Source organism: Oncorhynchus tshawytscha, linkage group LG02, assembly GCF_018296145.1.
Source record: "Oncorhynchus tshawytscha isolate Ot180627B linkage group LG02, Otsh_v2.0, whole genome shotgun sequence".
In the NCBI taxonomy this organism is placed as follows: Eukaryota; Metazoa; Chordata; class Actinopteri; order Salmoniformes; family Salmonidae; genus Oncorhynchus; species Oncorhynchus tshawytscha.
In genome coordinates this window covers 19,712,829-19,839,305 of record NC_056430.1, presented here as the reverse complement: position 1 = coordinate 19,839,305, position 126,477 = coordinate 19,712,829, and the positions used below count along the sequence as shown (strand labels likewise).

The following is a 126,477-nucleotide window of genomic DNA, read 5'->3' as shown; positions in this document are numbered from 1 at the left end:
GACAAATTGAAAACTCTAGTCATTGGCGACTCCATTACCCGCAGTATTAGACTTAAAACGAATCATCCAGCAATCATACACTGTTTACCAGGGGGCAAGCAACCGACTTTAAGGCTAATCTGAGGATGGTGCTGGCTAAAGCTAAAACTGGCGAGTGTAGAGAGTATAGAGATATTGTTATCCACATCGGCACCAACGATGTTAGGATGAAACAGTCAGAGATCACCAAGCTTCAACGTGTAAATCAGCTAAAAAGATGTGTCGGCATCGAGTAATTGTCTCTGGCCCCCTTACAGTTAGGGGGAGTGATGAGCTCTACAGCAGAGTCTCACAACTCAATCGCTGGTTGAAAACTGTTTTCTATCCCTCCCAAAAGATAGAATTTGAAGATGATTGTCCCTCTTTCTAGGACTCACCCACAAACAGGACCAAGCCTGACCTGTTGAGGAGTAACGGACTCCATCCTAGCTGGAGGGGTGCTCTCATCTTATCTACCAACATAGACAGGGCTCTAACTCCTCTAGCTCCACAATGAAATAGGGTGCAGGCCAGGCAGCAGGCTGTTAGCTAGCCTGCCAGCATAGTGGAGTCTGCCACTAGCACAGTCAGTGTAGTCAGCTCAGCTATCCCCATTGAGACCGTGAACCATGGCGGTGTTCGCCTTAGCAATCTCACTAGGATAAAGACCTCCTCCATTCCTGTCATTATTGAAAGAGATCATGATACCTCACATCTCAACATAGGGCGACTTAATGTTAGATCCCTTACTTCAAAGGCAATTATAGTCAATGAACTAATCACTGATCATAATCTTGATGTGATTGGCCTGACTGAAACATGGCTGAAGCCTGATGAATTTACTGTGTTAAATGAGGCCTCACCTCTTGGCTACACTAGTGACCATATCCCCCGTGCATCCCGCAAAGGCGGAGGTGTTGCTAACATTTACGATAGCAAATTTCAATTTACAAAACAAAATGACGTTTTCGTCTTTTGCATGAAATCTATGCAGCCTACTCAATCACTTTTAATAGCTTCTGTTTACAGGCCTCCTGGGCCATATACAGCGTTCTTCATTGATTTCCCTGAATTCCTATCGGACCTTGTAGTCATAGCAGAGAATATTCTAATCTTTGGTGACTTCAATATTCACATGGAAAAGTCCACAGACCCACTCCAAAAGGCTTTCGGAGCCATCATCGACTCAGTGGGTTTTGTCCAACATGTCTCTGGACCTACTCACTGTCACAGTCATACTCTGGACCTAGTTTTGTCCCATGGAATAAAGGTTGTGGATCTTAATGTTTTTCCTCATAATCCTGGACTATCGGACCACCATTTTATTACGTTTGCAATTGCAACAAATAATCTGCTCAGACCGCAACCAAGGAACATCAAAAGTCGTGCTATAAATTCACAGACAACACAAAGATTCCTTGATGTCCTTCCAGATTCCCTCTGTCTACCCAAGGACGCCAGAGGACAAAAATCAGTTAACCACCTAACTGAGGAACTCAATTTAACCTTGCACAATACCCTAGATGCAGTTGCACCCCTAAAAACTAAAAACATTTCTCATAAGAAACTAGCTCCCTGGTATACAGAAAATACCCGAGCTCTGAAGCAAGCTTCCAGAAAATTGGATGGAAATGGCGCCACACCAAACTGGAAGTCTTCCGACTAGCTTGGAAAGACAGTACCGTGCAGTATCGAAGAGCCTTTACTGCTGATCGATCATCCTATTTTTCCAACTTAATTGAGGAAAATAAGAACAATCCGAAATTCCTTTTTGATACTGTCGCAAAGCTAACTAAAAAGCAGCATTCCCCAAGAGAGGATGGCTTTCACTTCAGCAGTAATAAATTCATGATCTTCTTTGAGGAAAAGATCATGATTATTAGAAAGCAAATTACGGACTCCTCTTTAAATCTGCGTATTCCTTCAAAGCTCAGTTTTCCTGAGTCTGCACAACTCTGCCAGGACCTAGGATCAAGAGAGACACTCAAGTGTTTTAGTACTATATCTCTTGACACAATGATGAAAATAATCATGGCCTCTAAACCTTCAAGCTGCATACTAGACCCTATTCCAACTAAACTACTGAAAGAGCTGCTTCCTGTGCTGATGAAAATAATCATGGCCTCTAAACCTTCAAGGTGCATACTGGACCCTATTCCAACTAAACTACTGAAAGAGCTGCTTCCTGTGCTTGGCCCTCCTATGTTGAACATATTAAACGGCTCTCTATCCACCGGATGTGTACAAAACTCACTAAAAGTGGCAGTAATAAAGCCTCTCTTGAAAAAGCCAAACCTTGACCCAGAAAATATTTTAAAAACTATCAGCCTATATCGAATCTTCCATTCCTCTCAAAATGTTTAGAAAAGGCTGTTGTGCAGCAACTCACTGCCTTCCTGAAGACAAACAATGTATACGAAATGCTTCAGTCTGGTTTTAGACCCCATCATAGCACTGAGACTGCACTTGTAAAGGTGGTAAATTACCTTTCAATGGCATCAGACCGAGGCTCTGGATCTGTCCTCGTGCTCCTAGACCTTAGTGCTGCTTTTGATACCATCGATCACCACATTCTTTTGGAGAGATTGGAAACCCAAATTGGTCTACACGGACAAGTTCTGGGGTTTTAGGGTTTTAGGGGTTTGGCGTTTTAGGCTGTGTATCAGTTTGTCTCTGTGAATGGTTTGTCCTCTGACAAACCAACTGTAATTTCGGTGTTCCTCAAGGTTCCGTTTTAGGACCACTATTGTTTTCACTATATATTTTACCTCTTGGGGAGGTCATTCGAAAAACATAATGTTAACCTTCACTGCTATGCGGATGACACACAGCTGTACATTTCAATGAAATATGGTGAAGCCTCAAAATTGCCCTCGCTAGAAGCATGTGTTTCAGACATAAGGAAGTGGATGGCTGCAAACTTTCTACTTTTAAACTCAGACAAAACAGAGATGCTTGTTCTAGGTCCCAAGAAACAAAGAGATCTTCTGTTGAATCTGACAATTAATCTTAATGGTTGTACAGTCGTCTCAAATAAAACAGTGAAGGACCTCGGCGTTACTCTGGACCCTGATCTCTCTTTTGAAGAACATATCAAGACTGTTTCAAGGACAGCTTTTTTCCATCTTCGTAACATTGCAAAAATCAGAAACTTTCTGTCCAAAAATGATGCAGAAAAATTAATCCATGCTTTTGTCACTTCTAGGTTAGACTACTGCAATGCTCTACTTTCCGTCTACCCGGATAAAGCACTAAATAAACTTCAGCTAAATACGCCTGCTAGAATCCTGACTAGAACCAAAAAATGTGATCATAATACTCCAGTGCTAGCCTCCCTACACTGGCTTCCTGTCAAGGCAAGGGCTGATTTCAAGGCTTTACTGCTAACCTACAAAGCATTACATGGGCTTGCTCCTACCTACAGTATCTCTCTGATTTGGTCCTGCCGTACATACCTACACGTACGCTAAGGTCATAAGACGCAGGCCTCCTAATTGTCCCTGGAATTTCTAAGCAAACAGCTGGAGGCAGGGCTTTCTCCTATAGAGCTCAATTTTTATGGAATGGTCTGCCGACCCATGTGAGAGACACAAACTCAGTCTCACCTACTTGTAACCGATGTGAAATGGCTAGCTAGTTAGCGGTGGTGCGCGCTAAATAGCGTTTCAATCGGTGACGTCACTCACTCTGAGACCTGAAGTAGTTGTCCTCCTTGAGTGCCGCGGCTTTTGTGGCGCGAAGGGTAGCGATGCTTCGTGGGTGACTGTTGTTGCAGAGGGTCTCTGGTTCCTGCCCGGGTCGAGGAGAGGGACGGAAGCTCTACTGTTACATACAGACGTGCAGTCAACTGATGAGCCTATCCTCCTGGGAAATTAAATGAGCGGCCTTTGACGCGCGCCTGTTCGTCAGCTGTAAATGGGAAACGAATGTATCTCGTGGACAATAATGGGAGAATCGCCTCAATCACTTGTGGCAAGATGCGGCTGAGATATAACCAACCTGTCACTAATTTCCCTCTGGAATGCCAAGTAGCGAGGAATCCCAGAGTGGAAAGTAGGCTACTTGGACAGATACGGGTATGGCATGGTTGCAGCGTGTCTTCCTTTCCAGACTGTGGGCTAAATCCGCACACAAATCTAACAGAACATTTCCTGGGAGACGATAGCGATCATCATGAGCAAAAAAAGGCATTCACGTCTCTGAAAACTCTCCTTTCTAAAAGCACGGTTTTCAATATCTTCCAATAACGCAATAACATGGTTACCTTTTTTAAAAATGTGACACTCTTTTTACAGAACATGCACCCTGTTTTTAATTCAACATACCTTGCAATTAATTCCTCACACCTTTAATTGATAATTCCTAACAAATTGTTCATGAAGCTAATGCAAAGTTTACAACAGGCTTGGACACATATGCTTCCCAAACTGCAATACCCCTACATAACCAGCAGAAAAATCGCTTACGTCAAGTCTAGACTTTGCGTAGAGATAAGATCATGTCCACGTCAAGTAAGGTTTTATAAATAACTTATTATAAGTGGTTTTCTGCGTAAGTCATACTTAAGATCAAAAAAATTGTAAATACATTTTATAAATGAGGCCCCAGCTCTACAGATTGAATAGAGCCCTAAATCTGAAGTTCATTCAAACCCGCCATAGCAATGTTTACACCGTGTCTTTATTTACAATATTCATCCAGTGCCCACACACTTCTAATTCTGAAAAGGGAAAGCATACCTGTGATGGGGGACACCCTGGTACTAGTTGCATGTTTTTATACAGTACCCAAGACCACCCTGAGTTAATTTGACCATTGGAAATCAGGCTACTGCGTAAATACTGCAATACGGGTTTGATTGAATAGAGCAGTAAGTGTGCTGATCCGAGAGAGGCACACAGCGAGCTGATAGTGGGAACAGCCTCAGTATTCATCTTACACTGTTCATCTCCTCTTCTCCCTCCTCATCTATTGAGTCCCACCCATGTGGCTCAGTTGACAGAGCATGGGACCTGCAACACTAGGGTTGTGGGTTCAATTGATGTGGGGGACCAGTACAAAAATTTGGATAAGACCCTCTGCTAAATTACTACAATGTAAATGTATTTCCTCTGAGGGTTCTGTCTTAGATAATAATAGAGCATCACTGTCAGTCAAGCTGCCAGTGATGCCCTTGTCTGCCACAAATGGCTAGTAGCTCATCATACTCTCTCTGAGGAAGCTTGGAACATTTAATCCCAAAAGGTCTGAGTGATATTTAAAATATAGTATGGACACATCAGAATAAAAGTAGACCATTCCATTCTTTATAAATATAGAGCTTTAATTTATTAGTCAGCAACAACAATGGAAAGGGAAGAGAAAGTAATTTACACAAGTCATTACAATAGCGTCAGCTCTGTCTGTGCATTTAATCTTTTTTCAGAAAGTCTTAACCGAGCAAAACAAAACAAAAACACTCCAAAAGTAAAGACACATCTTAAAAATCATTTTTTGTTTGTTGCTGTAACACCCTGTTTTCAACTAGAGGAGAGTAACAGGGGCTGTCTGGTTTTATTCTGGGAATGAATAGTATTCTATAGTGAAGAGTGGAAGGGCGAGCATGTCAATATCTGTAGGTACATTACACATAGTAGTTCTCATCCATTCAGTTTTTCTCTGTGGCACTGAGGCTGTCCCTCAGACCTTGGCTGAAGTTGACCATACTGTACACTGGAAGAACAGAAAAACTACAACATAGTTTTTTGTTTGTTTTATAATTACAGTACAAATACATACTCATGCACACAATGAAAAGCCAGCTTCCCAAATATTTTGGTTAGTAAGTGTCACAACATTGTTCAATGCTCTGTTCTGTAAGGGCATGTTTATTTTTGTACATGTAAAGCCAAACTCACCAATAAATGAAAATAGATGGCTCCTAGTCAGAACAAAATGGCTGCTTAGTAAAAGGGATCTGGGCATCGCACCATCTCAAGCTGAATTGTGCTTTTGTTTTTGTCAACCAAAATAAAACGTATTTGGCCAAAGTGTGCTAGGTTTGGCCCTGGCCAATATTTTGAATATCTAATACATTCCATAAGATTCAAGTCAATCTTTTAAAGATAAGAGAATAATGCCCTTTGTTCCAAAACCTTGACCCTTCCTGTCCCTCACACTCAATCCCATTGGATGTTTAGATAAACCAAAGAAAGCCTTAGAATGTTTATTTGATCTATGTATCTATGGTGTTTGTTTCTTTTTCACTTGACCATTTTCACAACTTAGTTTACCACAATTGAGCGGCTCAAAGGTAAGATTTGAATCCTTTTTTACATCCTTTTGTTAAAATATATATTTGATTGACCTGGTCATTCAATAACAATCATAGTGTCAACCTTCGCACTCACACAAATATGAATTGCCTTGGAAACATTTGATATATTGATACCTACCCTGATCCTGGCCATGTAGAGCTGTTTTCATGCATACTGTAGGATACATAACAACACAGCATTTAGAACAAGTGGTTTGCCTGAGATAAAGGCATATACTGTACAGTGAGGAATAACAAATTAAGCCAGAAATAAAAACCATCAACCTATTTAGGGAGCCAATAAAATAGCATGGGTATTCAATATACTCATTTAGACACCAGGTTCACAGGGATAGCTATCCAATGAGTGGAGGAATTTGTGCATCCTCTGCCATTGAACTTGCCCCTGAATCCCCCCTTCACTAAAACACTTGTAAACATTGGACAATAAATTGTGCCTTCCTGTATTATACTTATGCTAAAATGTTTATTCTATTCTACTGAGATATTTACTTTATGTTCGTATTCTCATCTTTAATATTTTCTTAATGTTGTTGCACTGTCGAGAAGGAACCTGCAAGTAAGCATTTGGTTGGATGGTGTATACCATGTGTATCCCGTACATAAGACAAATAAAACTTGAAACTTAAAGTGAGAAGTCTTTGTCCTTATGCAGTGATGGTGAGGTTACTCTATGTTCGAACAATTCCTGGCGAGCCCTTAATTTGAGTATTGAATTTCTGTCAAAGCAAACAACAAGCAAGATAGATATATCTCCATCTACCCCAACCCTCAGTTAATTTCTCTGTTTACAATGACACCTTTCAGTTCACAATGAACAGCCTTTACATGCCAGTTTACACATTCCAAACAGAGGTGTCAATGTCGAAAGATGGAAAGATGAAGAATTTTGTAATGACAGTAACAACAATAATACAATTAATAACAATAATAACAATAACATTTGCCCAAAAGGTACCTATACACAAAGAGCATTTTTCTATAAGTACAAATAAATCCACAGAATGATTCTATATACAACCTACAATAAATACTGTGTATCATATACTGTATTGTTCAAAGGGATGTGGGGTGTGTTTGTATGCCTCTTGTTTTTTAACACTTCTGTGTATTTTATTTGTGTTTTTTGATTTCTTTCACCTAGTCACTCTCTTAAGTTGAGTCTTTCCCAGTTTCCAAAGAGTGCCATTGAGATTTGGGAGAGTTAAGGGACCCCTCATGTCTCCACCTCCTCCTCTCCCTCGCTGTGATGTCGGCGGTTGCGTGGTTTCTTCTGCTCCTTGAGTTCTTTCGTGTCTTTGCCCTTGATGGCTCCCATCATTGAGTCTCCCAGCTGCCAGTAGTCCTCACAGTACTGGTTGATGAGGCCCATCTCTGGCTGGCTCAGGATGGTCAGCAGGTCCTTGTACTGACCCGCACTGGGCGGAGACGGCCCCAGCCCCCCACCCTCTACCGGGAGGCTGTTGACAGCTCGGCTGGACAGGACCACTAGCTGCAGCTTGACCAGCGTGTGTTTGAAGTTCTTCTCTGTGCCCGTGCACTGGTACACCCCGGAGTCTGAGGGCTGGAGAGAACGCAGCAGCAGACCCTGCTCTGTCTTCAGGACCCGCCCGTCAGAGCGCATCTGAGAGAGGGAGAGAGAGAATCTGAAGTCAAATGTATACTGTTTGCTTCTCTCCCCAACCAAGGAGGGCCTACAACAGCATCTTCTGCACAGATTCTGTCAGACCTGGGCCCTGACAGTAAATCTCAGAAAGACAAAAAATAATAGTGTTCCAAAAAAAGTTACACTTGCCAGGACCACAAATACAAATTCCATCTAGACACTCTTGCCCTAGAGCACACAAAAAAATGATACATACCGCGGCCTAAACATCAGCGCCACAGGTAACTTCCACAAAGAAGGGCCTTCTATGCCATCAAAAGGAACATAAAATTCCACATACCAATTAGGATCTGGCAAAAAATACTTGAATCAATTATGGAACCCATTGCCCTTTATGGTTGTGAGGTCTGGGGTCCACTTACCAACCAAGAATTCAGAAAATGGGACAAACACCAAATTGAGACTGCATGCAGAATTCTTCAAAAATATTCTCAGTGTACAACGTAAAACACCAAATAATGCATGCAAAGCGGAAATAGGCTAATACCCGCTAATAATCCAAATCCAGAAAAATTCTATAACCACCTTAAAGGAAGCGATTCCCAAACCTTCCATAACAAAGCCATGACCTACAGAGAAATGAACCTGGAGAAGAGCCCCCTAAGAAAGCTGGTCCTGGGGCTCTATTCACAAACACAAACAGGCCCCACAGAGCCCCAGGACAGCAACACAATTAGACCAAACCAAATCATGAGAAAACAAAAATATAATTACTTGACACATTGGAAAGTATTTACAAAAAAACTGAGTACACAGTGGCAGAACACCTGACCATTAGTGACTGACCCAAAATTAAGGAAATCTTTGACTATGTACAGACAGTGAGAAGAGCCTTGCCATTGAGAAAGGCTGCCGAAGGCAGACCTGGCTCTCAAGAGAAGACAGGCTATGTGCACACTGCCCACAAAATGAGGTGGAAACTAAGCTGCACTTCCTAACCTGCCAAATGTATGACCATATTAGGGACACATATTTCCCTGATTACACAGACCAACAAAGAATTAAAAAACAAATCCAACTCCCATACCTTGTGGGTGAAATACCACAGTGTGCAATCACAGCAGCAAGATATGTGACCTGTTGCCACAAGAAAAGGCTACCAGTGAAGAACAAACACCATTGTAAATATATTTTATATTTATGTATTTTTATTTGTACTTTAACTATTTGCACATCATTACAAAACTGTATGTCTTTATTCTTTTGGAACTTTTGTAAGTGTAATGTTTACCGTGAATTTTTTATTGTTTATTTCACTTTTGTTTATTATCTATTTCACTTTCTTTAGCAATGTAAACATGTTTCCCATGCCAATAAAGCTCTTAAATTGAATTGAAATTGAGTGAAAGAGAGGGAGCGATAGAGACAGAGAGCGATAGAGAGAGAGAGAGAACGAGAGAGAGAGAGAGAACAAGAGAGAGAGCGAGAGAGATAGAAAGTGTGTGAGAGAGGGAGAGAGAGTTATGACTTATGAGAGTTGTGAAAAAATAAGGCATGATGTAAAGCCAGGGTAGAAACATCAGAGGAGAGGCCAAGCAGACAGCTAATTTCCTGCTCTTGTTGGCAGAACAGCATCATCACCAACCACCAACTAACTAACACAATCCACATTGACCTGCAGTTCAATAAGTGCTCTAGTGATGTTATCCATCGTGTCTTGATGTTTACCCTGATACATATTCAAGAGTGTTATTAGCCACTGACAGCTATTCTACCCAGACTCAGATGTGCTGAGCAACAGCCCTGCCAACTGAGCCAAGCCAATGGGGAGAGGCAGAATCCAACAGAAAAGCCAATAAAACAGAAGTTACACCATAAAACTTTAACAAAAGCGTCAGGGTGAGAAACCATGAGCTGGTCTTATGTTGTTTTATGTATGGGCCCATCCTTTGGGTAATGGGAAAGTTTGGGCTTTACCATGGCAGGTTGAAGACCAAACACCTGGTTGTCATGTCTGGATGGATGTTGTCTCTTTATCACAGTAATACATCAATAGACTGACAACAGTAATACATAAATAGACTGACAACAGTAATACATCAATAGACTGACAACAGTAATACATCAATAGATTTCAGCTATCAGATGAAACATACAGCAGCCTGACAAAGACTCTTCACCATCATTATGTAACAGAATAAGAAGTGCTGTCGACAGAGAGGAACATCATGTCCTTCTAGAGAGATTTACTCCTAAACCTATAAACTCCCTGTCAGAGAGGTGATGTATGGTTCAAGTTAACTTAGTTCATGGTATCCCTTAATATGTCTGAGTATAAAGTTAAATCGTGCAGAAAGTGTACCTGTAGATCTCAACAGTGTTTTGGGAAGAATACTAGTTTGAGTGATATTGTGAGCGTCATAGATGGCTGCTTACCTCTTTACGGCGGTCACTGTTGTCCCTTTGCAGGTGCCACTTGATGGCGGCATGAGGTGAACGGGCCTGGCACTCCAGGAAGGTGCTGCTGCCCTCCACCCCATACTGCACCATCTCCAGGGTGTTCTTATTAGCTGAGATAGAAAGACACCATGGCAACCATAGATTCAGTATCAAGTCCCACAAAGACCAAAAATCCAAAAGAGCAATGTTTTATTTATATCTATTTGAAGAAAATGCTGGCATGTGGGGCCTCTCGAGATGCACAGCAGTCTAAGGCACTGCATCACAGTGCTTGAGGCATTCTACAGACCGAGGTTCGATCCCAGGCTGTGTCACAAACGGCCATGACCGGGAGTCCCATAGGGCGGTGCACAATTGGCCCAGCATCATCCAGGATAGGTGAGGGTATGGCCGGGGGGGATTTTCTTTGCTCATAGCGCTCTAGCGACACCTTGTGGCTGGCCCGGGCGCCTGCAGGTTGACTTAGGTGGTCAGTTGAACGGTGTTTCTTCCGACACATTGGTGCAGCTGGCTTCTAGGTTAAGTGGGGAGGTGTTAAGAAGCGAGGTTTGGCAGGCCATGTTTCGCGGATGCATGACTCGACTGTCACCTCTACCGAGCCCATTGGGGAGTTGCAGAGTTGAGACAAGATCGTAATTCGGTAGCAATTGGATATCACAAAATTGGGGAGAATTTTATACAAATTTTATGATGGCATAAATTAAGTCAGTCCTCTCAAAATGAATGAGATTAATTCACCGCCACTGAAAATCTCTAACCCATCCACCCACTAGAACTGGCAAATACTGGTCTTACCATTGGAGTTGAAGCCCCTGCACTGGCGGATGGGATTCCCGTACTTGACGTCCTGCCTCCGGCTGCGTCTAAAGGGGTCAGACCAGTATTCCCGAATAAGAGAAGAGAATAAATTACCAAGCAAATGCAAAGCCATTCAACAATCCACCGAGCCAGTCAACAATCCACACAGCCATAAAACTTTGCATATATTCATTCAACAACCTATAGAGCCATCCAATAACATATAGAGCCATTCAACAATGTATAGAGTCATTCAACAACATATAGAGTCTGTCAACAATCTATAGAGCCATTCAACAACCTATAGAGCCGCTCAACGACCTACTGCACAGAGACATTCAACAACCTAGAGAGCCAGTCAACAACCTACAGAGCCAGACAACGACCTACTGTATAGAGTCATTATACAATGTATGAGTCATTCAACAATCTATACAGCCAGTCAACAATCTATAGAGCCAGTCAACAACCTATAGAGCCAGTCAACAACCTATAGAGCCAGTCAACAATCTATAGAGCCAGTCAACAATCTATAGAGCCAGTCAACAATCTATGGAGCCAGTCAATAACCTATAGACCCAGTCAACAACTTATAGAGCCAGTCAACAATCTATTAAGCCAGTCAACAATGTATAGAGCCAGTCAACAATCTATTAAGCCAGTCAACAATGTATAGAGCCAGTCAACAATGTATAGAGCCAGTCAACAATGTATAGAGCGAGTCAACAATGTATAGACCCAGTCATGAATCTATAGAGCCAGTCAAAAAATATAAAGCCAGTCAACAATGTATAGAGCCAGTCAAACATCTATGGAGCCAGTCAACAATGTATAGAGCCAGTCAACAATCTATGGAGCCAATCAACAACCCATAGAGCCAGTGAACATTGTATAGAGCCAGTAAACAATCAAAAGAGCCAGTCAACAATATTTCCAGCGAGTCAACAATGTATAGAGCCAGTCAACAATCTATAGAGCCAGTCAACAATCTATTGAGCCAGTCAACAATTTACAGACCCAGTAAAACATCGATAGAGCCAGAAATATGAAGCAGGTCAACAATGTTTAGAGCCAGTCAAAAATCTATAGAGTCGGTCAACAATCTATAGAGCCAGTCAACAATGTATAGAGCAAGCCAACAATGTATAGAGCAAATCAACAATGTATAGAGCCAGTCAACAGTCTATAGTGCCAGTCAACAATGTATAGAGCCATTCAACAATCTGTAGAGCCAGACAACAACATATCCTGTCAGGAAACAATATATAGAGGCAGTCAACAATCAATGGATCCAGTCAAAAATCTATAGACCCAGTCAACAATGTACAGAGCCAGCAAACAATGTATAGAGCCAGTCAACAATTTATAAGCTAGTCTATCATGTATAGAGCCAATCAACAATCAATCGAGCCAGTCAACAATGTTTAAAGCCAACAAACAATGTATAGAGCCAGTCAACAATCTATTAAGCCAGTCAACAATGTATAGAGCCAGTCAACAATGTACAGAGCCAGTCAACAATGTATAGACCCAGTCAACAATGTCTAGAGCCAGTCAACAATGTATAGAGCCAGTCAAAAATCTATAGAGCCAGTCAACAATCTATCGATCCAGTCAACAATCTATAGATCCAGTCAACAATGTACAGAGCCAGTCAACAATGTATAGACCCAGTCAACAATGTCTAGAGCCAGTCAAAAATGTATAGAGCCAGTCAACAATCTGTAGAGCTAGTCAACAATTTATACAGCTAGTCAACAAGTCAAAGAGCCAGTCAACAATCAATGGAGCCAGTCAACAATCTATAGAGCCTGTCAACAATCTATAGAGCCAGTCAACAATCTATAGCGCCAGTCAACAATCTATTAAGCCAGTCAACAATGTATAGAGCCAGTCAACAATCTATTGAGCCAGTCAACAATATACAGAGCCAGTCAACACTGTATAGCCAGTCAACAATCTATGTAGAAGGTCAACAATCTATAGAGCCATTCAACAACCTATAGAGCCGCTCAACGACCTACTGCACAGAGACATTCAACAACCTAGAGAGCCAGTCAACAACCTACAGAGCCAGACAACGACCTACTGTATAGAGTAATTATACAATGTATGAGTCATTCAACAATCTATACAGCCAGTCAACAATCTATAGAGTCAGTCAACAACCTATAGAGCCAGTCAACAACCTATAGAGCCAGTCAACAATCTATAGAGCCAGTCAACAATCAATGGAGCCAGTCAACAATCTATAGAGCCTGTCAACAATCTATAGAGCCAGTCAACAATCTATAGCGCCAGTCAACAATCTATTAAGCCAGTCAACAATGTATAGAGCCAGTCAACAATCTATTAAGCCAGTCAACAATGTATAGAGCCAGTCAACAATGTATAGAGCGAGTCAACAATGTATAGACCTAGTCATGAATCTATAGAGCCAGTCAAAAAAATATAAAGCCAGTCAACAATGTATAGAGCCAGTCAAACATCTATGGAGCCAGTCAACAATGTATAGAGCCAGTCAACAATCTATGGAGCCAATCAACAACCCATAGAGCCAGTGAACATTGTATAGAGCCAGTAAACAATCAAAAGAGCTAGTCAACAATATTTCCAGCGAGTCAACAATGTATAGAGCCAGTCAACAATCTATAGAGCCAGTCAACAATCTATTGAGCCAGTCAACAGTTTACAGACCCAGTAAAACATCGATAGAGCCAGAAATATGAAGCCAGTCAACAATGTTTAGAGCCAGTCAAAAATCTATAGAGTCGGTCAACAATCTATAGAGCCAGTCAACAATGTATAGAGCAAGCCAACAATGTATAGAGCAAATCAACAATGTATAGAGCCAGTCAACAGTCTATAGTGCCAGTCAACAATGTATAGAGCCATTCAACAATCTGTAGAGCCAGACAACAACATATCCTGTCAGGAAACAATATATAGAGGCAGTCAACAATCAATGGATCCAGTCAAAAATCTATAGACCCAGTCAACAATGTACAGAGCCAGCAAACAATGTATAGAGCCAGTCAACAATTTATAAGCTAGTCTATCATGTATAGAGCCAATCAACAATCAATCGAGCCAGTCAACAATGTTTAAAGCCAACAAACAATGTATAGTGCCAGTCAACAATCTATCGATCCAGTCAACAATCTATAGATCCAGTCAACAATGTACAGAGCCAGTCAACAATGTATAGACCCAGTCAACAATGTCTAGAGCCAGTCAACAATGTATAGAGCCAGTCAAAAATCTATAGAGCCAGTCAACAATCTATCGATCCAGTCAACAATCTATAGATCCACTCAACAATGTACAGAGCCAGTCAACAATGTATAGACCCAGTCAACAATGTCTAGAGCCAGTCAAAAATGTATAGAGCCAGTCAACAATCTGTAGAGCTAGTCAACAATTTATACAGCTAGTCAACAAGTTAAAGAGCCAGTCAACAATCAATGGAGCCAGTCAACAATCTATAGAGCCTGTCAACAATCTATAGAGCCAGTCAACAATCTATAGAGCCAGTCAACAATCTATAGAGCCAGTCAACAATCTATGGATCCAGTCAACAATCTATAGAGCCAGTCAACAATCTATAGAGCCAGTCAACAATATATAGAGCCAGTCAACAATATACAGAGCCAGTCAACACTGTATAGCCAGTCAACAATGTATAGAGCCAGTCAACAATCTATGGAGCCAGTCAACAATCTATAGAGCCAGTGAACAATCTATAGAGCCAGTCAACAATCTATAGAGCCAGTCTACAATGTATTGAACCAGTCAACAATCTACAGAGCCAGTCAACAATGTATAAAGCCAACAAACAATGTATAGTGCCAGTCAACAATCTATAGAGCCAGTCAACAATTTGCAGAGCCGTCAAACAATGTATAGAGCAAGTCAACAATTTATAAGCTAGTCTATCATGTAAAGAGCCAGTCAACAATCAAGAGCCAGTCAACAATGTATAGAGCCAGCAAACAATGTATAGAGCCAGTCAACAATATATAGAGCCCGTCAACAATTTACAGAGCCAGCCAAAAATGTATTGAACCAGTCAACAATCTATAGAAACAGTAAACAATGTATAGAGCCATTCATCAATCTGTAGAGCCAGTCAACAACATAACCAGCCAGTCAACAATCAATTAATCCAGTCAACAATCTACAGAGAGGGTCAACAATCTACAGAGCAAGTCAACAATCTATAGAGCCTGTCAATAATGTAAAGAGCCAGTCAACAATCTATAGAGCCAGTCAACAATCAAAGGATCCAGTCAACAATCTACAGAGAGGGTCAACAATCTACAGAGCCAGTCAAAAATGTATAGAGCAAGTCAACAATCTATAGAGCCTGTCAATAATGTAAAGAGACAGTCAACAATCTATAGAGCCAGTCAACAATCAAAGGATCCAGTCAACAATCTACAGAGAGTGTCAACAATCTACAGAGCCAGTAAACAATGTATAGAGCCAGTCAAAAATCTATAGAGCCAGTCAAAAATCTATAGAGCCAGTCTAAAATCTATAGAGCCAGTCAGCAATGTATAGAGCCAGTCAACAATGTATAGAACCAGTCAACAATCTACAGAGCCAGTCAACAATCAAAGGATCCAAGCAACACTCTACAGAGAGGGTCAACAATCTACAGAGCCAGTAAACAGTGTATAGAGCCAGTAAACAATCTATAGAGCCAGTCAACAATGTATAGAGCCAGTGAACAATGTATAGAGGCAGTCAACAATGTATAGAGCCAGTCAACAATGTATAGAGCCAGTCCACAATGTATAGAGCCAGTCAACAATCTATAGATCCATTCAACAATATATTAAGCCAGTCCACAATGTACAGACCCAGTAAAAAATCTATAGAGCCCGTCAAAAATGTATGAAGCCAGTCAACAATGTTTAGAGCCAGTCAAAAATCTATAGAGTCAGTCAACAATCTATAGAGCCAGTGAACAATGTATAGAGCCAGCCAACAATGTATAGAGCAAGTCAACAATGTATAGAGCCAGTCAACAATCATTGGATCCAGTCAAAAATCTATTGACCCAGTCAACAATTTGCAGAGCCATCAAACAATGTATAGAGCAAGTCAACAATTTATAAGCTAGTCTATCATGTAAAGAGCCAGTCAACAATCAAGAGCCAGTCAACAATGTACAGAGCCAGCAAACAATGTATAGAGCCAGTCAACAATGTATAGAGCCAGTGAACAATGTATAGAGGCAGTCAACAATCTACAGAACCAGTAAACAATGTATAGAGCCATTCAACAATCTGTAGAGCCAGTCAACAACATATCCAGCCAGTCAACAATCAATGGATCCAGTCAACAATCTACAGAGAGGGTCAACAATCTACAGAGCCAGTCAACAATGTATAGAGCAAGTCAACAATCTATAGAGCCTGTCAATAATGTAAAGTGCCAGTCAACAATCTATAGAGCCAGTCAACAATCAAAGGATCCAGTCAACAATCTACAGAGAGGGTCAACAATCTACAGAGCCAGTCAACAATGTATAAAGCCAACAAACAATGTATAGTGCCAGTCAACAATCTATAGAGCCAGTCAACAATCAAAGGATTCAGTCAAGAATCTACAGAGAGGGTCAACAAACTACAGAGCCAGCAAACAATGTATAGATCCAGTCAACAATCTATAGAGCCAGTCAACAATGTATAGAGCCAGTCAACAATGTATAGAGCCAGTCAAAAATCTATAGAGCCAGTCAACAATCTATAGAGCCAGTCAACAATGTATAGAGCCAGTCAACAATGTATAGAGCCAGTCAACAATCTATAGAGCCAGTCAACAATCTATAGAGCCAGTGAACAATGTATAGAGCCAGCCAACAATGTATAGAGCAAGTCAACAATGTATAGAGCCAGTCAACAATGTATAGAGCCAGTAAACAATCTATAGAGCCAGTCAACAATGTATAGAGCCAGTGAACAATGTATAGAGGCAGTCAACAATCTACAGAACCGGTAAACAATGTATAGAGCCAGTGAACAATCTATAGAGCCAGTCAACAATGTATAGAGCCAGTGAACAATGTATAGAGGCAGTCAACAATCTACAGAACCAGTAAACAATGTATAGAGCCAGTCAACAATCTATAGATCCAGCCAACAATGTACAGAGCCAGTCAACAATGTATAGAGCCAGTCAACAATGTATAGAGCCAGTCAACAATCTGTAGAGCCAGTCAACAACATATCCAGCCAGGAACAATATATAGAGCCAGTCAACAATCAATGGATCCAGTGAACAATCTACAGAGAGGGTCAACAATCTACAGAGCCAGTCAACAATGTATAGAGCCAGTCAACAATGTATAGAGCCAGTCAAAAATCTATAGAGCCAGTCAACAATGTATAGAGCCAGCCAACAATGTATAGAGCCAGTCAACAATCAATGGATCCAGTCAACAATCAAGAGCCAGTCAACAATGTATAGAGCCAGCAAACAATGTATAGAGCCAGTCAACAATCTATAGAAACAGTAAACAATGTATAGAGCCAGTCAACAATCTATAGAGCCAGTCAACAATGTATAGAGCCATTCAACAATGTATAGAGCCAGTGAAGAATGTATAGAGCCAGTCAAAATTCTATAGAGCCAGTCAAAAATCTATAGAGCCAGTCAACAATGTATAGAGCCAGTCAACAATGTATAGAGCTAGTCAACAATGTATAGAGCCAGTGAACAATGTATAGAGCCAGTCAACAATCAATGGATCCAAGCAACAATCTACAGAGAGGGTCAACAATCTACAGAGCCAGTAAACAATGTATAGAGCCAGTCAACAATGTATAGAGCCAGTCAACAATCTATAGAGCCATTCAACAATATATTAAGCCAGTCAACAATGTACAGACCCAGTCCAAAATGTATAGAGTCGGTCAACAATCTATAGAGCCAGTCAACAATGTATAGAGCCAGTCAACAATGTATAGCCAGTCAACAATCTATAGAGCCAGTCAAAAATCTATAGAGCCAGTCAACAATGTACAGACCCAGTCAAAAATCTATAGAGCCATTCAAAAAAATATAAAGCCAGTCAACAATGTATAGAGACAGCCAACATGGTATAGAGCCAGTCAACAATCTATAGAGCCAGTCAACAATGTAAATAGCCAGTCAACAATGTGTAGAGCCAGTCAAAAATCTATAGATCCAGTCAACAATCTATAGATCCAGTCAACAATCTATAGATCCAATCATTAATGTATAGAGCCAGTCAACAATCTATAGAGCAAGTCAACAATTTATAAAGCTAGTCAACAATGTATAGATCCAGTCAACAATCAATAGAGCCAGTCAACAATGTACAGATCCAGCAAACAATCTATAGAGCTAGTCAACAATGTATAGAGCCAGTCAACAATCTTTAGAGCCAGTCAACAATCTATAGAGCCAGTCAACAATGTACAGACCCAGTCAAAAAATATAAAGCCAGTCAACAATGTATAGAGCCAGTCAACAATCTATAGAGGCAGTCAACAATCTATAGAGCCAGTCAACAATGTATAGAGCCAGTCAACAATCTATAGAGCCAGTCAACAATTTATAAAGCTAGTCAACTATGTATAGAGACATTCAACAATGTATAGAGCCAGTCAACAATCTATAGAGCCATTCAACAATCTATAGAGCCACTCAACAATCTATAGTCATTCAACAATCTATAGAGCCACTCAACAATCTATAGAGCCACTCAACAATCTATAGAGCCAGTCAACAATATATACAGCCAGTCAACAATCTATAGAGCCAGTCAATAATGTATAGAGCCTGTCAATAATGTATACAGCCAGTCAACAACCTGTACAGCCAGTCAACAATGTATAAAGCCAGTCAACAATCCATAGAGCCAGTCAACAATGTATAGAGCCAGTCAACAATCCATAGAGCCAGTCAACAATCTATAGAGCCAGTCAACAATCCATAGAGCCATTCTGAGCAGCTCATGCTGATGCTCACCTCTTTTGCGAGGCGGAGTAGCGGGAGCAGGACTTTCCGTCCCAGGCGCAGTAGGGGTCCCGGGCCAGACAGCAGTCAGCACATGCCTCCCCGTACACGTCACAGCGGTGGAGGGCCAGGTGGGTAACACCAAGCTCAGAAGACACGTAGAGCTGTTGCTGTGAGAGGAGGAATCCATGGAGGATGTTAGATCACAGCTGGATAAAGTATGGGATTATCCAGCTAATATCACAGACCCAGAGTATCAGTGAACAGAGGATGCAGAGTGGCTTCTATGAAGGCTCTCCATTTTTTCAGCGCAGAGGTTTACAGGGGATAAGAATCCATCAAAGCCATAACAATGTAATGTGATAATATAATTTGCTTATTGGAAGATTTGTGAGCACATTGGGAGAGCTCACCCTTTCTGTTTAACAAAGATTTCCATTGTTCGAAGACAATCTTCAGTTTTTAAGATCAGCTGTTGTAAAATTGCAACCCTTTCTAAGAATGATGTCATGTCATGTATCCATGGCCAACTATTTTAATCACAGTGAAAGACAAAACTAAAGTTGAATGCATTTTCCATATTTCTCCTTTCATTGTCTAAACCAGACTGCAGGCCTTCTATGAATTATGAAGGGACACATTAGTTCCACAGCTGTTTACATGTAGTTCATGGCATTCCAAAATAATGTCCCTTCATTTAATTCAGCTCCTTGGCTCTTTATCCCAGGAAAGATATATAGGTCTATTGGGTAAGGTTTTATACAGACATGCTTACCCTTTTGGACGAGATTTTCATTGTTATAATCGGAGTAGGAACCTGAAATGGGAAGACAATGCATTGATCAGTCTTATAAAGTTGTTGAAAATATACATGGTTATAAGCAGAGAGAGAGAGAGAGGGACAGAGAAAGAGAGAGAGAGAGGGACAGAGAAAGAGAGAGAGAGAGGGAGAGAGAGAGGGAGAAAGAGACAGAGAGAGTCATAGAGAAAGAGCGAAAGCAAGAGAAAGACAGAGAGACAGAGAGAAACAGAGAGCGACAGGAAGTGACAGAGAGAGAGACATAGAGAGAGACGGAGAGAGACAGAGAGTGACAGGGAGCGACAGAGAGAGAGACAGAGACAGAGAGAGACAGAGAGCGACATGGAGAGACAAAGAGGGAGACACGAGAAAGAAAGAGAAAGACAGACAGAGACACAGAGAAACATAAAGGGAGACATAGAGCGACAGGGAGAGACAGAGACAGAGAGACAGAGAGAGGCATAGAGAAAGACAGAGAGACATAGAGAGAGACAGAGAAAGCCAAAGAGAAACAGAAAAAGATAGATATAGAAAGAGAGAGACAGAGAGAGAAAATGAGAGAGAGAGAGAGAGAGAGAGAGAGAGAGAGGATAGAAAAATAAGAAAGACAGTTAGTGCTCACCTTGAACACCTCTACCTCCTCCAGGACCAGTTCTTCAGTCTGCAGGTCGTCTCTGGGCAACACAATCACCTTCTGAACCGTTCCCCTGTCTGTGGCCCAAGGAAACACCTGAGACTTGAAACTACTACATACCTGTTGTAACCTAACCTTGTCCCCAGACTATTGCGCACAAATGGCTGGTACATCAATGATTCCATGTTGGTCTTAGTGGGAGTGATCATAGAATTATATGGGAGTGACCTTACTGAGTATTTGCCATCAATTAATTTTAGCAAACCACACGACTACGAGGCGTGACTCAGTGCTTGTGTTGCGCTAGCGTGATTGGTTGGTAGATTAAGCCGATAAAGCCAATGCCTATGCACTGGGAGTTTATCCCAGTCTTTCTGTATTGGCTAAAGAAGGCCAAGTTTGACACATTGATCCATCAGACTCTTTGCACATTTGGGCGGAAGTGTCTGGGAAGGAGATTAGTTGTAACCCGACACTACCCTGCCTTGCTGCCAGTTAATCAAACTGCCCTCGCTACATTCCTCTGCTAATGTAAAGGTTAATCCTCACTCATTATTCCATCAGGCCTTAGCACTACACTACAGTACTCTTCACCACTTTCAGACAGATCTCTCTGTGTTCACCTTTTGTCCTACATATTACACTGACTCTGGGCATAGTGGAGCACGGTGTGCTCGTATAAAAATCCATTAGTCTCCCAGAGACGCAGAGCAGAACAAAAAACACACACAAAAGGGATAATGTGCTGCATGTATGGGCTTCATGCACTAGGGGAGTGATGTCACGTCAGCTTTTAAAAAGTTCCAAGAAAGGAGACAAACAGAAAAATCTCTACCGCTGCAATTACCGGTGGTGAGATTTGTGTGATGGATTTCCTTACTGTAACCCCCCTCCTCCTTTCCCTCTCCTCTCACCCCCCCCTGCCCTGCCCTGCAGGTAGAGAACCCAAAAGCTTTTACTTAAAGTGAATGATGTGAAGAATGACCCTATTTATTGGTGAAACATCCATTTTGACAAAAAGGCATTCAAAAGCTTTGCTCCTGGGGTTAAATGATAGGGAGAAAGACAGCAGGTCCATCTGGCGGGACTGCCTTGGGATTATTTACACATTTCTCCTTTGTTTTACTAACAGAAGGAAATCTGTTTGGCATCCTTGGACATTGTACAAAGAGTGATGTAGGCCTGCTATATTTCACATGAATATAGACTAGTGAGGACTCACCAGTTCCCAGGAACAGCACTTCATAGTTCCCGTCTACCGCGGCCACCTGGTCCACAGTGATGGTGGTGAACTCGTACTCCACGTTGGTCCGGACCACCAGGGGGCGCTTGTGTATTGGGTACACAGCGTTGTACATATTGGGGTGGTTCCGCATGAAGTTGATCACCTCGTCTGGGTAGTCTTTGGTGGACTTCATGTTGGGGGTGAACGTACCACCGGGGCACTGTTGTTGAAAAGGAAACTAGCATTAAAACATTTGCCTCTCACCACAGAAACATCAACAACCACTTAAATTTTGGGTATGAAGGCTGATAATTGTGTCCTGCTTGAAAGACAAATGGTTTCTGTTTGATGTCTAAGTGTCTTTTATGCCACCTTGGTTTGGTATTAACACCCAGGGTCATGGGAGGGTGAGGCTCACCGTCCCAGGCCGAGGGTAGGGGATCTTCCCAGTGTAGGCCACCCACTGGTAGTTGGGCCCCTCCTTGTGGGCAAAGGGTCCATTGAAAACCTGGCGGATGTCAGCCATGGAATAGACACAAACTGCAGAGCCCTTGAACACTGAGCTGTATGGAGAGGGGTGAGATAGACAGCTCAGTGGGTTAAGAACTGAAATAAACCAAAAAGGGACATAATATGACAATGGAGGTATATTTCAATAATTATTCTTAATATTTTGTAATAAAAGTGTCTGAACAGAAGTTTGGCCACTCACCCTGAGACAGAGAAGACTCCGTAGATAACAGGAGTCTTGGTATCCTGCATCGGCTGTATGTAAACATCTCCTAAAAGACAGATACACAGATACAATCAAGTCAGTGCAAAGAGGACAGACTAAAGAAACGTCCTGTTCCACAGCACACTCCTCATCACCGCTAATATTTACAGAGCTCCAGTCACTCCATCAAAAGTTACTCTGTGAAACACCCTTTGCCTTTCACAAAACCTGAACTCCCATCAGAACAGGCAGAACAGCTCTTCTCTTAGGGATCCAAAGGTGTCAAACAGGATGCGCAAATGTACACGTCTCTCCTCTCCTCTTTCAAACTGCAGGGCAGAGGCAAGTCAAGCTTTGTGTTGCTGAAAGAGGTTGTGTGACCGGATAACAGTCATGCAGTGGCTTGATGGAATTGGAGATAAACTAGCAGTGAGGATGGGGTCAAAGCCAAGATGAAAGGAGAAGATGTGGCTAGCCTCCTCCTCCAGGGTTGTACTACTGAATTCCAGTATCCTGCTGTCGGAAACAGGAGGTGTAAGCCCATGGCACATCTCTATAGAGCAACAGGAAATGAACTGAGAGACATCTCCACAGGAACTGTATTATATTATATATTCAGTACTGTATTATACACAATGTAATAAAACACACAAAGAAAATATAAAGAGCTTCAGAGACAACACCTTTGGAAAGTCACCATTCTATCCATGAGTGTATTCTAAGCCCTAGAGGAAGACGGAATCATACCTCACAAGCCTCTGGGGGTCCCAGCAAGAACTCTACCTAAGATTTGGGCAGTTTGTCTCTCCCCACTGGCCTGCTCTCTGACTGGCCCACATTCTCCTCTCACTAAGCCCATCTACCTCACAGAACAGAATTCAAGAGTAAGTGGCCAGCCTGCCAGTGTGTAGTAGGGGAATGTCCATTGGCCAGAGGATAGAGACACTGCATGTCTACACATACCACGCTGTCAAGAACCTGTGAGAACTCTACAACTTGAATTGAAAGCAGTATATGGCATTTAATGGACAATGATCTGACGTATAATACATTCTACAAGTCTTATAGTCACAAATTACTCCTTTTGCGTAGACTGGACACATTTTTATTCACTAGTATTTGCAATGGGACATACTAAAAACAATAGTTGTCCGGTTGACATAGTTCTAACTGTATATACACAACAGAATGACAGTAGAGGTGAGCAGGCCTGGTGAGTCCAGTTGTATGACAGTAGAGGTGAGCAGGCCTGGTGAGTCCAGTTGTATGACAGTAGAGGTGAGCAGGCCTGGTGAGTCCAGTTGTATGACAGTAGAGGTGAGCAGGCCTGGTGAGTCCAGTTGTATGACAGTAGAGGTGAGCAGGCCTGGTGAGTCCAGTTGTATGACAGTAGAGGTGAGCAGGCCTGGTGAGTCCAGTTGTATGACAGTAGAGGTGAGCAGGCCTGGTGAGTCCAGTTGTATGACAGTAGAGGTGAGCAGGCCTGGTGAGTCCAGTTGTATGACAGTAGAGGTGAGCAGGCCTGGTGATTCCAGTTGTATGTGTACGCTCTGAGTGTCACTCAAGGCTCTCTCAGGGGAGAGTCTGAGGTTATGATTTCATTCCCATAGCAAAGGATAAGGAGAGGGACTGAAACAGAGCATATGGTCCTTATTCCTCCTTAACCACCTTTTATCTCTAGACACACACATGCATACACATACGTATGCACACACACACACATACACCCTCCTCCAGAGCCCACAGCTGCTCAAGGCAGAACAGCGGAACGGTCATGGGTTACTACAGACACAGAGAGAAGGGCTGTCAGGGTTGTCATACAACAGATGAGCCCCACCAAGACACACAGCTGTTCCAGTACAGAAAGGGATGAATCAGATAAACTACACGGCAGTCACAAACAGACAGACAACAGGAGCTATCATTAGCTCAATAAATGTACAGCAGTCGGTTGCCCCCCAAAATATTATTATTATAAAGGGGAAAAAGCTACTTGATTGGAAATAGAAATATTCTGACAAGGCAGAGAAGAGTTGCTAACAGGAAGGCTTGTTAAAGTTATTCTCCGGTACATTTGTATACTTTTGAAAGTAGTCACTGAAAATTGCGTACAACGTCACTACATTTCCAAAAGTTTGTGGGCACCTTCTCATCGAACATCTCATTGCAAAATCATGGGCATTGATATGGAGTTGGTCCCCCCTTTGCTGATATAACAGCCTTCAATCTTCTGGGAAGGCTTTCCACTAGTTGTTGGAACATTGCTACGGGGACTTGCTTCCATTCAGCAACAAGAGCATTAGCTGTGGGTGTTCCAATTCATCCCAAAGGTGTTTTCGATGGGGTTGAGGTCAGGGCTCCGTTGCAGGCCGATCTCGACATACCATTTCTGTATGGACCTTACTTTGTTCACAAGGGCATTGTCATTGTATTGTCATTGTCATTGTATGCTGTAGCATTAAGATTTCAATTCACTGGAACTAAGGGGACTAACCCGAACAATGAAAAACAGCCCCAGACCATTATTTGTCTTCCACCAAACTTTACAGTTGGAACTATGCATTCGGGCAGGTAGCATTCTCCTGGCATGCGCCAAACCAAGATTTGTGATTCATCTCTCCAGAGAATGCGTTTCCACTGCTTTCCACCCCTTTAGCCAACGCTTGGCATTGCACATGGTGATCTTAGGCTTGTGTGCAGTTGTTGGGCCATAGACACCCATTTCATGAAGCTCCCGACAAACAGTTATTGTGCTGACGTTGCTTCCAAAGGCAGTTTGGAACTCGGTAGTGAGAGTTGTAACCGAGGACAGATGATTTTTACGCACACGTTGCTTCAGCACACGTTCTGTGAGCTTGTGTGGCCTACCACTTCGCGGCTGAGCCGTTGTTGCCTAGACCTTTCTACTTCACAATAACAGCACTTACAGTGGAACGTGGCAGCTCTAGCAGGGCAGAAATTTGACAAAAACTGACTTGTTGGAAAGGTGACATCCTATGATGGTGCCACGTTGAAAGTCACTGAGCTCTTCAGCCAATGTTTGTCTATGGAGATTGCATGGCTGTGTGCTCGATTTGATATACTTGTTAGCAACGGGTGTGGCTGCAATAGCCAAATACCTTAATTTGAAGGGTGTCTACATAGTGTACGTGCAGATATGTGCACCACGTCATTGCTCTCTTTTCGGTCTGGTGTTGTTGCATGATGTACCTCTTGCTAGCTGTCACTCATATGGCGAGAGGCTAAAGCTCATTGGCTGAACTCAAATTGCTAGGGGGCTAACCAACGTGGGGGAAAGTGTAGGGAAAATGGCACAGCACAGGTTCTAGAAAAACAGTTGCTTTCAAACTCGGGATTCCGTGGCTAATTGAGGTAAGACGGTAATTCTGCTCATAGGTTATTTATGTATGAACTACACATTGACACATCAAGCCCAAATCAGGAGGTTTAAAAAATACTTAGTAGTAGCCACATTTCTGGAGTATGTCTTTAATAAGAGCTATGAATGGAACCAAAACTGCCCTTTCCTCTTTTCTAAAGCAATAAAAACAGAATGTATTTCTGCTGGAGCTTTGACTGATATCGCTCTCTCCCACTCCCCCCTTCTCTTTCTCTTTCAGTCTTTCTTTTTCTTTACCACTCTTGTTCATCTCTCATAAAGTCTTCTCTCTGAAGTTCATGAGCCATATTGTTGATCAAGCTCAAGCTCATGCAATGCACCTCTTAATTTATATCAAACCATACAATCTAAACCTTTATAGCATCTCTTTATTGTATATCTACAACCTATTTTCTTTGGCCTCTTATTTTGACATAGAATACAACCACATGTGCCTGGATAAAGCCTCTACATTGTGTGTTTCAATTTACTGTGTGTAATGTGGATGCAAGTTCTCAGGTAGAGCCAAGTCTTTTTCTCTTTCCAACTGTAAAAACTCTCTGGGTCTTTGGCCTCCCTCGCTAACCACAGTCACACATAATACTGCTCCCAAACAACAAGGCCTAAAGCTGGACTGGAAGGCTCATCAACGTTTTCAATAATGACCCCAATGTCCTCTTTCCCTTACTACAACACTAATAGAGAGAGGGGAAATGTAAGTTAATCTGTTCTCTTTATCCAGGTACTTTTGCAACCAGTCCCGGCTTGCTGCAAAGTTCTTCTTACATCAAGGTAGGCTAAACCCAAATACTTTGGTGGCATGTACGTTTTAGAGATACTCAGAGTACAAATTATCTAGATGGCACATAGATCTTGTTGTCTTGTATTACTGGAGTAATTATACCAGTGCGAAGTACGGTGCTTGCGGTTTGGATATCCTTTCATTTACTTGGGTGAAATGGTCACCATTAACAAAAAAAGCCTTACCATTGTGCCATGGTGTTCAGGTAAGTCCAAGACTAATGCACACACGAGCAGAATTACTCAACCATAACCTAAAAGCAGAGGTCAAATAGAAAGTCACACAAGCTTTTTATTGCTGAGGTTAGGCCTTGAGTAACTGTAGACTCCGTCACAGAACCATCAGAAGCCTCATCATTCCAACGCTCTATCTGGAAGCAGTGAGACAGAGAGAGAGAAAGACATGGTAATGGACCTGACATTCCTGCCTGGCTACCTGATCTGTCTGCCACGAGGCAGCAAGCCCCTCATATCCAGTAAATTACAGGAGGGAAGAGCACCTCTTAATGCACAGCCAGGAAAAAGAAGCCTTTTGTTTGAGACTTCTTGAAGGAAAATAATAAGTACACTACCGGAGTGTGTGCAATTCCCATTACAGCATGCAGTATGGGCCACAGGAGTATTGAGTGTAATGGAAGAGGCTGCCATATGGGACAAGGACTGGGCTGTGTGCAGTGCAGTCAGGCTCTGGGCAGGTGGTGGTATGCAGAGATAAAACTGGTCTGAGATCAGGCTGGATGGATAGTGCAAGCAGGATTATAAAGGACAGGCAACACCAACTAGTTCCTCTAGCTGGTCTGGAGTCAGTTCCATCATAATTTGTGGACTCTATTTGACACAGTATTAATACCAATGGGAAACCTCAAGACATGCCACAGGCTGTCTGGTTCCTCGCTCCTCACGTTAATGTGGATAACGGGTGACACCATATCAAGGGAAGGGAGGAGAACTCACGGAGCTCGTCGAAGTGTGTCTCGATCCCGTCGGCCCCCGGCACTGAACAGATGAGCCGAGCCTTCAGGAAAGTGCTCCACTTGTTGACCAGACAGCAGTGTCCACCGTCATCATTCTGCAGGGAGAAGAAGAGGGAGAGGGAAAGGGAGAGAGAGGGAGAAGCGGAGGGAGAGAGAGAGGGGGAGAGAGAGGAAGAAGTGGAGGGGGAGGGATAAGCGGAGGGAGAGAGAGGGAGAAGCAGAGGGAGAGGGAGAAGCAGAAGGAGAGAATGAGGGAGAAGCAGAGGGAGAGGGAGAATAGGAGAGAGAGGTAGAAGTGGAAGGAGGGAGAGAGAGAGGGAGAAGTGGAGGGAGAGAGAGAGAGAGGGAGAAGGGTATAGAGTGGGAGAAGCGGACAGACAGAGAGAGGGGCAAAACATGGTCTTCGTCACACACACACTCACATCCTCCCACCAAAAATAAACACAGGTGGAGTCACCCACACACACTGTACATATTTAAAAAAGCATCCCGGTTTGGAGAGCGAGCTGGAGAATCGTTGACAATTGGTTAGTTGTGAGGAGATGAGATGGTAAACACTGTCTCCTTTTATTTAGAGCCAAATTCTAGCCCAGTGAGGGAGAGACAAACCCAGTAGATGTGATTTAGAGGCTTCCTCCTCCTTAACCAACACATTCTCCTCAAAGCACATTCCACTTTTATGGGGAAACTACACTGCCGGGTCATACATTAATAAATATTGCTCTAACAAATTGTTTTCACCACATATATCACTGTAATACCCACATGATGGTTGTAGGCCTGTACATACTGCACATGACAGTCTACACATATTTATATGTAATAAGTCCCTAACTGGGATTTGAAATTGTTTTCATACATTTTGTGTTACATTATTTGAGCAAATACGCTGTACATTTGTTCATATATTTGGGTACTAGGAGTGTGTAGAGACAATAAACCGAACAGCATTAAGAGCATCCAGATATGTATAGAAGTGAAAAAGAGAGAACAGCAAAACTGGGGACCAGTGAATGATAGAATGTATCACTGGGGACCAGTGAATGATAGAACAGAAAAACTGGGGACCAGTGAATGATAGAACAGCATAACTGGGGACCAGTGAATGATATAACGTATCACTGGGGACCAGTGAATGATAGAACGTATCACTGGGGACCAGTGAATGATAGAACGTATCACTGGGGACCAGTGAATGATAGAACGTATCACTGGGGACCAGTGAATGATAGAACAGTATCACTGGGGACCAGTGAATGATAGAACAGTATCACTGGGGACCAGTGAATGATAGAACAGTATAACTGGGGACCAGTGAATGATAGAACAGTATCACTGGGGACCAGTGAATGATAGAACAGCATAACTGGGGACCAGTGAATGATAGAACGTATCACTGGGGACCAGTGAATGATAGAACGTATCACTGGGGACCAGTGAATGATAGAACAGTATCACTGGGGACCAGTGAATGATAGAACAGTATCACTGGGGACCAGTGAATGATAGTATCACAGAACAGTGAATGATCACTGGGGACCAGTGAATGATAGAACAGCATCACTGGGGACCAGTGAATGATAGAACGTATCACTGGGGACCAGTGAATGATAGAACGTATCACTGGGGACCAGTGAATGATAGAACAGTATCACTGGGGACCAGTGAATGATAGAACAGTATCACTGGGGACCAGTGAATGATAGAACAGTATCACTGGGGACCAGTGAATGATAGAACAGCATAACTGGGGACCAGTGAATGATAGAACGTATCACTGGGGACCAGTGAATGATAGAACAGTATCACTGGGGACCAGTGAATGATAGAACAGTATCACTGGGGACCAGCGAATGATAGAACAGCATAACTGGGGACCAGTGAATGACAGAACAGCATAACTGGGGACCAGTGAATGATAGAACGTATCACTGGGGACCAGTGAATGATAGAACGTATCACTGGGGACCAGTGAATGACAGAACAGCATAACTGGGGACCAGTGAATGATAGAACGTATCACTGGGGACCAGTGAATGATAGAACGTATCACTGGGGACCAGTGAATGATAGAACGTATCACTGGGGACCAGCGAATGATTTTTTAAATTTTACCTTTATTTAACCAGGCAAGTCAGTTAAGAACAAATTCTTATTTTCAATGACGGCCTAGGAACAGTGGGTTAACTGCCTGTTCAGGGGCAGAACGACAGATTTGTACCTTGTCAGCTCGGGGGTTTGAACTTGCAACCTTCCGGTTCTAGTCCAATGCTCTAACCACTAGGCTACCCTGCCGCCCCATGATAGAACAATACAGAGTGTAGAACCCACTGATTGGGGGATGGGTGTTTGTGTGCAGGGTCATTACCTGATCCACTCAAATAAACAGTTGTGAGCAGCTAAAGATCTGACACATGCACGTACATGCAAGCACACACACACGGTGACTAACTGAATAAACACTATGCTCTCCATGTTTGTAAGGAAAGCCCAGAAAGATGCATCCTAAGCTCCAAGTTGACCCTACAGGGACAAACACATTCCCTGTTATTTGTTTTTGCTGATCCTCTCAATTTGCAGCTTTGGGGGAGAAGGTCAGGGAAATTACCACACGCTGTCTCAAACTCAACTCTGGACCTCAAAGCTAGATTCACTGTGTTTTTTAAATTGTTCCCCTCTAATCAGGGACTGATTTAGACCTGGGACACTAGGTGTGTGCAATTAATGATCAGGTAGAACTGGTTTAGGGGATCTGGCTTTTACCCTGCTGCTCTGTTACCTGAATACCTAATATACTACATCCTTTAATACGTTTTAAGACTACCAGTCGGGAGGTCAGACGATCATAGGGTCGTATGTCAGGGTTCCATCTCAAGGATAGAGACATGTATTGTACACATGGAGGTTAAATAGACATGGATTTTAGCGAGTCAGTGTTAGACAAACATCAGTTCTACAGACAGAGACTGGTTTCTTTCCCTTTCTTAATGAAACTGGGGTATATTTGCTGTGCATGTCACATGTATTGTTATTTGTGAATGTGGTCTCATTATTAGTACAATCCATTCTGAGGCTGTGCTCACCAGGCAGATCCGACCGATGCGGGCCTGGGTCACAGGACTCTGGCCCATCTCAGCAGACTTCTCACGGAAGAAGAAGTACAGCTTGTCGTCATTCCTCTCTGCACTGTCAGGGATGAGCTGCACATGGATGAAGGAAGGGTCTGGGAGAAGGAGAGAGAGAAGGAGAGAAAGATGCGTAGGAGGATATGAAGATCACTGAACATCTGGTTGATATCATTTACAAACTGTTTGCATTTCCTGTTTATTAAAGAGTTGAGGATTTTGTAAACATGAAATATTATTAAAGAAGCCATTTATTTACCGTTTAACCATCTGGAGTTATACTGGTCTGTACGCATCGCGGTCTGCTTCCCAGTACGGAAGATGGCAGAGTCTGTTCCCATGAAGTCAATGTAGACCCCAGCATAGAGTTCACCATCTGAGAGAGAGGGGAGAGGGAAGGACAGAGGGAAAGAGATTCATCCGCTGAGCCAAATACTTTGACTCTTTGATATAAAGCCAGCCACACCCTTGGCATAAAGGACTAAGGCTCTCCTTACACAGAAACCCCCACTACCCAAATAAAACCTTCAGTCCCTGGCAAGACCCCCTGGCGGACCCTAGCACCCAATACTTTAAAATCAAAATCAAACTTTATTTGTCACATGCGCCAAATACAACAGGTGTAGACCTTACAGTGAAATGCTTCCTTACAAGCCCTTAACCAACAATGCAGTTCAAGAAGAGTATTTACCAGATAATAAATAAAGAAGTAACACAATAAAATAACAGTAACAAGGCTATATACAGGGGGTACTGATACCAAGTCAATGTGCATGGGTAAAGGTTAGTCGAGGTAATTTGTACATAGGGGTAGGGGTGAAGTGACTATGCATAGATAATAAACAGCAAGTAGCAGCAGTTTAAAAATAAATGGGGGGGTAAATGTAAATAGTCAGGGGGCCATTTGATTAATTGTTCAGCAGTCTTATGACTTGGGGGTAGTTAAGGAGCCTTTCGGTCCTAGACTTGGCGCTCCGGTACCGCTTGCTGTGTAGGAGCAGAGAGAACAGTCGACGACTTGGGTGACTGAAGTCTTTGAACAATTTTTAGGGCTTTCCCTTACCCATGTCCAGCAAAATATCTTTATACTGTCATCACCAGGGTGTCAATGTCAAAGACATCTTTAGCACACAGTGTGGACAAACTCAGATGAACAGCATACATCATAATACACATAATAAAGATCACGCTGTTTGGCCAAACAGACTAGCCACTACCCAGGATTTTTAAAGTTATGTGAATAAGGCACACACAGGGTAGAAGGACCAGAGTCTTGTTAATCAGTGGGGAGACTGAATTTTGGTCCTCCAGTTGCTGTTTGGGCCTCATATGAGAGCAGGTGTCCCAGCAAGCATTTAGTAGCTACGGGGAGTTCTCAGGGGTGGGGTTAATGGGACAGCAGGGGCTCAGGGCAAAGGCAGCAACAACTATACTACTAGTCTGTAACAGAATTAATTCAATTCTCCAGGTCTTTAATAAGTAAAGTCAACACAGGCCCTGATTTTACAGTATAGAGCGTGTATGATATCTAGGGGTAGGGGTGAGGGGGTAGACCTACATGTGTGACCTTTTAGGGGTCAAAGTAATATCCAGTTCTTATTCCCCGCCATTAGTCACCCATAGCTGATGTTAACTGGTAGAGACTGGGGTTCATTCGTCCTGGTTCCCTGGTTCCCTGGTTCCGCCCTGGTCAGCTGGCAGTGTGCTAACGTGGGAAGGCCGTGCTGACGATTTACACAGACTTTCCCACCCCACAGTCAGGATCAACTTACACTGACTGTCCCACCCCACAGTCAGGATCAATTTACACGGGTGGCAACTGTGAGGTCTGGCCCAGGCAGAATGACCATGAGTGGAGGGTGGAGGACACTCAACTACCTCATGGTTCCTTTTAGAAGATCCACCAACACCAACACCATACCTTACAACATGAAGTTACCACAAACCAAACATGTTGCAATGTGTCATGTGATTGATCTGCATGTATTGGCTAGAAAAGCATATGATTGGATTTCTCATGATAAATGACCACAACAAATCATATGAATATGTTCTTGGTATTTTTCCAATGAAAGTCACAAAGCTACCATGGAAAGGATTGGCTTATTAAAACTGTGAACCCACTGGTCTGTGCCCACAGCTCCTTAAATCCGATTCTTAACAAGGCATGATGCCTTCTCATTTTATCATCAGAGATGAGATCAGCATTGCTCTGCTATCCATCTCATGGAAAATAGGCACAGAATGAAAAATGATACTTTGTCTGCCTGGACAGATGTTAGGCAATACAAACATTTAAAAGTTGCCCCCCCAAAAAAATTGGGATAAAGGAGTAGGCATAAAAGTAGGCGTACACAGGGGACATGGCCTCAGGGACCGTCAGAGTCACGGAGAGAGCCATGGGGACAAACTGGGTGAACTGGAATGGACTGGGACTGGGACATTCCTGGGACATCTCCAGCCATGTGGCCAAGTGTGGCTTGGATGATGATACTCACTGATCAAAGCCGAGACACTGTTGAGCTTTGGGTCGTAGGAGCACTTTCCCTTCCCAGACTCCACTTTTCCCGGCTCCAAATGCCATATGTATTCCTGAAATGGAAAAATCATAAGAAAGAAGTAATAAATTCATAGTGGTCTTCATCATGTCAGTGTGATTCCCTGGTGGAGGGAAAATTGAGGCAGTTCAATATTCTTCCAGTAGGTCCTCTGGGGCCTATAAGGCATTGTGGTTTGTAAAGGATGAAACATAGACTAATGAGAGTGCCTGCATATAGAAAAAAAACAGGATCTCAATCCAACTCTTTTAATTCCTCTCTAGTGCACTAGAATGACTGAGGGCATAATGCGTCAAGGGGCTGTTCTCTGCACAACAATCTCTCATTGGCCAAATGTCTCTCATCCTCTCTTGGTTAAATCTGTATATACAGCCCTACTGCTGCTGAGACCTGTACTTCTGCTCAGCAAAAACATGCCTGGGATGGAGGCTGGATGACTGATGCTCATGACTCCTGGTGTCTCTATACACAGCACTGAAAGGTGATTGGCAGGTATTTGGAGTCGCGGATAGAAAGAGCCAATGGCATGCGATGACATGCCCTGTAGCCTTGCCACAAACCAGAACAAGTAAAATCCCCCAATCCCTCACTCTCCAATCGAGGACTGAGGGGAGCAGAGAGACGAAGACACCTTTGTCCTTGTCCGTCAACACAGGAGAAAGTGCAGCGCTTGCCAACGTTATTCTCAACTGGCTCCTGCGTGCACCCTTATGATATTCCCTCTCACCTTTGATTAAAATCAACCACACATGTAAATCTGAAGGTGTTGGCAGCTCCCTGCTAGAGATGCCAGATGTTAATGAAAATGTGGTCACATGTGCCAAGGGATATTCTCTGAACATGTTTTTAAACCATTATGAAAGATTTTACCCGACAGAGGACTAAGTGTTGCATGCAACACATTCAAACATAATGGCCCTGTCCTTCTAAGGGTTAAGAGTTCCTTCCTGTACTGTGAATGGTGTTGCTCAGCTATGTGGATCTATTATTTCCTTTCTGCTTTAGCAGTTTGTGTTTGTCCTGAACCAACAGGGCTGCAGTGAGAGTGGGTCAGACGTTAACCGTGTGAGATCTGTGGGAGAGGTTGGCCCACATTCCTACAGAGGGAGAGGGCGGCGGGTGGGGGTGGGGGGGGGTGAAGGACTGGAGGGTGGGGTGTTCTGTGTCCTATAACAGGACAATGTAAGGAGGAGAGGAAAGAGATGCATTTATCGACCACAAATGGGCTTATTAGTTAGAAGCACTGTCATACATCAGTCATCGATGGTGTCAGTGTTATACTGTATTAATCCTCAATGAAAGCTCTATATTTGATTGTGTAGTGTATTAACATGTTGTGTGACCTTGTGTAGAAAATCACAAAGTGCTGGACATTCATCTCTCTCATGCATAAGAAGCAGGTGACACAAATAGTGGAGAATCAGTTCAACAGCACACCAAAAGAGTGTGAGAGAGAGAGAGAGAGTGAGTGAGTGAGTGAGTGAGTGAGTGAGTGAGTGAGTGAGTGAGTGAGTGAGTGAGTGAGTGAGTGAGTGAGTGAGTGAGTGAGTGAGCATGAGAAAGAGCGAGTACTCAAAAGATGAGGCTTACACAAAAATTTACAAATGAACAACGAGAGCAACGCACAACAGAAATATGACAGAGGAAACAAAAACAGACAAACATTTGAACAACCAATTTATTTTCTCCAAATGGACAGGGTCTAGAGAAGACATGCTTAGCAGTGAGGAGATCAGCGGTCAACTACACTAGAGACCCAACGCAGTGGGACAATTCAACTGATGATGACAGAAGTGCTTCAAGACACAGAATGAGCACAGACAGAACAGAGGGGTCAGGAGACATGCACAGCCCTCCCCCTACAGAGAGAGAGGGAGAGAGGGGGAGACAGAGTGCACATGGCATGCAAGCTGAGGCCCAGAGTGGGTTGCCAGTGCACTCCCCAGCCCATAGGGGCAAGGCTCAGGGGCAGACAGGCAGAACCGTCCAGGCTAGTGACGGGCACCTGACCCACGTCCCACCTTCAGTCCCAGTGTCTCGAACACAGCGCTGGGTTCGGCCGCGCGGTTAGCCCTCGCTCCAGTCTGGGGCATCTGCAGGTGCATGGCGGCCTAAAACAGGAGACAGCGACACATTCTGGATGTTACGCACCTGCAGTAGGCGGGACCTGACGTGAGCTCAGTAACTCTGTAAACTGGTCTTGGACTGATGTGACTGCATGACTGTTTGAATAATGTCATTCGGACAGCTTGTGAGGAAAATGTATGGATTTCTCATTCTCTACATTCTCTGTGAGATGAATGTTTGCGTAGCTTAACTTCACCAGATGGCACGAACATCAGCAATATCCGTTCTATACCCTGTCGATGAGTCAATACAGTCTCTCACAGCATGGTATATCCACTCAACTCTGGCCTGAGCCGCTGCCAAGAACCAATATTTGGCTTTTCCAGACAATACTAGCTATCATAGCCCCATGTAGGCTACTATCCTTTAGGTTTGTAAAAAGGAAATCACGCCTGAATAATGGCTTAAATGAAAATGAAAGAATCCTGAAATCTGGCAAGCTGTTATCAATTGATCTGCATGTCTTCAGTTACAAAAGCAGGTTCCTGACGTATGAGAAGGAGTGTCCATGTGTGTGTATACATCCACATTAGAAAATGAGCCGATTTCTGGCATTGAGCAGCGTTTCGCCTACTCATGGTTTCCCGTCTGAAAAGCTGTGTGTGTGTGTGTGTGTGTGTGTGTATGGTTGTACTATTTTACATCTCTGCTCCCATACTTAACTCCAGAGAGAGAGAGAGAGCGAGGGCTCACGGGAAGAGACTGACCTGTCTGTTCGATGTGAAGGGAAAATAAAAGCCATCTCATTAATGTACTATAACTAGGACATTTCACTGGCACCCCATAATGGGAGCTGCCATGGCCAATTACCCAACTCCTCACATGGTGAGGACTAGAGGCTGAGCAAAGAGGGAGCAGGCCAACTGAGAGGCACAGGGCTGCTAGAGCTATGAGTGGATGGATGGATGCCCTTTGTTAGTAAGGGTCATATGGATCCATATGCAATAACAGAGGGGTGTGAAGAGGTCTAACTGTGTCCTCTGCGTCAGGCAGAGTCCTCAGAGAGGAGGAAACAGGGAAATATTATTTATCCACAACCCTTTATTTATTCCCTCTTAAATGCCCCAGGAACATTGTTAAGGAACAAGTGTTGAATTTAAAGCAGCAGGGCTGGGGGTATTGGAGAGGGGCAATAAAACAGGGAAGTACTCTGTGGTGGTGATGCCCGGCTCCAGGAAACTCAAGTCTTCCAATTAAGGAGTGAGACTAAACAGACAGCACCGTAACAGTAACGGTAACAGCAACACTGCGCTGGGGACGACAGCTGTGTGCAGGCTGAGACTCCAATGGTTGTCTAGCCATGGGGGCAGGAGATGAAGCTGTGGTATCAGGAGGGGTAGAGGTTTGTGAAGGTAGGAATGAAAGTAGGATTGAGAGAGAGGTAGAGAGAGAAAGAGAGGTGTGGGGATGGAAAGAGAGAGCGAGAGAAAGATGGAAGGGAGGAAGGCTGGGTTAGAGGTGTGGGATGGAGACTAAAATGTCAGAGCAGTAGTCTCCCTCCTTCACCTCTTGACTGTGTACTGTAGCGTAGGGAACACACACCTAGTGTATTCCAAAACTCATGGAGCTCTAACCTGTGCTTTGTGTCCGCGGTTGACGTAGGTACAGACGGGGTTGTAGGCTCCAGTCCCACAGACATACAGGTGGGTCCTGTTCCACGGCTCAATCAGACGGATGAAGTTCCCACACTCGCCCTGCTCGGGGACAAACATAGACAAACAAGAATGGATTATCAACATGAATGATACCCAGATAGAACAAGGTACAGAATGTCAATATTTCAATATACCAGTTTAACGGTCATCTATTTATCCAGACTTAACACCGGCCGAAGGGAGACAGTGAGGCTGGTTGGTCTCCTATGAGCTGTTCAGTGCCAGTCCTGCCCTGTCTGCCTGGCCAGACAGAGGGGAACCAGGCTTTTACAGGGCCAAATGAGATCCACACAGGTGTGTGCCACTAGAATGGTTTCTCTTGAACCCTTTTTCACTAAGCTAAAAACTCACATAAATACTTAGGCTGTATACACCTAGCAATACAGGCACACAAATATAAGTGAGTAAAAAAAATACTTTATAGATGTTCATATGAAGAATGATATATGACTTCATGTTACAGATGGCACAAATCACCTGACCTGAAACATAAATGCTGAATTAGTTGTGTGGAAATGGAGAGTCAACAGAAATACTTACATTGGTGTCCTTTCCACTTAGAAGACACTCAGTCTTCCTCTGCTGGGAGACAGGCCAGTGGAGCTGAAGGCAGGGGAAAACAGAGGTCATTTTATAGCAATAACCCAACCCATCGCACAACCCGTTTAACATCACTGGACTTTATAGCTGTGGGGCTAAACCTGCCACAGGGATATCCAACTACGGTAATATTAGCCGACTAGGAATGGTCATATCTAGATATGTTTTTGTAGTTTTACAACCCTCATCTCCAGAAAATGGTGCAGTCAAATACAAACTGGAGGTGAGCTAATCAAAACATCCAACGCAGGGCAGCGGAACGGAACATATGACCCTCGGGGCCGTTTCTGAGAGCTGAGGTAAATGGTTAGCCTCACCCGGGTTTATAGAGCCTTGGAGAGGAGAGGGGAGGGAAGGGAAGGGAGGAGATGTATTTATTTAATTATTTCACCTTCATTTAACCAGGTAGGCAAGTTGAGAACAAGTTCTCATTTACAATTGCGACCTGGCCAAGATAAAGCAAAGCAGTTTGACACATACAACGACACAGAGTTACACATGGAGTAAAACAAACATACAGTCAATAATACAGTAGAAACAAGTCTATGTACGATGTGAGCAAATGAGGTGAGATAAGGGAGGTAAAGGCAAAAAAAAGGCCATGGTGGCAAAGTAAATACAATATAGCAAGTAAAACACTGGAATGGTAGATTTGCAGTGGAAAAATGTGCAAAGTAGAAATAAAAATAATGGGGTGCAAAGGAGAAAAATAAATAAATAAATAAAATCAAATAAATACAGTAGGGAAAGAGGTAGTTGGGCTAAATTATAGATGGGCTATGTACAGGTGCAGTAATCTGTGAGCTGCTCTGACAGCTGGTGCTTAAAGCTAGTGAGGGAGATAAGTGTTTCCAGTTTCAGAGATTTTTGTAGTTTGTTCCAGTCATTGGCAGCAGAGAACTGGAAGGAGAGGAGGCCAAAGAAATAATTGGTTTTGGGGGTGACCAGAGAGATATACCTGCTGGAGCGCGTGCTACAGGTGGGTGATGCTATGGTGACCAGCGAGCTGAGATAAGGGGGGACTTTGCCTAGTAGATGACATGGAGCCAGTGGGTTTGGCGACGAGTATGAAGCGGCGAGGGCCAGCCAACGAGAGCGGTGGGTAGTATATGGGGCTTTGGTGACAAAACGGATGGCACTGTGATAGACTGCATCCAATTTGTTGAGAAGGGTATTGGAGGCTATTTTGTAAATGACATCGCCGAAGTCGAGGATTGGTAGGATGGTCAGTTTTACAAGGGTATGTTTGGCAGCATGAGTGAAGGATGCTTTGTTGCGAAATAGGAAGCCAATTCTAGATTTAACTTTGGATTGGAAATGTTTGATGTGGGTCTGGAAGGAGAGTAACCAGACACCTAGGTATTTGTAGTTGTCCACGTATTCTAAGTCAGAGCCGTCCAGAGTAATAATGTTGGACAGGCAGATAGTTTTAGGTGCAGGCAGCGATCTGTTGAAGAGCATGCATTTAGTTTTACTTGTATTTAAGAGCAATTGGAGGCCACGGAAGGAGAGTTGTATGGCATTGAAGCTTGCCTGGAGGGTTGTTAACACAGTGTCCAAAGAAGGGCCAGAAGTATACAGAATGGTGTCGTCTGGGTAGAGGTGGATCAGAGACTCACCAGCAGCAAGAGCGACATCATTGATGTATACAGTCGGTCCAAGAATTGAACCCTGTGGCACCCCATAGAGACTGCCAGAGGTCCGGACAGCAGACCCTCCGATTTGACACACTGAACTCTATCAGAGAAGTAGTTGGTGAACCAGGCGAGGCAATTTTATTTTATTTTACCTTTATTTAACCAGGCAAGTCAGTTAAGAACAAATTCTTATTTTCAATGACAGCCTAGGAACAGTGGGTTAACTGCCTGTTCAGGGGCAGAACGACAGATTTGTACCTTGTCAGCTCGGGGGTTTGAACTCGCAACCTTCCGGTTACTAGTCACACGCTCTAACCACTAGGCTACCCTGCCACCCCAATCATTTGAGAAACCAAGGCTGTCGAGTCTGCCGATAAGGATGTGGTGATTGACAGAGTCGAAAGTCTTGGCCACATCAATGAATACGGCTGCACAGTAATGTTTCTTATCGATGATGGTTAAGGTATCGTTTAGGACCTTGAGCGTGGCTGAAGTGCACCCAGCTCTGAAACCAGATTACATAGCAGAGAAGGTATGGTGAGATACGAAATGGTCGGTAATCTGTTTGTTGACTTGGCTTTCGAAGACATTAGAAAGGCAGGGTAGGATAGATATAAGTCTGTAGCAGTTTGGGTCAAGAGTGTGTCCCCCTTTGAAGAGGGGGATGACCGCAGCTGCTTTCCAATCTTTGGGAATCTCAGACGACACGAAAGAGAGGTTGAACAGGCTAGTAATAGGGGTGGCAACAATTTCGGCAGATAGTTTTAGAAAGAAAGGGTCCAGATTGTCTAGCCCGGCTTATTTGTAGTGGTCCAGATTTTGCAGCTCTTTCAGAACATCAGTTGACTGGATTTGGGAGAAGGATGGGGTGACAGGAGGTAAGGGAAGGTGAAGAGGTGAAGCGTTAGTGACTGTAAGGTCTTACAATGAGCGGCTCCTTGTTGATGTCATGGAGGTCCAGGGACAGGATGTGGTCCTTGCTGCCCACGTACATGCGGTCGTGGTCCTCGTCCATACGCAGGATACGATAGTCAGACGTGTTCAGCAGGTAGGCAAAGTGCTGGGCAGTGCCAGTGGACCTCAGCTCTGCAGAGAGAGGGGGGGAACAAGAGAGCAATGTATCCTTTTGGGACAGAAAATAGCTTTACACAAACACAGTAACACACATGCTCAACTGACACATTTCACAAACCACCCCTGTTAGGCATACCGATGTGTGGTTCATATGATGCTTTCAACTAACAGTGTTGAAACCAAACACAGCAGATCAGTGACAAGTGCTAGAGAGGGTCTCATTGTGTTGTTGACATCTTAACACTGTCTAAGAGATGCTCCTTCTAAGAAAAGTCTAATTATTATTGTCTTTCTTCCACATCTCTGTCAAATACTGCCATGGACATCCGCCAAGGATGCTTTTCTCTGGTCATCTGAAGGTCTGAGCTCTGACGAAATGAAGAATGCATTTGACAGACATTCTCAAGGAAACAGAAACAGGACGCTTCCTACAGAACCTTCCATGTGAGACTGGAGTGTTTGTTTGATTTGTTCTCCACGGTTCAGCAGCCATGTACAGACAGGGCAGTGCTGTTTGAGAGGCCCGCCGTCTCTCCACTGCTTGGGTCCTCCACCAAACACAAACACTCTGTGGGACCCTACGGGGTAGGGCTTAGCAGGATGGTACTCATATACTGCTGCTTGACAAACATTGAGGTTTCACTAAATAAGCTGGAAGATCCTGTTAAATGTGTACCTTTATTCTACTTAAACATTTCAGGAGACCACCAACAAACAACAGCTCTACGATGCCACATGTTCATGTACTGTATGTTACTTTTAGTGGTTCAATTGTGGAGATAAAAAACAGTACAGGAAGCATGTAGGTCTAATTAAAGTCGAAGGTGTGCCTGCACATAATCAGAGGAAGATGCTTGGCCATGTCCTCACTCTCTGAGGGTGTCATAGGGAGAGTGGGATATGCCAAAAAACACATTTCAAATTCGCACATTCATATTAATACACACTTATACCTGTGTGAAATAGGACAGATATGAGCAGCCACCTAAAAATGATAATAATAATAATTATTATTAATATTGTTATGTCAACTTATGTCAACAAACAAAATGGTCCTGGTGTATCACAGCTTCAAAGTGAAAACAACACAGCATAGTAAAAATAAGTCAAATGTATCTGCTATTTCAAAAGTGTAAAAAGCAGTTTATTAATATACATGTTTATGCAGGACCTGTTTCAAAACCAGTAACTCTACTCTGGTATGCCTGTCTAAAGCCAAAGCAGGCAAGTGCTGGTTTACATTCAAGTCCCTCTGTTGAACATAGTGAAAACTACATTCCTATGTAACTGTCTGACTGTCTCTCAGGAAGTTGTCTGAATACCAAGACAAGGCGGGAGTCATGCCCATGTCCCCCATCAAACCACAGGACCTTAAAATAAACTCTATCCACAGACATTTCTCAACATACTCACCACTGAATCTGATATTACCAGTCTTTCATACAGGATCTAAATATAACTCTGGGTTACGTCAATAATCAATGATTAATAGCATTAGATTTGCTATATTTATACAGTTTAATTTAATATGTGTGTCAGGCAAGCGTCTGTTTATAGGTCATGTGTGTGATTGACAGCTGTCGGGGACCTACAGTGCCTTTGGAAAATATTCAGACCCTTTGACTTTTTCCACATTACAGCCTTATTCTAAAATGGATTAACTATTATTTTTTTCTCAGCAATCTACACATAATACCCCATAATGACAAAGAGAAAAAATAGTTTAAAAAAACAAACAGAAATACCTCATTTATATAAGTATTCAGACCCTTTGCTATGATACTCAAAATTGAGATGTTTCTACAACTTGATTGGAGTCCACCTGTGGTAAATTCAATTGATTGGACATGATTTGGAAAGGCACACACCTGTCTATATAAAGGTCCCACAGTTGACAGTGAAGGTCAGAGCAAAAACCAAGCCATGAGGTCGAGGGAATTGTCAGTAGAGCTCTGAGACAGGATTGTGACGATGCACAGATCTGGGGAAGGGTACCAAAAAATGTCTGCAGCATTGAAGGTCCCCAGGAACACAGTGGCCTCCATCACTCTTAAATGGAAGATGTTTGGAACCCTCAAGACTCTTCCTAGAGCTGGCCGCCCGGACAAACTGAGCAATCTGTCACTCTGACAGAGCTCCAGAGTTCCTCTGTGGAGATGGGAGAACCTGCCAGAAGGACAACCATTTTGGCAGCATTCCACCAATCAGGCCTCTATGGAACTGGGTGTTACATAACTTTGTTAAATAAATAAATAAAATAAGTATCCATCTTTTTTGTCATTTGTGAACTCAGGTTCCCTTTATCTAGTATTAGGTTTTGGTTGAAGATCTGATATTATTCAGGACCAAAAATATGCAAATAATTTTAGAAAGTCAGAAAGGGGGCAAATACTTTTTCACGGCACTTTATATCACTGGTGATGTGCTACTGAACATGACATTTAACACAGACACATTCCAGGGCAGTTCAAGCCCTTTCTGATCCAGCCTGTCGGCAACAACTCAACGTATGTTGCTTTTCAGAGGCTAGCTGGATGTGACCATCTGTTAGGTGAGGAGGGACTCAGAGAGCTACAGAGCAACAATATACCCTATAGAACACTCCATTTCCAGCTCCAAAACATATGTAATCCAAAAGCATAATCACCTGATAATGTATCAATAATGGAGTGATAATGTACACCAAACAACAAACACTACCACACCAAACATATGGCATTTAAAACATCTATAGCTAGTTGCCATGTGTTTTTTTTCTTCACCAAAACTATAACATAACACATTAAATATCTATAACACTTTAGTATACTGTTATGCATTAGATATGCATATTTAGATAATAACACTGCTCCTTTGTCAGTGAAAAATAGTTATCTAAACAAATACAGAACATTTGCCAGGCTGTGTAGAAAATCCTATTCCATCAGTTCTCATCTGTTCTGGTTAAAGAATGGATCAGAGAGCTTTCTCTTTAGTCTCCCCTAATGCTCCTCCTGTAGCACTGAATTGAAGCGTTACTAAGAGGAGGAATCTACTGTTTCTATACCCGTATTAGAGGCCTTTCTCCTGGGGGTTTGGCATTGAGCTCATTGTAAACCCAACGTGCCACTTCCTGGTGTCTCGTCGAGGGTAAAACAAGAGAAAAAAAGAGTAGGAAATCTGGAAGGAAAAGCACACCAGCCACTGTACATTATCCCCCTCTCCCCTCCCCGTCCATTCTCTCCCTTCCTCTCCTCTCCCATCACATCCTCTCCTCCCTTTAACCCCCTCTACTCTCTCCTCTCCCCCTTCCTTTCCCATCCCATCCCATCCTCTCTCTCCTCTCCTCTCCTCTCCTCTCCTCTCCTCTCCTCTCCTCTCCTCTCCTCTCCTCTCCTCTCCTCTCCTCTCCTCTCTCTCCTCCTCCCTCTCCTCCTCTCCTCTCCTCTCCTCTCCTCTCCTCTCCTCTCCTCTCCTCTCCTCTCCTCTCCTCTCCCCCTTCCTCTCCCATCCCATCCTCTCTCCCCTTCTCCCCTCCTCTCCTCTCACATCCCCTCCGCTCCTCTCCCCTCCTCTCCTCTCCCATCCCCTCCGCTCCTCTCTCCTCCTCTCCCCTCCCCTCCCATCCCCTCCGCTCCACTCTCCTCTTCTCCCCTCCACTCCTCTCTCCTCTTCTCCCCTCCCATCCCCTACACTCCTCTCTCCTCTCCCATCCCCTCCGCTCCTCCCTCCTCCTCTCCCCTCCCCTGCTCGGCCCTCTGCTCAGACAGACAGAGGCACCGGGGAGTGTGCTCATATTAAATGTTGATCCAGGGCTCATAATGGCGGCAGGCTCCGCCACCTGTGGAAACAAACCCAGAAGGCCTGCAAAAGGAATGGGCAAACACCGAGCCACCATCAGAAAGCTAAGGCACACTAAGACAGAAGGGAAAATGTGCTGTGTGCATGATCAAGATGGATGGAGGTTTTTGACTGGGTTACTTCATTAGATGTCATACCATTTGGCAAGAAGGAGGAGAATGAGTTTTGGTCAGGCTTGTAGTGAACAAGGTGCTTCATGCCACAGTTTCTTAAAGATCTGCTTCTATCTATAGCCAATGTCAGGCCTATTACAAGACATGCTTGTGCAGGTTCTCTCTATAATACAGGACAGGTGCATGATCTCTGACAGCAGAGGGAGTGAAGCAGCTGGAACTAGGCCACTGTGCAGACCAAGCCGGGGAGGTTTACTTCATAATGGGCCTCCCAGGATGAACTCTGAGTGCTGTTTGCCAGCTGCATTAGGGCATGACAGCATTCTCACCACATAGACTTAGCCTGGAGATTTGGAGACCTGGTTCAGTCTATTAGAGCAAGATCAACTCTTAAATGAGTCCATTACTAGGTGTAGCTGACTCTGGGGGGTCTGTAGGACACAGAGGGAGCAGAACAATTCCCCCCCGTGGAATGGCAATGCCTCTATTAATGGGAAAAGTGAGACTGCCGATTGCCACTGAAAGAAGCTGATCCATGTACTCTTGATCACTCAAACACACACACATGCACGCAACGAGTGCAAACAGACGTTATTGCCATGAGTAATGGTGTGCAGAGTGGTAGGTGAAACCTCTGTCGCTTGAGCTCAGAACTCTCAGTAAAGTCTTTGGTGGCGGTCCTGTCCATTCTCTCCAGTCTACTGAGCATGGACAATCCTCTCCATACTACGTCCGGATATCTCTAGCTAGTGCTGGCTTACAGAGCCCGTGCCACTTCCTATTACTGAACATTCCATTCTATTAGCATAAAATGTTAGTGGATGTGGCTTGGAGTCATGTAAGAAGACGCCCAAACCCAATGTTTCTTAATGGCATATTCTCTGGCAGATGCTCCAAATCCCACCTTAACCACACTGCTAAACGTATGCCTAACCCTGACATTAAATTAACACCAAAAAGCTATTTTCTTTAGCCAATTTGGACTTTGTGGCTGTGGTATTTAGTGAAAACCGCCAGAGAGCCAGCAGAGCCGTGTTTCTGCTGGCTAGGGGAGGAAGGCACAAATCAAAGGCAGATCTCAGAAGTTCGACAGTCAAACAGGGCCATCCATTCCACCTCCTGAGAGAATACTTGGCAACTGACGATGATCTCCCATGGCTGCAGGCACGCATGCTACAACATATCTCCCCTTCTTCAATGAATTGCCCATGGGTCCAGTTTACTTTGAAAATGTATGTTTGAGCATGATAATGTTGAGTTCAAGGGTGTATATTCTTGATATCCACTGGGTATACTGCACATCTATATTTCAACGCAAAAATGATTAACATAGGTTAATGCTGTCTTATATCAAATAATGCACAATCCACTGTAGTATGAAATAACTAAAGGAAGAAGGATTTTGTAGATTTGTATTGTAGACTGTATTAATGAATCATGTTTTGTGGTGGGCTCAGAAACATGAGCACTTCCTCTCATTAAGGAAAGATTACTGCATGATTTAAGCGTACCCGTCTCAACCCATATTAACTCTCCTGGCGAATCTACAAGTCGAATAAGGCGAATGACTGAATAATGGAAAACATTTGTATGTTTAAACATAACACAGGGGGGAAAGCATCCTCCAGGCACCTGACTGTGCAGCTCACATTAGCTACATCAGCCTGATGTGGGTGTTCCACCCGGCTACATATTTCTCTGGTTTGAAACTGGGTACATTAAAAGTGTGCGCTCTGCCAAAGAAAGATGGAGCATAGCATGTTACTGCATGAATCCTGCCTGTGTCTCTGCGGGGCCTGGAAGAAGAGGAGGGTGGAGGGGTCATGGGTTGAGGGGCTGAATAGTTACATTAAATTTGTCTATTTGAGACTGTGGCGGAAATTGCAAAGAGGTTAGGCTCTAAACCACCACCATAATTTTTTCATCATTAGAGTTATAGTGAAGACAAGAATACAAGCAGTGCCATCAGTTTATCCTGTTACATTGATTGGGGCGTATTTATTGCAAAGCAAACAATGCGGTTTGGATAAACTGACACATGCCAATGCTTTATGGCTATGCAATAAAGTATAGAGACAAATATTCTGTGAGCTTGTTATGGGTGATCACAAAGAGCCTGTAGCCTACGATTACAGCCAGAGCCCCTCGGAGCGAGGCAAAGCTAGGTATGTGACTTCACACACACTGGAGTGGCAGGAGTGATAATGGCCGTGTTTAAGAGGGGCTGGGAGAAATGGCATGCTCACCCACATGAAAGGAGGTGCACGTCAGAAACCCGGGCATAATCATTTGAAAGCTGTCAACGTAGTGAAGAAAAATGTGGTCATTGCTTCCCTACGCCCACTCCGTTCCAGTGATGGGATCTCAAACCCTATAGATTTAGGACCTAAGGAAAAACCTATCACCAATAGGAGGACAGAATGATGTTGGCAGCTCCATCCCCTTTTTACGAGGTGCAGTAATGTGTCAACCAGGCAACGGTGCCACAGGTTTAAAAGCTTTGCCCGTCATCCAATACCTTATGGAAGTCCTAATCAGACCTTCTCATTAACGCCTGTGTTACTCTTTTCTACCTGCCATATTTAGGAAGTGTCTTCTGCCTGTAGCCCTGTACACAGTAAGAAAGGCTCATTTGTTCTTAGGCAGACTCAATATCATTGGTTGGTTAGACCTGCCAGCGGTATGATGGACCTGGGGATGGTCTCAGAGCTCAGGCTCTACTATCTGGAGATCAGAGCTACAATCATTCACTGTCATTCTGTCCTTGTCTTGTTCTCCTCCATGGTACTACTGTAAACATGCTTCAACTAGTTTGCGGACACATATGAGAAAATGCTGCCTCCAGTGTTTTGGTTGATTTATCATCTAGTGATAGATGTATCTAATCACTAAAGACACTAAAATAATATGAGAGAAGCTTTGTATCTTATCAGAGTTTTTCCAGAAGAGCTAATCAGCTGTTAGTGGCCCAGCTTGTGTTTAACTTTAGAAATGCAGTGTGATATTTAGCGGTTGGGCTTGAATGAATTTGCACGTTCGTCGTATGAAGGAGACCAAGGTGCAGCGTGGTATGCGTACATTCTCTTTATTAAAAGAATGAACACCGAACAAACTAACAAAATAACAAACTAACCGTGATGCTATACAATATAGTGCTGACAGGCAACTACACATAGACAAGATCCCACATCAGAAAGTGGGGAAAAAGGCCTGCCTAAATATGATCCCCAATCAGAGACAACGATAAACAGCTGTCTCTGATTGGGAACCATAACAGGCCAACATAGATATACAAAAACCCCTAGACCTACAAAAATCCTAGACATACGAAAACCCTAGACATACAAAATACTAGAGTACCCACCCTAGTCACACCCTGACCTAAGCAAAATATATAGAAAACAGAGATATCTAAGGTCAGGGCGTGACACTCGCAATTAGTGTCAGGACAAAGCAGCAAAAGCACATGTGCACACTGCACAGTAAACACTCTGAAAGACACCACAAAGTTACTCTGAGAGGGCTCTCTGAGTACTGTATGCAACCTGGTCCTAGCAGGGTGTGTTGCCACCATAACCATAACGGTGGAGAATCCGGTATATTTCCACAGATATGGCCCATCTCCAGATACCTGCATGTCTTAGACAGGTTGTTATTTCTCGGCTCTGAAAATCTGACACAGCTTTCACAACGGTGACTTCCTGTAGTGGGAAGATAAAGGGCCAGATGGTATGACTGTAACTGAGCAGTATGACAGGTGACATGAACTGGATGTGTCCCCACTGCCACTTCACAGCAGTAGGGTCCTCATTATATACAGTCCCCTGTATTAGAGCTAGCTGCTCCACTGGCGTGGATCTCCAGCACACTGGTACAAGGTTATGTCTGACACCACCACTGACATCCCTTCAGTCCCAGCTTGCACACAGGGGAGAGCCTCTTCTAATCAGCAGCCCGGAGCGACCAGCGTCCTACAGCTAGCGTCCTCTTTGATTTACCTTCAACAGCTCCTTTCAACACGATTTGTCTTCATGTCAAAGATTAACAGGAGTTGTTTGGATTTGCGTTGGCTGCACGCATCAAAGCCCGAGGAGAGGTGACACAATGTTAAAAGAATGCCTGTGTGATTGCTGGAGGTTGGTCCTGTAGAGTACAGTGTGTACGAGTAGCTGTGCAGCTGCATTTAATGAAAATAAATGATGAGGGCATGGAGCATGGAAAAACAGCACCTGCTGCTTCTAGAACAACACTGAGAGGTAAAGAAAAATGTACAGGGTCAGAGGGGCTGGCGGTGTCAGATCAGATAGCAAATATGAATCACCAGATAAGAGAAATACAAGAGCACGGCTTCACGATTATAATGAGGAGATATGATCAGACTTCCTTAGAGATGCCTACGCGCCCCATGGAGGGGGGGTGGTAACCTGGCATATTTGTCTCTCAGTGGAGTGGTTACGCTTCCCTACATGTCTTAGTGTAGAGACAGCCCAACGCCTTGATGCCGAGAGGGGGGCTAACAAATAGAGACTTGACAGCATGCCTATACCCTGTGCTGTGTATGTTACCAAACTGCTACCTCTTACACTTACAGCCACTATCATAAACTTTTTGATTTTATCTTCCAAGCTTAAAATATTATTACTGTAGTAGCCTACATGGATAGCAATGCTTGTCTTCCTTTATAGCGTCTCCTGTAGGAAACATACCTGTATATTCAGCAAGAAAGACATGCTAGAAAAAGAGACCCCTATAAGCAAATAATCAGGTGTAATGGATTTTGCAACTTCAAAAGTTACCTACTATCAGCCCACCCCATCCAGTCCACCCCATCTGCTGGCTCACAATAAAGCATTCCTGCCCAGGTATTCACAACATGCTGTTGATAGTCCATTGCGGTAAGCTCCCTTTTTATGAAATAGGTGTGTCCCAGCACTGCTCAAGAATGTCTCAAACCATGGTGTGTGTGTGTGTGTGTGTGTGTGTGTGTGTGTGTGTGTGTGTGTGTGTGTGTGTGCGTGCGTGTTTGTCAGATGCATGCACATGTGTTACTCGATGAAGATCATTAGTGTACAGGTCTGACCCCACAGAATGTAGAGGATCATGTGCTGTGATGCCCATGTCACCCACTGCCTCTGATTTACCACCATCGCCAGCTTGTTATCACTCCTCTACCCCCCACCCCCGACCCCGGGGCCCACCTGCTCTATAATTAGAACCAATTAATGGCTTCCCCACCTCCACCCCCCTCTCGCCCACTCTTTGCTAATGGTATCAATTTGTATACACTGTCAGCTCTGATGGGCTCTCATGCAGAGAGATGGCCCTTATAACTGGGGGCCTCTGGCTCCTGTCACCTAAGCCCTCTCCTCTTCGACAGGCTAGGGGAGAGAGGAGACAGGCTGGCTGGGGGAGACATGCTGGGTCTGGCAGGGTGTGTATGGGGAGGCATGTCTGGGTCTGGGAGGGTGTGCATGGGGAGGCATGTCTGGGTCTGGGAGGGTGTGTATGGGGGAGGCATGTCTGGGTCTGGGAGGGTGTGAATGGGGGAGGCAAGACTGGGTCTGGGAGGGTGTGTATGAGGAGGCATGACTAGGCCTGGGAGGGTATGGGGGAGACGTGTCTCGGTCTGGGAGGATGTGTATGGGGGAGGCATGTCTAGGTCTGGGAGGGTGTGAATGGGGAGACATGTCTGGGTCTGGGAGGGTGTGTATGGGGGAGGCATGTCTGGTTCTGGGAAGGTGTGTATGAGGGAGGCATGCCTGGGTCTGGGAGGGTGTGTATGGGGGAGGCATGTCTGGTTCTGGAAAGGTCTGTATGAGGAAGGCATGCCTGGGTCTGGGAGGGTGTGTATGGGGGAGGCATGTCTGGGTCTGGCAGGGCGTGTATGGGGAGGCATATCTGGGTCTGGGAGGGTGTGTATGGGGGAGGCATGTCTGGGAGGGTGTGAATGGGGGAGGCAAGACTGGGTCTGGGAGGGTGTGTATGGGGAGGCATGACTGGGTCTGGGAGGGTATAGAGGAGACGTGTCTGGGTTTGGGAGGATGTGTATAGGGGGGCATGTCTGGTTCTGGGAAGGTGTATATGAGGGAGGAATGACTGGGTCCGGGAGGGTGTGTATGGGGGAGACATGTCTGGGTCTGGGAGGGTGTGTATAGGGAGGCATGTCTGGGTCTGGGAGGGTGTGTATAGGGAGACATGTCTGGGTCTGGGAGGGTGGGAATGGAATCATCATCCTAAATGTTTCAGAAAGATGTGCCATACTTCAGTATCAGGCTAACAACATGGAGGAGAGGAGATGAGGGATCTCTGAGGGAGTTGTTCCTCATACTGTGAAGAAGAGACTATGTCCTCTTTCATTGTTTCATCTTGTAGGAGAGGCTAATGTTTTCATTTCAGGCTCCTCCATCTCCAATAACTGAAACTAATTGTATGGATTTTTTTCCTAATAATATTGTAAAATTAACATCCGTACAGAAAGACTCATGTGAAGGGCAAATTACAGAGGAGGAACTGCTTGATGCAGTTGGGGCCTTTAAGGATGGGAAAACTCCAGGGCTGGATAGCATACCAGTGGAAGAATACAAAACCTTTTTTGATATACTCAAAGGACCATTATTAGCATGTATTAACCAGTCCTACAGTGCCTTGCGAAAGTATTCGGCCCCCTTGAACTTTGCGACCTTTTGCCACATTTCAGGCTTCAAACATAAAGATATAAAACTGTATTTTTTTGTGAAGAATCAACAACAAGTGGGACACAATCATGAAGTGGAACGACATTTATTTGATATTTCAAACTTTTTTAACAAATCAAAAACTGAAAAATTGGGCGTGCAAAATTATTCAGCCCCTTTACTTTCAGTGCAGCAAACTCTCTCCAGAAGTTCAGTGAGGATCTCTGAATGATCCAATGTTGACCTAAATGGCTAATGATGATAAATACAATCCACCTGTGTGTAATCAAGTCTCTGTATAAATGCACCTGCACTGTGATAGTCTCAGAGGTCCGTTAAAAGCGCAGAGAGCATCATGAAGAACAATGAACACACCAGGCAGGTCCGAGATACTGTTGTGAAGAAGTTTAAAGCCGGATTTGGATACAAAAAGATTTCCCAAGCTTTAAATATCCCAAGGAGCACTGTGCAAGCGATAATATTGAAATGGAAGGAGTATCAGACCACTGCAAATCTACCAAGACCTGGCCGTCCATCTAAACTTTCAGCTCATACAAGGAGAAGACTGATTAGAGATGCAGCCAAGAGGCCCATGATCACTCTGGATGAACTGCAGAGATCTACAGCTGAGGTGGGAGACTCTGTCCATAGGACAACAATCAGTCATATATTGCACAAATCTGGCCTTTATGGAAGAGTGGCGAGAAGAAAGCCATTTCTTAAAGATATCCATAAAAAGTGTTGTTTAAAGTTTGCCACAAGCCACCTGGGAGACACACCAAACATGTGGAAGAAGGTGCTCTGGTCAGATGAAACCAAAATTGAACTTTTTGGCAACAATGCAAAATGTTATGTTTGGCGTAAAAGCAACACAGCTCATCACCCTGAACACACCATCCCCACTGTCAAACATAACATAACTCCATCCAACCTCACTGAGCTCGAGCTTATTTGCAAGGAGGAATGGGAAAAAATTTCAGTCTCTCGATGTGCAAAATTGATAGAGACATACCCCAAGCGACTTACAGCTGTAATCGCAGCAAAAGGTGGCGCTACAAAGTATTAACTTAAGGGGGCTGAATCATTTTGCACGCCCAATTTTTCAGTTTTTGATTTGTTGAAAAAGTTTGAAATATCCAATAAATGTCGTTCCACTTCATGATTGTGTCCCACTTGTTGTTGATTCTTCACAAAAAATACAGTTTTATATCTTTATGTTTTAAGCCTGAAATGTGGCAAAAGGTCGCAAAGTTCAAGGGGGCCGAATACTTTCGCAAGGCACTGTATATAAATGGTAGATTATCAGACACACAACAAGAAGGTCTGATATCATTATTACTGAAACAGGACCCAAGTGGTATTTATGGAGCATAATAACCATAATTTGCAAATAAATTCATTAAAAATCCTACAATGTGATTTTCTGGATTTTCTTTTCTCATTTTGTCTGTGATAGTTGAAGTGTACCTATGATGAAAATTACAGGCCTCTCTCATCTTTTTAAGTGGGAGAACTTGCACAATTGGTGGCTGACTAAATACTTTTTTGCCCCACTGTATATTTACCAAAAAACTATATGGGGGATTGGAAATGATGCAGACAATTACATTGTTGGAACCAATATTCATTCTGCAATATTAAGCTGATCCACCCCTTTATAAAGAAAAAGGAGAAAGAAAAAAAAGAGTAGGAAAGGGAAGGAGAAAGAGTAGGAAAGGGAAGGAGAAAGAGTAGGAAAGGGTAGGAGAAAGTGAAGGAGAAAGAGAAGGAGAAAGAGAAGGAAGGAGAAGTGAAGGAAAGGGAAGGAGAAAGTGAAGGAGAAAGAGAAGGAGAAAGAGAATGAGAGGGAAGGAGAAAGAGTAGGAGAGGGAAGGAGAAAGATTAGGAGAGGGAAGGAGAAAGAGTAGGAAAGGGAAGGAGAAGAGTAGGAAAGGGAAGGAGAAAGAGTAGGAAAGGGAAGGAGAAAGAGTAGGAAAGGGAAGGAGAAAGTGAAGGAGAAAGAAGGAGAAAGAGAATGAGAGGGAAGGAGAAAGAGAAGGAGAGGGAAGGAAAAGAGAAGGAGAAGGAGAAGGAGAAAGAGAAGGAGAGGGAAGGAGAAAGAGAAGGAGAGGGAAGGAGATCATCTCTAGGGAGGCTTCATCTAATCACACACATCTGCAAAAACACGTCTCTTTCTGTGGCCATTTGTTTTACGAACAATCTCCTTCTCAACAGTGACGAATCTAAACCCTGCTCATATCCCACACGTCCCCTCCCCATATCTCCCTCCTCCCACTGCGACCCCAGACACTGTGTCTAAACCAGAGCCTGCTGTAAATCAGTTGCATTCCTCCCCTGTATCTCTCTCAGTAGATTTCAAACCAAATTTAACCTGATTATTGCACCCACACTCCTGTGTCTGTGGCTTAGGCACTCATAGCTTGAGAGGACATCAGTGCATTTTTATTTCTCTGAGAGATAACATGGCTTGTGTCTCTGGCCAACCTGCTTTGATAGCACTTTCCATCTCCCCGTGTTATGAGTGCTGGTCAGCAGTGCTGAGCACACACCAGTAACGACTCTGAGACCGAGAGGTGGAAGGTCAGCAGTGGTCAGCAACGTCTGGCCATGCTCCAGTCTAATCTGGGATTAGCTCAGGGTAAGGGTTATCTCGCCCCGGCCTGACAGGAATCAGGAAACAGGGATTGTCCTGGGGTAAAGTGACATTACTGGCCGCCTGAAAATAATCCCAATGAGCCTGTGTTCTCTGTTCATCAGAGAGAGACACAGAGTCCAGACACAGAGACAAACGGGCAGAAAGAGGGACCTCCATGTTTCACTGAGCCTAGGGTCGTGACCCCCTGCCATCACTCTAAAACACTCCCCGCCGTAAGATCCCTCTTACTGGAAGACAATGCGCACTATGTGTGTCTATGAATTACTATGCCCTGTGAACCCATTAATAATATGCATAATGTGTCTAGACATATTGAGCATACCTTCTGGTGTCCTGAATACATCGTAGTCTGGTACCATGAAAGTCGAGAGGCGTTGTATGAAAACTAAATTATATAGGCTACAGTAGCCAACAATTTGTAATATCCTAACCATACTTCTCCAATTGTGCAAAATTAATTTCTGTAATCAACATATATTGAGAAGTAAGACCAATGATTAATGGTAGGAATTTAAAGAAGCAGCAAAGCCTTCGGAACAAAACATGTAAAAGAGTAAAATGTTCATTGGTATCTATGTCAAACTGGCTTGTCTCAACAACATGTACAGAACTAAGTTCAAATAGCCTGGAGTTCAATCTGTCCTCTCATTAATGGGGTCTTCACAAACACTTCATCACCATAGGAATAAGGTTTGCATATCAAAAGGCACCATCAAACTCTGCCACTTAAATTTATTTAATTGAAGTGAATACGGCTGAAAAACGGTCAGATCCTAAAGGGACAAAATCCTGTTTTCACAAGTCCAAAATGATCAGTCGTCATATTTCACCTACAGAGCAATTGTCTGTGTTTCAATAACCGTATCTCTGCTGAATCAGTCAGCTCTGTGTGAATTGGACAGGAGCTTCAATTACCTTATCTCTGCTGAATCAGTCAGCTCTGTGTGAATTGGACAGGAGCTTCAATAACCCCATCTCTGCTGAATCAGTCAACTCTGTGTGAATTGGACAGGAGCTTCAATAACCCTATCTCTGCTGAATCAGTCAACTCTGTGTGGATTGGACAGGAGCTTCAATAACCCCATCTCTGCTGAATCAGTCAACTCTGTGTGAATTGGACAGGAGCTTCAATAACCCCATCTCTGCTGAATCAGTCAGCTCTGTGTGAATTGGACAGGAGCTTCAATAACCCTATCTGCTGAATCAGTCATCTCTGTGTGAATTGGACAGGAGCTTCAATAACCCTATCTCTGCTGAATCAGTCAGCTCTGTGTGAATTGGACAGGAGCTTCAATAACCCTATCTCTGCTGAATCAGTCAACTCTGTGTGAATTGGACAGGAGCTTCAATAACCCCATCTCTGCTGAATCAGTCAACTCTGTGTGAATTGGACAGGAGCTTCAATAACCCTATCTCTGCTGAATCAGTCAACTCTGTGTGAATTGGACAGGAGCTTCAATAACCCTATCTCTGCTGAATCAGTCAACTCTGTGTGAATTGGACAGGAGCTTCAATGAAGAGGGGATTTTTATTTCAAAGCTGGACCACATTTACCCTAATGAATATCATTAAAAAGTGACTATTCTGATATTACTGAAATTATAGATAACATCTTAAATTAAACTGCCAAACCAAAGCCGAAACGGACACAAAACTCAACTTTAGTGGATATAATGTTTTTTTTTCAACTTTAGTCAAAGTAATTTGTGGTCTATCTAAATTATATTATTTTATCAGGAGGTCCCCCATTGGTCTTGTGCTATGCTGTAGGTTGGAAACTCTCAGAAAGTCCCAGAACGCAGGAAGGGTAAACCAGGAGATACTTAGCACTCTACTGAGTGGAGAATCCTCTGCTTTTGACAAAGAAAATTCAAAAGAGAACAATTGACTGTCTTATTTGTGCGAAATACAGCAACTACCTCCCCTCTATACACCATCAAACAATACTAAGAAAAACACTGTGAATCAAAAGGAAAGTAAGAAGAGGCAAGGGGCTTTCACTGAGTAAGAGCATGAGGGCCATTCGGAAGACAATGTGCAGAGTTTAGGAAGACCATTGTAAGATAACGGTACATATCTCTCTCCTTTAAACTTTTCAGTTATATCCTCGTGTCTGCAGTTGATTTAGAACCCAGAAGATAAGGATGGTAAACTATGTGACCCCATATGATGACCCATAAATGTAAAGGTCCTATTTGTTTAGCAGTGTGGGGTCACAGTGTAGGAGAGCATTATTGTTCCTCCTCATCCTGTATAGGACAGGAAAAGCTGACAGAATGTGACAGAGGCCATTGTGACAAGGCTCTTCCTCCCATCAGCCACCTCCTGCTGCTACTTCACTTTGGGCCTCTACAGCACAGCGCTTATCTTCCTGACCCGCAGGAGGGAGGTGGTGAGAATTGTTAGGTTAGATTACTCGTTGGTTATTACTACATTGTCGAAACTAGAAGCACAAGCATTTCGCTACACTCGCATTAACATCTGCTAACCATGTGTATGTGACAAATACATTTGATTTGATTTGAGAGTGTTTGGCCCTTTGTGTGATTATTTCTGTTTTTAGGGATAGAGGAATGAGGAAGGATACACTGGTTGCTATATAACCATTCCCTACCCATTTGTCCCCTACCTTGTCAGGGTGTAGTATCCAAGAGCTAAAGCCTGAAACCCTGACATGGGGTTTGGTTAGGAGATTTGAGTGTTGGTTACGGGGGTTGGGGCCCCACCAATAGCAGCGGGTGCGGATCAGTCCACAGGCAAGTGCCCCGTTACCCAGGCCGGAAGTACAGGAAATGGGATTAGGAGTCAAAGCGGGTGTTTTCCCACGCTTATGTCAGCAGGGTCATGCATTTTGCCTCATAATTGTCTTTCTCTTTTGAGAGGGCGCTCATCTGAAATAAAAGCGATTAGCCCTTCACAAACAGCATGGTGTTTTTGTCTGTTGTCTCCTCTCCGGGCCCCTCACCAAGCAGAGTGCTGAAGTGCCCTACATCCCCAACACATGCGCTCATGGGAATGAGAGGCCACAGGGTTAACCCTTCCAGCACAACCCAGTGACATACCAAGGGACAGAGAGCACTGAGCTAGTACCATGGTGGTTTGTGACTGTAAGCCTAATGACCGTCCTTTAAACCTGCATGGCCGTTTTAAAGGGCCTTCCCAGGCTTGAGATGTCTGATCTGCATCAGAAGCCAGAAGGAGACAATACACTCCCTAAAGACACTAGCATTCCATCTGGTCAGAGAGCCTCTCTGTCCATTCAACATTTTTGTGTCAAGGCTCTTGTCCCTACACATCTTGGACAGTGATGTACATACTGTAAGAATTTTACGGAATAATTTTCACAAGTCTGCACATAAAAATGTGCTCTTTGTCTTATCAAATTTGTTGTCACAAATTGTTCAGATGGATTCCTGCAGTCCTGCTCTACTCCCAGTCCATGTGAGGTGGTGGTGTTGAGAAGATACAGGAGAAGAGGAATGGGAGCCCGGGTCAGTGAGTTGGAGTTTGCCAAGACGATTTAGTCCTCTCAGCTTGTCACTTGTAATCTCTCTGCAGCTAACAGGACGATTAAGAGACAGTGGGTGAAAAGTTCTCCAAGCTGAGGATGACATGCTATCTCTGATTTCAACTCTCCCTCTCTGACACACACACACACACACACACACACACACACACACACACACACACACACACACACACACACACACACACACACACACACACACACACACACACACACACACACAATATCCCAACCATTCCCACAGCTTAAAGGGCAAAGAGAGCAAGGATTGAACATTGAAAGACTGAAGTAATCAAAGACCAGAATGAGGTCAGAAAGTGAGTAAAGAAAGAAGTGTGTGAATGAGGCAACATGCATATCAGGTCAGTTCCCCCGAGGTGGAATAGTGTTTAGTTTGGTTGTGCCGGCCCGAGTCCTAGGACCTCACAGCTAGCTACCATGCAAAAGTATCCGTCATTCCCTTCCCTTAATCGCCCCAACATGACCTCCCAACACCCCCATCGCCACGCCGTACATCCCTCATCTTACCGTGAACCCCGACAATGTGCTATCTTTTTTAAAAGCCTCAATCTCCATTCCAGAGTGAGAGAGAGAGATGGGGGTCTATGTGAACACGTCTCCATTCTGACTCCCAGTGAGCCGAGCCAACCACAGCCAAGTCTCCTCTGGCCCAGGGGAAACAAGGGATATTATTCTCAATAAAGAGGTCACGTGTGAGCGGCTAGCGTGATCTTACATTTCATCACAGCCATGACAGGCCAGCAGGTCCTCATCTGGAGCACCCAGATTCATTTCCTCACTTTCACTAAAATAAAAGTTTATTGTGTCAAAATGAATTTACCAACTGCAGTTTTAGCTGTGATGAGCAGTAGCTTTTAAGAGAAAATGTGCACCTCTGCGTGTTTTCATGCGAACCCTCTATACCCTCTATACATTTATTAAAACAATATTAATTAACCTTTATTTAACCAGGTAAGCTAGTTGAGAACAAGTTCTCATTTACAACTGCGACCTGGCCAAGATAAAGCAAAGCAGTGCGACACAAACAACAACACAGAGTTACACATGAAATAAACAAGCATACAGTCAATAACACAATAGAAAAAAAGAAAGTCTATATACAGTGTGTGCAAATGGTGTGAGGAGGTAAGGCAATAAATAGGTCAAAGTAGCGAAGAAATTACAGTTTAGCAAATTAACCCTGGTGTGATAGATGAGCAGATGATGATGTGCAAGTAGAAATACTGGTGTGCAAAAGAGCAGAAAAGTAAATAAAAACAGTATGGGGATGAGGTAGGTAGATTGGGTGGGCTATTTACAGATGGGCTATGTACAGCTGCAGCGATCGGTTAGCTGCTCAGATAGCTGATGTTTAAAGTTAGTGAGGGAAATATAAGTCTCCAGCTTCAGCGATTTTTGCAATTCGTTCCAGTCATTGGCAGCAGAGAACTGGAAGGATAGGCCAAAGGAGGTGTTGGCTTTGGGGATGACCAGTGAGATACACCTGCTGGAGCACGTGCTACGGGTGGGTGTTGTTATCGTGACCAGTGAGCTGAGATAAGGCGGAGCTTTACCTAGCATAGACTTATAGATGACCTGGAGCCAGTGGGTCTGGCGACGAATATGTAGTGAGGGCCAGCCAACTAGGGCATACAGGTCGCAGTGGTGGGTGGTATAAGGGGCTTTGGTGACAAAACGGATGGCACTGTGATAGACTACATCCAGTTTGCTGAGTAGAGTATTGGAAGCTATTTTGTAAATGACATCGCCGAAGTCGAGGATTGGTAGGATAGTCAGTTTTACGAGGGTATGTTTGGCGGCGTGAGTGAAGGAGGCTTTGTTGCGAAATAGGAAGCCGATTCTAGATTTAATTTTAGATTGTAGATGTTTATTATGAGTCTGGAAGGAGAATTTACAGTCTAGCCAGACACCTAGGTATTTGTAGTTGTCCACATATTCCACATATTCATTCAAGTCAGAACCCCCCAGAGTAGTGATGCTAGTCGGGCAGGCGGGTACGGGCAGCAAACGGGTGAAAAGCATGCATTTGGTTTTACTAGCGTTTAAGAGCAGTTGGAGGCCACAGAAGGAGTGTTTATGGCATTGAAGCTCGTTTGGAGGTTAGTTGACACAGTGTCCAAAGAAGGGCCAGATGTATACATAATGGTGTCATCTGCACTTTGTCCAATAATGTGCATACGTTTCACAAAACATAACATACTGTGGCACTAGGATTTACTCATACTGACTGGATAAAATCCTATTTGACCACATGTAGCTGTATATTAGCCAGCTAATCTATCAGACCTATGGCAGATTAAACAAAAACCCTACAGCTTAATTGCATTTGTAGCGAGTAGAGATGGCAGAAACACAGAAACTCATTCTCCAGTTCTTCTCTCTCGGTTCTGTTCTGTCCTGCTCATAGCTCTAAATCCTAGTCTGATTTACTGCAGCCCCCACCTCTCTCCTTGCCTCTGGTACTAGAGAATCTGAAGAGACAAAACAAAGCTTCATCCACTCACCACTTGATTGGCCTACGGCTCTGACAGGCTAAAATTGGCTATGTGACCTTGATAGAGGAAAACCAAACTGTCAATCATTGATTGCAGATAGTTTTTACACTTTCACTTAAGGGGTCCCCTTTCAACATTGATCAATCAGCCAAAACACAGACAGAAACCCACTGAGGCAGGTATATTAAGAGGACGTTGGACCAGGGGGGGACAGGGGTTATTAGTTCAGAGAATGAGAGAGAGAGAGAGAGAGAGAGAGAGAGAGAGAGCGAGAGCGAGAGCGAGAGCGAGAGCGAGAGAGACAGAGCGAGAGAGAGAGAGAGAGAGAGAGTTAATGCAACTGGTGCACGTATGGAGTTGTTTGTTGATCAGAATGGCAGGCATGTGATCAAATCCTACCAAACCCCACTTATACATTCTACAACAGTCCCTAAATCCAACCCACCTACACTTGACTCCCCTGTATGAAAGAGGGGTTAACCTCTCAAGCTAGTGCCAATACAGGGACATAGCAGGCCAGGCCAGCTTTTGACATTAATGTCATTGGACACGCATGATGAATACAAACAAAAGGCCTTTCACACAATGACATCACCAGGAAGACTGGATCCTCCCTTTCACTGGATGTGGGCACCAACGTGCATTATTCTCAACACTCTTAATCAAGCATAATGTTATGAAACATCCCCTTTTATGGTAATATAATGCATATAATTGCTCCTTTAGAGGGATAAAACAACAGATCCAGCCATCTCTACACATCCTTCTCTATGAAAATAGAGCCACTGCCACAGTACAGTTTATGCGCTGGTTATGAAAATGTAATCACTGCCACAGAGCAAGGGGAGACAAGCCTATTAATGTCAGAGAAAACAAGTCCTCCGTACTAAACAAACACGTTCCTACATTAGTAATGGGATCACAGACATGACTCCACTGAATCAGTAACAGTTTATGCATCAGGCCTGACAAGACAAGCACTGAAATATCTTCATCTGAGCAGGTTTCAATGTTCCTATATGAGCAGGAACTTTAATCCTACTACGAGGGCTATATCCCATTGCTACCTGAGCCTTGGGTCTGTTTGTGTTCAGTAAATGCTCAGTAAATGGTCTGAGGTAGATGCAGAAAGTTCTACACCAGAGCATTCCATAGTAAACTTGGGACCATAAATGTAAATATACACAATGCACCTTAGGTTATCAAACTAATTGAGTGTTGTATCTATCCTGTAAAGTGTCAGGTTAAAATGCTGAAACCTTTGCTCATTATTCCTGGAGAGTATATTTGACATAGAATATGTGGTAAATCCCAGAGGGATCCTGCTGTGTTGTTGAACCAAGATGCCCTGATTGCAGGCTGGAAGGGGATCGGAGGGGGTTTTAGAGGATTGCTGAGCTGACCAATAGCATCCCGCTCTGTACATTGGCACAGAACTTCAGCCATAGACTACCCAAAATGAGTCATTGATCTTAGCTTCTCAATCCCTGCTGGGTTTATCTGAGCTAATGGGCCAAGCTCGGAATCTCTCATGCCGCTAAGTGCATTTAGAGTTCAGCAGCGGCGCTGAGGCTGCTTTCTGTAGCAGAGCACTCAGTCTGGGGGTAGAAGAAAAGAACCATCCATCTCTCTGGATGGAATGTACATCCCCACTGATTAGAGGGGTTCCCCTCTCCCTCTATCTCATCCATTATTTTTGACTTCCAGTGGAAGAGTGGTAACATACAGGTAACTGCCAAAATAAAGGCAACTCTTGAGTAAATGTATTAAGAGGCTTTATGTTGGTGTTTCCTTTATTTTGCCAGTTATCTGTACATTCCTTTATCATCTCAAACACTAAACTGGCATCTCACACCATGTGACATCCATTGCTCTTCCCTCATAATAACCTCAAACATTTGAAATTCACAATGGGACTCCCTCTGCACACCCACGACAAGCTCACACATTTCCATTCAATTATAACCTTTGGGACTGGCATGACAACAGAAAGCAGCAGGTAGAGAGTGGGATGGGAGGGGGAGACTGTGAGTAAAGAAAATCTAGTAGAAAAAGAAAGAGCAGTGCACTCTACTACAAATACAATACTTCCCTCTGAAAGGTTCTGATTCCCTGAGCCTACTCTCCCTCTCACTTGGCCAACCACTGACAATGAGACGTAATGGGTCAAGTTCAAAGTCTGATACTGTACAGCATGATTCCAAAAACAATCCTTTACTAACTCATGTGTGGATTATATACTAACATGAAGAGTACTCTTTCCTGGCAGTTCAACTGGAATGGAATAAAAAACACAACACTTAACAGATTTTCTATTGGTCTGGACCAAGTCCATTAATCAAGGTCTTAGTGTTGTGTTCTAACACACATTAGGCCTGTCAGATACCAGCTAGCCTATTGGTCAACCACTCCAGCCACTCTAAATCCTATTGGTCAACCACTCCAGCCACTCTAAATCCTATTGGTCATCCACTCCAGAAACTCTAAATCCCCGGGTGCACTCTTAGAGAAGGGAAGAAAGCATTCTTAAGCACTTTGCAGCCGGCTAGCATCCCGAGGTCTTAACATTAATCCCATATGAGCCCTGAGGGTTCAGGCCAGAGGCCTGAGAATGTCTAAGGAAAGTCAACTCCCTCCCCGCAGAGCAGAGAAAACTCCCATCTCCCAACAGAGATGAACCAGTCACCTCCTTTCAGCTATAACCCCATTCACCAAAGCTGAGGTCTCTCGCTGTTTTCATACCCATGTCTGGGATGTGATCTAAACTCGTAACAGACAGGTAGACAACTCAGGAAAAATAATGAAATCAAGACTATTCCTCTTCCCCAGCTCTGACTGACCAGCCAGTCTCTCCCCCAGCTCTGACTGACCAGCCAGACTCTCCCCAAGGAACTAAATCTTTAACTGCAGTCAAAACTGACAGTCATAATGTTTGATTGACATTCTATCCCATGACCTTGTAGCCCACCAGAAATTTTGGCAGTGGACGGGGTCGAAAGTGTAGATTTCAACTTGTTTGAAAGACAGCTTTTCTCAGTGAATTTCTATATACAAGAAAGGCATTGCTTTGGTTGGGAGGAGCCAACATGACCTAAGACAAGCTCAATGAGAAGGTGCTCTCTCTTACTGTCACTGCAAATCCCATTTGAGAGACCTCACACCTGGTCGCAGAGAATGTTGGTGTATCCAGGGAGAAACGAAATAGATGGATAAAGACAGAGGGAGAAACTGAAAATATAAAGTAAAAAGGGATGAGGGAGGAAGAGTGGGAGAGAAGTAAAGGAACAAGCACCACGGAAACCAGCGACTAAAATATTTTGGTCTGTCTATAATTGGGGTTATTGCAGCATTTCCTCAGCAGTGTTATGCTTTGATGCACCCAAACTGCTCTTTGGAGCTGAGAACTCTGTCATGCCTGGCCCTGTGTAAAAGGCCCAGCATGCTCCAGTACAGATGGAACTCCGTCTTTCTCGCACTCCTTTGTGGCCCTCCAGGTCTCCAGCAATTTACCATCAAGTGGGAATGAAACCGTGGATAGAGACTACCCCTGGTTTGAGGGAAGAGATTAATGGATTCTCCGCACTGCGCCAAATGGAACAAAACCCAATCCCAGTGTGTAAGCAATTAATATGGCACGTTATTGTTGGCCCCATTCACGCAAGGAAACATGAATACACTGAAAGGCGCGTCTCTAATAGTCACATCACTCACAATGAGGGGCCCCAGAGTCTTTTTATGAGTTACAATTCACTTAGTATGAGTTATCAAAAAATATACAGTAAAGGGGCTTTGTGAAAAGGATTTTTAACATGAATAGATTTGATCTGATCCAGTAAAACATGTAGTATGTAAAGGGTGTTCCACAAATGTAACTTCTGTGGTGTGTGGAACCATGACTTTCAAACCAGATAGCATAAATGAAGAGCTAACAATAGACAAAGGAAAAGGAGGCTGGAGTGAATGCTGAGAGGGTACTGGCCTACCGGGGGTTCTGTCCAGGGTCAGTGGCTCTGTCTCCGGCTGCACTGTGGTGCCATAGAAGCAGATGAAAACAAAACATTTTAAGTGTGCGTGATTTTACAACAGCAACAAAGTTGTTCTCTAGTTATGGTCTTTCTCATTTGGTTTAACTCTCTCTTGTTTATAATTTGCCATGTCTACCTAATTGCTCTTTATTCACATACATTTTCAGTTGGTCTCAGTCTCAGCATTTCCGTGTGTAAAGGTCAAATAAAGAGAGTCAGGGGGTGATAACTCCTGCAATGAATATTTGCTCAGCATAACATAATAAATCATGTTTTTTTTATCTCTTACCACGACTGCCAACCAAGGTCCACTCCACACCCATCTGCAGAGGGCCAGGCAGATGATATCTGGTCCAGGCATATGATATCCCAGTAGCTCCAGGGAGAACCACCCCTCATATGTATGTCATGATAAAGGAGGTGCCTCTCCCTTACTGCAATCTCAGTTATATGATCATCTGATTTGGACTGGGACTACAGACATGATTCTTGGCCCATTGTTTGTTTTTGCTTGACAGCTTTTCTTCTCTACAGTAGCTACACAAGAGACGTTGCACAGCTGTGAACGAGATCGACATGTACCTTTCAGCGATTTCCCTGGCCCCTATCCCACACCCATGATGACTTCAGAAAAACTGTTTGCCACAGAAATTAAGCAAGACAAGTCAAAACAGAGCTCTTGTGGAAGCTCTTTGTGAGATAGAAGTTAATCTGATTCCCCAGGCAAGTTTCTCTTCCACAGAATGCTATTAGAGGATGCAGAATATCAGTCGGAGATCTATGGCTTACATCAATGCCAGAGAAAGTGCTCTTAAGGGAAAATATTTGAGTTGTGGGATGATGTGAATTGAACTGCAGTACAGCTAACGTACTTACTTGATTTTGTCCGATGCCTTATGCACTAAACCCACATGGTCTCAGCTATGATTTGATGTGGAACAACTGCTGTGTGGAGAAAAAAATAGATTTATTGGAATGTTCTTTTATGTCATTCAGAAATTGAGTTAATATACACTTCCATATGTGGGGAATTTCATTATTAAGCTTCAAGTTGAGAGAGTACACGACTTTGACAGCATTCAAACATTTGAGACTGTTTTTATCCAGTGGGCAGATAGGGTTGGTTTACTGTAAAGCTGAGAATGGAGAGAGAACAACCTGGATTATCCATCCACTCTTAACCAGACTGTGTTGACATTGATACGTAACCTGTGAAAACTCCTTATACAGACAATGTCTGCTACCATCGACCTCCAGACCGTTTCTATTCCCTCACATGCTCTCAGTTTAAGTGACGGCGGTCGTCGTCACCGGCCTACTAGCCACACCGATCCCTTTTTTGTTCGTTTTGTTTTATTAGTTGCACCTGTTTCCATTTGTGTTTTCTTGACTTGCTCGGCTATTTAAGTTTGTGAGGCCTGCTCTTGTTTGTGCGTGATTATTTTGTGTTCACGTTTTGAGTTGGAGGTGTTTTTGTGCTCCGGACCGTGTTACCCTGTGTTTTGGGTTGGTCAGTGTTTTCCGCCCTGTGTTTGGGCATGACCATTTGTGCCGGAGTAAATTGCCATTTTTCCTTGAAACCTCTGCTCTCTGCACCTGATTCCTACCTTTCACTCCTATTCATCTGTGACACCCCTTTTGTTATTGGGATAGCAAATTCATCAGGGACTCACTTATTTTGTTTATTTAACCTTTATTTAACTAGGCAAATCATTTAAGAACAAATTCTTATTTACAATTACGGCCTAGGAACAGTGGGTTAACTGGCTTGTTCAGGGGCAGAATGACAGATTCGATCTAGCAACCTTTTGGTTACTGGCCCAACACTCTAACCCCTAGGCTACCTGCCACCTCATAATCTTAAATGATAAATTTTTTATCATAGGTACACTTCAACTATGAGAGACGGAATCTAAAACAAAAATCCAGAAAATCACATTGTATGATTTTTAAGTAATTAATTTGCATTTTATTGCATGACATAAGTTTTTGATCACCTACCAACCAGTAAGGATTCCGTCTCTCACAGACCTGTTAGTTTTTCTTTAAGAAGCTCTCCTTTTCTCCACTCATTACATGTATTAACTGCACCTGTTTGCACTCCTGTATAAAAGACACCTGGTACCACCTAGTACCTCAAGGTATATCATAACCGCCATCGATAAAAGACAGTACTGTGCAGCCGTCTTCATCGACTTTTTCGACTCTGTCAATCACCATATTCTTATCGGCAGACTCAGTAGCCTCGGTTTTTCTAATGACTGCCTTGCCTGGTTCACCAACTACTTTGCAGACAGAGTTCAGTGTGTCAAATCGGAGGGCATGTTGTCCGGTCCTCTGGCAGTCTCTATGGGGGTGCCACAGGGTTCAATTCTCGGGCTGACTCTTTTCTCTGTATATATCGATGATGTTGCTCTTGCTGCGGGCGATTCCCTGATCCACCTCTACGCAGACAACACCATTCTGTATACTTCCGTCCCTTCCTTGGACAATGTGCTATCTAACCTCCAAACAAGCTTCAAAGCCATACAACACTCCTTCCGTGGCCTCCAACTGCTCTTAAATGCTAGTAAAACCAAATGCATGCTTTTCAACCGTTCGCTGCCTGCACCCGCACGCCCGACTAGTATCACCACCCTGGATGGTTCCGACCTAGAATATGTGGATATCTATAAGTACCTAGGTGTCTGGCTAGACTGTAAACTCTCCTTCCAGACTCATATCAAACATCTCCAATCTAAAATCAAATCTAGAGTTGGCTTTCTATTCCGCAACAAAGCCTCCTTCACTCACGCCGCCAAACTTACCCTAGTAAAACTGACTATCCTACCGATCCTCGACTTCGGCGATGTCATCTACAAAATAGCTTCCAATACTCTACTCAGCAAACTGGATGTAGTTTATCACAGTGCCATCCGTTTTGTTACTAAAGCACCTTGTACCACCCACCACTGCGACCTGTATGCTCTAGTCGGCTGGCCCTCGCTACATATTCGTCGCCAGACCCACTGGCTCCAGGTCATCTACAAGTCTATGCTAGGTAAAGCTCCGCCTTATCTCAGTTCACTGGTCACGATGGCAACACCCACACGTAGCACGTGCTCTAGCAGGTGTATCTCACTGATCATCCCTAAAGCCAACAAATCATTTGGCCGCCTTTCATTCCAGTTCTCTGCTGCCTGTGACTGGAACAAATTGCAAAAATCGCTGAAGTTGGAGACTTTTATCTCCTTCACCAACTTCAAACATCTGCTATCTGAGCAGCTAACCGATCGCTGCAGCTGTACATAGTCTATCGGTAAATAGCCCACCCAATTTACCTACCTCATCCCCATACTGTTTATATTTATTTACTTTTCTGCTCTTTTGCACACCAGTATCTCTACTTGCACATCATCATCTGCTCATTTATCACTCCAGTGTTAATCTGCTAAATTGTAATTATTCGCCTACCTCCTCATGCCTTTTGCACACAATGTATATAGACTATTTTTTTCTCTTTTTTTCTACTGTGTTATTGACTTGTTAATTGTTTACTCCATGTGTAACTCTGTGTTGTCTGTTCACACTGCTATGCTTTATCTTGGCCAGGTCGCTGTTGTAAATGAGAACTTGTTCTCAACTAGCCTACCTGGTTAAATAAAGGTGAAATAAAAAAATTAATTAAAAAAACCTGTCCACACACAAAATCAAACATACTCCAACCTCTCCACAATGGCCAAGACCAGAGAGCTGTGTAAGGACATCAGGGATAAAATTGTAGACCTGCACAAGGCTGGGATGGGCTACAGGACAATAGATAAGCAGCTTGGTGAGAAGGCAACAACTGTTGGCGCAATTATTAGAAAATGGAAGAAGTTAAAGATGACGGTCAATCACCCTCGGTCTGGGGCTCCATGCAAGATCTCACCTCGTGGGGCATCAATGATCATGAGGAAGGTGAGGGATCAGCCCAGAACTACACGGCAGGACCTGGTCAATGACCTGAAGAGAGCTGAGACCACAGTCTCAAAGAAAAACATTAGTAACACACTAAGCCGTCATGGATTGAAATCCTGCTGCGCAAGCAAGGTCCCCCTGCTCAAGCCAGCGCATGTCCAGGCCCGTCTGAAGTTTGCCAATGACCATCTGGATGATCCAGAGGAGGAATGGGAGAAGATCATGTGGTCTCATGAGACAAAAATAGGGCTTTTTGGTCTAAACTCCACTCGCCGTTTTTGGAGGAAGAAGAAGGATGAGTACAACCCCAAGAACACCATCCCATCTGTGAAGCATGGAGGTGGAAACATCATTCTTTGGGGATGCTTTTCTGCAAAGGGGACAGGACGACTGCACCGTATTGAGGTGTGGATGGATTGGGCCATGTATTGCGAGATCTTGGCCAACAACCTCCTTCCCTCAGTAAGAGCATTGAAGATGGGTCGTGGCTGGGTCTTCCAGCATGACATCGACCTGAAACACACAGCCAGGGCAACTAGGGAGTGGCTCCGTAAGAAGCATCTCAAGGTCCTGGAGTGGCTTAGCCAGGCTCCAGACCTGATCCCAATAGAAAATCTTTGGAGGGAGCTGAAAGTCCGTATTGCCCAGCGACAGCCCCGGAACCTGAAGGATCTGGAGAAGGTCTGTATGGAGGAGTGGGCCAAAATCCCTGCTGCAGTGTGTGCAAACCTGGTCAACAACTACAGGAAACGTATGATCTCTGTAATTGAAAACAAAGGTTTCTGTACCAAATATTAAGTTCTGCTTTTCTGATGTATCAAATACTTATGTCATGCAATAAAATGCAAATTAATTACTTAAAAATCATAAAATGTGATTTTTCTGGATTTTTGTTTTAGATTCCGTCCCTACACTCAGTTGAAGTGTACCTATGATAAAAATTATCTCTCTCTCTCACGAGAGATCTGCAGTACCTCCGTCGACCCACTGCCTTACACCTCCATTCATAAGAATCAGATATGCTGTCCTGCAGAATCCCATTACACAAACCACAGAGAGAGGCATGTTGATGATAACATAAGGAAATAGTTTCTCTACTTAAAATCTTGTTGAATGGATTAAATGCTGTTTAGCTAGTCAAATGGGATTGTGGTGCAAATATGTGCCAGCCTCCTAGGGCACAGAGGAAAACAGTCCAACAGTGCCCATGGGTCTTCTGGTTGTCACATCAACCAAGGTCAGACTGATGCAGATCAATATGTTCTTAATCCAATGTGAAAATATCTGTCACTAACAGTTGAAAACCAGTATTGTGTGTGATACAGGAAAGTATAAAACTCAATGACAGGAAATATACCAGGTGTTGTGGCTGGTTGTCCAGAGGTCATGACAGCTCTTTTAAAAAGTGAATTTCAACTGTCCCTCTGAATAATCTGATGGAAGTGAATCTCCTCTCGGTCTCAAATGGCAGCCATTGGCAGGTAACTTAAGGATGTTACTGAGAGTGAGAATTGGGGTTCTGTTGAACAGTGGAAAATAACTGAGCTCCACTGAGACAGAAGCCCGACTGTGAAACGACTCAACATGTGATCCAAAACCAACTCTCAGTTTCACTATGGACCTACAAACTCTACGCTAAGGGGTTGACAGAATACACCTTTGGAGACAATGAGAAAATAGAGAGAAAAAGTAGGCCATCATATTTTAACACAAAGCCTTCAGTTGACCATTAACCATTTCATTGTACTACAACTCTAAAGTAAATGGCAAAACATCTTACGAAGTTACATTTGAAAGGAAGCCACCAGAGAGCACTACTAAGATCCTCAATTGATTTAATGTATATGACTCTCATAGCTGTTTGAATGTAATTACTGTATGTTAAAACATTTCCCATTGCTATTGCCTTCATGACACTAAAACCACTGGGCTGAAGCCTCAGCTGCCTTTGGCTTCCACAACAAGATACTCTTTCTCTTTTCTAATAACACCACATAAATCATAACAAGTTGAACCATAATAAAGTCATTTGAGTTGTTTGGGAGATTTCGCAAATCTGCCAGACTCTCTTTTCATAATGGCCCGATATTTTTTCCAGCTCTTAGTATGAACCAGACCTGGGCGTTCCTGGCAATGACAACGGACGTGTAACATGGAGAGAGCTAGGGACGGGCATGGAGAGAGCTAGCTAGTATAGGGCCGGGCATGGAGAGAGCTAGCTAGTATAGGGACGGGCATGGAGAGAGCTGGCTGGTATAGGGACGGGCATGGAGAGAGCTGGCTGGTATAGGGACGGGCATGGAGAGAGCTGGCTGGTATAGGGCCGGGCATGGAGAGAGCTAGCTAGTATAGGGACGGGCATGGAGAGAGCTGGCTGGTATAGGGACGGGCATGGAGAGAGCTGGCTGGTATAGGGACGGGCATGGAGAGAGCTGGCTGGTATAGGGACGGGCATGGAGAGAGCTGGCTAGTATAGGGACGGGCATGGAGAGAGCTAGCTAGTATAGGGACGGGCATGGAGAGAGCTGGCTGGTATAGGGACGGGCATGGAGAGAGCTGGCTAGTATAGGGACGGGCATGGAGAGAGCTAGCTGGTATAGGGACTGGCATAGAGAGAGCTGGCTTATTAAAATAATAGTGAAGACATCAAAACTATGAAATAACACATATGGAATCATTAAGTAACCAAAAAAGCGTTAAACAAATCCAAATATATTTTATATTTGAGATTCTTCAAAGTGCCTACCATTTTCCTTGATGACAGCTTTGCACACTCTTGGCATTCTCTAGTGGTAGTCACCTGGAATGCATTTATATTTGAGATTCTATAGGGAATGGCATGGAGAGAGCTGGCTTCTATAGGGACTGGCATGGAGAGAGCTGGCTTCTATAGGGACTGGCATGGAGAGAGCTGGCTGGTATAGGGACTGGCATGGAGAGAGCTGGCTGGTATAGGGACTGGCATGGAGAGAGCTGGCTGGTATAGGGACTGGCATGGAGAGAGCTGGCTGATATCGGGACTGGCATGGAGAGAGCTGGCTGGTATAGGGACTGGCATGGAGAGAGCTGGCTGATATCGGGACTGGCATGGAGAGAGCTGGCTGGTATAGGGACTGGCATGGAGAGAGCTGGCTGATATCGGGACTGGCATGGAGAGAGCTGGCTGGTATAGGGACTGGCATGACGAGAGCTGGCTGTTGTAGGGACTGGCATGGAGAAAGCTGGCTGGTATAGGGACTGGCATGGGGAGAGCTGGCTGTTGTATGGACTGGCATGGGGAAAGCTGGCTGGTATAGGGACTGGCATGGAGAGAGCTGGCTTATATAGGGACTGACATGGAGAGAGCTGGCTGGTATAGGGAATGGCATGGAGAGAGCTGGCTGGTATAGGGACTGGAATGGAGAGAGATGGCTGCTATCGGGACTGACATAGGGTTGGAGCAGCAGATCAGGTGAACTTCTGTCTGTTAATGTTGCTGTCATGCCACTACAGATCCACAACCTCTCTCGCTCTCACCATGGCAACACCATCCATGTGTAGTGCTGATTAGTAAAGACAACAGGAGCCAAGTGGAGTAGAGAGAGAGAGAGAGAGAGAGAGAGAGAGAGAGAGAGAGAGAGAGAGAGAGAGAGAGAGAGAGAGAGAGAGAGAGAGAGAGAGAGAGATGGAGTCACACCAAAGTAACCCAGAATTATGGTAAATCCTCTTCTGGAGACAGCATTAAATAACACATTAAATCCCTACCTACTACCTACCTAGCTACTCCCTAGCTACTACTTACCTAGCTACCAAAAACGTTTTGGGAAAGGCTTTTGGGTATAAATGTTAGATAGACTGAGGGGGGGGGTGAATAATCTTTACTATTATTCACTATTATTAGCAGAATAATAGTCAAGTCATCAACACTATGAAATAACAGACATGGATTCATGTAGTAACCAAAAAAAGTGTATTTTGTATTTGCAATTCTTCAAAGTAGCCACCCTTTGCCTTGATGACAGCTTTGCACACTCTTGGCATTCTCTCAACCTGCTTCATGAGGTAGTCACCTGGAATGCATTTCAATTAACAGGTGTGCCTTGTTAAAAGTTAATTTGTGGAAATTATTTTGTTCTTAATGGATTTGAGCCAATCAGTTGTGTTGTGACAAGGTGACAAGGCAAAGGGTGGCTACTTTGAAGAATCTCAAATCTCAAATATACAGTATTTGGACTTGTTTAACACTTTTTTGGTTAATACATGATTCTGTATGTTTCATAGTTTTCAAACTTTTCACTGGTACTGAATATAATATATTTTTTTTTCAGTGGCAGTCACAATTTCTATATAGGGGAAACACTGGGCTTCACAAGCTCAACTCGGCCTTATTTCTGCTGAGAGGATGGGTTGCATTCAAAAGACATGGACAGAGTCCACCCGGGCACCTTCCTCTGCATGGTCACACACCCTCCTCCCCGTAACGGAAAATGACGAGGTGCATTTAGTTAATAACATTGATTAAAATAGTCAATGGTCATCCTTACAGCCATGAAATGTCATTTAACTTAAGCTGACAGAGTTATGTATCATAGTTTTCTCACTGGCGGCAGAGAAAAAGCAACATTACAAAGTGGGTGATGATATCTGTCAACTGAAAGTGAAAAATAATGAGGTTGAGTTGAGTAGTTTGTTAATACTGGCACTAAAGGCAGCATAAATAAAACCTCAATGGTGAGAAACACATGGACTTCTGCCTGATTACACACCAGTAGAGCTTAACTCCAGGGGTGACTGCATGCAGCCACTATGTACAGTTACAGACAAGGCTACAGTTGAATCCCAATGCAATCAGTACTCCCAATTCTCTGCACCCAAACAGCTTATTCACTCCATCCCTATCCTCCTCCAATCGTTTACACTCTCTCTCTCTCACCCTGTTCTCTCACTATTTCTCTCTAGTCATATCCTGTAAGATACAGCATAAACATGTCTAAACTGGGCAAGTGTAAAAGTGTAAAAGGACAACTGTGGATGAAATGATATCCACACTGTATCAAGAGAGAGAGCGAGTCTGTGAACCAACCTGAGAGGGAGTGGGAGAGTGTTATCCTTATACACTCTCCAGTGGTGGAAAAAGTACTCAATTGTCATACTTGAGTAAAAGTAAAGATACCTTAATAGTAAATGACTCAAGTAAGAGTGAAAGTCACCCAATAAAATGTTACTTGAGTAAAAGTCTAAAAGTACGTGGTTTTAAATATACTTAACTATCAAAAGTAAATGTAATTGCTAATATATACTTAAGCATTAAAAGTATAAATCTTTTCAAATACCTTATATTAAGCAAACTAGACGGCACAATTTTCTACATTTACGGATAACACTACAACAATTAAAATTTGTATAAAAAAAAAGCATCTGTGTTTAGTGAATCCACCACATCAGAGGAGTTAGGAATGACCAGGGATGTTCCCTCTCTATCTCTCAGCGTATGGGTGAGTGTTTTTTCTCGGACTCTGGATCCGTTCGTATTCACACAGAAAGGAAATGCAAAAGAGGCTGTCGTGATACTCTGGGAAACTCAACGGGACATCTCTGGGGGGGTAAATAAGCTCACTGAGATACACACAGTAAAGTGGCAATAAAGTATTCATTAACCCCCATTCAGAGGGGAAGTGGGGGAAACAAGCAGCCAAGTTAAGTTTTCGAACAGAGACTTAACATTGTAAACTGACCCAAGTTTCTATCTGTAAAACAATGGCAAGCCTTTGATGAGCTCAGGTTTGGAGTGCACCTGAGGGGGTAAGAGAATAGAGACAACTCCAGAGCTTGATCTAATTAAAAGGAAAACAGATGAGTGAAATCTCCTGGGGTTAAGTGGAGCACTATGCCAAAGCATTTCAAAAATATTATCTTTTCCCTTCACACCCATAATATCCACAGATATTCCCAATTACAACACAGTTGTTGACATGGCGATAGGCCAGCCAGGGGAGAGTGTAACTATCCCCCCGGCTCCTGTGACTCCCAGCACCCCAATGTCCATCAAATCATCACCCAGCACCCCCATGTCCATCAAATCATCACCCAGCACCCCGTGTCCATCAAATCATCACCCAGCACCCCCATGTCCATCAAATCATCACCCAGCACCCCCATGTCCATCAAATCATCACCCAGAACCCCCATGTCCATCAAATCATCACCCAGCACCCCCATGTCCATCAAATCATCACCAAGCACCCCCATGTCCATCAAATCATCACCCAGCACCCCCATGTCCATCAAATCATCACCCAGCACCCCCATGTCCATCAAATCATCACCCAGCACCCCCATGTCCATCAAATCATCACCAAGCACCCCCATGTCTGTCCATTTTTCAAAAAGCAGTCCTGGGCCTGGCCTATAGAATGTACAGGCAGCACAGAGAGAGGCCTGTGGGATGGTGTGCAGGGCATTCATTGACAAAAAGGCCTGCTGACAGTTTGACACCCACCCCCAGGTCTCCCAGAATGTGAATGTAGTTCTGTGAATGGGAGGCAGACCTACACAAACGCCTCTGTGGCTCGAGAAGCCTGCAGGACCTTCACAGGGGGAAGAGTGTGTGGGCGACACAGAACAACAACAAGGGGATTGCAAGCCGGGGTCCCCCCTTTCTCTCCCCCACCAATGGAGAGGAGGCACCATCACGGGGGTCCTTGAAAAGATGGGCCACAAACAAAAACAAAACCGAATTGGGTAAGAGCTGCCCTGGCCTGGCCTCAAACTCCTCACGTAACAATTAACACCTACCTACCTACTCACTATCTACTCCCTACCTACTACTTACCTCCCTACTCCCTACTTACTACCTACCTACTACTTACCTACCTACTCCCTACCTACTCCATATCTACACCCTACCTACTACTTACCTACCTACTCCCTACCTACTCCCTACTTACCTACTCCTTACCTACTACTTACCTACCTAATCCCTTCTACTACTTACCTACCTACTCCCTACCTACTACTTACCTACCTACTCCCTATATACTCCCTACTTACTACTTACCTACCTACTCCCTACCTACTCCCTACCTACTCCCTACCTACTACTCACCTACCTACTCCCTACCTACTACTTACCTAGCTACTAGCTACTCCCTACCTACTCCCTACCTACTACTTACCAACCTACTCCCTAGCTACTACTTACCTACCTACTCCCTACCTACTCCCTACTTACCTACTCCTTACCTACTACTTACCTACCTAATCCCTTCTACTACTTACCTACCTACTCCCTACCTACTACTTACCTACCTACTCCCTACCTACTCCCTACCTACTACTTACCTACCTACTCTCTACCTAGCTACTCCCTACCTACTCCCTACCTACTACTCACCTACCTACTCCCTACCTACTACTTACCTAGCTACTAGCTACTCCCTACCTACTCCCTACCTACTACTTACCAACCTACTCCCTAGCTACTACTTACCTAGCTACTCCCTACCTACTACTTACCTAGCTACTCCCTACCTACTCCCTACCTACTACTTACCTAGCTACTCCCTCCTTACTACTTACCTACCTACTCCCTACCTACTACTTACCAACCTACTCCCTACCTACTACTTACCAACCTACTCCCTACCTACTACCTACCTAGCTACTCCCTAGCTACTACTTACCTAGCTACTCCCTACCTACTACTTACATAGCTACTCCCTACCTACTCCCTACCTACTACTTACCTACCTACTCCCTACCTACTACTTACCTACCTATACCTATTGTTCCAACTAGTTGCCTTCATCCTTTGCATACATTGGAAAACACTTACTTGGTGTTTTGGTTTTACTTTAAAGCAATATCTGACCTCAGTCCTTGGCATTTGTAACATTAATGATGTAGTTTGAATTTTGATTCAAAAATGTAATGCATAGAAATGTACATTTACAGATGAGACATGGAGTCTTCTCTTTTAGCAGTCAGTTTGCAACACTGTAATATGGCCAACTAATCTAAACTTTAGTTCCTGAGGTAAACTCAGTTGAGTCCATTTGGTTCAAATCTAAACTATAGTCTCCCACTCTCATAACTCAGCTTGGTGACTACATTGTATGGTGTTCCCAGTCTCAGCCCAGAGAGAGGGGGTGAGAGAGAAAGAGAGAGATAGATAGAGAGAATAAGAGAGAAAACTCAGTAACAGAATCTCCAACTGACAGAAGAGGAGAGGAAGAGCGACCATTGACCTCCTCAGTCAGGTTCACGCCCTCTGGTATGACATTTCTGAGGAACTCCCACATAGCTGACCTCTTGTGAGAAAGGAGTTGTGTACATGTATGTAAGAGGGCTGTACCATCCTATTTGTTTACGACAGATAGGGTATGGGGTAAGTCCATACCCCATGTTACGTGGCATAACTCCTGAAATATAATGACAAACATCAACTAATAAATTGATAATCCAGCTGGACACATTTTCAGGGGATAATGTTTATGCCCCTTAACATGCTCCCCATACTGCTGAGAGAGAGAGAGAGAGAGAGAGAGAGAGAGAGAGAGAGAGACATATTTCCCTCAGATTACACAGATCCACAAAGAATTCGAAAACAAATCCAATTTTGATAAACTCCCATATCTACTGGGTGAAATTCCACAGTGTGCCATCACAGCAGCAAGATTTGTGACCTGTTGCCACGAGAAAAGGGCAACCAGTGAGGAACAAACACCATTGTAAATACACCCATATTTATGGTTATTTATTTGATCTTGTGTCCTTGAACCATTTGTACATTGTTAAAACACTGTATATATATATAATATGACATTTGTAATGTCTTTACTGTTTTGAAACTTCTGTATGTGTAATGTTTACTGTTAATTTTTGTTGTTTTTCACTTTATATATTCACTTTGTATGTTGTCTACCTCACTTGCTTTGGCAATGTTAACACATGTTTCCCATGCCAATAAAGCCCTTGAATTGAATTTAATTTAATTGAATTGAGAGAGAGAGAGAGAGAGAGAGAGAGAGAGAGAGACAAGTTTGAGATTTAGCCAATTACTAACTGGTAAAAACAACAGAAGGAGCGATATGCAACAATCTTCTTCTCACCCTGAAATGAACAAGAGAGAGAGAGATTCCCTTGAGCAGTTGGAGGATAAAAATGATTCAAATGTATCACCATCACCATGTCATGAATATTGTCCCCAACACTACACTCATTGCCACCTCACAATTTTCCCAGTGCATTGCCATCTCCCCTCCAATTCCAGTGCTCTAGGCAGTACAGTGAGACGGTGGCCTCTTGATCTAGGGAAGCACTAGACTGCTGTCATGAGCCATTGTGGTAATTTGAGTTGGAGTAGAGCTGAAGATGCATTCTCCCTGTATCCAAATGACAAGACAAAGAAGCCTGTGAAGGTCATGGCTCAGTCAAGCTGCACTTGATCTCTGTCTGGGTCACTGCATACAGGCTCTCTCACTCTCACTGTCTGTCCCTCCCTCATTCTCTCTTTTTCCCACCATTCCAGTAAATCTGAGCACTTCAAGATGATCCTGTTATAATAGCCTCACTTGCACCGGGGTTCTGTTTTCAGATAGCCTTCTAGCCTCAGCTCAGGTTTAGGGGGAATTATTTTATATCAATCTGAGAACAGAGCGTTGTGTACAATGGGACAAGAATACACCGTGGTTTGGATCTCAATCTGAGAACAGAGCGTTGTGTACAATGGGACAAGAATACACTGTGGTTTGGATCTCAATCTGAGAACAGAGCGTTGTGTACAATGGGACAAGAATACACCGTGGTTTGGATCTCAATCTGAGAACAGAGCGTTGTGTACAATGGGACAAGAATACACCGTGGTTTGGATCTCAATCTGAGAACAGAGCGTTGTGTACAATGGGACAAGAATACACCGTGGTTTGGATCTCAATCTGAGAACAGAGCGTTGTGTACAATGGGACAAGAATACACCGTGGTTTGGATCTCAATCTGAGAACAGAGCGTTGTGTACAATGGGACAAAGCCAAACAGGATTTCTACACCTGTTTATCCAGTGAGCACTAATGCTCTGTTTTCACTGGTGAGAAAAGACACCAAATCCCACAGGAAGTGCCAATTATGCCACCTAGAAAAGAGTGACCTTCAAGGGTGAAACCTGTTAGACAATTTAGTCTCACTGCTTCAGTTTAACCCAACAAGCTGGTGCTGAAAGAAAGGTCGTTTCTGGAAACAATCAATTATCTATCAATTTCTGTATTGTATTTTTGGTGAGAATAAAATCACTTGCTCTCTACACAAGTCTGTCTACATACAACCCATCACTGAGTACTGTAGACTGACTTAGCTAGCAGACTGCTTGGATTTCAGCTCTGAGAAAACTGAATCCACTGAAGAAAACCATAGCAACCATTTTGATTAAAGGAAACAATGAGGTAGAGTCTTAATAGCATTCATTTGGAACATGTGCCATCATTTACCCTTCAAATGTCTGTGTATGTTCACTGTAAGAGGCTCAGTGTAATCTCACAATATCAAAGGCTAACATTGTTTCTGCTCTGCTTTTACTTGATGGTCTGGTTCTGCTTTTCTGTTATTCTAGTTGAATAAAGAGTGAAACTGTGTGAGTGCGTATTTTAAAATAAAAACAAAGGTGTACAGGCCCCACTGGTCTGGTACCATAGGGAAAAAGTAATTCATATTATCTGGATAGATGTTATTTTCCAACATGGCGAGGGAGCAACAGATGCAACAACATGGCCGTGAAAGAGGAGCCAGACAGATAGACAGACAACATTGGGCCTCGGTTTCAATCAAGACAGGGCTCTGACAGAATCAGGAACCCGAGCCCAGAAGATGTCCACAGGTGAAAGTCTCCCCAGGGAGGGAACACCACACACACTGCAGCTCGGTTCCCTTGTGTGCTAAAAGAGAGCACCATTGCCACTCCAGGAATTCCAAACACTCCACTCCCTTTGCATTTGCCGCTGTTCCCTTGTCAATGGAAGAGAGGGGGAGTGGGAGAAGAAGATAGGGAGTGGGAGAAGGAGAGAGGGCAGGGCACCAGGAAACTGAACCCCCGAGACAGGCTGGACTATATTTAGACGATACACTGTCACCTTCAGTTTCCCTCCCCAGAATAATCCTTCCGCTACAAGTTAAGTTCCATGCCGAGCACAGTGGGGATTGACCCTGCCTGCGTCTCCTGTTCCTCCATAGAATCTGTTTACACACTTAATGAAAAACACACTCACTCACTCACTCACACATGTGTGCATGTGCACAGACACCCAAGAGATTACACAATGCGACAGAAAGTGTCAACAAGAGACTTTATCAGCATCAATCATTCCGAAGTTCGGCCCAGATGTTCACGCATTGAGCAACGCTGCTAACTCTTATTTAACCCCAATAGATTCCAGAGGGAAGCTCCAACACTTTATCAGCATAAAAAAGGTGGACCACCTAAGTAAGTGAATTCTGATACATATTCTCTTAAAAACTACATGGCCACGTGGCCTTAGGTAAGCTACTTGCAGACTCAAGTGCCAACCGGCAAGATTCTATAGCAGCAATTCTATAACCCTGCACTACAATGACCGCAATTCATGGACAGTCATAAAAACTACAATGTGCTTTTCATGACCAACACATGAAGATGAGTGAACAGAACAGATTTGCCAAGTCCAGAGGAGTCAGATGCTGATAGTAGGGGTGCAGTACTAATGGCTGGCTGGTACAGATATGAAATTACATCGTGACCGCTGTGATGTTTTATTTTGAGAGAGAAAGTAGCATCATGACACAGTATTAGAACTGGATTAAGGACAGTGTGTGCAGAACCACTCCCCACGTGTGACCCTGCTGGGATCACAAACCCCTCTACCACCTGACATGGGCGGGGTGAGGGCTGAGGGGGTGAGGGGGTAGGGGGGTAAGGGGGTGAGGTCAGGGAGCAGGTGTAAGGGGGGGGATCATGCCAACCCCCCCCCTCCCTCCTGTGGGTAATGTTAATCCACAATGGAGGATTAACACTGGTTTTGGAACACAAGAGCTCAATCTACTGACCTCACAACATAGAGCTTCAACACTCTCTCTCTCTCTCCGCCTCTCATACTCACATGCCCACACACATTTTTGTATGCAAACAATATGCATCTGACGCAGTGAGACTTGCTTTCCTGACAAAAGTGACACTATTGATGAGTGTATTATGAATCCGAACCTACAGCCCAGAGAGAAGGGAAAGACCAGGCAGTGTTTCCATATAACCACTGGCCTCCAGCGGCCAATGTTCAATAGTTAACAATTGTATTACAGATGGGCGCTATGTGCCTGACATTTAGTGGAGCACAGTATTTCCCAACAAGTATAGCTGCTGTGGGGGGAAACTGAGGTCTGGGTCAGGGCCAAAGTTATAGCGTTTTTTAATGCTTTGTCAGTCATTACCTCTCCACCACTTCAATAGGGACCAGGAAGGCCTGCTAAATGTAATTTGACAATATAGCCAAACGTTTTCTTCTGTGCCATATGCAAGGGAGCGTGGTTTGGTTTCATAGGATCAACAACACATCTTGTGGTCCATTCAAGTGATAAGACCCAGTCAGCCAGTGTGAAGGTGTGGCTGTAAGTGAACACTTGTCCTCTAATGTATTCCTAAATGAACAATGCGGCTGCTGTCTGTATTCTGTATGAATATTGTAATGGTGTAAACATTGACTAGTGGAGTCAGTGAGAGGGAGCCACTGGGGGGTCAGCTGGAAGATGAACTGACACTCAGATTTATAAAAATGAGAACAACTACTGATAAACAGCGCGGACAGTATTAAGCTGCTTCTAATCCTCCTCTGTTGTTGTTCAGGTTCTGCGGCGTTAACACACTGGCAAATAACACTTTACATTACAGATACAACACTACTGTACTTCAAGGGCATTGAAAGTCCTGAGTGCAGCGCTATAAACCCTGAAGGGAAGTTTACAACCCCGGCAGCACCCGAAATAGACAGAAAGACGGAGCCAGAGAGTAAAAATAGAAGTGTGCTGTTACCTCCAGGCTAGACGGGGAGGGTGCAAAGGAGAAGTGTGAATGAAAGACGGGGGCAGTCAGTCAGTGTAGCTTCCTCCTGCTCTGAGACACCTACCAATGGTATTCCCGATCCCAACCACGGTGGTCAGTCAGTGTAGCTTCCTCCTGCTCTGAGACACCTACCAATGGTATTCCCGATCCCAACCACGGTGGTCAGTCAGTGTAGCTTCCTCCTGCTCTGAGACACCTACCAATGGTATTCCTGATCCCAACCACGGTGGTCAGTCAGTGTAGCTTCCTCCTGCTCTGAGACACCTACCAATGGTATTCCCGATCCCAACCACGGTGGTCAGTCAGTGTAGCTTCCTCCTGCTCTGAGACACCTACCAATGGTATTCCTGATCCCAACCACGGTGGTCAGTCAGTGTAGCTTCCTCCTGCTCTGAGACACCTACCAATGGTATTCCCGATCCCAACCACGGTGGTCAGTCAGTGTAGCTTCCTCCTGCTCTGAGACACCTACCAATGGTATTCCCGATCCCAACCACGGTGGTCAGTCAGTGTAGCTTCCTCCTGCTCTGAGACACCTACCAATGGTATTCCCGATCTCAACCACGGTGGTCAGTCAGTGTAGCTTCCTCCTCCTCTGAGACACCTACCAATGGTATTCCCGATCCCAACCACGGTGGTCAGTCAGTGTAGCTTCCTCCTGCTCTGAGACACCTACCAATGATATTCCCGATCCCAACCACGGTGGTCAGTCAGTGTAGCTTCCTCCTGCTCTGACACACCTACCAATGGTATTCCCGATCCTAACCACGGTGGTCAGTCAGTGTAGCTTCCTCCTGCACTGAGACACCTACCAATGGTATTCCCGATCCCAACCACGGTGGTCAGTCAGTGTAGCTTCCTCCTACTCTGAGACACCTACCAATGGTATTCCCGATCCCAACCACGGTGGTCAGTCAGTGTAGCTTCCTCCTACTCTGAGACACCTACCAATGGTATTCCCGATCTCAACCACGGTGGTCAGTCAGTGTTGCTTCCTCCTGCTCTGAGACACCTACCAATGGTATTCCCGATCCCAACCACAGTGGTCACAGTGACCAACATTCCTGCTCCTCTTCGTGGATTTGGTCCTGGATGCCAAAAAGGGAGTAATCCCATGTGATGTCACAGCATTCCCAAGCATTCCCACCATACCCCATAACTCCTACTACACTTGAGAACAACTGTTTCAAATTCCATTTACCCCGCCAGGGAAAAGGTGAGAGGGAGACCAGTTAACAGGAAGCTAGAAACAGCAAACACAACCAATTCTATGTTAATATACATACCAATGTGTACACCATGGTCTTGTCAGCACATGTCTGTGGAGGTGGTTGCGGGGGAGGGACATGTCATCACCACCTAGCCCAGGTCCTGTCATGTTATTTACAACTGTGGTACCTCTTGACCCTGTCCCTTTGTTTATTCTCACCTTAAGTTTACCTTGCCTCCTTATATTAGCAGACAAATGTAAAGAGCCTGTGTCCTAGAGGCCTTGCTGAGATAATATAGACACTAATGGCTTTTATTCACAACTCACACTTTCTGTAAACATATGCATACAGCATATGCAATGGTTTTACAATAACAATAAACAAAAGCTGACGTTCTATTTGACTACAATGAGTATATAGTGAGTCACAGTAAGCTACGTATTAAACAGCACAGCTGTAGCCAGGGTTCATGTGCGGTTTAAAATCTCAAAAGGCTGAGCCATAAGCAAGGATCACTCCATAATGGATGAACAATAACGTGTCTCTGTAGCTCAGTTGGTATAGCATGGTGGATGCAATGCCAGGATAGTGGGTTCAATTCCAGGGCCCACCCATACCTAAAAGAAACATATGCACACATGCCTCTTTGTATAAAAGTGTCTGCTAAATAGCATATATTGCTACTAGTGTCATAAATAGTGTTATTACATTATGTCAGAGGGGGGATATGAGCCAACAAAGTAGGGTTATGCTCATCTGTCATGCAGGGGAATTCCATACCAAAACATGAGAAGATGGAGAAGAATCGCTGGAGCAATGCCTATCAGTGCATTTGTTCGTAAAAATGATTTGTCATTCTCCATGGGTATTGTCAATCTGCATTTCAACACGGGTAATCTGTGAAACAACACAGATAGGGCTAAATCTGCTGTAAAGGGATTTACAAGGAGCCTTACATATAAACAATCACTTATTAGTTGTCATGTTGGAGGCCTGTATTCTCTCAAACAATACTTTTGCATGGTAATTCATTGGCTTTCACTTTAGTAGTGGAGGGCTTTGGTTTATCTTAACTTTCTCCAAAAAACCCAAATCTGGAATAATGCCTTTACACTGAATGTATTACATACAGTGCATTCAAGGACATTCAGAGATTTGTCCTGAAACCACTCCTGTGTTGTATTGGCTGTGTGCTTCGGGTCATTGTCCTGTTGGAAAGTGAACCTTCGTCCCAGTCTGAGGTCCTGAATGCTCGGAGCAGGTTTTGATTAAGGATCTCTGTACTTTGCTCCGTTCATCTTTGCCTCGATCCTGTCTAGTCTACCAGTCCCTGCCACTGAAAAGCATACCGACAGCATAATGATACCACCACCATGCATCATCGTAGGGATGGTGCGAAGTTTCCTCCAGACATGACGCTTGGCATTCAGGCCAAAGTGTTCAATCTAGGTTTCATCAGACCAGAGAATCTTGTTTCTCATGGTCTGAGAGTCCTTTAGGTGCCTTTTGGCTTCCGTCTGGCCACTCTACCATAAAGGCCTGATTGGTGGAGTGCTGAAGAGATGTTTGTCCTTCTGGAAGGTTCTCCCATCACCACAGAGGAACTCTGGAGCTCTGTCAGAGTGACCATCGGGTTCTTGGTCAATTCCCTGTCCAAGACCCTTCTTCCCCGATTGCTCAATTTGGCCAAGGGGCCAGCTCTAAGAAGATTATTGGTGGTTCCAAACTTCTTCCATTTAAGAATGATGGAGGCCTCTGTGTTCCTGGGGACCTTCAATGCTGCAGACATTTGGTACCCCAGATCTGTGCCTCGACGCAATCCTATCTCAGAGCTCTACGGACAATTCCGTCGACCTCATGGCTTGGTTTTTGCTCTGAAATGCACTGTTAACTGTATATAGACAGGTGTGTGCCTTTTCAAATCATGTCCAGTCAATAGAATTTCCCACAGGTGGATTTCAATCCAGATTGTAGAAACATCTCAAGGATTATCAATGGAAACAGGATGCACCTGAGATCAATTTCGAGTCTCATAGCAAAGGATCTGAATACTTATGTAAATAAGGTGGTTTTTGGCAAAAAAATTCAAAAAACCTGTTTTCACTTTGTCATTATGGGGTACTGTGTGTAGACTGAAGCAATTTGTATTTGTATTTATCCATTTTAGATAAAGGCTGTAACATAACAAAATGTGAAAAAGGTCATGCAACAATTTCTAAGATTTTATTTAGTGCCAGTTCATATAAGGAAATCAGTTAATTTAATTTAATAAATCAGGCCCTAATCTATGGATATCGCAGGACTGGGAATACAAATATGCATCTGTTGGTCACAGATACCTTCTAAAAAAAGTAGGGTCGTGGATAAGAAAACCAGTCTGTCTCCTTCGCATGGAGTTGATCAGGCTGTTGTTTGTGGCCTGTTGTCCCACTCCTCTTTAATGGCTGTGATAAATTGTTGGATATTGGTAGGAACTGGAACACACTCTCGTACATATCGATCCAGAGCAGCCCAAACATTCTCAATGGGTGACACGTCTGGTGAGTATGCAGGCCATGGAAGAACGGGGAAATGTTCAGCTTCCAGGAATTGTATATAGATCCTTGCGACATGCTGAAACATGAATGGCATGACAATGGGCCTCATAATCTCGTCACGGTATCTCTGTGCATTCAAATTGGCATCAAAAAAAGGCAATTGTGTTTGGCCTTTTATTGTCCCCAGCACAAGGTGCATCTGTTTAGAGTCAAAACAAAGGAGATGATCGTGGACTTCAGGAAACAGCAGAGGGAGCAGCCCCCTATCCACATCGACGGGACAGTAGTGGAGAAGGTGGAAAGTTTTAAGTTCCTCTGCGTACACATCACGGACAAACTGAAATGGTCCACCCACACAGACAGCATCGTGAAGAAGGCGCAGCAGCGCCTCTTCAACCTCAGGAGGCTGAAGGAATGTGGCTTGTCACCAAAGACAACTTTTACAGATGCACAATCGAGAGCATCCTGTCGGGCTGTATCACCGCCTGGTACGGCAACTGCTCCGCCCACAACCGTAAGGCTCTCCCAGAGGGTAGTGAGGTCTGCACAACGCATCACCGGGGGAAAACTACCTGCCCTCCAGGACACCTACACCACCCGATGTCATAGGAAGGCCAAAAAGATCATCAAGGACAACAACCACCTGAGCCACTGCCTGTTCAAATCAAATCAAATCAAATTTTATTTGTCACATACACATGGTTAGCAGATGTTAATGCGAGTGTAGCGAAATGCTTGTGCTTCTAGTTCCGACAATGCAGTAATAAAAAGCAAGTAATCTAACTAACAATTCCAAAAAAAACTACTGTCTTATACACAGTGTAAGGGGATAAAGAATATGTACATAAGGATATATGAATGAGTGATGGTACAGAGCAGCATAGGCAAGATACAGTAGATGATATCGAGTACAGTATATACATATGAGATAAGTATGTAAACCAAGTGGCATAGTTAAAGTGGCTAGTGATACATGTATTACATAAGGATGCAGTCGATGATATAGAGTACAGTATCAACGTATGCATATGAGATGAACAATGTAGGGTAAGTAACATTATATAAGGTAGCATTGTTTAAAGTGGCTAGTGATATATTTACATCATTTCCCATCAATTCCCATGATTAAAGTGGCTGGAGTAGAGTCAGTGTCATTGACAGTGTGTTGGCAGTAGCCACTCAATGTTAGTGGTGGCTGTTTAACAGTCTGATGGCCTTGAGATAGAAGCTGTTTTTCAGTCTCTCGGCCCCAGCTTTGATGCACCTGTACTGACCTCGCCTTCTGGATGACAGCGGGGTGAACAGGCAGTGGCTCGGGTGGTTGATGTCCTTGATGATCTTTATGGCCTTCCTGTAGCATCGGGTGGTGTAGGTGTCCTGGAGGGCAGGTAGTTTGCCCCCGGTGATGCGTTGTGCAGACCTCACTACCCTCTGGAGAGCCTTACGGTTGAGGGCGGTGCAGTTGCCATACCAGGCGGTGATACAGCCCGCCAGGATGCTCTCGATTGTGCATCTGTAGAAGTTTGTGAGTGCTTTTGGTGACAAGCCGAATTTCTTCAGCCTCCTGAGGTTGAAGAGGCGCTGCTGCGCCTTCCTCACGATGCTGTCTGTGTGAGTGGACCAATTCAGTTTGTCTGTGATGTGTATGCCGAGGAACTTAAAACTTGCTACCCTCTCCACTACTGTTCCATCGATGTGGATAGGGGGCTGTTCCCTCTGCTGTTTCCTGAAGTCCACAATCATCTCCTTAGTTTTGTTGACGTTGAGTGTGAGGTTATTTTCCTGACACCACACTCCGAGGGCCCTCACCTCCTCCCTGTAGGCCGTCTCGTCGTTGTTGGTAATCAAGCCTACCACTGTTGTGTCGTCCGCAAACTTGATGATTGAGTTGGAGGCGTGCATGGCCACGCAGTCGTGGGTGAACAGGGAGTACAGGAGAGGGCTCAGAACGCACCCTTGTGGGGCCCCAGTGTTGAGGATCAGCGGGGAGGAGATGTTGTTGCCTACCCTCACCACCTGGGGGCGGCCCGTCAGGAAGTCCAGTACCCAGTTGAACAGGGCGGGGTCGAGACCCAGGGTCTCGAGCTTGATGACGAGCTTGGAGGGTACTATGGTGTTGAATGCCGAGCTGTAGTCGATGAACAGCATTCTCACATAGGTATTCCTCTTGTCCAGATGGGTTAGGGCAGTGTGCAGTGTGGTTGAGATTGCATCGTCTGTGGACCTATTTGGGCGGTAAGCAAATTGGAGTGGGTCAAGGGTGTCAGGTAGGGTGGAGGTGATATGGTCCTTGACTAGTCTCTCAAAGCACTTCATGATGACGGATGTGAGTGCTATGGGGCGGTAGTCGTTTAGCTCAGTTACCTTAGCTTTCTTGGGAACAGGAACAATGGTGGCCCTCTTGAAGCATGTGGGAACAGCAGACTGGTATAGGGATTGATTGAATATGTCCGTAAACACACCGGCCAGCTGGTCTGCGCATGCTCTGAGGGCGCGGCTGGGGATGCCGTCTGGGCCTGCAGCCTTGCGAGGGTTAACACGTTTAAATGTCTTACTCACTTCGGCTGCAGTGAAGGAGAGACCGCATGTTTCCGTTGCAGGCCGTGTCAGTGGCACTGTATTGTCCTCAAAGCGGGCAAAAAGTTATTTAGTCTGCCTGGGAGCAAGACATCCTGGTCCGTGACTGGGCTGGATTTCTTCCTGTAGTCCGTGATTGACTGTAGACCCTGCCACATACCTCTTGTGTCTGAGCCGTTGAATTGAGATTCTACTTTGTCTCTGTACTGGCGCTTAGCTTGTTTGATAGCCTTGCGGAGGGAATAGCTGCACTGTTTGTATTCAGTCATGTTACCAGACACCTTGCCCTGATTAAAAGCAGTGGTTCGTGCCTTCAGTTTCACACGAATGCTGCCATCAATCCACGGTTTCTGGTTAGGGAATGTTTTAATCGTTGCTATGGGAACGACATCTTCAACGCACATTCTAATGAACTCGCACACCGTATCAGCGTATTCGTCAATGTTGTTGTCTGACGCAATACGAAACATCTCCCAGTCCACGTGATGGAAGCAGTCTTGGAGTGTGGAGTCAGCTTGGTCGGACCAGCGTTGGACAGACCTCAGCGTGGGAGCTTCTTGTTTTAGTTTCTGTCTGTAGGCAGGGATCAACAAAATGGAGTCGTGGTCAGCTTTTCCGAAAGGGGGCGGGGCAGGGCCTTATATCCGTCGCGGAAGTTAGAGTAACAATGATCCAAGGTCTTTCCACCCCTGGTTGCGCAATCGATATGCTGATAAAATGTATGGAGTCTTGTTTTCAGATTAGCCTTGTTAAAATCCCCAGCTACAATGAATGCAGCCTCCGGATAAATCGTTTCCAGTTTGCAGAGAGTTAAATAAAGTTCGTTCAGAGCCATCGATGTGTCTGCTGGGGGGGGATATATACGGCTGTGATTATAATCGAAGAGAATTCTCTTGGTAGATAATGCGGTCTACATTTGATTGTGAGGAATTCTAAATCAGGTGAACAGAAGGATTTGAGTTCCTGTATGTTTCTTTCATCACACCATGTCACGTTAGTCATAAGGCATACGCCCCCGCCCCTCTTCTTACCAGAAAGATGTTCGTTTCTGTCGGCGCGATGCGTGGAGAAACCCGCTGGCTGCACCGTTTCGGATTGCGTCTCTCCAGTTAGCCATGTTTCCGTGAAGCAGAGAACGTTACAGTCTCTGATGTCCCTCTGGAATGCTACCCTTGCTCGGATTTCATCAACCTTGTTGTCAAGAGACTGGACATTGGCGAGAAGTATGCTAGGGAGTGGTGCACGATGTGCCCGTCTCCGGAGTCTGACCAGAAGACCGCTTCGTTTCCCTCTTTTTCTGAGTCGTTTTTTTTTTTGGTCGCTGCATGTGATCCACTCAGTTACACTGGTTGTAAGGCAGAACACAGGATCCGCATCGCGAAAAACATATTCTTGGTCGTACTGATGGTGAGTTGACGCTGATCTTATATTCAGTAGTTCTTCTCGGCTGTATGTAAAGAAACCTAAGATGACCTGGGGTACTAGTGTAAGAAATAACACGTAAAAAAACAAAAAACTGCATAGTTTCCTAGGAACGCGAAGCGAGGCGGCCATCTCTGTCGGCGCCGGAAGTATATCTCCGCTATCATCCAGAAGGCGAGGTCAGGTGCAGGTGTACAGGTGTACAGGTGCATCAAAGCAGGGACCGAGAGACTGAAAAACAGCTTCTATCTCAAGGCCATCAGACTGTTAAACAGCCATCACTAACTTTGAGTTGCTGCTGCCAACATACTGACACATCTCTAGCCACTTTAATAAGGACAAATGTATGTAATAAATGTATCACTAGCCACTTTAAACAATGCCACTTTATATAATGTTTACATACATTACTCATCTCATATGTATATACTGTACTCTATACCATCTACTGCATCTTGCCTATGCCGTTTGGCCATCGTTCATTCATATATCTTTATGTACATATTCGTTTTACACTTGTGTGTAAGGTAGTTGTTGAGAAATTGTTAGATTACTTGTTAGATATTACTGCATGGTCGGAACTAGAAGCACAAGCATTTCGCTACACTCGCATTAACATCTGCTAACCATGTGTTGCACCCTCGACAACCACTGTGATTATTATTATTATTATTTGACCCTGTTGGTCATCTATGAATATTTGAACATCTTGGCCATGTTCTGTTATAATCTCCACCCGGCACAGCCAGAAGAGGACTGGCCACCCCTCATAGCCTGGTTCCTCTCTAGGTTTCTTCCTAGGTTCTGGCATTTCTAGGGAGATTTTCCTAGCCACCGTGCTTCTACACCTGCCTTGCTTGCTGTTTTGGGGTTTTAGGCTGGGTTTCTGTTCAGCACTTAGAGATATCAGCTGATTTAAGAATGGCTTTATAAAAAAATTGATTTGATTTGATGTGTATGTGACAAATAAAATTGGATTTGATTTGATGATCACGCTGTTTAATCAGCTTATTGATATACCACACCTGTCAGGTGGATGGATTATCTTGGCAAAGAAGAAATGCTCACTAACAGGGATGTAAACAAATGTGTGCACAAGATGTGAGAGAAATAATTGTTTTATGCATATGGAACATTTCTGAGATATTTTATTTCAGCTCATGAACACTTTACATGTTGCATTTATATTTTTGTTCAGTATAATTCACTGTATTCTCCAGTTTTCCAGGTCTGACTTATGGGGGTAGACGGGTGGAGACATTCCCCTCTTGGGGATTGTTGGCGACAGCAGTCTTGTCTGAGCTACCCCCATAGAGTGCAATTGATTATCTATGGCGACTCACTTCTCTTTATGCCTAAATTAGGTTGGCCATTTAAATGAGCTGTGAGGTATTGATTACACAGATTCCTATTAGCTTTCCTAACTGAAGCAGACTTCACAGCTCTGGCTATCAAAGTCCTTCACCCTGGCTGTGATCGTGCAGGGCAGGAGACAGTGATAAGCCTGACCGAAGTCTACCATTTCAAGGCTCTTACCTCATGCTTTCACTGGCTACAAATGATGGCTAGACTTGAAATATCTTCACTATTGTGGTTCAAACCATTTAGCTCCAAAACATACCGTTTGTGCAATATGTAAACCTTTCTAACATTCAAGTTTTAGAGTGAATATCTTGAGACATACTAATGCTGAACGTTTTCTTATTTACGAAAGCAGAGCTTCATGCTCCACATTTGGCTGCATATAATTGACACTCAGTCAGTAGGCCAGACCAGACTGCATCATATAGATGTAGGATCTTAATTCCACCAGTATTGTCGTAGCAAAATAATCCTGCAGCAACAGGATTTGAACATGTAGTCCATAATGTTGCTTGATGGGTGGTTAAGCGATTAGCTGGATAAAAGTAGGCTACATGAAAAGTGCAATCATCTTAATATAACCGTGTGTTAGTGCTGGTTTTCTGTGAATTTATGTAAATCACGAAGCTCATCTGCATTTCCTTAAGTGGAGGAAAATTCTCAGCAACAAAAGAGTGATCAAATTAAGAGCCTGCATCTGTAGGTGAAGTTCCCTGGGGAAGCATTTCACTAAAGTAGAAAGAAAAAAACAATTAAGAGGTTCTTGACTTACTCTCCACATAGGTACGACCTGTTTAATGGGGAAGTGAGGGCCTCTTGTGTACGAGGTCACGGTCCTTAGCGCTTCTCGGGAGCAGCAGAGTAAGCAGGTTTTGGCAAGCAAGCAACCTCACAATAGTTAAAGACCAGACCATTAAATAACCAAGAAGGGATGTCAGCTTAAAGTTTTTAATTTGGGATACGCTTAATATGATACGGCACCATTATACGGCACTTTCATAATGAGCATATTATACATAAAATATATCACATATATATAAATATATAAATATAACACCGGCAGTCGATGCCGTTTAAGATAAGGGAGGACGGTATATTGGATGACTATTGGATGACTGTAATTCATATTCCATTCACACAGTTCAATGTAACAGCGATAGGTTTAGGCTACTACAAGATATTACAATTTTCCTATAACCATGATGAGGTTGCTACAAACTAGGCTATGAATTAAAGTTTAAAACGTAGGTGCACACATTCAATACCGCCTTGCACACTCTTGCCTGTATTTAACTGATCTAGGGTGTAATCATTAGTCCAACAGTTGCAAACAAGAGTTTCTATTGGACAAATTCAGGTATGTTTATTCCCGTTTCATTCTGCTTGCTTCCGTTTAAGAAAGTTTTTTAACAGATATGGCAGAATAAATACACCCCTGATCAAGAGTAAACACAGTTCACTTTCATAGCAGCCGCGTTGTATTCCTTCTTGCATTAATGCGCTCTACTCCTCTCACCTTATCCCTTTGCTTGTGAACTTCAATGCACAACACATCAGCTGTATGTGACCAGACGAAAAACCATACCATAACCTCTACACACAGCCTACATCATTATCACCATATTAGCTAACGTCATACTCAACATAGCTAATATAACTAATGCATTAGTAAACCACCTAGAATCATGCAGTAACGTTACAGTGTACAGTCAGTAAGCAGTTTAGCACATACACCGGCGGGGCCCGGTGGCAAAAAATTAGTCAAACCAAAATCTTTACTTGACTTGGAAAAGTTTCAGTGTTGTGTTGAATAGTCATAGCCAGCTAGCTAACATAGCATCCCTCTGTTTGAGCAGGGTGTTTGAGTAGGCTAAACTAGCTAGAAGCATTTGCTAGATAAGTAAGTGAACCCACGACCGTATGGCCAGGCAAGACTCCAACACCATCATTAAGTTTGCAGATGACACAACAGTGGTAGATCACCTGATCACAGACAACGACGAGACAGCCTATAGGGAGAAGGTCAGAGACCTGGCCAGGTGGTGTCAGAATAACAACCTATCCCTCAACGTAACCAAGACTAAGGAGATGATTGTGGAGTGGAGCAGGTTGAGAGCTTCGTGTTCCTTGGTGTCCACATCAACAACAAACTAGAATGGTCCAAACACACCAAGAAAACTATTCCCCATCAGGAAACTAAAAAGATTTGGCATGGGTCCTGAGATCCTCAAAAGGTTCTACAGCTGCAACACTGGTTGCATCCCTGCCTGGAACGGCAATTGCTCGGCCTCTGACCGCAAGGCACTACAGTGGGTAGTGCGTACGGCCCAGTACATCACTGGGGCTAAGCTTCCTGCCATCCAGGACCTCTACACCACGCAGTGTCAGAGGAAGGCACTAAAAATTGTCCAAGACCCCAGCCACCCCAGTCATAGACTGTTCTCTCTACTACCTCATGGCAAGTGGTACCGGAGTGCCAAGTCTAGGACAAAAAGGCTTCTCCACAGTTTTTACCCCCAAGCCATTAGACTCCTGAACAGGTATTCAAATGGCTACCTGTACTATTTGCATTGTGTGCCCCCCCCCACCCCAATCGCTCTTTTATGCTGCTGCTACTCTCTGTTTACCATATATGCATAGTCACTTTAACTATACATTCATGTACATACTACCTCAATTGTGCCGACCAACCAGTGCTCCCGCACCTTGGCTAACCGGGCTATCTGCATTGTTTCCCGCCACCCACCACCCACCAACCCCTCTTTTACGCTACTGCTACTCTCTGTTCATCATATATGCATAGTCGCTTTAACCATATCTACATGTACATACTATCTCAATCAGTCTGACTAACCGGTGTCTGTATGTAGCCTCGCTACTTTTATAGCCTCGCTACCGTATATAGCCTGTCTTTTTACTGTTGTTTTATTTCTTTACTTACCTATTGTTCACCTAATACCTTTTTTGCACTATTGGTTAGAGCCTGTAAGTAAGCATTTCACTGCAAGGTCTACACCTGTTGTACTCAGCGCAAGTGACAAATACACTTTGATTTGATTTGAAACTGATAGTGAAACAAAATTATGAAATCTCTCTCTCTCTCTTGCTTCTCCTTCATTTTGGAAGAAATTAATTTGTTCAAAACTGTTCAACTATTGTCTTTCTCTTTGAGTCAACTACTCACCACATTTTATGCACTGTAGTGTTAGCTAGATGTAGCTTATGCTTTTAGTACTAGATTCATTCTCTGATCCTTTGATTGGGTGGACAACATGTCAGTTCATGCTGCAAGAGCTCTGATAGATTGGAGGACGTCCTCCGGAAGTTGTCATAATTACTGTGTAAGTCTATGAAAGGGTGTGAGAACCATGAGCCACCTAGGCTTTGTATTGAACTCAACGTACCCAGAAGAGGACGAAAGCTATCTGTTCTCCGGCTAGACCGTTGTGCTACGATACAGACTGCTGCTGAGGCTACTGTCGACCTTCATTGCAAAAAAGTGTGTTTTAATCAATTATTTGGTGATGTGAATATATTTTGTATAGTTTAATCTAAAAAGGATAACTTTTTAAATGTTTTACCATTTTTTAATGAAATTCACTCAGGAGGTTGGTCCTCCCCTTCCTCCTCTGAGGAGCCTCCACTGCAATATACATTTTATGCTGTGTCAAAGCCCATAGCCCATAGCACCCTTTGATGCCCAAAACATTAAAGGGTGCAATAAAGAGAAATCTCAAACTCTTTGCTAAAAATCTAGTTAGTAAGTACGATCTATAAAAATAACCTACATCGCCAGTCAATAGTAAAATGCATCCCTGAAACTGTAGTGAATAATTAAAACACTATAATGCAAGGTAGAAAGTGCAGCTGCTTTGTCAATGTGGGGTTTACAAGGTACTAGAAAAGCAATTAAGTGGGTGAATCACAATATTGAAGGTGGAAAAGGCTCTCTCCAGAGCTTAGGAGAAGAGCAGAGTCAGTAGACTGTGAAATGCATCATGACTGGGTAGCAAAACAAACAGGTAAGCAAGAGAGCCAGGTTCTCCTCTGTGTCTGCTCATCAGCAAACAATACTGCTGGATTTGCCAAAAAAGTATTGCAGCTAATATAAAGAGCAGGCCACAATTTCAAACAACACACTTCCATTCTAAGAAAAACAATCAACCGAAAAACGAAAAGAAAAAAAAACTTTGTTGATGCAGTTGAGTAAAAGCAATATATTTGAAGATATTCAACTAGAGAACTGGGTATATTGATATTTGGGGGAAAAATAATGAAAGAAATGCTGAGCTCTGGATACGTGTTCAGTGATGTGTTTAATCTGACTTGATTAAAGAGGGAAAGAACCTTTAATATTGAACTGTGCCAGCCCAGGAGTCCTAGGAAATGGAAGCCAAAGCAAACAGGGGCACTGCTCAGTCCCTTAGCGCTGCTACGGCTGCTAATCGCCGGCTAGATTGGAGAGAGGGACAGACCTTAGGGACAAACAGCGCTCTGCTTGGTTGAACCAGGCAATTTGATCTCAGTAATACCCGCTACACGCTCCCTCCAAACCCCACAACCCCCAAGCCCTACCCCACCTCATCTACATGGCCACTGAAGTGCATGAACAAAGCCCTGAGATGTGTCATTCTGTAGAGGGACCCTGATCTGATAATGACCATGATAGTGTTATCATTACATGCTAAAATGCTGCAGGCAAAGTCTTTTTAATGCATCACTTTCACCTTTAGATTGTTCCTTCTCCATTACAAAAACATCCGATAATCTAATCTTGTTAATTCAAGGACACCTTATAACTACCATTCTGTATCAGAGGGAAAATTGTTCTAAAAAATACACTGTTGTCTTTGTTAACCTCAATTGAAAGCTTATTTTTCCTTTGTTTGTGTTTTTAATTATTCGTTCAATATAGTAAAGTGGAAGCAGTTGCTGAGAATGACCCTGCCAGAATATTTAAGAGAGGAAGCAAATTAGAATCGCATGATTTGTTAGTGGTCACTATGACGGATCTGCGGTGCAACATGACTCATGACTATGCTGTAGGTTCTTCCTATGGAATGTAGAGCACTTATCAAGGCCAGAATCATCCCATTTATCTGATTATCATATCATCAGTCACACAAAGGGTGCACACACAGTGCAGAGCAGTAGAAAACAGAAAATGCTGTGATTCTTTTAATGACGCCACACAACGGGAGGAAGCTATTAGAGGAGAGAGCTACATAAATTCAAGACTCCAGATAGAAACCACTAAGGGGGTGGACCAGAGATGTTTGCCTCTTACCTTTGAAGGAGATGAAGACGCGGGGTGAAGCATGAGGGTCGTTGATGTTGTGATTGCACAGAGCCCCAACAACCAGGGCCAGGAGCATGTGGACCGTCCACAGACCTGCCAACAGCATGGTGAACCAACCTCCAGGTAAAGAACAATCACAGAACACTGGAGGAAAGAAGAGGTCAACAATTAAACATTTAAAAACATTAGCTGCTAAAAGTATTACACAGTGGTATTTACGATGATAGCTTCCTTGTGAGAGCTGTGAACATCTGATGTTCCATCACTGATGTTTAGGGATTACACCCAGACCATTGGACCTTTGAAAAGTAGAGAGTCCAATTCCATTTGGCCAGAGTCATATTTGACCTTGATGTATGCGAGACAAAATGATGGAAAAATGAAGCTGTCTCCTCCATTGTTCCCTGCCTCTTGTGTAAGAATATGCTGTTATCTTCTAGTCCCACCAAACACATTCCTCTTTCAAGATCACAAACCCTGTGCACTACTCTGTAATTATGTAGTCACCTAATGTAAGGTTATACCTTGTCTTCACACAATCCAGAGTGAATTTTTTTTGTCACTGGTGTAATCTCACCTCTACAAAATAGAATACAGTATTGAAGATACAATCCACCAGAGTCTTACCAGATCCACTGGGATTGTTGATTGAAACTGTAAAAACATTAACATGATCAAATGTAGCAATGGAGCCATACCTAAAAGGAATGGGCAATACACTCAAGTTATAAAGGGTAAGCAGAATACTGCATGCTTTATTAATGATCCAATGCAGCCATTTTTATCTCAATATCAAATCATTTCTGGGTAACAATTATGTACCTTACTGTGATTGTTTTCAATTAAATGGTAAAGAATAATCAAAAATAGCTTCTTAGGAAAAAGCTATTTTTCAAGCAATAATTTTGCTAGAATGTCTGGGCGTGGCCTGAGTGAGCTGTCTAATTGGATGAGCCTAATGGGAGGGATATGTAACCTGAAACCTGGCTATTATTTATAGAGAGGAGGGCAAACTCTCTTTGTTATTGGCCTATTAACTTATACCACCTGGTGATTTCACCAGGTGGTCCAAAAAAATGTTTTAAATGGCAAACAAGCTGAAATGTTTGGTGGTCTTTTCAAACAACTCTTACACTAAAGGGGAATTATGCTCTTTTTCACAAATTCACAGTATTATTCCAAGCCTCATAGTGTGGAAATATATATAAAACGCAGGAAAATCAAGTTTCGACTGCACTGCCCCTTTAAGGGTAGTACGGTGTTGCCTAGACTTGATACAACAACAAAAAAACTGCCAAACTCAAATCTAGGGTAAGTATTATTATTAGTCTTATTTCGTGGCTTTAACAGTGTAGGGAAGATGCCACTGTGGTTAATAAACCACAGATCCATGGATGTTCAGGCTTGGCCAACAGGCTCATGCCATCTACTAGATACAGTGCCCTGCTCTTATGGACACTGTCAACCTTCACATTATCCTGATTCCCACAGTCAAGGAGCTATAGCGCTATTACTTCAGCTGTAACAGGCAGTTTCTGTGTCCCGTAGCCCAGGCAGTTTCTGTGTCCCGTAGCCCAGGGTGCTACGACATCACATGCACCTTGGATTAGGTGAATACACATCAGCAATGTACAACGTTTACATGTTGATGGCTATACAACCACTCTGCATGCGATTGCAAGTGAGCACAGTGTAAAGGGCACTTCAACCACAAACACAACATGCAGACTGCTGGAGAGCTGGGGCCAGAGCCTACAGCTCAAAAGAGATCATTTAACCAAGCGGGTTGGTTAGGGTGGATTTATGAGTATAACCAGCTGTTCAAACCTCAGCTATTTGTGGACAATTTGTTAACTGGGCAGCTGTTTATTCTGAGTCATGGTCCGATTCCTTCACACAAGCAAATTAAATTAAACAATGAACTATTTACAAATAACATTTAAACAGACACAGACACACACCAACACACGCAGGCGCATACACACACACACACACACACACACACACACACACACACACACACACACACACACACACACACACACACACACACACACACACACACACACACACACACACGCACACACACACACACACACACACACACACACACACAGTTACACACAGATGTGTACATGATTTTCCATTTGTACAATATCCTAGGAATTCTAATTTGATTAAATGATCTAACAGGTCCAGATCCAATGTCTTCCTCTTTATGTTCTTGAAGTGCAACAAGTGTAATAGCAGTGTAATAGCGTGGGCCTACACTTGAAAACATAAACATAAATTCCTTAGAGCTAAATATAGGAATGACGCTCAGTAGCCTTGGCATGGTTCTCATCAAAGGATCGAAAATGTATAATAAACATGACACCTAATTAAGGCATCTCATCCCCCACCCACCCCATCGGTTCATTGGCATGTCGTCACTTTTACATTAGATAAGCATTTTTGTTCAAATGTCGACAAACTAGCCTATAATAATACATAATTTTGGACGGTTCCTCGTTAATGTATTTTATCAGAGGTGTTGCCTAATTGTCTGTTCTTAGTACTTGCATGTGTTTTTGACAGCAAACATTACTTATTGCTGTGTCGTGAATCAAGACAATTGCCACGTTGAGCATGATTTACTGGCCGAAAGACGGTAAACACCACTATTAAAACTCGCTTTTAGCCACTCGCCCTCTTTCTGCTTGGTCCAGCGGCAGCCGCGCTTGAAAATTCAGCGCGCTATTAGGATCATATTCTAAGAGTAGGATTTCATACTTTCTGCATTCTTTCGGGCGTGGGTATGCTACATTGCTTTCTTAGAGAGACGTGTGCGCTTCTAATGATTTGTGCACTTTTACCAGAGACAAAATAACCTTTGTGGATGACTAAATCCCGTACGTATGTTTATTCTAAAAAGAAAACACCTAGGCTATTGCAGAATCAATGTGAACAATCTTTGAAATATTATGCTATTTTGAAAACTGGAGACACTCATTATCAATACTACCTGTGTTGAGTTGTGCGACATAAAGCTGCTAATTTGTCAAATAGATCTGCAGCTGGTAACGTTAGTTGTTCCAGCACATGAGTGAACAGAAAAAAAAGAAAACTAATTTAAAGCATGGCACGGCTCCCGAGTTGCGCAGTGGTCTAAGGCACAGCATCTCAGTGCAAAAGGCGTCACTACTGTCCCTGGTTCGATTCCAGGGTGTATCACATCCGGCCGTGTTTGGGAGTCCCATAGGGCTGAGCACAATTGGCCCAGCGTTGTCTGGGTTTGGCCGGGGTAGGCCTTCATTGTAAATAAGACTGACATGCCTAGTTAAATAAAGGTTCAATTTAAAAAATGGTAAAACTGACATGACATGCCATACACGTTTATAACAAAGTCGAAGTGTCCAGCATTGGCTGTCACACTAAAATTCAAATGTACATTATAAAAGCCTGATTTAACAAACCACATTAAGTTGTTTTTCATACAGGCTAACCTAATCAAAAAAAATGTAACAGTTGTATACCAGTACAGAACTTATTAGACCCATTTTGTCACAGCTCTTTTGGAGAAACAACATGTCAAATGTAACCCACCAGTAAATAATGTCAGTGCTGTGTGCACATTGTAGGCTGTTTGAATGCAAAGCATTACCCTTACAAAAATAAAAGTGCAGTAACTGCAGTCGACTGTGGTATTTTGGACGCAGTTGAACTGCAGTTATATTGCACTCTAACTATAGTTACACTGCAGTTATAACTGTAGTACACTAAACATGTTTTATTTTTGGACGCAGTATGTGCAGCATACTGCAGTAATGATTCACTGTACTACAGTTATAATGCACTCAGACTGCAATCTTTATTCGTAAGGGTAACGTTATGAATAATTACCTGATTGTCACTTTACTCTCCACAAATAACTTTGAGTCCAAGTCCAACCTTACAAGTCATCGAAAAAACCAACAGAATTCCACGAAATCGTTCGCCTCTCGTCTCTCGTCTCCAAGTTTAAAATGTATAAGATCCGGGTGCTGTTGCAGGTCAGTCTTTAGAGATACACCTGAGCCCGGTGTGTTTATTGCTGCCCAGCACAATGCTCATGAGGAGCAGCTGAAAACGTCTCTCCAAATCAATTTTGTGAAAGTTTAATGACAAGTTGTGACAAGTCCAATGTGACAGATCCCGGAAAACAGACAATTTTAAGTATTCCTCTTTGTCTGAAATTCGTCTATACACGCAGAAAGTGTTCCTGGTAAAAGTGTATTCGCTTCTGACTGCTAGGGAAACGCGTTGGCAGGTGGATGCAATGCCTACACTTGCGTTAAACACACCCACCAGGAGGGAAGTACCTTAGCTGCCACCGCCCATTACTCCCGCCTCTAGATAATCAGAATGATAGAACAGACCGGACTATTGTGGTGATTCATTGGTCAACAGTATCAGTATCCCTCAAACCAGATTGACTCCACATTTATGAAAAACACACACACATTTAACGCTTTGCGCTTTGATCATTTGTTCCCACATTCGGAAAGTATTCAGACCCCTTGACTTTTTTACACAGTTCGTTATGTAACAGCCTTATTCTATAATGGATTGAATCGTTTTTTCCCTCTCATCAATCTACACACAATGCCATTAATGAAAACAGGTTTTTAGACATTTTTGAAAACTTTTAGAAAATTATATACTAAAATATCACATTTACATAACTATTCAGACCACTTACTCAGTACTTTGTTTAAGCACCTTTTGCAGCATTACAGCTGTCATTGTAAATAGTAATTTGTTCTTAATTGACTTGCCTAGTTAAATAAAGTTTAAATATGTATATATATATATTTTTAAATAGTCTTCTAGGCTATGACACTACAAGCTTTGCACACCTGTATTTGGGGAGTTTCTCCCATTCTTCTCTGCAGATCCTCTCAAGCTCTGTCAGATGGATGGGGAGTGTTGCTGCACAACTATTTTTAGGTCTGCACAGAGATGTTTGATCCGGTACAGGTCCGGGCTCTGGCTGGAGCCCTCAAGGACATTCAGAGACTTGTCTCAAAGCCACTCCTGCGTTGTCTTGGCTGTGTGCTTAGGGTCATTGTCCTGTTGGAAGGTGAACCTTCATGGTCTGAGAGTCCTTTAGGTGACTTTTGGAAAACGTCAAGAAGGCTGTCATGTACCTTTTACTGAGGAGTGGCTACCGTCTGGCCACTCTAGCATAAAGATCTGATTGGTGGAGTGCTGCAGAGATGGTTGTCCCTCTGGAAGGTTCTCCCATTGCCACAGAGGAACTCTGAAGCTCTATCGGTCTATCGGGTTCTTGTCTATCGGGTTCTTGGTCACCTCCCTGACCAAGGCCCTTCTCCTCCGATTTCTCAGTTTGGCCGAGCGGCCAGCTCTAGGAAGAGTCTTGGTGGTTCCAAACTTCTGCCATTTAAGAATGATGGAAGCCATTGTGTTCTTGAGGACCTTCAATGCTGCAGACATTTTTTGGTACCCTTCCCCAGATCTGTGCCTCCTTCAATCTCATGGCTTCGTTTTTGCTCTGACATGCACTGTCGCTGTGGGACCTTATATGGACAGGTGTGTGCCTTTCCAAATCATGTCCAACCAATTGAATTTACCACAGGTGGACTCCAATCAAGTTGTAGAAACATCTCAAGGATGATCAAAGGAAACTGGATGCACCTGAGCTCAATTGCAAGTCTCATAGCAAAGGGTCTGAATACGTGTATGTAAGGTATTTCAGCTTTTAATTTTTAATAAACAAGCAACATTTTCTAAAAACCTGTTTTTTCTTGTCATTATGGGGCATTGTATGTAGATTAATAAATAATATTTTATCCATTTTAGAATAAGGCGTAACAAACGTAACAAAATGTGGAAAAAGGAAGGGGTCTGAATATTTATACCGAATGCACTGTATATCATATGACCTTATGTTATCCTACATAAGCGGCTAGTCAGCTACTGTAATTACAGTGTTGTAGCCTACACATTGTATGGGCCTAGGTGTAGACCTTACCTGGTAGACCTTACCTGCCCACAGGGCTGACTGCCTAGTCCTTAGGATAACGATATGATAAGAAAATATCAGCAATTTTTTAACCTCTTAAGATTTAAAAAAAATAAATTAGCCTAAAATGACACACCCAAATCTAACTACCTGTAGCTCAGGACCAGAAGCAAGGATATGCATATTCTTGATACCATTTGAAAGGAAACACTTTGAAGTTTGTGTAAATGTGAAATGAATGTAGGAGAATATAACACATTAGATCTGGTAAAAGATAATACAAAGAAAAAAACATGGATTGTTTATTGTTGTTGTTTTATTCCATCATCTTCGAAATGCAAGACAAAGGCCACAATTTGTTACTCCAGTTTAGGTGCAATTTAGCATTGTATGTGCAAAGTTTTAGACTGATCCAATGAACCATTGCATTTCTGCTCAAAATGTTGTATCAATTCTGCCCAAATGTGCCTAATTGGTTTATTGATACATTTTCAAGTTCATAACTGCGCACTCTCCTCAAACAATAGCATGGTATTATTTCACTGTAATAGCTACTGTAAATTGGACAGTGCAGTTAGATTAACAAGAATTTAAGCTTTCTGCCCATATCAGATATGTCTATGTCCTGGGAAATGTTATTGTTACTTACAACCTCATGCTAATCACATTAGTGCACGTTAGCTCAACCGTCCCATGGGGGGGTCACCAATCCCATACTTTCTTACTGTATGTTGGAACATACTGTACCTGACTGACTGACTGCAAAACAATCTTGGTCTTTGTTTTCCTGATCACTTTCTTTGATGTTGGAATGTGGAATATGGACACAAATGAAGAGAGACAAACACTAACTATATAGTAGGAAGGCATACACCATGCCATACTGTACATCAACAACAATAAAGTTAAAATACAGGTAAAGGATATTGTTGCAAACGCCAGACTTTTGGCAGATTTGCCTTAGGTCTGTAGGCCTAGAGTAGCCTGTAGGCAGTATTTCATAAAAACAACAGGAGTATCCTCCTGTTACAATAACAGCTGAGACAAACTGAAAAGATGACCTTATATTCTACATTTCCTTTGAATGGCTCCTTTCAATTGCTAGCAAATGAAGCAATTCTGCACATCAGAGACTTGCTTATGGAACAGAAATGATCTACACTGAGTATTTCTAATATTGAGTTGAACTGTCGATATTATGGAGCAAATTTTGAAAAAAGTTTGGCGTTATAGTTGTAGCATTTTAGGGTCGATTTCTCAGCCAAGCATGATGAACAAACGAGAGCTATTTCGCCTACAAAAATAATATTTTTGGAAAAAAGGAACATTTGCTATCTAACTGGGAGTCTTCTGAAGTTCTTCAAAGGTAAATTATTTAATTTGGTTGCTTTTCTTATTTTCGTGAAAATGTTGCCTGCTGCCAGCAGAGCCTAGCATAGCATTATGCCATGATAAACTTACACAAATGCTTGTCTAGCGTTGGCTGTAACACATATTTTGAAAATCTGAGATGACAGTGTTGTTAACAAAAGGCTAAGCTTGTGTTTGAATATATTTATTTAATTTCATTTGCGATTTTCATGAATAGGAAACGTTTCTAGGGGTATTTATGTCCGTTGCGTTATACTAATGCATTTGAGGCCATGATTACGCTCCCAGATTTTTATTTTCATTTTATTTCACCTTTATTTAACCAGGTAGGCTAGTTGAGAACAAGTTCTCATTTGCAACTGCGACCTGGCCAAGATAAAGCATAGCAGTGTGAACAGACAACACAGAGTTACACATGGAGTAAACAATTAACAAGTCAATAACACAGTAGGAAAAAAAGGGGAGTCTATATATATTGTGTGCAAAAGGCATGAGGAGGTAGGCAAATATTTACAATTTTGCAGATTAACACTGGAGTGATAAATGATCAGATGGTCATGTACAGGTAGAGATATTGGTGTGCAAAAGAGCAGAAAAGTAAATAAATAAAAACAGTATGGGGATGAGGTAGGTAAAAATGGGTGGGCTATTTACCGATAGACTATGTACAGCTGCAGCGATCGGTTAGCTGCTCAGATAGCAGATGTTTGAAGTTGGTGAGGGAGATAAAAGTCTCCAACTTCAGCGATTTTTGCAATTCGTTCCAGTCACAGGCAGCAGAGAACTTGAACGAAAGGCGGCCAAATGAGGTGTTGGCTTTAGGGATGATAAGTGAGATACACCTGCTGGAGCGCGTGCTACGGATGGGTGTTGCCATCGTGACCAGTGAACTGAGATAAGGCGGAGCTTTACCTAGCATGGACTTGTAGATGACCTGGAGCCAGTGGGTCTGGCGACGAATATGTAGCGAGGGCCAGCCGACTAGAGCATACAAGTCGCAGTGGTGGGTGGTATAAGGTGCTTTAGTGACAAAACGGATGGCACTGTGATAAACTGCATCCAGTTTGCTGAGTAGAGTGTTGGAAGCAATTTTGTAGATGACATTGCCGAAGTCGAGGATCGGTAGGATAGTCAGTTTTACTAGGGTAAGTTTGGCGGCGTGAGTGAAGGAGGCTTTGTTGCGGAATAGAAAGCCGACTCTTGATTTGATTTTCGATTGGAGATGTTTGATATGAGTCTGGAAGGAGAGTTTACAGTCTAGCCAGACACCTAGGTACTTATAGATGTCCACATATTCAAGGTCGGAACCATCCAGGGTGGTGATGCTGGTCAGGCGTGCGGGTGCAGGCAGCGAACGGTTGAAAAGCATGCATTTGGTTTTACTAGCGTTTAAGAGCAGTTGGAGGCCACGGAAGGAGTGTTGTATGGCATTGAAGCTCGTTTGGAGGTTAGATAGCACAGTGTCCAAGGACGGGCCGGAAGTATATAGAATGGTGTCGTCTGCATAGAGGTGGATCAGGGAATCGCCCGCAGCAAGAGCAACATCATTGATATAAACAGAGAAAAGAGTCGGCCCGAGGATTGAACCCTGTGGCACCCCCATAGAGACTGCCAGAGGACCGGACAGCATGCCCTCCGATTTGACACACTGAACTCTGTCTGCAAAGTAATTGGTGAATCAGGCAAGGCAGTCATCCGAAAAACCGAGGCTACTGAGTCTGCCGATAAGAATATGGTGATTGACGGAGTCGAAAGCTTTGGCAAGGTCGATGAAGACGGCTGCACAGGACTGTATTTTATCGATGGCGGTTATGATATCATTTAGTAACTTGAGCGTGGCTGAGGTGCACCCGTGACTGGCTCGGAAACCAGATTGCACAGCGGAGAAGGTACGGTGGGATTCGAGATGGTCAGTGACATGTTTGTTGACTTGGCTTTCGAAGACCTTAGATAGGCAGGGCAGGATGGATATAGGTCTGTAACAGTTTGGGTCCAGGGTGTCTCCCCCTTTGAAGAGGGGGATGACTGCGGCAGCTTTCCAATCCTTGGGGATCTCAGACGATATGAAAGAGGTTGAACAGGCTGGTAATAGGGGTTGCGACAATGGCGGCAGATAGTTTCAGAAATAGAGGGCCCAGATTGTCAAGCCCAGCTGATTTGTACGGGTCCAGGTTTTGCAGCTCTTTCAGAACATCTGCTATCTGGATTTGGGTAAAGGAGAACCTGGAGAGGCTTGGGCGAGTAGCTGCGGGGGGGACGGAGCTGTTGGCCGAGGTTGGAGTAGCCAGGCGGAAGGCATGGCCAGCCGTTGAGAAATGCTTGTTCAAGTTTTCGATAATCGTGGATTTATCGGTGGTGACCATGTTACCTAGCCTCAGTGCAGTGGGCAGCTGGGAGGAGGTGCTCTTGTTCTCCATGGACTTCACAGTGTCCCAGAACTTTTTGGAGTTGGAGCTACAGGATGCAAACTTCTGCCTGAAGAAGCTGGCCTTAGCTTTCCTGACTGACTGCGTGTATTGGTTCTTGACTTCCCTGAACAGTTGCATATCGCGGGGACTATTCGATGCTATTGCAGTCCGCCACAGGATGTTTTTGTGCTGGTCGAGGACAGTCAGGTCTGGAGTGAACCAAGGGCTATATCTGTTCTTAGTTCTGCATTTTTTGAACGGAGCATGCTTTTCTAAAATGGTGAGGAAGTTACTTTTAAAGAATGACCAGGCATCCTCAACTGACGGGATGAGGTCAATGTCCTTCCAGGATACCCGGGCCAGGTCGATTAGAAAGGCCTGCTCACAGAAGTGTTTTAGGGAGCGTTTGACAGTGATGAGGGTGGTCGTTTGACTGCGGCTCCGTAGCGGATACAGGCAATGAGGCAGTGATCGCTGAGATCCTGGTTGAAGACAGCGGAGGTGTATTTGGAGGGCCAGTTGGTCAGGATGACGTCTATGAGGGTGCCCTTGTTTACAGATTTAGGGTTGTACCTGGTGGGTTCCTTGATGATTTGTGTGAGATTGAGGGCATCTAGCTTAGATAGTAGGACTGCCGGGGTGTTAAGCATATCCCAGTTTAGGTCACCTAACAGAACAAACTCTGAAGCTAGATGGGGAGCGATCAATTCACAAATGGTGTCCAGGGCACAGCTGGGAGCTGAGGGGGGGTCGGTAGCAGGCGGCAACAGAAAGAGACTTATTTCTGGAGGGAGTAATTTTCAAAATTAGTAGTTCGAACTGTTTGGGTATGGACCTGGAAAGTATGACATTACTTTGCAGGCTATCTCTGCAGTAGACTGCAACTCCTCCCCCTTTGGCAGTTCTATCTTGACGGAAAATGTTATAATTGGGTATGGAAATCTCAGAATTTTTGGTGGCCTTCCTGAGCCAGGATTCAGACACGGCAAGGACATCAGGGTTAGCAGAGTGTGCTAAAGCAGTGAGTAAAACAAACTTAGGGAGGAGACTTCTGATGTTGACATGCATGAAACCAAGGCTTTTTCGATCACAGAAGTCAACAAATGAGGGTGCCTGGGGACATGCAGGGCCTGGGTTTACCTCCATATCACCCGCGGAACAGAGGAGGAGTAGAATGAGGGTGCGGCTAAAGGCTATCAAAACTGGTCGCCTAGAGCGTTGGGGGCAGAGAATAAAAGGAGCAGATTTCTGGGCATGGTAGAATATATTCAGGGCATAATGCGCAGACAGGGGTATGGTGGGGTGTGGGTACAGCGGAGGTAAGCCCAGGCACTGGGTGATGATGAGAGAGGTTGTATCACTGGACATGCTGGTTGTAATGGGTGAGGTCACCGCATGTGTGGGAGGTGGGACAAAGGAGGTATCAGGTGTATGAAGAGTGGAACTAGGGGCTCCATTGTAAACTAAAACAATGATAACTAACCTGAACAACAGTATACAAGGCATATTGACATTTGAGAGAGACATACAGCGAAGCATACAGAAATCACAGGTGTTGAATTGGGAGAGCTAGCTAAAACAGTAGCTAAAACAGTAGGTGAGACAACAACAGCTAATCAGCTAGCACAACAACAGCAGGTAAAATGGCTTTGACTAGGCAGGGAGGGTCGGATTAACTACACACAGAGCCTGAGTGCGGCTGGGGCCGACAGATAAAACATAAACAAGCAGAATGGAGTACCGTGATTAATGGACAGTCCAGCATGCATCAGCTAGGTAGCCAAGTGATCATTGTCCAGGGGGCAGCGGTGGATGGGGCAGGGAAGCTGGACTGGCGAGTATTATCCAGGTTAAAAAAACTGGCTGGCTGTGCAGAAGGTAAAAGGTTAAGCCGCTAGCAGTGGCTAACAATGACTAAATAGCTTGTAGCTAGTTAGCTTCTGGAGGTTCTTGAGTGTGTTCTAAAAATTAAAAATAATAGCGATTCCGTATCACATTGGGTGAGGCAGGTTACCGGAAGGTATAAACTAATTAAAAATCGAAAAGAGATTGAAAGTAAATATGGGTCCAGTGAGTGGTTGGGACGTGGCGATTCAGACGGTTAGCAGGCCTGTGCTAACAAGCTAACAGTTAGTAGGCCGGGGCTAAACAAGGTAGCAGTTAGCGGACCGGGGCTAAACAAGCTAGCAGTTAGCAGGCCGAATTAGCAAGCAAGGATATAGCAAGGGCTAGAAAGTTAGCCTTTGGGGGACGTCGCGATGGGGTGAGTCTGTTTATGCCTGTTTATGCCTCTTCATAAGGGTTTGCTCGTCGCAAAAGGTAAATGTAGAAGTGTTTAGAAACATAATCTATTCTTATTTACAATAAAAGTGACTCCAAAATGACACAAAACATTCATATTAATTTCTATTGGGCAGAAAATAATCTGAAACACAAGCAAAACAAACAACAAATGCATCCAATACGTTTTTAGAGTAACAAGATTGATGTAATCATTGCGTGCTAGGAATATGGGACCAAATTCTAAACTATTGACTACTTTAATACACATTCTGTATAAGTGAATTTGTCCCAATACTTTTGGTCAAATCGAATCAAATTTTATTTGTCAGATGTTAATGCGAGTGTTGCGAAATGCTTGTGCTTCTAGTTCCGACAATGCAGTAATAACCAATGAGTAATCTAACCTAACAATTCCACAACTACTACCTTATACACACAAGTGTAAAGGGATAAAGAATATGTACCGTAATTTCCGGACTATAAGCCGCTACTTTATTCCCACACTTTGAACCTCGTGGTTTATACAATGACTCGGCTAATTTATGGATTTTTCCCTATTTCACAAGATTCATGCCGCCAAAAAACTGAGCACCGTCACATAATGTGACGTAAATCGAGCGCGCTCAAACTTCCCATCATTCTGATTACGGTAGTAATTTTGTCACCCTCATCATGGCAAAGACACGGAGAAATGCATATGATGCAGCTTTCAAGTTGAAGGCGATCGATCTGGCTGTTGGAAAAGGAAATAGAGCTGCTGCATGGGAGCTTGGCCTTAATGAGTCGATTTACACTCAGTGCAAAAAGACAATATACCTTTCAGAGGGAAGAAAAGCAGATGGCCCAAAGTATTTGCAGCCACTCGACATCAGTGTAAATCGTGCATTTAAGGTGGCGCTCCGTGTTCAGTGGGAGGCTTTGATGACAAGTGGGGAGAAATCCTTCACTAAAACGGGCCGCATGCGAAGAGCAACTTATGGTCAAGTCTGCCAGTGGGTCCTGACAGCATGGAGCATTGTCAAAAAATCCATTATCATCAACGGGTTTCGAAAGGCTGGACTGCTGCGTGTTGAAGGGGCAGCATGAGCTCAGCAGGGTATTTGCCTCCGGATGAAAGTGACGAGAGCGACAATGAAAATGATCCAACATCGGATGAAGCAATTCTGAGGCTATTCAAGTCCGACACCGAAGGAGATGACTTCAGTGGTTTCAGTGCACAGGAGGAGGAAGATAGTGACCAATGACTTTACTGGTAGGCTACTGTTTAATTTTTGTTACAAGCCGTGTTTCGTTAAAGCCTATTTATTTTTGTTACAAGCCGTGTTTCGTTTAAAGGCTGTGTAAAGTTCATTTGTGTCAATGTACCGGTAGGCACCTGCGGCTTATAGACATGTGTGGCTTATTTATGTACAAAATACATATTTTTTAATAATTCAGTTGGGTGCGGTTTATATTCGGGTGAGCTTAATAGTCCAGCAATTACGGTACATAAAGGTACATGAATGAGTGATGGTACAGAACGGCATAGACAAGATGCAGTAGATGGTATAGAGTACAGTATATACATATGATATGAGTAATGTTAGTGGTGGCTGTTGAGATAGAAGCTGTTTTTCAGTCTCTCGGTCCCTGATTTGATGCACCTGTACTGACCTTGCCTTCTGGATGATAGTGGGGTGAACAGGCTGTGGCTCGGGTGGTTGTTGTCCTTGATGATCTTTATGGCCTTCCTGTGACATCAGGTGGTGTAGGTGTCCTGGAGGGCAGGTAGTTTGCCCACGGTGATGCGTTGTGCAGACCTCACTACCCCCTGGAGAGCCTTACAGTTGTGGGCAGAGCAGGCGGTGATACATCCCGACAGGATGCTATCGATTGTGCATCTGTAGAAGTTTGTGAGTGCTTTTGGTGACAGGCCAAATTTCTTCAGCCTCCTGAGGTTGAAGAGGCACTGCTGCGCCTTCTTCACAACGCTGTCTGTGTGGGTGGACCAATTCAGTTTGTCCGGGATGTGTATGCCGAGGAACCTAAAACTTACTACCCTCTCCACTACTGTCCCGTTGATGTGGATAGGGGGGTGCTCCCTCTGCTTTTTCCTGAAGTCCACAATCATCTCCTTTGTTTTGTTGACGTTGAGTGTGAGGTTATTTTCCTGACACCACACTCTGAGGGCCCTCACCTCCTCCCTGTAGGCCGTCTCGTCGTTGTTGGTAATCATGCCTACCACTGTAGTGTCGTCCGCAAACTTGATGATTGAGTTGGAGGCGTGCATGGCCACGCAGTCGTGGGTGAACAGGGAGTACAGGAGAGGGCTCAGAACGCACCCTTGTGGGGCCCCAGTGTTGAGGATCAGCGGGGTGGAGATGTTGTTAACTACCCTCACCACCTTGGGGCGGCCCGTCAGGAAGTCCAGTACCCAGTTGCACAGGGCGGGGTCGAGACCCAGGGTCTCGAGCTTGATGATGAGTTTGGAGGGTACTATGGTGTTAAATGCTGAGCTGTATTCGATGAACAGCATTCTCACATAGGTATTCCTCTTGTCCAGATGGGTTAGGGCAGTGGGCAGTGTGGTTGCGATTGCATCGTCTGTGGACCTATTGGGGCGGTAAGCAAATTGGAGTGGGTCTAGGGTGTCAGGTAGGGTGGAGGTGATATGGTCCTTGACTAGTCTCTCAAAGCACTTCATGATGACGGAAGTGAGTGCTACGGGGCGGTAGTAATTTAGCTCAGTTACCTTAGCTTTCTTGGAAACAGGAACAATGGTGGCCCTCTTGAAGCATGTGGGAACAGCAGACTGGGATAAGGATTGATTGAATATGTCCGTATACCCATCAGCCAGCTGGTCTGCGCATGCTCTGAGGACACGGCTGGGGATGCCGTCTGGGCCTGCAGCCTTGCGAGGGTTAACACGTTTAAATGTTTTACTCACGTCAGCTGCAGTGGAGGAGAGCCCACAGGTTTTTGTAGCGAGCCATGTCAGTGGCACTGTATTGTACTCAAAGCGAGCAAAAAAGTTATTTAGTCTGTCTGGGAAAAATACTTTTGGTCCCCTAAAATGGGGGGAAAGTACAGAAAGTGCTGTAATTTCGAAACTGTTTCAAACAATATGGATGAAAATACCCTCAAATTAAAGCTGACAGTCTGCACTTTAACCTCATAGTCATTGTATCATTTCAACTTCAAAGTTTTGGAGATCAGAGCCAAAACAACAAAACATTTTACATTGTCACAACACTTTTGGAGCTCACTGTATCTCACCATATTTGACTCTCACTATTTAGAGGGTGTTTGTTTGCTTTCAATCCATTTCCCAACGACAGCCAGAGACTTACCATCTGCCACCCTCACATGACGTGTGGAAGGATAATATTCAACAGGATTTGGCTGAGGAAAACGTTACACACTTGCTAATAATATGTGTTCTATATTCCTACGGATTTAAATGCTTGATCAATCCACAAGCGGGAAAAAGTATACGTTTTGAAAAAATGTATTATTGGAACTTCATGCAAGAAGAAACAGACAAATGAATACCTATTGCAAATCACTGGTAATGTACATGTTGTATATGTTCAGTTGGCCAACTCTATGGCCATAAAGACAGACACCACATACTAAGTTGACCTTAAAGCCATTAAACATAATTCACATCGCTTTCCAATTAATGTTTGACTTTCACTTCCACTAATATGACAGAGCACAAAGAACACTTTAACAGGTGCTGATTAATAACCCCATTGCAAATGTCCAAAACAGCAATGTTATCTTCGTCATGTACTTGTGATGATAATTTGAATAATAATTGTCAGAGGGCAACTGATGTAATTTATTTTACAGAGCTTAGGAAATTATCATTAATATGGTTAATTTCCCCCTCCATTCAAACTGATAGAATCCAATGCATTAATTAAGTTACTGCTGTTAATTTTCAAAAAGGAGACTCATTATTTTCACTGTCCTTTCCTACCTGCTTTATAATTTTCTTCTTCAATCTCATCCCTTTAAATGTCATGCATTCATTTCCCAATTAAGCACGCCAATGAGTTAGGGAAGTTAGCTAGATGTGCTGGAGTTGAATCAATGGAGTCAAAATAAACTGTATAAAGTATCTCAAGTTTCCAAACATAAAAAGCCATGAAATTCAATCTATACTCCTCAATCTCCAATGTATTCTGGCCTTCCATAAAGGTCCTTTTACAAAGTGACTTGGCAGAGGTCAAATGGAAAAGATCTCCCTGATGACTTCAAACTTCTTCCTCTTCAGCTCTTCAGGTAGGGTCTGAGGCTGAGGGCAGAATGGATTTGCTGTCTGAGATGAGAAATGTGCCTGAGAATTCTGCAAAGCCATCTCTACATTCCTCACCTCATCCATTCTGCTGAAAGAAGAACATTTGGGGTGTCAGAACGAGTCCCACACTGCCCATGTGTGAGTTGTGCTTTTCTGCTTGATCAAAATGCAAGATGAGTTGTAGACATTTTGCAGCCAAAAGGACTTTCTGTTTTTAAATGGGCCTGAACTATAATATTTGGGAGAAAATCTTGCCGGGAGGTGATTTAATGATGCTGTTGACATCTAAGTGGTGTATGACGTTGTTTTTAGTGTTCTGCAGAATATACTGCATTCCAAAGGGAGAGTGAAGAACCTTCTCAGGTGTCACTTTCGTCCTAAGAATTATCGGACCAAGGTGCAGCGTGATATGGTTTCCACATGTTTAATAACTGAAACACACAAAAACAATAAAGAATGAACGAAACATGACGACAATGGAGTGCTAACAGGCAACTACACATAAACAAGATCCCACAAATACAGGTGGGAAAAATAACTACATAAATATGATCCCCAATTAGAGACAACAATTACCAGCTGCCTCTATTTGGGAATCATACAAAACACCAACATAGAAAAATAAACTAGAACACAACATAGACATAGAATATACTAGATCACCCCCTAGTCATGCCCTGACCTACTACAAAATAGAGAAACAATGGCTCTCTATGGTCAGGGCGTGACATCATGGGCATTGCCTGCCTGTGGGACTGGGATTGATTGCAAGCATTGGATGTCACCCTGCATGATTCAATAAAGGAAAATTCCACCCCAAAAATCAAGTTTTTAAGATATGTAACTTTCAAAATACAGAAAACCTCCCAGTAAGATACATTTCCAAACATATGATGTTTTAGGAATATTTCTATTTTACCCTGTTTCTCAAAAGTGTTGGAAAACTGATTAGCTTTCTTGATGTCTGTAGTTTTCTCTCTGGTATGCAAATCTAGTTTCCGCTCAGGTTATGGATGTCACTGCAACCTTAAACGTCCTCAAAGATGTCACCATTGCCCTTAATTCTGAGCAATGTTGTGCAGCTATTTTTATTGACTTGGCCAAAGCTTTTGATACTGTAGACCATTCCATTCTTGTGGGCCGGCTAAGGTGTATTGGCAGTAGTATGAAGTACTTCAGTAAAAATACTTTAAAATACTACTTAAGTAGTTTTTTGGGGTATCTGGTCTTTACTATTTATATTTTTGACAACTTTTAATTTTTATTCACTACATTCCTAAAAAAAATATTGTACTTTTTACACCCAAAAGTACTCGTTACATTTTGAATGCTTAGAAGAACAGGAAAATTGTAAAATTCACAGACCTATCAAGAGAACACGTGGTCATCCCTACTGCCTTATGTTCTGGTGGACTCACATACACAAATGCATGTTTTGTAAAAAATGTCTGAGTGTTGGAGTGTTGGCTATCCATACATTTTAAAAACAAGAAAATGGTGCCGACTTTGAAATGATTTATACTTTTACTTTTGATACTTTGATAATTTGAGCAATTAAATGTACTTTTGATACTTAAGTATATTTAAAACCAAGTACTTTTAGACTTTACGTGAGTAGTATTTTACTGGGTGACTTTCACTTTTACTTGGGTGGCAGGAGTCTTTAACGATTTTCCAGGCCTTCCTTTCACACCGCCTAGATAGCGGGAGCTCGTCCTCAGTGATGAGCGTCGTTCACCGACACTAAACATTAGCATACAACATTAGCATACCACATTAGCATATAACATTAGCATACCAACTTTTCTTTAGCTTGTAATTGAGTCCGTTTGTCCTGCCATTACCTGTGCAGCTCTTAGCTCTCTTCTCTAGTCACAGGTTCAGCTCTCTTCACGTGCCATTAGATAACAGTGAGATGGCATGCAGTTATGGAATGACATATCTACTCCCCATGGAGGACGAGCATCCTGGTGTCTCAGTGTCTCTGTGCAGATGGCTTATCTACTCCCCATGGAGGACGAGCATCCTGGTGTCTCAGTGTCTCTATTAAGGTATCTATACTTTGCTCAAGTATGACAATTGGGTACTTTTTCCACAACTGAGTATTGGTGTCTCTGAGGGGTCTTTGGCCTGGTTTTGCTAACTACCTCTCTCAAAGAGTGCAGTGTATAAAGTCAGAACATCTGCTGTCTCAGCCACAGCCTGTCACCAATGGTGAACCCCAAGGCTCGATCCTAGGCCCCATGCTCTTCTGAATTTACATCAACAGCATAGCTCAGGTAGTAGGAAGCTCTCTCATCCATTTATATGCAGATGATACAGTTTTATACTCAGCTGGCCCCTCCCGGATTTTGTGTTAAACGCTCTACAACAAAGCTTCTTAGTGTCCAACAAGTTTTCTGTGCCCTTAATTAACCTTGTTCTGAACACCTCCAAAACAAAGGTCATGTGGTTTGGTAAGAAGAATGCCCCTTTCCCCACAGGTGTGATTACTACCTCTGAGTGTTTAGAGCTTGAGGTAGTCACCTCATAAAAGTACTTGGGAGTATGACTAGACGGTGCACTGTCCTTCTCTCAGCACATATGAAAGCTGCAGGCTAAAGTTAAATCTAGACTTGGTTTCCTGTATCGTAATCTCTCGTCTTTCACCCCAGATGCCAAACTAACCCTGATTCAGATGACCCTCCTACCCATGCTAGATTACGGAGACGTAATTTATAGATTGGCAGGAAAGGGTGTTCTTGAGCGGCTAGATGTCCTTTACCATTCGGTCATCAGATTTGCCACTAATGCTCCTTATAGGACACAGCACTGCACTCTGTACTCCTCTGTAAACTGCTCATCTCTGTGTATCCATCGCAAGACCCACTGGTTGATGCTTGTATATAAAACCCTCTTAGGCCTCACTCCCCACCATATGAGATATCTACTGCAGCCCTCATCCTCAACATACAACACCCGTTATGCTAGCCCCAAACGTTCCCTAAAGGTCCCCTAAAGGTTGCTCGTGTTTTCAGTTTGCTGCAGCTAGCAACTGGAACGAGATGCAACAAATACTCAAACTGGACAGTTCTATCTCAATCTCCTCATTCAAAGACTCAATCATGGACACTCTTGCTGAAAGCTGTGTCTGCTTTGTGTTATGTATTGTTGTCTCTACCTTCTTTCCCTTTGTGCTGTTGTCTGTTCCCAATAATGTTTGTACCCTGTTTTGTGCTGCTACCATGTTGTGCTGCTGCCATGTTGTGTTACTACCATGTTGTTGTCATGTTGTGTTTCTACCATGCTGTGCTGTCATGTGTTGCTGCCATGCAATGTTGTTGTCTTAGGTCTCTCTTTATGTAGTGTTGTGTTTTCTCTCTTGTTGTGATGTGTGTTTTGTCATATTTTTTAAATTTAATTTATTTTTAATCCCAGCCCCGTCTCACAGGAGGCCTTTTGCCTTTTGGTAGGCCGTCATTGTAAAAAATAACTTGTTCTCAACTGACTTGCCTAGTTAAATAAAGGTTCAATAAAAAATAAAAAATGTAAAAAGTGGATTGTAATGATGGGCAGTCTGGCACCCTTGCGTGCCAGAGAGCAGGATGATCATGCTGAGGTGCGGGAACCTGACGAGCCAGGTGAGGCATGACATGGGATGGGAGCCTGAGGATCCGGCTGAGGCCTGATGTGGGATGGGAGCCTGCGAGCTAACCGAGGCAAAGAAACCTCTCGAGCCAGCTAAGGTTCGAGAGGTGATATGCAACTTTTCAGGGAAGATAGGAACCAATATACACAGGCAGTTAGGAAAGCTAAGGCTAGCTTTTTCAAACAGAAATGTGCATGCTGTAGCACAAACTCAAGAAAGTTCTGGGACACTGTAAAGTCCATGGAGAATAAGAGCAGCTCCTCCAAGCTGCCCACTGCACTAAGGCTAGGAAGCACTGTCACCACCGATAAATCCACTATAATTGAACATTTCAATAAGCATTTTTCTACGGCTGGCCATGCTTTCCACCTGGCTACCCCTACCCCGATCAACAGCCTTCCACCCCCAACAGCAGCTCGCCTAAGCCTCCCCATTTCTCCTACACCCAAATCCAGATAGCTGATGTTCTGAAAGAGCTGCAAAATCTGGACCCCTACAAATCAGCCGGGCTAGACAATCTGAACCCTCTCTTTCTAAAATGATCTGCCGAAATTGTTGCAACCCTTATTAATAGCCTGTTCAACCTCTCTTCAGGATCATCTGAGATTCCCAAAGATTGGAAAGCTGCTGTGGTCATCCCCCTATTCAAAGAGGGAGACACTCTAGACGCAAACTGCTACAGACCTATATCTATCCTACCATGCCTTTCTAAGGTCTTTGAAAGCCAAGTTAACAAACAGATTACCGACCATTTCGAATCCCACCGTACCTTCTCTGGAATGCTATCTGGTTTCAGAGCTGGTCATGGGTGAACCTCAGCCACACTCAAGGTCCTACATGATATCATAACCGCCATCAATAGGAGACATTACTGTGGAGCCGTATTCATCGACCCGGCCAAGGCTTTCGACTTTGTCAATCACTGCATTCTTATCGACAGACTCAACATCCTTGGTTTCTCAAATGATTGCCTCGCCTAGTTCACCAACTACTTCACTGATAGAGTTTGGTGTGTCAAATCGGAGATCCTGTTGTCCGGACCACTGGCAGTCTCTATGGGGGTGCCACAGGGTTCAATTCTTGGGCTGACTCTCTTCTGTATACATCAATGATGTCGCTCTTGCTGCTGGTGATACTCTGATCCACCTCAACGCAGACGACACCATTCTGTATACATCTGGCCCTTCTTTGGACACTGTGTTAACTTCTTGGATATAGGGGGCGCTCATTTAATTCATGGATAAAAAAACGTTCCCGTTTTAAACAAGATATTTTGTCACGAAAAGATGCTCGACTATGCATATAATTATGATATTAATTGTCGATATTATGGCGTTAATTTGGTAAAAGGTTCGGCGTTGTAGAGACTGCATTTTCAGATTTTTTCTTAGCAAAACATGATGAACAAAACGGAGCGATTTCTCCTACACAAATAATCTTTTTGGAAAAAATGAACATTTGCTATCTAACTGAGAGTCTCCTCATTGAAAACATCCAAAGTTCTTCAAAGGTAAATTATTTTATTTGAATGCTTTTCTTGTTTTTGTGAAAATGTTGCCTGCTGAATGCTAGGCTTAATGCTATGCTAGCTATCAATACTCTTACACAAATGCTTGTGTAGCTATGGTTGAAAAGCATATTTTGAAAATCTGAGATGACAGTGTTGTTAACAAAAGGCTAAGCTTGTGAGTGAATATATTTCTTTCATTTCATTTGCGATTTTCATGAATAGTTAACGTTGCGTTATGGGCTATAATTAGGGGCTATAATTTGCTATAACTTGAGGCTATAATTACGCTCCCGGATACGGGATTGCTCTACGCTAGAGGTTAACTAACCTCCAGATGGGCTTCAATGCCATACAACTCTCCTCCCGTGGCCTCCAACTGCTCTTAAATGCAAGTAAAACTAAATGCATGATCTTCAACCAATCGCTGCCCGCACCTGCCCACATGTACAGCATCACTACTCGGTTGTGACGGTTCTGATTTAGAATATGTGGACAACTACAAATACCTAGGTGTCTGGTTAGACTGTAAACTCTCCTACCAGACTCACATTAAGCATCTCCAATCCAAAATTAAATCTAGAATCAGCTTCCTATTTCGCAACAAAGCATCCTTCACTCATGCTGTCAAACATACCCTCGTAAAACTGACCATCCTATGGTTCCTTGACTTCGGCGATGTAATTTACAAAATAGCCTCCAACACTCTACTAAACAAATTGGATGCAGTCTATCACAGTGCCGTCCGTTGTGTCACCAAAGCCAACCATATACTAACCACCACTGCGACCTTTACGCTCTCGTTGGCTGGCCCTCGCTTCATGCTCGTCGCCAAACCCACTGGCTCCAGGTCATCTACAAGTCTCTGCTAGGTAAAGCACCGCCTTTTCTCAGCTCACTGGTCACCATAGCAGCACCCACCCGTAGCACTCGCTCCAGCAGGTATATGTCACTGGTCACCCCCAAAGTCAACTCTTCCTTTGGCTGCCTTTTCTTCCAGTTCTCTGCTGCCAATGACTGGAACAAACTGCAAAAATCCCTGAAGCTGGAGACTCATATCTCCTTCACTAGCTTTAAGCACCAGCTGTCAGAGCATCTCACAGATCACTGCACGTGTGCATAGCACATCTGTAAATAAACCATCTGTCACGATCGTCGTAAGGAGCGGACCAAAATGCAGCGTTGTATGTGTTCATGATGATTTTTTTATTAAAGAAAGCACTGAACACTGAATACAAACTATACAAAACAATAAACGAATAAACGAATAACGACCGTGAAGCTATAATGAGAACTGTGCTGACACAAGCAACTAACATAGACAATCACCCACAACCCACAATGACAAAACAGGCTACCTAAATATGGCTCCCAATCAGAGACAATGACTAACACCTGCCTCTGATTGAGAACCATATCAGGCCAAACACAGAAACAGACAAACTAGACATCCAACATAGAATGCCCACTCAGATCACACCCTGACCAAACAAAACATAGAACATACAAAGCAAACTATGGTCAGGGTGTGACACCATCCAACTGCTTCATCCCCATACTGTGTTTATTTATTTATCTTGCTCCCTTGCACCCCAGTATCTCTACTTGTACATTCATCTTCTGCACATCTACCATTCCAGTGTTTAATTGCTATATTGTAATTACTTCGCCACCATGGCCTATTTATTGCCTTACCTCCCTTATCCTACCTCATTTGCACATGCTGTATATAGACTTTTCCACTGTATTATTGATTGTATGTTTTTTATTCCATGCTTTATCTTGGCCAGGTCACAGTTGCAAATGAGAACTTGTTCTCAACTAGCTTACCTGGTTAAATAAAGGTGAATAAAAAATGTTAAAAAAGGCTTGGAAGCCCAACGAGCCAGCTGAGGAACCCCTTGTTCCATCGGCAGCGGCACCCGGACCACCAAAACCAAAAAACACGAACTCCCTGATGCTTCAAATAGTGGTGTCAGCATTCTGTAAGGACAGATGACGGAGACGAGAAGGAAGTACAGGGAGTGAACATTTAATGAAACAACGGACATATAACAAAACAAGAACAGCGTCTGGACAGGGGGAACAAAACAACATTTCGAAAATAATGCTGACACAGGGAACCAACTGAGGAACAGACAGATATAGATAGAGGGGCAATCAACAAAGTGAAGGAGTCCAGGTGAGTCCGATGAGCATTGATCTGTGTAATGATGGTGACAGGTGTGCGTAATGATGGGCAGCTTGGCACCCTCGAGCGCCAGAGAGGGAGTAGGCGTGACATCCACATTGTGTTCATCTTCACAGTCCCATTGTGTAGGGAGATGTAACAACCCTGGTGCGTGTCTGGCTCTCCACTCTTTGTGACTGCATGCTTTACAGTGCTGCTGGCATTCAGATGAACAATGCAGGTTTCATAATCCACCTGGTGTTGGTGCTGCTGAGCTGAAAGGTGTAGTTGTCAGCACTGAACTGTCTCTGTCTGGATGTTTCAGGCAAGTTGTGGGAATTGTTTTAGTAATTTTGTGGGAAACACATGAGGTGTCTTGTTCATCCTGGAAATAGGTATTACGGTCTTCACATGCTGTGTTGCCATTTCAAAACACTCTGTTTCAGGACGTCTACCTCATTGCTTGGCAACTAGTTGACAGTGTAAAAAATTGAACATCATTTAACCTCTTGAGAGCCTGAAGTCCCTGTCAATAAGCCTAAATGTAAAGCATAATCACAAACACATCTCCAAGGGAGGAATAATGACGAGGCAAAAAGGTTGGCTGTACATATGGGTGTTAGGTCATTGGTCTTTGACCATGTTTAATGTGTTTAACATTGCACCTTCCAACCTGAAACCCATAACTACGCACACACGCGCACACGCGCACACACACACACACAACCCTGCTGAGTTTAAGGGCTGCACATGTAGTAATCTTTACACTTCAGTAGAAAAGCTGTATCCTTATGGTATGACAAGATATGACAAAAAATGCTGGTGTGAAGTCAATGTTCTCAGTGTTATTAGCATTTAAATGGAAAAATAGGTTATTGCAGTAGACAGCATCTCACCTTGATCTTGATCATGGAATAATCTTTCTCCTATACTGTTTTTTCATTGGTAAGTAGTTATAGTCCACCTGAAGTGCAGACGTAATAACTTTCGCTGAAAATACTTTTAAAATGAAACACACATACAGTATTTTACAGAACCAAGTGAATGAGTTAGAGAGTGGGCTAGAGAGTGAGTGAGTTAGAGAGTGAGTTACTTAGAGAGTGAGTGAGTTAGAGAGTGGGTTAGAGAGTGAGTGAGTTAGAGAGTGAGTTACTTAGAGAGTGAGTGAATTAGAGAGTGAGTGAGTTAGATAGTGAGTGAGTTAAAAAATGAATGAGTGAGTTAATTAGAGAGTGAGTGAGTGAGTTAGAGAATGAGTGAGTGAGTGAGTGAGTGAGTGAGTGAGTGAGTGAGTGAGTGAGTGAGTGAGTGAGTGAGTGAGTTAGTGAGAGTGAGTTAGAGAGTGAGTGAGAGACTGAGTGAGTGATATAGTGAGTGACTTAGAGAGTGACTTGGAGAGTGAGTGAGTTAGAGAGTGAGTGACTTAGAGTGTGAGTGAATTAGAGAGTGAGTAAGTGAGTGAGTGAGTGAGTGAGATGAGTTACAGAATGAGTGAGTTAGTTAGTTAGAGAGTGAGTGAGTTAGAGAGTAAATTAGTGCATTTGAAAGTGAGTTAAAGAGTGAGTGAGTGAGTTAGATAGTGAGTGAGTGAAACAATGAATGAGTGAGTTAGAGAGTGAGTGACTTAGAGAGTGAGTGAATTAGAGAGTGAGGGAGTGAGTAAGTGAGTGAGTTAGAGAGCAAGTGAGTGTGTGAGTGAGTTAGAGAGTGAGTGAGTGCATTAGAAAGTGAGTTAAAGAGTAAGTTATATAATGAGTGTGTGAAAGAGAGTGAGTGAGTGAGTTAGATAGTGAGTGAGTGAGTTAAAAAATGAATGAGTGAGTTAGTTAGAGAGTGAGTGAGTGCTGTAGAGAGAGTGAATGAGTGTGTTAAAGAGTGAGTGAGTGAGCTAGAGTGTGAGTTAGAGAGTAAGTGAATTAGAGAGTGAGTAAATTACAGAGTGAGTGAGTGGGTTAGATAGTGAGTGAGTTAAAAAATGAACGAGTGAGTTAGTTAGTTAGAGAATGAATGAGTGCTGTAGAGAGAGTGAGTGAATGAGTGAGTTGGATAGTGAGTTAGAGAGTGAGTGAGTGAATTAGAGAGTGAGTGAGTTAGAGACTGAGTGAGTAATATAGAGAGCAAGTGAGTGAGTGAGTGAGTGAGTGAGTGGGTGAGTTCGAGAGTGAGTGAGTGAGTTAGAGAGTGAGTTAGAGAGCAAGTGAGTGAGTGAGTAAGTGAGTGAGTGAGTGAGTTAGAGAGTGTGTGAGTTAGAGGCGGAGTGAGTGAGTGAGTTAGAGAGTGAGTGAGTGAGTGAGTTAGAGAGTAAATGAGTGCATTTGAAAGTGAGTTGAAGAGTGAGTAAGTGAGTTAAAAAATGAATGAGTTAGTTAGAGAGTGAGTGAGTAATTTAGAGAGTGAGTTAAAGAGTGAGTGAGTGAATTAGATAGTGAGTGAGTGAGTTAGAGAGTGAGTAAGTTAGTTAGAGGGTGAGTGAGTGAGTTAGAGGGTGAGTGACTTAGTTAGAGAGTGAGTGAGTGAGTGTGTTAGAGTTTGTGAGTAAGTTAGCGAGTGAGTGAGTTAGAGAGTGAGCGAGTTAGAGAGTGTGTGAGTCAGTGAGTGAATGAGTTAGAGAGTAAGTTAGAGAGTGAGTGAAATAGAGAGTTGGAGAGTGAGTGAGTAAGCGAGCTAGCAAGCGAGTGAATGGCTAAGCGAGGGAGTGAGTGGGGCCTGGCAGCAGTGATGAACAGGGCAACTGGCTGTGTGTTGGCCCCTTTAGCAACAGACCACAACCCTCTGCAGCTTTCACCACACAACCATGCCATTTTGGACAACTGCCCCCTCAGCTCGAACAGTGCCAAAAATCTAATTTGAAAGATTATATGGATTGATAATGTTTTCTGAATGCTCTTAACAGCATGGTCCTCACAAGAACACTAATGTTACAGGACCACCTTTCCCCGTACCTGTGGTTGGAGTGATTGAGCCATAGTTTCCTCTGTTGTTTTTGGCAGCATGTTGAGCTTTTCACGAAGCACACCTCCCTCTTTCCTTCCCTCCCTCGCTCCCTCCCAGACTCTAACTGCAGCCCCTTATGTTTCCTTACTGCCAGTATCTAAGATGAGCCACAACCCATTGTGGCCAGAATCTGAGGCCATTTTAGGGAAATGGCTTTGATTTCCTTCCACCTTTCACACATCAAATAGAAAAGGGAAGGAGTACTGTAAACTTCTCTCTTCCAAGCTGCACAAATAAATCAGTATCCCAGTGAGACCACTGGACCACTCCCCATGATGTATGTGTGTGTGTGTGTGTGTGTGTGTGTGTGTGTGTGTGTGTGTGTGTGTGTGTGTGTGTGTGTGTGTGTGTGTGTGTGTGTGTGTATGCATGTGTGTGTGTGCATACGCGTGTGTGCTTGTGTGTGCATGGAGGAAAAGGTGAGCTCATTTTTACCCACAACCGCTTTACATCAATGCTGAAATATGTCTAAGGTAAATAGTCTGTAATTAAACAAAATCACAACTCTACAGTGCTAGGGTGGAGAATATCTCAGTGTCCACTAACTCAATGTTGCTCAATAAACCTATTTTCATGGGGGCAGGACCTCAAATTCATCCAAGTCCTTCTTGGCTGCTAAAGTCAAGTCAAGGGGCAGAACTTTGGAAAAGATAATCCATCTTTCAAACTTTGAGTGGTGATTTCATTCTGCGGAAAGGGAAATAAGCACAATTAGAAGGTGGGTCATTTATGATTCATGCATAGTATGTGTCATGCTTTGATGCAATTTAAAGGGACTTTTCAGGGGAGTAACAGCAAGTAGGGACTGTGCATTGTGCTGGCTGGTAGTACCTTAGAGTACAGTCAAAAACTCCTCTATTATGTCACTACTGCATTGTTATTGGATGGACGGCATCATTGGGAGTGCCTATTTACAACAACTGAATTTAAATAAGAGTATATCACCATACATTGATATCTTATTGTGATATCACCAGACATTTTTTATTTGCTAATGCCCCCATCGAAGAAAACCACCAATGAAGATGTTACATTGGACAAGTTTTATTGTATTGTATCGTATTGCTGCACCACACATTGTGGTGCCCATGTCTATCAGACAGACAGAGAATGTACAAGGGCACTGAAAGGTATGGGTACGTGTAAAAACAGATTAGCAGCTGTCTCTTAATGCTGCCGGCCCCACCACTTTGCCTATGCCACTCTGTCTCACTGCCAGCTACTGTGGTTATTGTGTGTAAACCACTGCATCTCCCCCAGAGGAATGCTGGGCTATTCTCCACACCAAGCTTTCTATTCAATGAGGGCAGGAATTATTAGTGTTGTCATATGACCCTGTATGATTGCATACCATTACAAAAAGATAAACATCAGTATTATTGAATATTGGAGACTCTGCATGCTCAGCTCACCTCACCCCTCTGCTGTCCCCTTTCCCCTCCTCTGCCTGGGAGTGGGTGTCTGTCATCACTGGGGCTGACAGGCCCATGGAGCAGGTGGCTGTGGCGGTCAGGTCAGAGAGGTCACTGAGACCATGCAGGTACTCTGTCAGGTAGAGTGCATGTTAACTCCTCACCACCATCTGCTTAAATGTCAGATGAGGCTTTACTGGAGTCTATTTCCCTCCACTTTGTCCTCAACACAATCACTTACTGCTGTTTATCCCTACCTGTATGATTTCTTTCTTCTACCCTCTGTCTTTTACCACTGTTTACTTCATTTGAATTGACAGAAAATATGTAATAATAATTCTGAAGTTCAGTATCGTCTTTTACTTAATCCATCTCTTGAGCAAAAGGACGTCAGCGGTCTCTCTCCCCAAGTGGTCTATTGTGCTGTAGGCTTGGCGTTGCCCAGCCCATTGATACTTCCTGAGGATATTGTCGGAAGGCAGCAGGCTTCTACTGGGTAAGAGCGCACCAGTTCCTCTATGTGTTCATCTACTTCCTGCCTTGCTACTGGGCAGTTGGGTTATGACCTCAGTCTCCATGACACTCACATCCTACAAGGGCACTAACTAGGGTTGGGAATTGCCAGGGACCTCACAATATGATATTATCACGATACTTAGGTGCCAATACGATATATATTGCGATTCTCAAGATCTATTTGGCTTGCAAATCGATACTGTGATTTTTTTTAGCGTTTCGATGTTCCAAACATATTGCTCAGCATGTCTGTTGCACAGGGACAAGAGAGTGCCATGAGAAATTGAGTTTTGATCAGTAATATAAATAAATGTGCTGAAAACAAATTGGCTCCCTATTTAAAAATAATATGGAGTTTTTGGTGCAGGTACAGCCAACAAGAGCAAAAATAATATTGCAATACTGTCAAAACGATACGATATAAAATCAAAAATAATGTCCTGATGTGTAACTGTATCTATTTTTTCCTCCATCACTAGGCACTACCAGGATGTTGCTGTGCCAGAGGTCAGAGATGACACCAGCCTACATCAGAACCTCTACTGGGATGGATAGGCTTAGTTCAAGAATACTGCATCCCAATGCTCTATTGTAAATACCACATGGCAGGGATTAATGACAGACATGAAAAGGAAAGACACAGAAAAGGAATTTTAAAAAATATTTCGAGAGAATAGAAAAGCAACTTCTAATTGTTCATTGAAGAACATTAGAAAAAAAATAAAACATTTAATAGCTGTTAGGCACAAATTGGTGGTTAAGTTGCATGATTAAGCACGCATAATTAGGCTGTTTGAAAGGAGAATGAACAAAGAGCTCAATGTGTTTGGTACTTGAAGCATTCCTATTTTGTCTGCATGAGAAGAGAAAGCTTTGAATTCACAGAACGCATTCATGAAGTTTCCTACAGCATAATATCTACATTTCAAATACTGACAGGAGTCTGTGAAATATGTTCAAACTAATGTATTCACAAGTTTACCATTCTCTCAATCCAAACCTCTCCTCCATACTGTACAGTCATGATAGTAATGGAATGGGTCAACTTTTTTGCTGAATATGTCTTCATATCCAGTCTTATCACTATGAGTTGGGCTTGTAAGGGTTGCCAGAGGTGAAGGGTTATCTAGAAGGGTCCATGGGAACCAAGCTTGAGAGGATCTCACTGGCTGTCCTATCAGCTATTGCAGCAGCAGAGACAGAGCACTCCCTTCCTCTAATTGATGAGGTGCAACCCCCAACGAGTGAGCAGAGAGTAGACATGGGAGACATTAGACACAACTGCTGTGAATGCTGTTGTCCCACACCAGAATAAAACAACAACTGACATTATTCACACTGCAAATTAGGTGTGCTGTGCTGATACTTTGGCTGCTTTGTCTGCTGTCTTTGGATGCTGGTTGGAGAATGCATTAGACCTATGAGAGGAATGTATTAACAGTCCCTTATCTGATTCATATACTACACCACTGGTGGGGGAGTATCCCTCATGTTCACAACCTCATTAAACACATTGCCATGGTGATTTGTATGGGTCATGTGTAAAGAACATACAGTACTAGTGTCTGTGTTTTACCATAAGGATTCTGTGGAAAGGCTGTGTGTTTGACAGTCATTCATGACAGTGGCACACACCTCATCACGTCATTCCATAGTAAAGGAAACCTGCTCCCATGTAGTTGCTCTTTCCTTTTCCTGCTGAAGCTTGCCTGTTTCCCCCGTGCCAGCCCACAGGAAGCCAGGCAAAGCCCAGGGCGTGCTCTCCAAATGTCACTCTATGACATAACTCTCACATGCACACCACCCAAAAGTTCTGGAAACTCACTCTCATATCTTTCACAGGAAATATCAGCAGTCATGATTTCGCATCGTGAAACCACCTGCTTCCTTGCAACCAACTGGAGCCAGCACTGAATCATGCTGTTTCTGCAGAGTCATGATGTAAGACGAAGGTGTTTAATAGGAAGATTGACAAAAGCTGTCAGAAAATGGGCTGTCAGAACAAGTGTTTGCGTACTTCAGCTATTCTCAGGATAAATGTATCCTCTGTCCAGCACCTACCAGTGCAAATGACCCACAGAGGCAGTGAAATTAGTAGCTGGTCAACTCTGAAAACATCCCCCAGAACAACTCCACAGCACTTGTTTGCTTGGTGAATCAGCTCTTTGATGTTGAGAAGGGAGGAAGAAGACTGAGTGGTGAAAGGTGCTTCAGGATAATTACCCCTCAGTGCCAGAGGCTAGTTGGATAGACAACATACATGGTTACACACACACACACACACACACACACACACACACACACACACACACACACACACACACGATAGTTCTCCAGGTGACAGACAGCTTGACACTTAGTGAAATTGTGTTTGGGTGTTTTTAGGAAGGGGAGAAGCTTTTGATGCTATTAGAGGCACTTGTACTTGTCTGCCATAGAGCTGGAGGGGCTGAGGGACCTGCACGTCTGGGCTCCTCTGCTTCTCTGTGTAGACTACTACGCAAACCCCGTAGAACGTCTCTAAGGCTTTAGCCCTTTTTCTGCCGGTCACTGAGTTTAGTTTTCCTAAAACACAGTGTGGCATTGGTTGCTATATGTAACTTAAATGCCTTGCCAAGCTATGTCTTTGTTTCTAAAGCCTCACTGACAGAA

General features: G+C 43.6%; 1 protein-coding gene across 5 annotated transcripts; it reads right to left on the bottom strand.

Moving 5' to 3' along the window:
• Window positions 1-5,318: 5,318 nt before the first annotated feature.
• Window positions 5,319-99,543, bottom strand: LOC112220092 (semaphorin-3F). 5 transcript variants are annotated; one of them, XM_024381709.2, is made up of 19 exons: window positions 99,130-99,543; window positions 95,236-95,391; window positions 40,345-40,505; window positions 37,723-37,785; window positions 37,102-37,221; window positions 35,422-35,511; window positions 33,341-33,434; window positions 31,102-31,218; window positions 30,801-30,940; window positions 27,698-27,812; window positions 22,561-22,630; window positions 22,267-22,411; window positions 21,846-22,068; window positions 20,612-20,700; window positions 19,966-20,007; window positions 19,203-19,360; window positions 11,196-11,278; window positions 10,377-10,510; window positions 5,319-7,958 (listed from the first exon to the last, which is right to left on the bottom strand). In XM_024381709.2, the coding sequence occupies exons 2-19, from the start codon at window positions 95,351-95,353 to the stop codon at window positions 7,551-7,553; spliced, it is 2,370 nt and encodes a 789-aa protein (XP_024237477.1). In that variant the 5' UTR covers window positions 95,354-95,391; window positions 99,130-99,543; the 3' UTR covers window positions 5,319-7,550. The 5 variants fall into 5 exon arrangements, with proteins under 5 accessions (XP_024237477.1, XP_024237488.1, XP_024237496.1 ...); XM_024381720.2 differs by having other exon boundaries at window positions 11,196-11,263; XM_024381728.2 differs by lacking the exon at window positions 35,422-35,511.
• Window positions 99,544-126,477: the final 26,934 nt, after the last annotated feature.

What these genes read in the sequence shown, in the direction of transcription:
- LOC112220092 (XM_024381709.2), bottom strand. Translation starts at nt 95,353, where the DNA reads ATGCTGTTGGCAGGTCTGTGGACGGTCCACATGCTCCTGGCCCTGGTT. An exon ending in TCGAGACACTGGGACTGAAG is followed by an intron (nt 33,435 to 35,421) that starts GTGGGACGTGGG and finishes TTTCCATTTCAG; the next exon opens with GAATACATATGGCATTTGGA. An exon ending in AGGAGGTAGAGGTGTTCAAG is followed by an intron (nt 20,008 to 20,611) that starts GTGAGCACTAAC and finishes TTCCCATTTCAG; the next exon opens with GTTCCTACTCCGATTATAAC.